Source organism: Mesoplodon bidens (assembly GCF_964165515.1).
Source record: "Mesoplodon bidens genome assembly, chromosome: 2".
NCBI lineage: Eukaryota > Metazoa > Chordata > Mammalia > Artiodactyla > Ziphiidae > Mesoplodon > Mesoplodon bidens.
In genome coordinates, this window is record NC_138177.1 from 72,010,493 (window position 1) to 72,128,457 (window position 117,965).

Genomic DNA, 117,965 nt, shown 5'->3' on the forward strand with positions numbered 1-117,965 from the left:
TGATGCAGGGGATACGGGTTCGTGCCCCGGTCTGGGAGGATCCCACGTGCCGCAGGGCGGCTGGGCCCGTGAGCCATGGCCGCTGAGCCTGCGCGTCCGGAGCCTGTGCTCCGCAACGGGAGAGGCCACAACAGTGAGAGGCCCGCGTACCGCAAAAAACAAACAAACAAACAAACAAAAACTGAATGCTATCTGATCCACAAGTCCTAAAGTTGGACAGGCAAAGCAAGTAACTCATTCTGTGGTGGGCATGATACATCTGTACCAGTCTTGAACTGATCCAGAATTCAAAAGTAAATTGCATGAGCAGGTGGCCCAGACTGCCAATCTCCTGCCTCTATTGCTACTGCTTCTTCTTCAACCATATTTGTGACCTCACAGGGATTCCCTATAACCAACTGATAGATGTGCCAGGATGACATGTTGGCACTAGCAGCAGTATGGTCTCACTCAGAGTGTCCCTGAAAGACAGTGCTAAAGGGAAATCCTCCCAGAGCTGCAGCATACATCAGTCACCCTCTTTGCACCTAGGGAAAGATGGTCCAGAGTAAGGATGGGCATGGACTACTAGGGAGTGGCAAATAGCTTGGCCAATTGGTCAGAGAATGTCTGGGACATCTCTTAGTACTTCCATGCCTGGCGATGACAGTTAATGGGCAGCTACAACAACCAATAAGGGCAGGGCAACTAGGGGTCTATACCTTGGGGGAATGAAGTTCTGGATCACCCCACCAGAAAAACAACCCAGACCAGATGAAATGCTAACTAAAGGTGGGGGCATCTAGAATGAGTGGCAGAGGAGGGAGATGATGACTATCAATCAGAGCCTCTGGATCAGTTACAACTACAAGGATTGCAGCTTTTCTCACTTATCCTCTCACCTCAGTCTTTTAGAAAGACACCCTTGACCTCCACCTTGAAGGGGGTTGTGTGACTGAGTGTAGCTCCCTTCTTGGAGAGTAAGGATGTTTCTGTTTGTACAGAACAAATGTCAGCCCTGTCTTGTAGTATAAGATCTGTATATGATGAGAAGGCACAAGGGGTGGACTGTTTTGGGCACAAAACTTGTACACCTCCTTAGATTCTTTTCATTGACTCCTTGGCTGGCTGCCTCCCAAACCACTTCCACTTTTTTCAGAGCCCTTTTTTGGGACCTGAGCTGGCTAGAGTCCAAGATGAATCCTAGGAATGCACAGTCTTCACACATCATCTGTTGAACCTATCTCTCTGAGTCACCTCTCCATTTCTGATTAATATCAGACACCACACCAAGGACCATGAGATCTGGCTTCCTGAGTGGATACCAAGGTACAGGGGATGCAATCTCTAAGGCGGTTCCTGTGGGACCATCTTGATCAATGGGAAGTGGGAAGTATGAGGGAGCTGGGAAGATAAGTTCTTCCTCCTTTCTCCCCTCTGTGGGTTACTCCAAGCTGTGGTTTCAGCTTGCACCCTGTCTGGAGAAAGTCCTCAAGTGAAAATGCCTGTCAAGAAACTGGATGTTTCAGGCTTCCCTGGTGGCGCAGTGGTTGAGAGTCCGCCTGCCGATGCAGGGGACACGGGTTCGTGCCCCGGTCCGGAAAGATCCCACATGCCACGGAGCGGCTGGGCCCGTGAGCCATGGCCGCTGAGCCTGCTCATCCAGAGCCTGTGCTCCGCAACGGGAGAGGCCACAACAGTGAGAGGCCCGCGTACTGCAAAAAAAAAAAAAAAAAAAAAAGAAACTGGATGTTTCTCTTTTCAGCTCATTTTGAAGTGATAACCAATGCAGTAATATTATTTTACTTTTTTTTTTTTTTGCTTCACTTCTCTTCTCCTCATCCTCACCACCCTGAGCTTGTACCTCCCAAATAAAGTGTCAAACTTTGAGTCTTGCATTGAGCTCTACTAAGACACTTGCTAAGCTTGTCCTCAAGACTAAATCCTGAGCTGGGATGCTTCCTCACTACAGGAGACATGATTGGGTTCATCAGTGTAGCCGTTGCTCCTCCCCATCTGGGCATGTGGAAGAATACACATCCCTGGGAGTTCCCTGGTGGCCCAGTGATTAGGATTCCAGGCTTTCACTGCTGTGGCTTGGGTTCAATCCCTGGTCAGGGAACTGAGATCCTGCAAGCCACCTGCTTTGGCTAATAATGTGTTAGCGGAAGGAGCATGTTTCACTCCCAGAGATGGGGAGAGCATTTAGGAAAGAGCGGATAACTCTCTATACTCCTCTTCCCCTGCCACAGTGACTGTGGGAGGGTGTGTAGATATGGCAGCACCATAATGTTTAGGCAACCTGGGAGGCTGAGCCACCACCTGGGCAACAGCTGCCCTGAAGAGATGCCCAGCTCTTCAGTGTAACTTGCATAGGTAAGAAACAAACTTTTGTTGTGTTAAGCTGCTGAGATTTTGGTGCTCTTTGTCACCTCAGCATAACCTAGCCTATACTAACTGATGTTCCACTTCTGAACCATATGAAGGAGAGGTGTTCAAGAGAATCACACACCAACATGGGAGGAGGGCTTCAAGAAGAGGACAGGGGCATCTTGCTCCCTAGTTGACGTCTGCTGAGCCCACTCTGCTTTCAGTGCAGAGCATAGTGAGGGAGATCATTCATCATGCCTTAGTCTTGATCCCGTCTCTGGGGGCTGGGGTCAAGGCTAAGGCAACCGTTTTTAAGGAAGGGAAGAGGGCTCAGGCAGCTCAGGGGGAGGTAAGTCTTTGGGGTATGGGTGTGGCTGGGCCAGCCGTGACTCCTGGGGGAAGTCTTTCCCTCTCAGAGCTGCTGGGGAAGGAGCTCTCCAGGCTGTCGGGACTCCAAAGTCCTTCCTGGGTGCAAGGCAGTGTGTACTCTGGCCCTGGCCCCACCAGCTGCATAATCCACTGCTGGCAGCCCCCAAGCCAGCTTCCGCTCCAGTCACATATCCCCTGCTCCACCCTATTTCCTTTTTCCATGCAGTTGCACATGCTCATTCCTCTTCTAGAAACACCTTTCCCCTACCTTCCTCAACCCTGCTCATCCTCCACAGCTCAGCTCAATCCCCTCTTCTGACATCCCAACCCCCTGTACACGCAGGCATGCACTGCACACACAGCTAGATTAGGAGCCTCTGAGGTGGGCTCCCGTAGCACCAGCCCACACCACTAACTCACCACAACCTTCTGTAAGTACCTGTTGGCAAGTCGTTTCCCCCTCTTGACATCTTGAGACAAGATCCTTTTTCTCCCCGGGCTCTCAGCACCAAGAACAGTGCCTGGCACATAGCCATGGACTGTTGGCCTAAATCACGGTGAAATTTGTAAAAGAAGATCCAGTTTCTAGTCCCAACTCTGCCATGAACATCTGAGACACTGAAAGACCCGGGCCAAGGCACTTAACTTCTCTAAGCTTCAGTTTACCCTTCTGGAAAATGGGGATAATGTTCCCTGAATCCTTCTCATTTGTGAGGATCACACAAGAGAGAAATGGGATTGGTCCTCTAGGGTGGCAGCAGGTGTAAGCACACTGCAGGTTTAAGACATCAGCACTGAAGTTATTAATAACAGCTGCTAATGACGACCTGCTTAGTTGAAGGAAATTTCCCCTCCCTTTCTGCGGGATGGCCTGGTTTTGTCCTAACCCAGCTCCATTCTCTGCTTGACGATGAAGCCAGGTTCCCTCTTCCCTACCCCCTTGTCTCACAGGTTTCATGTGACCTCAGAAAATCCTTCAAAAGTCTGACCCACATTCTTTCTGTTGCAGCTCTGCCCCCTCCCCTCCTCGTGTGTCCCAAGAGCACAGTCCTGCCTATGAATCTTCGATGACCCCGAAGCCCCATCAAGAGATGGGGAGAGAGACAAAGAGAGAGGGAGAGAAAGGGAAGCCCCAGTCTGGAGTGAGGGCGTGGAGAAAGAATCACCAGAGAGATGGAGATAAGACAGCAACAAGGACTCCCCAACACCCAGACACACAATGACACAAATATTCACCACACCACCACCACCTTCAGCTGCCTGGCTTCCGGGGGAGGGACAATTGTCTTACGGCTTTCCATGACGTGAGTCCTCCGCGAGGGCTAGGGCTGTGGGTGAGGCGACATTTCCTGCCCCCGGGGGCTGGGGTGAGAGGAGAGATGAGTAGCTGAGTGTGCACACCTTTTGAGAGCCCAGACACACACCCTGCTCCAGGGGCTCCTTTCCTAGGCTGCCCCCATGGAGTTCCCCCTGGCCCAGATATGCCCTCAAGGTAAGTGTGAAGTTGGGGAATGTGGGTGGGAGGGAACATCAAGACCCCCATGGCGCCTGCTCTCCTCCCTCTGGGCCTGAGCTCCCACTTCAGGCGTGATGGGCCACACCTCAAGCCAGAGCTGGCGGGCAGGCGGCCCACAACCCCCGCTCCTCTTCGGGGGCTCCAGGTCCACGAATCCCTGAGGATAAGGGTGAAAGGGTCTTCTGAGGGCTTCTTCGAGTGGAGAGAGGAGACAGCAGGAGAATGAAGGGGGCTGGGAGGCCGAAGATCCTGGGCCAGAAGAGGGACCTGCCCTGAAGAGATCTGCCTCCTTTCCCGGATTTCAGGACTTCCGGGCCAGCCGAAGACCAGCTGGCTTCCCAGCGCTCCTTCCTGGGGCCCAGTTTCCCTGAGAAGCCCCTCTGCGCCTCTTTGGCCCCTTACTCCTCCTCCCTGAGAAATCGTGTCTGCCATCCCCCCTGCATTTCTCCTGCTGTCACAACTGTCCCTGTCCTCCAGGTCCCCAGGGAGAGGCCTATGGGGCCCCTCTGAGCCTGGGGGAGGGCTGGGAGGCAGAGGGAGAGGCAGGCCCTCACTGAGAAACTTCTCTGCGCTAACAGGGAGTCAAGAAGCCCCCACCATAACCTTCAGCACCTTTCGGCCCATAGACTTGAACCGCACAAGCTGCCAGGGCCTGGGCTTGCTGCCGGGTCCCAGACTCCAGGCCCTGAAGGCCCAGGAAGCCCGGCCCAGCCCCAGGGCCTCCGCTGTGCACCCTGCGGTGAGTGGGAACCTGGGGGGTGTTGCTCCCTCCTCCGCTCCCACCCTCCCACGGGTGAGGGCTTGCAGGGGGACAGAGGCCAAAGCAGGAATGAGCTGGGGGCTGCCGACAAAGCCAGCGGCCCAGAGGGAGGGTCTGCATCTCTCTCCGTGGCCTTCATTTGCCCAGTGCATCCTCATCTCAGGCCTTCTCACTCACCCAGTCATTAGGAAATCCTCCCTCCTACTGTAGGGTGAGCCCTCCCTCATTCTGGCCTCTGGCATTCCCTTCATCCCTCAGGCCAGGGAATGCCTTTCTGTCCATCTGGAAGGCCTCACTCCCATTTAAAGCACAGTTTAACAGTTCACTGCTACTGGATCAAAGGCCCACAGACCCAGACGGAAGTGGAAGGAAATTCCCTGGAAACAAAAACAGTTTGACCTAAAGAAGAGATTTAAGTTACACTTTGGGAGGGACTTTCTGGGCAATTATACCCTAAAATAGGCAACAGGGATGGGGGATGGGGAGCTTCCTCCGCATGTCCAGGAGGGGCTAGGTATAAGGGTGAGAAGGGAGTAGCTGGCTTGAAGTCAGAAGGACCACTAATCATGGCTACTTCCCCCTCCTTGAACTCTTCCCCTACCCAGGCACCTCCCCAGGCCCCAGGGGCTGCCTGCAGCCCAAAGGATATCGGGAAGGAAGAGGTGCCCAGGGAAGGAGGCATGTCCCTGCAGGCTGAGACTCAGGCTTGGTTCCAGAAGACCCAGGCCCATGAGCTCCTGCAGCATGGGGCAGCCCCTGCTTGGTTCCATGGCTTCATCACCCGGAGGTGAGTCACAGAGGAAGAAATAGGCTCAGAGAAGGGCAGGGGCCAGTCCTGGGTCCTGCGGTCAGTCAGGAGTAGATTGAGGCTACAGGCCAGGCCTAGAGGTTCCAAGGCTACTCGTTAAGGCAGCTCTCCTGGGGGAGATCATTGGAGAGGCTCTAGCCCAAACCCCCCACTCTATGCCTCAGTTTCTCCCTTCTAGGCTCAACTTTCCTCCTGTCTCTAAGGCTTCTAGTGCTCAAGTTCCCACCTCTGCCTCAGTCTCTCTCCCTCCATCTTTATTTACCTCTGGCTCTCTCCAGCCCTCTCCTCTTTCTTCCCTCCCTTTTTTCCTCCACTTCTCAGCTTCACTTCTCCTGTATCTCTCCGTTCACATCCTCTGTTCAGCTTGTGACTTGTGAAGTCTAGAAGTCTATTACCATCCCTGTTGCTGCGGCCGCTGTACTGCCCCCCTGAGTCCCCGACCCCAGGCTGCTTTTCCAGGAGGAGAATGCAGGGCTGGGAGGTCTCCTGACCATCCATGCCCAGTCCCTGCAGCAGAAGCACAGTGCCCACATCCTCTCTCTCCCACCTCCACCCTTCTCTAGCCACTTAAGCCCTCTTGGTAGGGGGTAGGGGTCCCCCCATGAGAGCCAGGGAGACAGGGAGTGAGGCTGGAAGAGTCTGAGCATCTTCCGTGTCTTCTCCATCACCCACAGAGAGGCTGAGACGCTGCTAGAGAGCAAGCCTCAGGGATGCTACTTGGTGCGTTTCAGCGAGAGCGCCGTGACCTTTGTGCTGACTTACAGGTGAGGGGCGGAGCGCTGCGCTGGGCGACAGGGAGGCGGGGCTTCGGGCTAATCAGAGGGCGGGACTTGATACTGACGGACGTGTGAGGGGAAGAACTTCATGCAGACTCCCAGCAGGGGCGGAGGAGGTCTATGCTCAGCCCCCGGTCTACTAAGGGTGGGAGACCCGGGCGCGGGGCGGGTAGGGGTCACTCCTCGTGCTGGTGCCCTGGCCGGGAAGAGGGAGCAGGTCTGATCCTGACTAGTGCCTCCAGGAGCCGGACTTGCTGCCGCCACTTCCTGCTGGCCCAACTCCGGGATGGGCGCCACGTGGTGCTGGGCGAGGACAGCGCCCACGAGCGGCTGCAGGACCTGCTGCGGCACTACAAGGCGTGCCCGCTGAGCCCCTACGGGGAGACGCTCACCGAGCCCCTCGCCCGCCAGGTACACAGCCCCCATCCCCGGCCCTGACACTGACCCTGACCCTGGGAACCCAGGCCAGCGCCCCTCCCCACGCAGAGCCCAGGCCACAGGACCTCGAAATCAGGCACTTTCCCATTCCCACCGACGACCCAGCCAAACCTCCCTTGCCCACACATCTCCACGCGGATGCCCTTCCAGAAAGATGCGTGCGCTGGAGGAGGGGGTCCTTGAGAGACCAGCCCAGCCACACAAAGGCTGGAGGGGCTGGGAGTGGCCAGCTAGGCAGACGGGTCATTTGCGGGGGGGGGGGGTGTTGTTTTTTTGTTTTTTGCCTCGAAGCTTGTGGGATCTTATTTCCCTGATCAGGCATTGAACTCAGCAGTGAAAGTGCCCAGTTCTAACCACTGGACGGCCAGGGAATTACCGGGTCATTTGTTCTTTAAATTAAGAGATATTTACTGAGACAAGACATATGGGTGTCAAACCCACAAAGCTACTTACCAGCGGCAAAGACATACAATAGGAATCAAGTGTGAGAGTGTGATGAGAGAGGAAATACAGAGTGGGGTGCCATTTAGCTCACGTGGTGGGGAGCCGTGTCAGAGAGTGCCTCCCTGAGGAAGTTCAGGCAGTTCTGAGGGACCGCTCTGTGCCAGGCCTTGGTCCGGGCACTGGGAAAATAGCAGTAAACAAAACTGACCCAAATACCCCTACCTCCATGGAGCTTCCATTCTAGTGACAGGAGACAGACAATGAATGTGTAATACAGATAACAAACAGAGAATACAGAAACAAGGAGTGACAGGGTTGGGGCTATTTTACATAGGAACATCAGGGAAGGCTATTCTGGTAAGGGGACATTTGAACAAAGGTCTGAATAAAGTAAGGGAGAAAGTCATGCAGATAACTAGAGGAAAAACATTCTAGGTGCAAAGGCCCTGAGGCAGAAGGATCCTTGATGTGTGTGAATAAGAATAAGAGCAGTAAGGAAGCTAGCATGGGTAGAGAGGTAGGAAATGAGACCACAGGGGTGAAGGAAAGGGGCCCAGTAAATTCTTGTATGATTTGGAATTTTATTCTGAGTGAGATGGGATGGCACTGGACAGTTACAAGCTAAAGAGTGACATGACCTGGCAAGTTTGAGAGGGAAATGGGTGACCAGATGGAGACCACTACAATACTTCAGGAGAGAAGATGGCAGCCTGGACCAGGTTGGTAGAGGTGAAGGAGTGAGGAGGTGGAACACTGGGTCTGTTTGGAAAGTGGAGCTGACAGGGTTTTTGCAGGATTGGGTGAGGAGTGTGAAAAGATGGAGTTGTCATTGACTGAGATGAGGAAGGCTATAGGAGGAGCAAGTCTAGGGGAGGCAGGGGAGAACGTGAGTTCAGTTTTGACATTTGCGGTTTGAGACATCCATTCAATATGCAAATGGAGATGTCAAGTACTCAGTTGGAATATAGGGATCTGGAGTTTAGGACAGAAGTCTAGGTTGGAGATCAACATTTGGGAGCCATCAGCATGTAGATGGATTGATTCTAAAGCCTTCAGGAGGGATGAAATCTCAGGAATGAGTGTAGATGGAAAAGAATACCAAGTCTCCAGCATTGAGAGTTTGCAGAAATGAGGGGGAACCTACAAAGAAAACTGAGAAGGGGCAGTCAGAGAGAGGGGGGAGAAGAACCAGGAGTGTGATGCTCTAGACGCGAAGCAAAGAAAATGCATCAGGGAAGAGCAGGTGCCAATGGGTCCAGAATTAACCACTGGATTTGGCCAACAGAAGGTCACTGGTGACCTGGGCAAGAATAGTTTCCTGGAGCTTGATTGGAGTCAGTTCTAAGAACTTGCCTTGAGGGACTGTGCCTAGGGGTAACTCTTGTGTGGAATTTTGTGAGGAATAAGTGGAGACCTGAAGATTCCCAAGCAGTTGGAACAGGGTGTAGGGAAGTCTGGTGGGGAGGGGAGCCAGCTGGAGCTGCGAGAGCTGAAGGCAGAGCTGTCAGAGACCAAGCTCCATGACCGGCCCTCAGAGGGTCTTGTCACTCACGTTTTCTGGAGTTTGGGCTTTATCCTGGAGCAACAGGCAGCCACGGAAGGATTGCTAGGAGAACTTCTGCAGGCTTACTCTGCTCACGGAGTGGAGAATGGGTTAGCAGGGCTAGATGATGCAGGAGGAGGACTTAGGAGGCCTGAACTGGAGTGGTAGCTGTGGGCATGGAGAAAGTGTGCAGATGTAAAGATATTTAGGCAGTGGAAGGAGCAGGCCTTGTGCTCCGTTAGATGTGGGGAGGAAGGGAGGGAGGTGTCCAGGTTGACTTCTAAGGTGCTGCTGTTTCGGCAGCAGGGTAGAGGTGCTATTTTTTATTCACAAAGAGAATGCTAAGAACTCTTAGGGGGTTGAGGCAAGGAAGAAGAATTCTGACTTGAATCCATGAACTGCCTATACACCTTCAGACGGAGACATACACTTGGTGGATTGCAGAAGCATGAGAAAAGGCCTATGGCCTGAGCCTTCCAAAAGTAGTGGGCATGTGGAGAACATTCAGGAACCCAGGGATAAATGCTGAGCAAAAAGCATAACTAACATGGGAAGGAACCCTATAAGGCTCATCTCCTCATCCCTGAGGCAGTGTCTCTGTCCCTAGAATATCTAGCTTATAGCTCCATAAAGTAGAGTCGCCTGGCACCTGCAGAAATAAACAAAGGCACAGAAGTCTTGGAGATCTATCCCCATGCCGAAAAATTTTAGGCTAAAGACTTCTAAAGCCTTGTTGCAGTTTTACAACCACAGGTACAAATGGCGACTGGCCTGGCCCTGTGTTCCAGATGAAGTTAAGTTTAATGCTAAATATGGCCTGTGACCAGAGCGACTGTCCCGCCTCCTGGTCTCCTTGCCCCCTCTTCCTCACCCAGAAACCCAGCGCCACCCAAATTTCTGTGTCGCACCTCCACCCCCGACATTATCCGTATGGACGAGATTATTTTGCGCCCCCCTGCATCACCTGCCGACTCCCACCCGCCCCTCGTGCACCAAGTCCCTGAGGCCTCCTTCTTTCCCCGCAGACTCCTGAGCCCGCAGGACTGTCCGTAAGGACTGAAGAATCAGACTCTGGAAGCAAAAGCCAGGACTCACAACCTCGGTATACCTCAATCCTCAAAAAGGAGCAAAGCGCAGCCCCCATGCAGAAAGACGGGGCGGGGGGGCCAAAGCAGGTACTGGGCTGAGAGAGGTGGTGGGGCCTGAGGGAGGGGAGGAGCCGGGAGACGAAAAGAGGGAAGGCCCTGCGGTCAGGGGGCGGGGCCAGCGGGGAGTGGGCGGGGGCCTGCAGGGAGCCGAGGCTCGGGCTGAGCTGCAGCTTTGGCCCTGCTTGTGTTGCTCTGACCCACTCTCCGCCCCGCCTGCCTTCTCTCCTAGACGTCCCAGCTGCCCAAGCCCAAGCCTCCCATCCCCGCCAAACCTCAGCTGCCTCCCGAAGTCTACACAAGCCCTGCTCCGAGACCCTGCCCAACCCCGCCCCCAAAGCCCTCCAACCCCATCTACCACGAACCTGATGAACCCATAGACTTCTATGCCATGGGCCGTGGCAGCCCCGGGGAAGCCCCCAGCAACATTTATGCCGAGGTGGAGGTGAAGGTGCCTGATTCAGGGTGTGAGGGCCCGCCGTGCATCCTCAGGCACGAAGTCCTACGGAAGTGCCAGTCCAGGCCTGTCCCAGGAAGCCAGGTAAATGGGGGTGCAAGGAGGATTTCCTGAAAGCTAGATTGCGGAGGGTGGAGAAGGTGTTCAGACTGGATGCCTGGGTCAGGGTGAATGCAGGTCAGAGGTCTGAGGTGAGATGGAAAGGACAGAGGGTCCAGGCTGCCAGCAACCCTCTTCCAGGCCCAGATTTGCTCCCTCTCCTCTGCCTGGAGTTACTGGGACCTGCCTCCCCGTTGTCAAGTCCCCACTCCCTCCACTTCTCAGAGAAAATAGAGGCCCCGTCAGCCTTCCCCCAACTGAGCCTGTGTCCCTCTCACCTGGCTTGTCCTCTTCAGACCCACCTGAGATTGACCCCACCCTGTGCTGGGAATCTTGGCTCCACCTCTCCTCTCCTCCCAAGTCTGAACTTGGGCCTCTCTCACTCTGGCTCCCTCCCCTCAGCCTTCAGGGCCCTCCTAAAGAAGAGCACGTGGAGTCCCTTGTGTCACCTCAGATAAGCTCAGGGGAGGGGGTACCTGCACATCCCCTCCTTCTGCACACTCCTCCTCTCCTCCATCCTCCCACCTGCCCAGTCTTCTCATTGATCAGTTCAAGTCAGTACCTTGTTTCATGGGATGTGTTAGACCCACCAGCTGCTCCCACGCAATCCCTCTGCCTCTGCCCCCCTCCTCAGGCCCTTCCCCACCCTCCCCCCCACTTCTGGCACCTCAGGCTCCCCCTCAGCCCTTGTGCCTGCTCACACTTATCCACACCCCTGCCACCTGCTACCATCCTAGAGCTGAGGTCACCAGTCCACGTCTCTATGCAAACTTCTCTCCAGGCTTCTGCTCGGCTCCCCAGCATCCCACAGCTTCTTGGACTCAGCACAGCCAACACTGTTCTTACCCTGCTCCCCGGATTGCTCCCTCCATTGTTCCCTCTCTGATCGGGTACCTCTCCAGCCACCCAACTATTCAAGATCGTAGGGCTCCCTTGACGTCTCCCCTCTCTTCACCCTCACTCCCCTATAAGCCACTGATTCCTGCTGAGTCTCTTCCTAAATATATTTTTCCTTTCCCCACTTTCGGCCCCCATCATCTCTCATCAGGACTTATCCGAGGGCTTCTTAACTGGTCTCCTAACCACCAGTCTTGCCACTTCTGACCCACTCTGCCCCAAGAAAGTCAGAATGGTCTTTCTAAAACAGCTACCTGGCCCATGAGGCCCTCTATACTTGTGTGGGCTGGGGAACCACCTCCTCAGTCTTACCATCAGCTGCTCCCACCCTCCCAGAACTGGTCACATTTCTCCAAACACACCAAGTGGTTTCAAACCTCCCAAGGTTTTGCACATGCCAGTCCCTCTGCCTATAGCTACTTCCTGCACGTGCACCCTCCTGCTGCCCAGCAACCTTCTAATCATCCTTCAAGATCAGCTTGCCCTTCTCCTCCGCTGCAAAGACTTCCCTGACCTCACCGCAGAGGCCGTCCACACAGAGGCTTTATACACACCTGCCATGCCACTGATCATTGACACCCATCTCCCCTCTCCCCCAGCAAAGTGTGAGCTCCCTGAGGGCAGGGGCTGGGACTTGTTCATCTCTGTTTCCAGAGCACCCAGCACAGTGCCTGGCAAAGAGCAAGTGCTCAGGAAGTGTTTGTTGAATGAATGAGAGAGGTTTAGACCTCCTCTCTGCAGGCCAATGTCTGTTAAGATCAGACGTCTTGGCCCTTGAGGCTGCAGGTAAGCCTAGGAGGCAGAAGGTAGAGGGTGTGACCTGGGACCATCCTTCTCTCTACAGAATCCAGGTGGCCAACAACTGCATTCTGAGAACTCTGTGGCTGAACAAGGCCCTCCTGTGCCCCACAAGCCCCTACCCCGCTGGGGGCACACCCTCCCCCACAACCTTTCTAGACAGGTGCTTCAGAACAGAGGTCAGGCGTGGCTCCCCCTGGGGCCTCCTCAGTAGCTGCTGAGTCTGAGCTGGGGTGGGGCCGGGGGCGGGGATAACTGGGAACAGCGGGTCCAGAGACCTTCACACACACCCAGGCGCCCTTCTCACAAAATGTGGATGGAACAAACTGTAGATGATCAAAGCTGGAAAGGACCTCAGCCATCATCCATTGCAAAGATGGCAAAAAGGTGTCACCTTGCATGCCAACTCCAATCCATTCACTGTGGCTGCCTAGAGCGCTGCATTGGAAAGGATGTTAAGGTCATATCTGAACTCAGCAGAAAAGAACTCTGTGATTGATTAGTGATGTCTGCCACGGGTGAGAGAAGGAAGAGAAGCAGCATCTCCTTTGCCCTTACTGATCAAGTTCGACTCCCTCACTGTGCAGATAAGGAAACAAAACCAGAGAGGGATAGTGGCTTAGTCAAGGTCAAGGACTAGAACCCCAGCTTCCTGTTTAGTGCTCTGTTCCGTACCCCACATCCACTAACTCTTTACCACGGGAAACGTCAGAGGTTTCCTCAGGAAATCTGGCTGCTCTCCAGAGTTCTGCCGCATGGGGTCCCGGGTACTTGTTCCCCTCCTCCAGATCCCAGCTTACCCCTGTTCCCCTAACTGGTCTGGGCCCCCACAAAGAAGCCTGGAGGTCAGAGGAGCAAATGTGGAGTCTGCTTCCTTTTAGGGACACACCCACTGGTTCCCTCCCAAGAGTCTCCAAGAATCCAATGGCTCAGTGCTTGCCTCTAAGGAAGTGGGCTAGGAGGACCCTGCTGCATCCCACTGCCCTGGTTTCTCCTCCTGGAGTCTGATTTCCTTGGCCCTCTGAGCCTTTGAATCTGGGCCCTGGTCCAATGCTGCTGTTGTCTGAGGAACAGTTTGGCGAGAACAGATGTTAGAACTTGTTTGTTGATTCTTGTCTGGCTAATAAATCATCGCCAACCACCTCCCCCAACAGGGATTCAAGTACTCCAGGCTCCTTCTGTCTCTCCTTCTGACTCTCTGTCTCATATTGTGGAAGGCAAGTGGTTGAACGACCATTGCAATGGTGGGAGAAGGGTTGGGGGTTGAGAGACTCCTGGGCAAGGGTCACAGATCTATGGGCTGGAGGCAGGGAGACACCAAGGCAAGGGACACAGACCTCTCTCTGAAAAGTATTCTTTCCCTAACTGGGGTGGGCTGGGCAGCTAGCCAGGGGCAGAGGGGTGGCTACATCACCTGGGGGTTGCCAGGAAAGAAAGGGGCAGGGAGGGGAGTGGTTGAAAGGTAGCCCCTGAACCTCCTTCCCCAGCCCTCTGCCAAACACAGGACTGGGAGGGGGAGGGGGCATTGCTAGCCTATGTGTGTGAGCCCCTTAGGAGGATGGGGAGCCCCCCTGCAGCAGCTCCCAGCCTCTTGGGCTTAGGCCTCCCCTGTTCCTCTTATGAGGCTTCCTCCTGTCTGCCCAGACCCACTTCAAGGCCATCTTCCTGCCTCTGTGGCCGAGCTCCGCATTCTAAGCTTCAACCACCTAGAAGAATCTGCCTTGGGTCTTATTTTTGTCTCTGACTGGAGGCTCCCTGAGGTAGGGCTGCGTCTGCGCCTGGATGGCCCTGAGGGCGCAGAATAGACTGCCCCCAGGAGCCACTCAGGGGGCTTCTGGGTACTCCTGTGGTCCCAGCCTGTTCTTACCCTCATTTCTATGAGAGTTCAGTCAAGACAATCAGAGCCCATCGAGGTCTCTCTTCCTGCCAAGGGGCCCTGGGTACTTGCCTGAATCACAGAAGCCCCCCAGCCCCCTCCCTGAAGACATATACCCTAGGCCTAGGTGCTGCCACCACCATGCCACCCCCAGCCTGGTGCAGGGCCAGCTCCAGTGACTAGTGAATTCCCCTCCTTTCCACTCAGTGCTAATCAGCTCAAGGAGAAATATGGTTGCTGAGTCAACAGAGTGGGGTTCCACTTCCTTCTGTCTGTAAGTCTAAACTCCCTCCTGAGCAAGAGACGAGGGAGGGGAGGGGAGCAGATGGCTTGGGGAGGGGAGGCTGAAAGCGCAAGAAAGGTCTTAGATTAGACTCAGGGAGTCACCTCATGGCTGGTTCCTCGTGGCAGGGGAGGAGGCAGGAAAAGGAGAGGCTTGCTGTATAGCAAGGGCTGGAAATCAGAGTCAGAAGATGGGATTTCCTTAGACTTCGGGATAGAACAGGATGGCGGGTTCGGGGAGGGGACAGAAATGCCTAGGGACCCACCTGGTGTTTCTGAAGGAGCAAAGCCTGCTAGAAAGGGGTGAGCAGGACCCAGGGAATCTCCCCCTCCCTCTTCAGCTCCTCACAGCTAGGGGTGGACTCACCAAAGTGGGTGGGAGGACCCAGATGATGGCATTGTCAGGAGCCCTGGGTTCCTGTTGTGGCTGTTTGCTAACCAGCTGCCCAGGCTTTAACAGGGGAACTTTTTTCTGCACCACTGTTCCCTACATTCCCTTGAAATGGAGATAATGCCTTATTTGCCCACAGGGCTGCTGTACAGAGCAGATGAGACCAGGCAGCGAGGGGCTTGGCCGAGCAGGACTGCTGGGACTAGAAGGGACTTCAGACCCCTTGTGACTGACTTCTTGGTTCAGCCAAATCGGAAACTGAGGTCTAGAGAGGGAAGGTGACAGGGTACTGGAGATAGGACCAGATCTTGTCATCCCAGTCCAATGTTCCCCCTTATACCGTGAGGCCCCTCCCAGGCCAAAGGATTAAGGCCCCGGTCCTCCTGAGGACTCCAGCTGCAGGCCCAGCCCTGATGACCAAGGTGGTGGAACCTCCCTTCTCCCCACCATAGCCATAGGCACCCCTGCACCATCCTGCTGATTTCACTCCCACGGGGGCCTGGGGCTGCGGTGAGACCTCAGGATAGAGAAGTTGAGTAACTAGTACAGGAAAGGGAGCCTGGCGATTCTGCTGAGCAGGTTCTCTGCCCCAGCAGAGACCACACGGGCGGGGAGGGGGAGGGCATTTCCCAGCTGACTCAATCTCCCGTGGTTATTCCATCCCTCCAGCTTCCTCTAGGGAGGGCTCTCTCTGGCTCAGCCCTGTCAGAAAGAAGAGTCTCCTACCCCGAGCCCCAGATCCCCTTCAGAGCCTGCAGAAAGCCTTGCTGCAAGTGGAGGTTCCAGCTTTTTCCTCCAGTTCCAGCCCCTTCAGCACCATGGCCAACCCTGAAGTCTTTTTTTGCCTGATCCTGTCTCCCTTAAGCTGTCCCCTTTATCCTATCAGTTCCCTCAGCTAATGCAGTAGATAGTCTACTTCAGTAAAGTACCCCGTAACTCTGGCTCAGGGGACCAGGGCAGGGGCAGGGGGCTGAGAAACTATTAAACCCCCAACCTCAGCTGTCACGAGTCTATAGCACATCATTCCCCATGGACCCACTTAAAGGAGGACTGGGGGCCAGTCATCACTGAGGCCCCATCCCCAACTACCTCTACTGACCTTAGAACATGTGTCCCCACCGGAAACAAAGCTGAGCAGGGGGAGAGGGGGTAAAAGAAGGTTGGGAGCAGACAGCAGAGCCTTCCAGCACCCTTGCCACCTCCCCAGGCCCCACAGAACTTCAACCATCCCCTCAACAGACTGCGACTTCTTGGACAGCAAGCTCAGCACCCAGCTGGGGCGAAGACCTGGCCAGGTCCCTGCCCAAGGGTCAGAGCTGAAACCCTCTTTGTGACAGCTGTGCCATTTCTGTGCAGTTCCTAAGTCTGCGGCCTAAGCCTGTTCCTGTGGACCTCACCTTCCTCAGCTCCTCTGCCCTGGGCAATGCAGCACTGCACACTTGGGCTTTGCCCCAGCACCTCCAACACCTTCTAGGGCCATTGGGAGCTACTTCTGACCAAGGCCTTCACCTCCCGCCCCCACCAATCCCATCCCTTGGCTGTTACTGCCATGCCAATTTGAGCCAAGTTATCATTCCTTATTCCTCCTTCCCTCTCCCTCATCCCTGTCTTCTCTTTCCTGCTTATTTATCAGAACTTGAGGTTATTACCTCAGGAAGCCCTCCCAAATAAAGTCTGTCCATTTTCTAACTTGTGTTTCTCTTGGTGACCAAGAAATTCTAACCACCAAATAAAATGGCATCTTTGGTAGGAGTAAAAAGTGGCTTTAAAAAAATGGCTTAATACTACCTCCAGAGAACCAAAGGAGGTGGGAGGCAAGAGGAAGCTGAAAGATATCTGGCTTAACTATCCGTTCCCAGAAGACACCAGGACAATCCCTGCCCACCACGCCTTGCCTCCCAACCCAGAGCACTTCCAGCTCCATCATGATGCAGCCCCTAAAATAAGAAAGGTGAACTGCTGAATCCCAGGAGTGTGGCAACTCAGGAGGGAAGGGCTGTGTCTATAGCGTACTGAATACAGAAACAGCACTTGACTCCATGGGACCTCAGACTTTGGTGCCCTGCTGAGCCTACCTCACCACCTCACTTCACTACTACGACACCCCAGACAGGCGACCTCAGCCCTCAGTGCCTCTGTGGATGGTGGGAGTGGTGGTACGGGCTAATGCTCCTTGCTGAAGGCTGGCTGGATGCACTGACTTGGACAACTACAGCCCAAGTGTCCCTGCGGGATGCAGGAGCCCTGTCTGGCTCCAACCTGAAGTAGGTCAGATTTCAGATAAGCGGGTGGTTTTCCTGTAAGTGATGAAACCCTCCTCTGTACTTAATGAGAAACAGACTCCTCAAGTTACCCCAGCCGACAAGACCAGAAGCATGGTGAGATTCCTCACTTCCTTCTAGTCCCCAAGTCTCCACCACACTCTTCTTCAAACTGCCCCTCTGGCCTTAGCCTTCCTGTCACCAGGACTGTCAAACACCAATTCCTCCCAGTGTTTTCCCCATTCAGAACCTGAAACGACTAGAGTCAGGCATCTTCGTCCAGTTAACGTTGCTCTGCCTAGCATCTAAGGCCTTTCTTCTTGCAGGAGTTTAACAGTCCCTTCCTGCAGGAAGCCACTGCAGTTAAGCCCTACTGGAGTCCCAGTATCCTCAGCAACAGGTTTCAGCAGTGTCTACAGTAGGATTTGCATGCTGCTTTGTGAACAATACCCGGTATCTTCCATCTCTACCTGAACCTTGCTCCGAGGAGGAACCATGCCACCTATCTTGTGGCTCCTGGGCACCACAGTGCCCTACAGCTAACTCAAGTCACAGACCCTGCCACCTCCCTTCCCCATCCATCCACCCACCCAACCTGCCCCTCCCTCTCAAGCAAAAAGCTAGGAGTCCAGAAATCTCCAAGATCTGTCTAGCCCCCAAGCTCTGTGCAAAGCTTCCAAACCAGTCCAGGTCGATGACAACCAGTATAAATCTGACTTATCTTTAGGGACAGGCATTTCACCACTTTTTCATGTCCAACAACTCTTTCATGTCACAGAAACAATCTCCTTGACTTCCCCCAGTCTTCAGAGATACCCGAGATCAGCAATACTTTCCATATTTGGGATCACAGGCCCCTGTCCCATACAAAATTGTTGGTACAATTCCTAGAGTCTTCAATGGCCATGACCCCAGTTTAGATGGTGAGTTCTCAGAAAAGATGCAAAGTAATCATAAGGCAGCTCATGATAGTTTGGAGGTTGCTTTACACAAAGTAAATATTGAGATCCAAGGACAGGATAATAAATGAGAAGGGTCCAAAAAAAAGAGACCTCACTTAAAAGTAGGAAAGGGTCAGGGCAGGCAGCATCTGTCAGACTGAATGTTTTATTTCAACAGACATCCCTGGTTTTTAAAAAAAAAAAAAAAAAAAGGATGGAGGGGTTCAACATTTCATCACACCCAACAGGGAGCAAAACTCCCATCCAAGAACTCAGAGCCCCTTCTGAGGCATCACTTGAGTCTCTGCTAGCTCCAAGACAGAAAGGAGCTGAATTTTCTAACTTTTGTTAAGAAAAATCTATCAAATATGTTCATTCTCGCAGAGGCGAGGGCTGGGTCCTCAGGGAAGGAGATCCTGGGCTTGGAACAGCTGGGGTCCCAGAGATGAAGCTGGGGGCCCGGCCAGCTGGGCAGCAGGAGATCCAGGGGGCAGTCAGGTCCAGAGCCCTAGAATCCATATTTGGCTTGGGTCTGCCGGCGGCTGAGCTTGTTCTCCGACCAGGTGTTCTTCAGTTCCAGCTCCCGCTCCTTAGCCTATGCGAGGAAGAGGGGGCAGGGGAGAGTCACACTAAGGTTCTGAGAAATATTTTTCTTTTGCCTCTGTGCACTTCCCAGTTTAAAGTCTTTCTCCCGGGCTTCCCTGGTGGCGCAGTGGTTGAGAATCTGCCTGCTAATGCAGGGGACACGGGTTCGAGCCCTGGTCTGGGAGGATCCCACATGCCGTGGAGCAACTAGGCCTGTGAGCCACAACTACTGAGCCTGTGCGTCTGGAGCCTGTGCTCCGCAACAAGAGAGGCCGCGATAGTGAGAGGCCCGCGCACCGCAATGAAGAGTGGCCCCCGCTTGCCACAACTAGAGGAAGCCCTCGCACAGAAACGAAGACCCGACACAGCAAAAATAAATTTTAAAAAATTAATTAATAAACTCCTACCCCTAACATCTTCTTTTAAAAAAAAAATAAAAATAAAGTCTTTCTCCCATCAAAACAATTATGTGGAAAAAGCAAATCCCTTGAAAGATTTAATTTTTCCTTATTCAAGCAGAAGGGGAAGACCCTGAGAAAGCAAAGAAAACATCTCTTTGGGGAGCTAATAGGGTTTAAGCAGAATAAAGACTCAAGAATCCTGGTCCTTCATCAGCTAGAATTAAAACTGAGATGCTCAAGTGGGAAATGGACAAATGAGAAATTGAATTTGGCATCTGAAAGAAAGACAACTGGTTACCTTGGATACCTAACTAGCCACGTGGGAGAGGACAGCCTTGAAGACGGACAGGTCAAAATAGGACACCAGGCTTCCCTGGTGGCGCAGTGGCTGAGAGTCCGCCTGCCGATGCAGGGGACATGGGTTCGTGCCCCAGTCCGGGAAGATCCCACATGCCGCGGAGCCGCTAGGCCTATGAGCCATGGCAGCTGAGCCTGCGCATCTGGAGCCTGTGCTCCGCAACGGGAGAGGCCACAGCAGTGAGAGGCCCGCGTACCGCAAAAAAAAAAAAAAAAAAAAAAAAAAAAAAAGGACACATACCAATAATAACTTAGTCTGGAGCCACAGTTTGCTGTTGTGTTGAATACAGCGTATATGGTACCCTAGAAATTCACACGACTTTAGAGTATAAATTGAAGCTGTGAAAAACTGACTGGAAGGAGCTAGAATTAATGCTTTCTCCTCCTGACCGTGACAACTCCTGGCTCTACACTGCATTCTGGGAAGGTACAAGCGCCACCCTAGAAACGGGGCTCCTCAACCCCACTCCCACAAGCTAGCTGATACCTGCTCATTTCCCCTGGAATGGGGTGGGGTGCTAAGGGTTTGAGTTTAAAAAAAGACCCTACAGGGGAGCAGCTAGCAAAAAAAAAAAATTAAAAAATAAAAATAAATTTTAAAAAGTTTTGAAAGACCCTACCCTCAAATTCTTTTCCTACAAACAACAAGACAGGGTAAGGGTACAAAGGAGTCCCTGAAAAGGAATGTGAAAATATGATAAGAACAACGAAAGCAAGTTTTGCCACTAAAATCACCAACCAGCATATACACTCCCCAGGGAAATGGCCAGGAAAGAGTCTTATTCCTGTCTGTACCCTTGACAGCATTTAGTACAGTAGGTCTGGAAAAGATATGTAGTGATTCAGTGAATATTTGAAAGCTGTGAGGTCCTATCAAATAAATACCAAGACATATTCTAATTCCAGAAGATATTCTGGATTATCTGTAATTTTGAATTATTTGCACTGATGTTTCCTGCCACAGAAATGGAGAACATAAATAAAACCAACTTCCTCACGAGGTGGATGTTTTGCTAAAAGTTGGTGAGCCAATTTTTCTTTAAAGTTTTTTTTTTAATTTTTAACTTTATTTATTGGCTGCATTGGGTTTTCATTGTGGTGGGCAGGCTTCTCACTGCAGTGGCTTCTCTTGTTGCGTAGCGCGGGCTCTAGGCGCACGGGCTTCAGTAGTTGTGGCATGCAGGCTCAGTAGTTGTGGCGCACGGGCTTAGCTGCTCCGCGGCATGTGGGATCTTCCCAGACCAGGGCTTGAACCCGTGTCCCCTGCATTGGCAGGTGGATTCTTAACCACTGCGCAACCAGGTAAGTCCCTAAAGTTTTTGAAATTATCAGATAAACTTGCTATTTGAAAGAACCCTGTGATAAACCATTTCACTCCCCTCTTACCTTTATGCTTTGAATATCTGAATTTTCACTTACAGAGTTTATTCCAAGCACCTGTACTTGAGTCTTATCTGAAGTGAGACTGATACAGAGTAGGAGAATTCTGAAGGACACATCCCCACCTAGTGGCCGTATGGAGAACTGGGGAGGGTGCCTACTGGAAGCTTCTTAGCCTAGATCTCAGCCTTCAAATCCCCAGGTTTACAGGGATCCTGCCTAGCAGGCCAGGGCCCTCAGCCCTCTCACCTGATGAATCAGATACGTGATCTGGTGTTTCCGCCGCTGCTGGCCTGTTGGCTGCTCACCTTTCTTCTGCAAGGGAAGAAAACAATCATTAACCCACTGAAAGAAAAGTGGAAGTTTCTCACGTGCCCCAATGAGGCAAGGTTGGGCATTAAGAAACCAACTATACACAGCCCAAATCCTAGGGGGAAAAAGTCAGCTTGGAGCTGTTTTTATGTCTGTATACTTACAGTTATTTTTATTAAAGCCATTATGCAAAAATCCCAAGCTCAGACTACTTGCCTAAAATACCCAGCTAACATCCCCATTAGACTGGAAATCCTGTGGGATCAGGACTGTCTACTACATGTCTTTGGTAAGTAACCCCACCCTGCCCCCAGCACCAAGCATGGTGTCCTGCCCACAATGGGCACTTGATACCAGCTTTACTGCCTGCAGTCAGTCTAAAACAGCTGAAGTGCCAGGGTACAGGAGACCTTCCTCCCTCCTTTCCTCCCGCCCTCCAGACCCTCTCACCACCCACTCTGTCCATCTCCCCTTTAGGCCCTCTTCATCTCTGTTCACCTGTCCCCAGTCAGGCCAGATGTCTAGCCTATCTCCTACCTACTGCTTACCAAGCTCTCTCCCATCAATCACCTCTGGCTGAAACCCCAACAACTTCCCTGGAATTAGATTTTCACCATCACCCCACCTCTCTCCAGTCTTCCAGCCTCCACCCGTAACTGCACTGAACCCCTAACCAAACTTTGATGCAAATGATTTACTGTCAAAGTCTATATTGGTCTGGGCTTTCATTCTGCGGTTTTTCTGTCCTCTGCCAGTCTTGTCTCAGACTAGAAGCTTCCTAATCAGCCCCACCCAACTCCCAAAACTCCTCTCTGGAGTCTCCTCAGCACTTATGTTATCAATTTGCACCATAATCATTTATACTCAAGTGTCCTTAAATCTCTTTTTCTCAACTACACTGTAAACCCCTCAAGGACAGGAACTGTATCTTTCTCTCCTTTTTTTTCAATCTAGCTCAATACAATGAGATGATGGAAAAAAAACTTAGACCTGGGAAAATGGCAAACTCCAATTCCTTGATGCTATTTAATATCATTTAATATGACAGTTAAAGATGACAAACATAAAACATCCAGCTCCATTCCTGGCCCACAGTGAGCACTGACAACAGTAGCTATTACTATGTGATGATGCTTCTCGACCCACAGTTAGTAGAGCATGCTCTCCTAAGTGGTTTTTCCAGTAAACAATGATGGATCTATGCTGATCTAACCACAATCCTTTGCTCTGTCCTGTATGGCCGCCAACATTCAGTTAAAACAAATGGCTGGGGCTCAGATGGCCATCTGTGGCCACAGAACAAAGCAAAGAAAATGGATAGAGAAGGGAATAAAATGCCCGACCTTGGCCTTGCTGGTGCTCGGCTAGAATCCAGGGTTCCCCACATTTTCCCCCCTGTGGCAGGCTCATAAATGTCCACATTTGCTGTACTCAGCTACTAGGTGAAGAGATGTTCATCATACTGACTGAAGAAAACTAGCAGAGAGAAGGTAGGAGTGTGGTGTGGGAAATGTGAGGAATAAAGCATCTGAAAAGACTACAGCTGGCTACAATAAATAATGGAAAGAAAGGAGAGAGAAGGACATGTACACTCAGCACCTAGGACCTCAGGGCTTCTGAGGCTCTGTTGTGCCCACACCTCACAGATGTGCTGTGCCAGGTCCCAACTTAACAGGATGGAGAGAGGGATATGATTGCAGAGAGAAGGAAGAGCAGCTATGGATCCCGTCCAGCCAGGGAAGGAGCCACACATATCAGAGATCTTCCCAACTGCAGGTTAGGAAACTGTTTCAACCATCCAATCTCAGTAACCAGACTCCACCATCCAGATGGAGAGCAAAGTGCTGCAAAATTCTGAAAGGCGGGAGCTCTATCTGGGAGGCTTGGTGTACACTCCAGTACCAAGGGGAACAGGTGTTTGCTAAAGGTGCTGGGACAGTAACAATGGGGTATGGGGTCAGATTTTGCTTTGGCCACCCACTAGACCTTTCCCACTTACTTTGCTGAATGACTTCATGCTTTTCTCTTCTGTCAATGACTTGGTCATCCACTGCTGGGCCCCACTGAGCTGGTCATCACCTTTGATCTCCACAAAGTTGATCTCCTCCCTCCCTCGGTTCCTTTTGCCCTGCAGCCGCTTAAACTGGAAAAGGGGGAAAAATTCAGGCGTGGGGGGTCTGGGTAGGGGGTCAGGAGAGGTCACCAAGGATCCAGAGTTTATGGAATGGTTTTGGGCCTCCCCAGTTCCATTGCACCCTTAATTCTCTCTATGCAGTATGTCCTTTCACCGTGCCACCTACCAAGTGGCCTTAAAGCCAGGTGAAAGGCTACTTCTCAGAAGTTCTCCTGGCCTCAGGGAAAGGAAGGTCAAAATGTATTCCCAAACATAAGTGAGTGCAGAGAATCACTGATACGAATTTGTATTCAAATTATTTATAAATTGTATCTGCCTAAAAGGACTGCATACTGTTTTCAAATTAAGGGTACAAAAAAAAAATTTTTAGGATTTTTCTTCTAAAAATTGGTTCTTTTAACATGTCTGTTCCTTCGCATTGGTTCAGTATCACCAAATCAGCAGCCCGCACACCAGACCAGACATGAGAGAAGGAGAATGTAGAGATGGGAAGAGAGGAAGCCTCAAAAAAAGACCTGGCAAATTTTCTAGGAGACCGCTACTCTTTCCTCCTCAAAAAAAAAAAAAAAAAAAAAAAAAATCACACCACAAGTCACCAGGAGATACGCCTAGAAGGAGTGTGAGCAAAGGGGAATTAAATTCAATAACACTCGGAAACCTGCAATGAAACCCAGGTTGTGGTCTGAGCATTAGCAAGGCCTCCTGGGGTCACTCTACCCATAAGAAGCTGACTTTTGCCACTGGATGAGCTCTCTGCTGCCTCCTAGGCTTAAAACAAAAAGGGCCTAACTACTGAACTTGTCAGGGAGGATATACACAGGGAGGTGGATGAACACAGTATTAACCACAGGCAGAAGTTTGCAAAGGGATGCACATCTTTCTGTGAAAAGGTGAGAAGAAAATTATTTTTATAAGAACTTGCATGCACAGAGGTAGAATCCCCTATTTCTCCAACCTACTCCTAATAGGCTGTGACCTCCCTACAGATGGAATACTTTATCTCCTGAACATGACCAGATGGCCGCAGGACATGGGGTTTTCATCTTCCCTTGTGCTGAGTTGGGGAAAAGCTCAGCAGCAGGGAACACAGTGATGTGAAACACAGGGTTATTTACTGTGGCTGCTGTTCCCTCCCCAGATCCACTCTCCCTGTCTCCATTAGTATGAATGAACCCAACACTCTGGCTAGGCATATTACCACCCAGTGAAAAGACATTTCCTTGCAACTAGATATGGCCATGTGACCAGGTTCTAGTCAGTAAGACAGAAGGGGAAGTGTTCTTAGGAACTTTCAGCAAGTCTCCTAAAAGGGGAGGTGACTTTCTTTCTCCACTCTGCTGCCTGGTATGCAGTAATGATGGCAGTGGACTTAGCTACATTCTTATTCTTATCACTAACCATAAGAATAAAGGCCACAACCTAGGGATGGGCAAAGTAATGATCAGAAGGGGACTGGATCCCTGACAGCTTGTGGAGCTGCCATACCAGCCTTCGCCTACCTACCTCTAGCCTTCTTTTATGAAGAAAAAAGTTAACTTCCCTTACATAAGCCAGTATTACTTGAAGTTTCTCAATTATATGTTGCCAAACCTAATCCTAAATGAATGTAGTTTAAAAAAAAAAAAAAAAAAGAAAGAAAGAATTTCCTTTAGCTTCAGATTTGAAACCTGGTGTCCAGGGGTCAAAGATGGTCACTTGTGCTTTGTTAACTTACTGCTTCGTCATCGATGAAGGAGGCATCTGGGGCAATTTCCTGTGGGGGGACCAGAGTCGGGTCCTGTGCGGGATAGTAGCCACCACTGTAATAATCCTGCAGTCAAGGAGGGAAAAAAACACACCAACTGAGGGCACAGTGGAGAGGGGACAAAGAAAACCCTCATCAAAGAGGCAGTGGTGATACCCACACCCACACTACAGACCCTCAAATGGACCAGTAAAAAGCACAGATCCTAAGGACCTACCCTATAACTCAAGAACCAGACTTTCTTCTCATCTGCACCATCCAGACAGACGGTTATTTTTTAGGGAAGAGAGGTAAGAAATAAAGACGTTCTCTCTGGCTTCAATTTACCCGCTGCTCCCCTGGCTGCTTCCCAAGAGTGGTTCCCACTCCTGACCTCTACTGTGCCTTAGCCCTGCTCCTGCTCGTAAGACCCCAGTAGAATCCAGTGTGAGCAGAGGTGAGAGGTGTGAGGCATGCCATTCCTGCTCCTCGTCCTATCTAGCACCCTGGACACAGGGGATCTCACCTATAACAGGCAGGGAGGTTGCAGATCTCGGATAAAAAGCAACCACTACAAGGGTGGTATGGAATTTACAAAGCTGGGAACAAACCAGGTTTGCATTACCAGATTTTTAGTTCAGGAATTGATGATTTCCCTATAGAGGTGAGCTGTCCAGATGTTGTTATGGACCCTAGAGGAAGAGGGGTGAAGGCAAGGGCAAGGCCCCTACTGTGGCCGAGTCAGGCAGCCACAGAGCTGAGAAACTGTTTCCTCCCGGCCTGCACTTTTTCCTAATTCTTCCACCTTTGCCCAGAACTCCAAGAAATGCTCCTCTAAAAACATTTTATAGTGAGCTATATGAAAAATAAGGTTTAATTCTGACTAAAAATAATACATAAAAACCCAGAGTAATTAATTTTCATTAAAAGTATTGAAAATAACATACATTTAAATTGCAGGGCCCCCTAGTGTATTTAAAGTGCTTTAATTTGCACAGATTACCTCAGTAGTGTTTATAACTGCATATAGAATTCCAACTGATACTCATTTGCTGGATGTAAACTAGTGGTTTCTTAGATTTTTTTTTTTTTTTCTCCTGCTAAAGAGATCAAAACACTCATGTTCCTCCTTCCTTCTAACAACCTTGAGGGGAGATGCACTGTCCCTGATCAGCCTACAGGATACAACAAGGTTTAACGGCAAATAGTTCTCAAAGTCTTTGATCAGAACAGAGTCCCTTCAAAGCCCACTGCCTAGACTGTAGGTAAGATTAACACTGACCATTCAGAGAATCACAGTGGCTGAAGAAGACTGAAGTCTTGAAACCATCGCATGCTGGCAGGAAAACTTCCTACAGCTGCCCAGCCACAGGACCAGCCAGAGGCCTCTGTTCCACCTCCACCACTGCTGTGAGTCCCCGAACTCCTGGGAGCCCTCTCCATCTCAGGAAGCTCTGACCACTGGAAAAGTCTTTCTTAAACCTATTTACAACCTGGCCTCATATATTCTCACTCTCTGAGGCCACACACAACAATTTAAACAGCTCTTCCAAATAACATTTGAATAAAAAGTTATCATAACCATTTACTGAGCATTTGCTATGTTCCAGGCAGCACGCTAAACCAATGTAATTCTACCTAGCAACCCTGAAGTTGCTAGTATTCTTCCCATTTTAGAGCTGAGAAATCTGAGACTCAGAGAGGCAGTTAAGTAATGGACTCACATAGTTTGAGATTCAAACTCCAAACCACCCTCAAACCCCATTCTCTATCTCTGCCCAAACTATGGTACTCCAGCATCTTCTTTCCAGGGACTTGCCTCAGTCCCTTCAACTTCCTGTGACTCAGTCGAAGCCTCTCACCATTCTCCTTATTCCCTTTTGCATTCGACTCTCCAAATTCCCTCCTGTCCTCTGCAGTCCCTCCTCTCCCTTGCGGTCCTCAGCACTCCCCGCCTCCAGAACTCTTCTTGGACTCACTGCTGTCTAGGAGTCTATGCCACAGTTCACTTATCCTCCTCACCCACATCTGCAGAAGTTACCTGGGATCTCTAAGACTAGAGACTGCTCCTCTTCCACTTTTTCCCTATACCTTTCATCAGCTCCTAAAATGACACTTTGTCTTCAGAATAAACGGGTCAATTATGTGTTTCAACCTATCAGACTACAAGATTTAGCAATAAAGGCAGTATGTTTTGAGGCCTGACAGGTACAGAAAAACCAAGACACCAGAAGATTCATTAATTCACCCCAAGTGATGCCACAGAGGCCGTATCACTGGCTCAAAGCTCTCCCTGACGGCCATACTCCAACATTCCCTGGCCTGCCCTCCATGCCTCCTACCCACCTGATAGTAAGCACCAGCGGCATTGGCATCGCCATACGTGGAAAACTGATTGTAGCTGTAGTCATCCCCAGGCTTAGGCATCCAAGGAGCCCCACTTGAGCCTGCTGCCATCTTGAACTCTAAGGGGGCATTGGCTGCATCGTCCTGGAAGGCCGGCTCTGGTTCCGTGCCTGGAGGCAACTCTTCAGGGACAGTGGGAATGGGGTAAGGGTATGGCTCAACTCCAGGCGGCTCAGCCTTCTCAGGGAGGGAGAAAAAGTTCTCAGGGGCTACTTCCTCATCACTATCGTCCTCTTCCTGCGTGATCTGCTTCGTCACCTGCAGGGCAGCACTCTTGGCAGCAGCCTTGATAGCAGAGGGCGACGGAGTGGTGGTTGTGGTGCCCACAACAGGGGCGAGAGAAGAGGGCTTGGTCTTAGAAGCTTGCCTGGAGGGCTTAGTGTCAGAGGAGCCATCCGAGGGTTTCCGGGAGAAGGCATGGGGCAGGAGCAACCTGTTAGTCTCTTTCACAGTCAGGTTTTTAGGTTGGGGAAGCAAGGCGGACAATCCAGTCCCCTCACTGGATCCCTGGTGAGCCCAGGTTTGGGTAAGGAGGGAAGAAAGATGACAAGTGAGATGTTATGATACATACTACTGACACTAAGAACAAGCATTACAGATATGTGCTCTAGCCTAAAATCTTACCAGCCCTGTTTCCGGCTAACCTCGGCCCACTAACGTCATCCAAACTGGACTTGACTCCTGCTACCTCAGGCCATTCTGCTGTCCGCTTCTCCCAAGGTAAGATGTCATCCCTGTTTCCCTCATCCATCTCAACCCAGCTCCTCTTCCCTCTGCCACAAAGCCTTCCCTGACTCTGATTTTTTTTTGCAAATATGATAAATACATTTGGCAAATACATCATCCTTCTTCCCAAAAAAAGCTCGGGGCCCTCTCCAGCTGATCAGTGAACCTCTATGTCCTAAAGGTTCCTCTTAACATGGGATTACTCCCTGCTTCCTCTGGATTGCCACTCAAACTCAAGAGCAAGCCTATGTCCAAAAAAGACATTCATACATGCCGCCAAAAGTTCCCTCCCCCACCCAAGGAAAGCCCTACAGATGGGGTATATTCAGCTTGCTTACGCCAGAGTCGTGCATTTAACTTATCAATTTGTAAGCTAACTGGCTCAGCCTATCCAGTGTTCCTCAGCCCAACCAGAGTTGCTCTTATTCATAAGAATCTCTGGGATTCTGCTTTCCATGTGCTACAGGGCCAGCTTGGCCTAACTGCAGGGCTGAGGGAGGTGTCAGTCTGAAAAAGGAGAATGGAATGAGGTCATTGTGTCACCGTTCTGGAGTACCCATGTACTTCAGCTCTCTCAGCCAAGAAATGCCCAGAATGAGTAAAATAAGACTTCTGAGTCAAGCAGGCCAGGCAGAACTGTTCATCCAGAAAATGGGCTCTTCTCCCTGCTGTCTGTGTTCACAGATTTGGGTCATTTCAGCCTGGTAGACCCCAGAGGCTCAGGTTCATAAAAAGCAGACTGAGGTGGCAGGTGGAGCACATCCTCAGGCTACCTTCAAAGTGTCTGACTTCTCAGATACATCTGGGATCATGACTACATCCCTTTGCAGTGCTGGGTCCATACTCTGCCATAACAGCTCAGAGTTTCTCTATGCACTCATCTCTTCCTACCATCTGGAAGACTGCTTTTTACTCCTGGGGTACCTTCTGAGCCAGTGTCCTCTCATCTCTTTAGTTGCCAGTCCACGTCCTCCAGGAAGTCATTCTGATAACAGAGAACAACTGGCTTCATTCAGTCTCAGCAAGTCAGTATCTTCCATGATTCCTCCTCCATCACCCACTACAAATATGGACACATCATCACTCTCACTGGTTATCTTTCTAACTTTCACATGACTTTGTCCTTCTAACACCTCCCAGCCGTGGAAGTGACACCTTAACAGCGTCAGGGGAAGGAGCAATTTCAGCATCATATACCTAAATCATGAGACAGCAACCTTATAAAGGCAGAACTGTTTTGTTTTTTTGTTGTTGTTGTTATTTGGCTGCATTGGGTCTTCGTTGCTGCGCACCAGCTTTCTCTAGTTGCGACAAACGGGGGCTACTCTTCGTTGTGGTGCACAGGTTTCTCATTGCGGTGGCTTCTCTTGTTGCGGAGCACTGGCTCTAGGCGCGCAGGTCTCAGTAGTTGTGGCTCACAGGCCCCAGGAGTTGTGGCTCGCAGGCCCTAGAGTGCAGGCTCAGTAGTTGTGGCACACGGGCTTAGCTGCTCCACGGCATGTGGGATCTTCCGGGACCAGGGATCAAACCCGTGTCCCCTGCACTGCCAGGCGGATTCTTAACCACTGCACCACAAGGGAAGTCTCAAGGCAGAACTGCTTTTGCTCTTCCTGAGGCATATAATCAACATGAGGTCAGAGAGTGTATAAATCACCGAGTGTGGAGCTGAACAGGAAGAAACTTCTGGGAGCCAGAATAAAGGCATGGGGACAAGGGGAAACAGGAAACAGCAGCGAGATCATCTCCCGACACTGTCTGGTTAAGGACTTCTGGTCTTGATGACAGAGCAGCAGCCAAATGCAACAGATAAGAGCTTGGACTCTACAGTCAGACTGGCTCAGTCTGAACCCCAGCTCTGTCCCCACTAGTTGTCTGACCTTGGGCAAGTTCCTTAAGCTCTCATTTTCCTTGTATGTAACATAGGGATGATAATAACGCTATGACTTAGGCAGTATTAGGAGGATTAAATCAGTTAAACACTGGTACAGCACTTAGTGCCTGGTAAGTGCTATTTAAGTGTTTCTTTTCCAGGTTAAAAATGAGACAGGGAGAAGATGGATAATTTTAAAGTTCAGATGTTCCATAACAACATTTTGACCAATCCGTTTATTCTACCGTTCCTAAATAATCCTTTTACCTGAAATGTAATGAATCAAATTGAGTTCCAATTCATCTCCCTACCACGCCTGTCCTCCAGGAGAGACGCCAGTGCGCTGAAGCCAGGGAACGGCGAGGAGAGGGTAGAGAAGCACGAGGTCTGATGTTATCAGGAAAGCAAAACTACACCCAAACAGGCAGTCGTCCAATACTTGCATTTGCTCTAAACCTGACCTGGAAATTTCCCGTCTTTCAGGAAGCAATATGGGAAGAGAAAAAATGGCTTCTATTACGTCACAAAGCTTACCTGAAGGACAGTTTTCTTCTTTGTGGGTTCATCTTCCTCGGAATCTGACTAAGAGAAAAAGAAACGGAATAAGGCCTCACTGTTTAAGGACAGTGGGGAAGCACCCACATTAAATGAAGCACAAATAAAGGACTGGACAACAGGGGACATCATCCTGTCCGAGCCCCTCCTCTGTATGAGAGGTGCACCCCCCAGAACCAGCCAAACAAGCAGAGCTTCCTTCCTGCTCTCAAACAGCTTCAGAGAACAAGGTATGCGTTGACCACCCCTGGTCACTCATTCCCATACCTCCAGACATGTTGCACAGCCTTCTTAGCATCCATTTCTAGTCCTTTAAATTAAGACTACTTCCTCCCATTCAGTCTTTGGTGGAAAGAAAAAACTACACCCATTCTTCTTCCTATAAATCTGTCCACTAGAAGATGAATGGGATTTGGCCCACAATCTCACCCAATCTCAGTTTCACTTCTAAAACCACTTATATAGACTACATAACCACAGGGCTGGGGAACTCCGGTGGGATTAAGTGGTATGTTAACTACTCTTCTATGAGGTATTAAAGGTCAAAGCCATTGGAGAAATCCATTCCCTCTCCAAGTATGATCTATTGTCTGCCAGACAGAGTTGTTTGTGTCCAGGAAGAAGGCGAGCAAATGATGACTGTGAGAATTTGGAGCAAGAAGGGAGCTCATCTGTGTTACCCCTCTGACTCATCAGGATTGTTTCTAATACAAGCTCTCACACTAAAAATGTCTAAACTTTTAGCTCAATACCAGTTCCTCAGCATCTCCAGCTATCAGAAAGATGCAAGGCATATGAAGAGCAAGCTTTCACATTTTATTTTAAAAAATTAATATCCAAACTGGGAACCTTAAAAGTGTTCCATTTGTTCTTAGCACCTTGGTTTGGGGCATCTGTAAATAAAGGTGATTAGGCAAGAATCTAAGATTCTATTCATCTCCAAGATTCTAAAGAACTCAAATCCTCTATCTTATCTTTCTCAACTGACCCTCAGATCTCACAAGTTCCTTTGGGGTCTTGGGGTTTTGTTTTTTTTTTTTTCTATTTTATTTTTATTTATTTATTTTTTTGGCCACACCACATGGCATGCGGGATCTTAGTTTCCCCACCAGGGATCGAACCTACGTCCTCTGCAGTGGAAGCGCAGAGTCTTAACCACTGGACCGCCAGGGAAGTCCACAGGTTCCTTTTTGGATCTGTGTGCTACAAGGACATTTTGATCATCATTACTCAGAACCTACTGTATGCAAGACACTGTGCCAGGTACTGTAGACAGAGCTTCCCAACTGGTGTCCTATGGCTGGGTTATAGGTACCATGATAATGATCCAGTCAGCCCACAGGGCATCAGGCAGGGCTTGGAGCAGGTAGAGTCCTGGCCCACTGGTTTCCAGAGGCACAGCCTGTACCACGTCCCCCACTGTGCTTCAAAGATTTTCTTGTGTGCCATGACATGAAAAAAGTCCCTGCCCTCCAGAAACTTACAGTCCAGTTAAGAAGAATGACAAGTACCCAAATAACTGTAATAAAGGCGGTAAAAAGATAAGGGCATCAAGTGTGGTTCTAACATCCCCTCAAAGAATTGGCTGATCCTCCATTTGTGCTTTCTTTCACGTAAGTCCCCCACCTTATTACTCCCTCTCCCCTACCTGAATCACTGACACCTCTCACTCTCCTGTCAGTCTGCACTCTGTACTTCCTGACTCGAAACTCCTAAAGTCTTTCTGAAGAAGCTCACCTTGCTCTTTTTCACTCTGTGTCCCTAAGCTATTCATTTGTCTGGGGTGGCATCATGCTAACAATGATTCATTTGTGCTCGCTCTGTAAATGTTACATTTTTCACGTGCGTATTCTTCCCTTTACTCTGACAGCCAAGGCCCTATCTTACGGTTCAATATTACCTCACAGTAGTCAGTACACAATGATTTTAATTACTAACTGCTGCCAATTGTAGTATTAAAAAAACCTGTTAAGAGAAATCTGTCTTGGACTTCCCTGGTGGCACAGTGGTTAAGAATCTGCCTGCCAATGCAAGGGACACAGGTTCAAGCCCTGGTCCGGGAAGATCCCACATGCCGCAGAGCAACTAAACCCGTGCACCACAACTACTGAGCCTGCGCTCTACAGCCCACAAGCCACAACTACTGAGCCCGTGTGCCACAACTACTGAAGCTCACGCGCCTAGAGACCGTGCTCCCCAACAAAGAGAAGCCACCGCAATGAGAAGCCCATGCACCGCAACGAAGAGTAGCTCCCGCTCGCCGCAACTAGTGAAAGCCCGTGTTTAGCAATGAAGACCCAACACAGCCAAAGACAAATAAACAAAATAAATAAATATATATATTTAAAAAAAGAGAAATCTGTCTTAATACTTAAATATGGGGGTAAGAGAAAGGGCAGTAAAGAACAGGACAGTCATTTGCTGAGTAGCTACTACGTGTCAGGCAATTTATTCACAAGTTTTTATTCAATCCTGAATAAAATTTCAAGGTAGGCATTATTATCTCAACTTTACAGGTAAGGAATATAAGGCTCAGAGAGGTTAAATAATTGCTAGTACACGGCAGAACTGGGACCTGAATCAGTTTAGGCTCCCGTGCTTTTGCAGCGACACCTGTCATGCTTTTGCAGCTGAGCTGTGCATGTCCAGACCTGAGATCCACACTGATCAGATCCCACTAGATCCCACATGACACAGCCGAGAGCACAAGGCACAACATCAGAAATACAGGTCTGAATCTCAGCTTTGCCATTCATTGGCTGGGAGGATCCCCAAGGAGCCATTTAACCCCCCAAGCCTCAGTTAGCAATAATACTTATCCATGTCACAACATTGTTCTAAAGACTGCATGAGCTACTCTCCATGAACATGTATATAAACTAAAATTCTTAACAGAGTTCAAGGATTACCATTCTCTCTGGTCTGCCAAGATGTCAAACACAACCAAAGAATAAGGCTTAAGCCCCAAACACCCAAGCATTTCTGACCTTTTCTCTCTGTTCCAAACTCCCACTGCCTCAGGGGCTACTGACCATTTCCCTTGTCTTCTGACCGTGAAGACTTTTCTCCTTTCCAGCAGACCACACAGAGCCACCTCACTATGGGGTATACAAGGTTTTCATGAAGTCCCCAGGCACGTTTAAACTTTAACATCTAAGGCAATATGTCCAATGGGAACAATCTGAATATAAAATTTTATCAAGTTTAAGATGATTACGTTTATAAAATTGTACAAGCATATTTTTATTTTTCAGATCCTGTGACAAACAGAAAGTGGCTACTTTGAAAGTGTAGGCAAACTGTCCCACGGCTAATAGAATTGAAGGCCAGATCAGCTGTGGGAAGAAAATTCAATTTTTCCTTAAATGTCAGATTGTTTCCAGTACACTGTCAACCTAAGTTTAAAAGCAAGTGCGCGCACGCACACACACACACCCACACACACACACACACAAGCTGTACAAAGACTTTAGGAACACCTTATTAATTCTGGATTTAGAGAACTGCTATGGCTACTCACAATCATCCTTCTTTGAACATTTTGTACTAACCTACTGAACCCCATTATAAATCATCTCAAGATGGGCACAAAATATGACAGACTCCCTAAAACAGAATACTAAGACCCTCAAAAAAAATGTGCTGAGCCCCTAAACACTTCTTAGGTCATGACTATTCATCTTTGAGGGAGGGGTAAAAATAAATCTTGACCTCTTAAAGCTGACAAACAGGACTCCGAGACATTCAGTAATCTACCCAGGGCCACACAGGAAGTCCAGGGCCATTGGGAGGGTGAGGAAATAGAATGAGAACCACCTCTTGCCCCCTGAACTAACTTTAGCCAACTAAAGAGGTTGGAAACACAGAACTCACTGGTTCACTATGAAAAGAGGTCTAGATGCCACTCAAAATACTTATGGGCATGTGGGGGCCTGAATGAAAACTAACAGGAAGCAAAAGGAAAGCTCAGCAAGGAATTATCCAAATACCTCAAACAAAAAAAAATAAACTTCGGTTCAGAGTACCAAAAAGGAGGAGATAAATAAGCCAAAAGCTAAGAGATGTGTCATATATCCTCCAGTCACAGGGTAGGGGTTGGAGTGGGGGGGATACAGCTGTCTTGGAGCATTTAAAAGAAAAATTAATTCAGCTTCTATCAGGAACCAGCTAGAAGCAATGGGCTTAGCCTAAATACAGTATTTAAGACACAAGAACTTCCTTGATGGTGAGAGGCACATGAGTATACTGGGTTTTTTTTCCCCTCATCATGGTAAAACATATATAACACAAAATTTATCTTTTTTTTTTTCTTTTTGCAGTTCGCGGGCCTCTCACTGTTGTGGCCTCTCCCGTTGCGGAGCACAGGCTCCGGACAAAATTTATCATTTTAACCATTTATAAATGTACAATTCAGTGGCAGTAAGTACATTCACAATATTGTATAACCATCACCACTATTCCCAGAACTTTTTCATCATCCCAAATAGAAACTCTGTACGTATTGAACAATAATTCCCTATTGCCCAGCCCCCAATAACCTCTACTCTACTTTCTATCTCTGGATTTGCCTACTCTAGGTACCTCATATAAATGGAATCATACAATAGGTGTCCTTCTTTGTCTAGCTTATTTTACTTAGCATGATGTCTGCAAAGCCCATCCATGTTGTAGCATGCACCAGACTGCATTCCTTTTTAAGGCTGAATAATATTCTATTGCATGGATATACCACACTCTTGTTGATCCACTCATCTGTTGATAAGTTGGGCTGTTGCCACCTTTTGGCTACTGGCTACTGTGAGTAGTGCTGCTGTGAACACTGGCATACAAGTATCTGTGTGAGTCTGTTTTCAATTCTTTTCACCTAGGAGTGAAAATGCTGGATCACATGGTAATTCTAATTAACTTTTTGAGGACCTGCCAAACTGTTTTCCACAGGAGTATATTAAATGGAGGCTGTGGAGTCAATTCCTAGAGAATGCTAAAGACCAGCAAATGGTGATCTGAGTGGGTCTGTTTCATTAGACCCAGAAAGAAGGGGGATGCTAGAGATATGGGAGCACCCAGGGCTGGAAGAAGTACGCTGGGCCAGAACAGGCATTCCCGGGTTTTAGAGACACAAACCGGTTGTGTCTCTTAAGAAGAAAGTATTGTATTTCTTCTTGGCCTCATTAGAGCCTGAGCCTCAATGGCCACCACTATCCTCTCTGTTCCAGCTGCCAAGAGTGACAAGACACACACACCCAGAGACTGCTGAGCAAGAACGGAAACAGACATTTTCCATTAAGCCAGGCCCAGTGGGATCTGCTAATCTATCAGAGCCTCATTCCCCGTGGCAGCCTCCCTCTTATCTTTCCAGGCTCTGGTTCTGACAGACTCCCTCTCCAAAAAAGCAATCACTAGTTGCCAGGGCCAGGAGCCAAGAAGAAAATCAGGGCCCAAGCACAGACTCTCCTACCCCCAGGCTCCAAACTCTAATCACTTCTACACTCCTCTCTGCTATTATCCCAATTAGCTAGATTCATCAACTTCTTTACCCTTTGGTCTCAAATATGTTCTTACATCTGCCCTTCAGTTAGGACATCATTTTCTCTCCCACTTTTGCACTGCTCGTCGTATCACTTTCATAGTTCTGGTTGCTCAAGGTTCTTCTATCTTTTTGGTAGGCGCTATGATAGAAAGGAACAGAACACACCTGGGTACAAATACGACTTCTGCTACCCCCAAACTGTGTGATTTTAGCTCTGCTCTCTAAATTCCTATCTCCCCACCTGTAAACTAGGGGAACACTTAGCTTACAGAGTCGCTGAAGTGCCCAGCACTGTGTCGGACACTATGCAAGTGCCCCACAGGTGTTAGTACGCTCCTCCTTCTCTTTCTATCTAGGGCTAAATCTTAGCTAAATCCACCGCAGTCAACTCTTATATTACTTGGTTAATAGAAATTAGCAAAATTAGTGAACTTGCAATCTCACAGCTTCAAATCTTCCACTACCTGGGTAAACAATCTAAAAGGATGGGTAATGCTAATCCAGATAACCCTAAAATTTCTATTTGTGTTGTAATGCACATTATATGACAGAAAATTCTTACAGCAAACTTATTCTCCTAATTTTGTTTTTTTGGTATCCTAATTTTAGAAGTCTGCATCCCCTAAGCCCACAAAATCAACAATAAACCACTGTTCAGAAAACGAACAGTAAGAAGGGAAAAGGAAAGGATGATTCTCCATTTTATGGATCATTCCTAATTCCTCACAGAAGTCAAAAGCTGACTGAATTTGATTTTGCAGTGCACCTGGGGAGAGAAATTTGGTACCACCCTGTCCCCTGACTGCAGCTGACTGATGAGCTTACCCAAACCAATCATATTCTCTCCCCTGGAAAACCAGAACTGGGACTAAGATTGTAGGTCAATCTGAGCCAATCACTAAAAGAAAGGAACTAAAAACCAAGGAGGTATGGGTGGCCATCTTTCACCTGCAACAAAAGTTAAGAAGTGGAAACTGGTCTGCAGACAAAGAATGAATCGGGCTTCCCTGGTGGCGCAGTGGTTGAGAGTCCGCCTGCCGATGCAGGGGACACGGGTTCGTGCCCCGGTCTGGGAAGATCCCACGTGCCACGGAGCGGCTGGGCCCGTGAGCCATGACCGCTGAGCCTGCGCGTCCGGAGCCTGTGCTCCGCAACGGGAGAGGCCCCAACAGTGAGAGGCCCGCGTACCACAAAAAAAAAAAAAAAAAAGAAGAATGAATCAAATGTGCAGAGAAGCTGTATGACGCATTTCCATTTAAGCCTGCTGGGAGCAGTTTCTAACCAATTAAATCTAATCCCCAATCTGCTCAGCCTCTGTATTCCCTAAATAAATGGCACCACTACCCTCCCAGCTGCCTGAGCCAAAAGGCAAGGGATCAGCCATGAATCCTCTCCTTCACCCATGACATCCAATCAATTCCCTAGTCTTAAAACGTCTACCTCAGAAAAAGACCTGGAGCCTCCAGCTCTCTCCATCCCCCGCTACTCCCTTATCCAGGCCGCCATCATCTTTCACACTCTCTGTCAGTCTTGCTCCCTCCAGATCTTTCAGTACCCTGTGATCAGAGAATTCTTGCTCAGACTTCAAGGGCTCTTCATTACCCTAGAATTATGTACAAAGGCCTTGGCATGGTATCCAAGGCCCATTATCATCTAGCCTCAGCCTCTTTCTCTCTAGCTTCATCTCTCATCACTGCCCCGCCCACCCATGTGCTCCAGCCAGGGTGCCTTACAAAAGGTTCCCCAAAGCATTTTCATTCTCTCACCTCTGGGCTTTTGTACATTCTGTTCCCCCGCCTGATGTTCTCCTCTCCATCGCCCCTTTCTCTGGCTACCTTCTGCTCATCTGTCTTATTTCTGAAGTTTAGACATCGACTCCTCCTGGAAACCTCCCCAACCTGTGAACTGGATTAGTGCCCCAGAGGAGTGCTCCCCTGGCACCAGCTCTATCATGGTTCTTCTCTGACTTGACCTAAAATCTATTTCCTTGTCTGTCTCCCCCACATTGACCATAAACTCCTTTTGGGACAGGATCTATCATGTTCACTACTGTACTCTTAGCTCCTGGCACAGAGAAGCAGCTCAATACTGAACGAACAAATGAATGAATGAAAATTCAGAGTTAATTCTACTTCAGCACCAAACCCTAAAGGGAAATTATTTAAGGAAACCTAATTCATTCACTCAAATGTTTACTGAGAGCCCAATAAGCACAAGACACAGAGCTTGGAACCCCAGGGCCTTAGAACCACAACTATTTCAAAGGTGAAGATCATTCTCACCTAATCATCTTGGAACTCTCTTAGGCTACACTTCCCAGGAACCATATGTTTAGAAAACAAAAATACTAACTTGAACAGAACAAAAATGGGAAACTGAACCAGCTAAGGGCTAGAATTTGGCTTTATTTTAATTATCCACATCAGGATTCACCTCAGGAATTTAGTGAATTATACTTACAAAGGAGGGATAGTTAGAAGTCCTCAGTGTTTTCTGCCACTTCAGCCAGCCTAAATGGAAGATTCTACAGCCTCTACCAGCAACCTTTCTTTTTTTGTTGTTGTTGGGGGTAGGGTTAATTTTTATTTATTTTTGCTGTGTTGGGTCTTCGCCTCCATGCGAGGGCTTCCCCCAGTTGCGGCAAGCGGGGACCACTCTTCATCGCGGCGCGCGGGCCTCTCACCATCGCGGCCTCTCTTGCTGCGGAGCACAGGCTCCAGACGCGCAGGCTCAGTAGTTGTGGCTCACGGGCCCAGTTGCTCCGCGGCATGTGGGATCCTCCCAGACCAGGGCTCGAACCCGTGTCCCCTGCATTGGCAGGCAGACTCTCAACCACTGCGCCACCAGGGAAGCCCCAGAAACCTTTCTTAATGCTACCTTTGCAGACCTAAAAATGAGCTTTTCCACCGTCACTGTGGAGGGTGGAGGGAGGCAGGCTTAAAGTGCCATCTTCCACCATATATCACAATTAGGCTGCGAGAAAAGTTGGTGGGAAAATTGTGAAAAGAAAACACCCCAAACAACAAACCTATCTTCCTCTGTCCTACTCAGGGACTTTCCTTTGTTCCAGGTTAAATCAAGACCAAACTAAGTTTCAGTGGAGCAATACAAGGCTTTCTGGGAACCTAAACTTAGAAATGACAAACTCAGGTGAGAAAGAAGGGGGAAACGATATGGAAAAAAGTTTGGAACAAGGTAGTAAAGGAGATTCTGGAAACTCCTTCTATACAGAATCCATATTCATTTGAGTTCATTCACTCAAAATATTTAGGTAGTACTCAGCTTATGCCAGGCACTGTTTTAACCACCAGGGATATAGCAGCGAATAAAATAAACAATAAGCCTACCTTCATGAAGCTTGTATACTAGCAAAAGGAGAAAGGCAAATAAAATATACAGTAGACGGTGGTAAAGTATTTTAGATGGCGGTGCTACCGAGAAAAATAAAAGAAGTGGGTTGGGGAGGAGCGTGCGACAGGAAGTTGCAGTTTAAATAGGTCGCCTAGGAAGTCCTCACCGAGAACGTGTCTTTTAAGCCAAGATTTGAAAGAGGTGAGGGAAAGAACATTAGGACATGGTGGGGGGCGGGGAAGAGAAGAGAAATAGCCTCCAGGCAGAGTCGGAAGTCTGAAGAAAAGAAAGGGCAAGAATCAGCTTCTCTCAGAGGGTTACCAAAAGTGAGCCAGGGATTGACCCAATTAACCTTTTAGAAGAGAGAGAATGGAAAGAACTCCAAATAACTCTAAAGTATTACCTGCCCCTAGGCTGTCTCCTCTATCCCCCAAAGCGCTCACTTCAGAAAAGGCCTTCAATTTTTCTGATACAACATTCAGAGAACGACAAGAGCTTGGTTGCCTCTCTAGGACCCAAATGTCCTAATTCACCTAGGCTTGAGAAATACCTAAACCGTGAAACTGAGGCACAGGCCTGGAGTTCAGATAAATCCTTATTCTTCATTCTGCCCTCTGCCAGGTAAGATCATGCATACTGGACACCTGTTTCTCATCTGTAAAAATTAGAATGTTATCCCCCAGAGTTCTGTAACAATTGAAGGAAAGGGCCAGTAACTGGCAAACGATCTGTACTAAACAAACACTCAATTTCTTCCCTAACTCCCCTCAAAAACAGAATCCAGGATTCCTATCCTTTTCATTCCGAACCCTGATGCTTTTAAGTTCAGAGGCAAAGGAAAAGGTTAGTCCTGAATGTTCAGCAAGGGCTCAGGAATCCTGTCTCCTGTTACCTACGGTGCCAGATTTTATGCCGTTCTCAGTATAAGAGAGAGAGAGGAAAAAAAAAAAAAAAAAAACTGGCCTGCGATGAAGATGCAACAAGGCGGAATGGAACCAAGTGTCCCTAGGCCTGGGCCTGTCAGTGCCAGGTGATGGTATATGGCCCTTCTGCAGGCGAATCCAGCTTGAAGAAACCCGCATGGACAAATACCCTAACTCCCCAAAGCTGACAAACTTCAGCTCAATTCATCGCACTGTACCAGGAATCCAGCGGTCCGGAATCAACGGATGCATTTACAGGAGGGAGTCTCGGAATCTCCACAAGTCCCTCCTACAGCTGAGCCCATGCCCAAACCCAATGGACAGTTTGGGGGTGCCCTCCTCAGATACTCACATCCCCCTTATGCAGCTCTGGCGCCGCAATCTTCACCGGCTCTGTCCTCTTCTTTGGCTTGGGAAGCCCCAGGGGGGGGCCGGCCCCGCCGATAGGTGGGGGCAGACTGAGGCCAGGGCCTCTGGGCGAGGGCAGCCCCAATCCCAGCCCCTCCCCAATTCCCGCCGCTTCAGCCGGGCTCACGCCTGGAGGTGGGGGGAAGCCTCCCAAACCGAAGGGCAAGGAGGGAGGAGGCTGGAGCCGGGGGTCTCCGGTGGGTGTGGGCAGCAACAACGGCGGGGGAAAGGCTGGGGCCAGCATCTGGGGGGACGGAGGCAGCAAGGCCGGACCCTTGGGCGCGGGAAGAGAAGCGAACAAGCCCCCTAAAGTGGGCCCAGGTGTAGGGGCCGCCGCCTCCTCCTCCTCCTCCGGCTCCGGCTCAGCCTCATCCGGCTCACTCTCATCGCTGCTGGCGTAAGCAACCAGCGACATGGCGCCTCCCGCCTTTGGGGCGCCCTTGCCGGCAGACGCGGCCTACTTGACACCGGGGATGTCCGGAGGCCTAGTGGGCCCCGCCAGTCAGCGGGACGGTGAACCAAAAAGCCCGCCTTCTCCGTACTCTAGGGGTAGCCCCGGTAGAGGCCCATGCTTACAGTTGATTTCCACCGAATAAGCCTTCCCTCTCCACTTAAGCTCCTAGTCCCGGGCAACTACACACAGCTAATGGCCGCCGAGTCACTCCACCTCCTACTCGTCTCACCAATATACGAACTACAACTCCCAGAAAACATTTTGGCCACAGCACCATTCTCCGCCGTAGGGAGCTCAGTGCAAGGCACGGAGGGAGTTGGAGTCCAAGGAAGGATTAAGGGATGCGGAGAAAGACGGGAGGTAAACCCGCCTCTGACACGAGGACTCCTGGGATGAGTAGTTTTTTGGGGGTCGCCTGACAATTCCTAGGTAACTACAAGCCCCATCGGTCACCGCGGTAGTCACGGAGACGGATAGGAGAGCATTTCGGTACTTGAAGTTCCCTAAAACAGCTGCCTGGGCGCTAAGAGTTATGGGAGACGTAGTGCTCTTAGAAACTGCAAGTGAGGTCGGGAATGAGAGGGAGTCTGGGAAGGTGACGGATTGAGGGAAAATAGCTTAAAGGGAAAGAGGTCTGTAAATGAACTGATGAAGCTTCCGAAGCCACTGAAACCCCGAGTTGGAACAAAACACCCCAAGAAGAGCCAGGGCCCGAGACACCTGTACGGAATTGGGCTGCGAGCCAGAAATAAGCAAGACTTCAGGCCTAATTAAAAACATCTGAGGGCTGAAATAAGTGTGACGTAAGAGGGAGTAAGTGATCTCCCTCGCCTTGACCAAGGTGCATATCCAGGAGCACACCTAGCCCTTCCAGCCTGGGTCCTGACCTCTCTCTGCAATGAGACTGAAAGATGGGCAGGGCCCTGGAAGGCAGAGCCTGGTACTTGAGGTTAATCCCTTCCCTTCAGCCCAGTGGGTTAAGGGGCCAGCTACACCTGAGCCCCCTTCACAGATTTGAGGCATCACCTGAGTCCATCTCTATCTGCATATGTCCTTTGTATCTGTGTGTCCGTGCTTGGTATTCGTGTGACTTTGTGTGTGACCTTGTTAATCGGTCTCTATGAGTGCCTCTTATATCCATCCATGTTTGTGTATCCTTTTCCAGCTCACATATGTCTGCCCGTGATTCTGCAGCTGTCCTTCCCTGTCCGCCCGTAATTTTGTGTCCTTTTCTTTATATTCATCTTTGCCCCTTCCTGTCTGCCTGTGACTGGGTGCCCTCTACTTGTCAACTCTGTGCATGTCCTATATATGCCAAACCACCTCTGTGTGGGCTCTATCTCCCTGTTCCCAGAGCAGAAGGCTCTACTGAGCTCAGCCCATAAAGACTGTTGAGGTTTGGGGAGGAGGCTAAAGAGGAAAATGGAAAGGATGACAAGGGGGTTGATGATGATGGCAACAACAGAGAGGGACAGTGAAAGCCCAAGCATGAATTCTCCCTCAGACAGGCCTGCTATGGCCCCCTCCTCCCCACCTTCTCCATGTGTCTAAATCTCACCCTACCTTCACCAACAAACTCATATGTTGCCTTCTCCGTCTGTTTGCTTAAACCTCTTTGCTCCCTGCTCTGGATGCCCAGAGCATTTTTTCTGCCCACCAATTCTTAAACTTTATTGTGCCTAAGATCACTGGGAAAACTTCTTAAAAATGCAAATTTCTGAATTCCAGCCTAAGAGATTCCTCTTCAGTAAGTGTGGGGTGGGGCCCAGAAGTCTGAATTTTTAAGAAACTCCTCAGTTGATTGCAAAGCAGGTGCACTGAGGACAGCGTTGAGAAACTAGACCTTCCAGTCCTACCTTGCAGCTGGTATGCTTTGCACAGTACTGACTTCTAATACCACCTTTTTGAATCTAGGTTCCCCAACCTACTTTCTGGTGACTTTGGACAGTCACTTCTCTTCTCTGAGTCTCACTTTCCTCCTTTGAAAAATGGATAGAGTATGAAGGAACCCTACCCTACTTCTGTGAGAAACATCTGATATTAACACACAGTGAAATGATTTAGAACCGTAAGAGAATGGGAAACTTTCAAAGGGAAATGACTAGCCTTGTTCCTGGTCAACATATCTTGCTGCCCTGCAGTGAAGAGACACCCCAAAAGGGCAGAGATCTTTTTGACAAACAGTTTCTAAGCAGGGTCCTCTTACTGTAAAGATTAATGATTTACCTTAATAGGTAGATACCCTGCCCTTGAAAGGTTGTTTTTGTGCAAGAAATTGATAATAGAAACTTTAGGACAGGGATGGGAAGGGGATTTATTTCTTACTGCTTACTCCTTTATACCTTTAGAAATTTGTAACTTGTGCATGTGTTACCTGTTCAAAAGTAGTAATAACAGTTATAAAGTCTTCCATTAAAGATAGTGAATAGAATAGACATATCTAATTTGGTTCCCTCCTGAAATTCTACTAAAACTTCAATTAAAGGAATATTTTTAAGGCATTAAAGATCATTTTGAAAAGATTTAAACCCACAAAGATGGGGACATGAGAAAAGGAGATCACAGTAACAACATTTGGAAGGTGGAGAGCAAGATTCATCAATGGTACTTACTTGGCATATCCAAGAGAGCCAAGAAGCAAGCTGGCCTTGGGGAATGGTGAGACTCTGAAGTATCTGTGGAAACCTCAAAGGGCTCAGGAGTGGTGGCATCAAGTACCTCTGGAAGTGAATGAGAAGGGAAGGGAGCAAAAGTGAGGGCTGGTTACAAGCTAGTTAACAAAGAGTTAGATCCCTAAATCCCACTTCATGCTAGTGGAAGACTGCCTCTCCCCAATCCCAGAAAAAATAAAGGGTTTTTGTTTTTGTTTTTTTCCAGAGGGAACAAAACAGAGGGTTTCTGCTATGGGGAAAACTGGGCACAGTCAAGGGCAGAGGTATTTTACAGAAATCAAAGGAATTAAAGCAATATGCACATGGAATACTGAGACCCCAGACCTATTTCTCCAGAAGACTGGCCACCGGCCTTTACCCTAAAGGCTAGATGCTGGGAAAAATCTCCACAGGAAAATGTGTTCAGCCCAAGAGGAAAGATCTATGGAATCCCACATCAGAAATTCCCCCTACAAATTTCCCAGCCAGATAACCCTCACATCAAGTTCTCAGCTGAGAAGCCCCAACCACATGCCCATAGGTACAAGATGTCTTTTTAGTCCTTCACTCTTTTTTAAGTCCCTCACTCTTAAACATGAGCAGGCACTCTGACATGAATGATAGAGACAAAACAAACAAGTAAAAATAGAGAAAGTGCAGGGAGAAGAAAACTTCCAAAACCTACCAATTTTCTCAAATAAGTAAGAGAAAATACTGTATTCATGAAACAAGAACAGAATGCCATAAAAAAGTAACAAGCAGAAAATAAAATAGAGCTCTTGAGAAATCAAAATATAAGCACACAAATAAAATTCTCACTAGAAGAGTTGGAAGAGAAAAGTTCAGAAAAAGAGAACCAGCCCAGAAAGTCTAATATCTGAATAATAAGAGTTCCAAAAAAAAAGAGAGACAACAGAAAAAAACAGAGGGAAGGAAATCGTCAAAGGAATAATTACAGAAAACTTCCCAGAACTGAAGGACAAGCGTTTGTGTTCAGATTGAAAGGGCCTACCCACTGCTCAGCATAATGGATAAAAATGGATCCACACCAATATGAAATTTAAGAACACTGAAGACAAAGAGAAGATCCTGAAAGTTCCCAAAGAAAAGAAACAGATCTCTTAAGATAGATCAAGACAGGGACTTCCCTGGTGGCGCAGTGGTTAAGAATCTTCCTGCCAATGCAGGGGACACGGGTTCGAGCCCTGGTCCAGGAAGATCCCACATGCCGCGGAGCAACTAAGCCTGTGCACCGCAACTACTGAGCCTGTGCTCTAGAGCCCATGAGTCACAACTACTGAGCCAACATGCCACAACTACTGAAGCCTGCGCACCTAGAGCCTGTGCTCCGCAACAAGAGAAGCCACTGCAATGAGAAGCCCACGCACCACAACGGAGAGTAGTCCCTGTTCATCGCAACTAGAGAAAGCCCGCGCACAGCAGTGAGGACCCAACACAGCCAAAAATAATAAACAAACAAACAAACAAACAAACAGGCTGCAAAAAAAAAGAAAAAAGAAAACAACAACAAAAAAAATGGATCAGGACAGAATGTGCAAGGGCTTCAAAAATCCAGAGGAAAAATATTTCCAACCTAGAATTCAACACCAAGCCAAAATATCAATCAAGTGGGAGGGTAGAATAAAGACATTTTCAGACATAGAAGTTCTCCAGAATTTTCCATTCTAAGCACTTTTACTCAGGAAGCTACCAGAGGATGTGCTCTATCAAAAAAAGGGGGGAGGGGAGATTAACCATGAAAAAGAAACACCTAGGATTTAGAAAATACAGGAGAGGGATGAAGGGAATCCCCAGGATGCTTGGGAAGGGAGATTCCAGGAGGAAAGCTGGAGACCAGACTACTCACTGCCAGCCACCTATTCATCTTCAGACCTACACCTTGCCCCCAACACTCCCTCAGGGCCTGGCACAGCACCTACCAATGCCCTAGGAATATATGTGGGAGTGAATGAATGAAGCTTCAAGCCCATGGCAATGTGGTGGCAGAAATGGTGGCCTTTCAGTACCTCCATTGCCATCTGTGCCCACAGAAGCCATAATCAGCTTCCTCCAGCAGAGCCAAAACTGCTGCTCTCTCTCCCTCAGTTGTGGGGAAGTGGGGCGAGGGGCAGAGAACCCACTAGGGCTCAATCTTATCATTCCAGAAAAGGGCCCTTGGCCCCTCCTCACCCAGGCACCTCCCAGGCTCCTCTCCTCCCTAGACCTCTGTCCCTGGTGTCTCAGAGCAAGGCCCTTGGTGGGAGAGGGCTGAAAAGTGTGGTGAGACACGATCAGAGTCACAGCAATTCTGTCAGCCTGACTCTGGTCCCAGAGCTCATTCCTTTAAGTCTCAGGGACCAAGGGGAAAGCAGACAGACCTGGGGTTTGTGGCTGTACACAATGGAGGCTTCTCATTCAACCTTAGATGCCCCTGTCTATAATTAGCAAGGTTACTTCCAGCACTACTTGTCAGCGAACTCCTGCAAATAATGTTGCTGTGAATGACCTTTTTCATCTTGCAAATGGGAGAGAAAAATGGTGAGGATCCTCATCCGTGCAAGAGATGAAATGGTACAGTTTTATTCACTACAGCATTATTGGTATTATCAAAAGAAAGGAAAAAACCTAATCCATCTACAGGGGACTGATTATATCATTTCTGACACAGAAATGTTGTGAACTATTATGTAATCATTAAAATGAATGGGGCCAATCCTTGTGTACTGAAATGGAAGGAGTCCCAAGATATATTGTTAAGTAAAAGGTAGTAAAGTGCAGAACGGTGTAAATGAGATGCTACAATTTGTGTAAAGGAAATAGATAGCTCTGCATTTGCTTGAAAATTATATAGAGAGAATATTACTAGAAGAATACATACAAATTGGTAAATTTTTGCCTCTAAGAAGAAAATTGGGGTGGCAAGGGATAGGGAGGGGTAACGTGAGATGACTTTTCACTAAATTATCTTCTTGACTTTCTAAATTCTGTATCATATACACATATTCATTACATATACAAAAAATAAGTTGAATTTTTTTTAATGGCATCTACAACTCATGGGGATCTTGAGATGCTCTGACTCTTTCCTGGTCTATGAAGGCTGAAGTTCTCTCCCCTGAGGGCTAAGGAGCCAAGGAGCTGTTGCCACCATAATTCTTGGAAGAGTGGAGAAGAGAACCCAGGAATACAGCTCCCCAGGAGCTTTCATAGCCCCTTCCACATGTGAGGTCACACATCCCTCAGCAGAGACCACCGCTGTACCCTCTCCATGACCTGGCAACTCCAAGCCACACCCGTGCTGCCTCCAAATGAAGCTTCTAGAAGTTCACCTCTGCTCATGTTTCTCTCTTGCCTAAACACTTTAACAGCTTCCACTGTCAACCAATTAAATCTAAACTCTGGGGAGTCTGGCCCAGGCATTAGTATTTTTTAATTCTTCAAGTGACTCTAATGTACAGCTCAAATGGAAAGCCATGGCCTTGGAACACTGCTGTCCAATAGAACTTTCTGAGCTAATAGAAATGTTCTGTATCTGCTCTGCCCAATACAGTAGCCAATAGCCACATGAGGCCACTGAATACTTAAAGAGTGGCTCATATGACTGAAGAAGGGAATATTTAGTTTTAATTAGTTTACATTTAAATAGTCAGATATGTTAAAAGAATAGCTTTAGAGAATGAATCCAATGATTCTCACTTTTTAAAAAACAGAATCCAGGAGTTCCCTGGTGGCCTAGTGGTTAGGATTCCAGGCTTTCACTGCTGTGGCTCAGGTTCAGTCCCTGGTTGGGGAACTGAGATCCCGCAAGCTGCATGGTGGCCAAAAAAATTAAATAATAAATAAAAATAGAATCCTCTTTAAAAAAATATTTTTCTTATACAGGATATTATACATACAGAAGAGTTATAAAACATAAGCATTTTTAAGAAAAATAGCTAAGGGAGGGCTTCCCTGGTGGCGCAGTGGTTGAGAGTCCGCCTGCCGATGCAGGGGACACGGGTTCGTGCCCCGGTTTGGGAAGATCCCACATGCCGCGGAGCGGCTGGGTCCGTGCGCCATGGCCGCTGAGCCTGCGCATCCGGAGCCTGTGCTCCGCAACGAGAGAGGCCACAGCAGTGAGAAGCCCGCGTACCACAAAAAAAAAAAAAAAAAGAAAGAAAGAAAAATAGCTAAGGGAATTCCCTGGTGGTCCAGTGGTTAGGACACCACATTCTCACCACAAGGGCCTGGGTTCAATCCCTGGTCCGGGAACTAAGATCCCACAAGTCTGTTCTAAGCACCTGTTCTAAGCCTGTTCTCAACATCCCCCTTTACAGATGGAAAACTGAGGCTCAGAAAGGTTGAGTAACTTGTGGCTGGTCACACGGTTGGTAAGTGGTGGAGTGGGACTCAAACGCAGGTAAATGGGTTCCCAAGCCCATGTGAACACCCATATTCATTGTAGTAGTGCCAGCTTTACCAGCGCATAAGGCTAGTACCTAGAAGCTCACTGCAAAGTAACCCATTTTCTTGAACTATTACTCAATCTAATCTGATAAATACAGTGATAACTGATTTTATCAAGCATTTACCATGTTCCTGGCTCTATTCAAAGCACTTTAAAATACATTAAATTCATTCAATCCTCATCACAACCCTTTTTACAGACATGGAAACTGAAACTCACCCATTTCACAGACATGCAAACTGAGACTGGGGGCGGTGAAGTAGGTTTCCTAAAGCAATACAGTGTGTCACGGTGGTGGAGCAGGTACTTAGACCCTGTTATCTCTGACTCTTAACCACTCTGACTCCTTGCAGGCTCCGGACGCGAAGGCTCAGTGGCCATGGCTTACGGGCCCAGCCGTTCCGCGGCACATGGGATCTTCCCAGAACGGGGCACGAGCCCGTGTCCCCTGCATCGGCAGGCAGACTCTCAACCACTGCGCCACCAGAGAAGCCCATGAATGCTTTTTTATTTTGGGAGGCACCAGTGGGAGGGGCCAATGGAGGCGGTTTTGAAAACCACTGGTCTAAACTACCCATCCTTCATCTCCTCCATTTTTCAGAAGGGGTAACCAGGCCCAAGAAGTAGTAATGGGAGCAGGTCACACAGCGTTGAGGGCTGGGACCGGAGCCAAAACCCTCGACTCTCTCTTAGGAGTTAAAGGGAAGGAAGCTGACATTTCCTTTGAACCTAATGAGCAGGTAAGGTTTTCACTCAGATGATCTCCTTTTCACTTTACAACCACACCATAAGGGTAGCTATTTGTATTAGTATTTTTGCAGTGGAAGAAAATTTTGTTTAGAAATTCTAGTTAAATCATTTGCTAAAAGCAAGTTTCAAACAAACACAGATTGTTTCCACTAGACTACATTGCCCCGTCCTCTAGTACTCTAAATTCCACAACCCTACTGCTGTGCCAGTTCCTCCTTCTTCCTGACATGGATAGAAAGAAGTCCGCCACCATCTTCCCTGACCTTGCTCCTCCAGACTCGCTTCAGAACCCTAGAGCCAGATCTGCACCCTCAAGCCTTCTCTGCTCTAGGGCCCCAAGTCTACTGTCTGTCTTGACCTCCCTCCCACACAAATGTAGAATCAAGCACCAGCATCAAAGGAGTCATTTCACTGAGACATCTGTGAATTGGTTCCAAGCTGGACTAGCAGTCTGGGGCCTGTGACCGAGTGTTTTATTTATTTTTATTTATTTTTGGCTGCGTGGGGTCTTCGTTGCTGTTCGTGGGTTTTCTCTAGTTGCGGAGAGCGGGGGCTACTCTCCATTGGGAGTGCGCGGGCTTCTCATTGCGGTGGCCTCTCCTGTTGGGAGCACAGGCTCTAGGCACGCGGGCTCTAGAGCGCAGGCTCAGTAGGTGTGTTGCACGGGATTAGTTGCTCCGTGATATGTGGGATCCTCCCAGGCCAGGGCTCGAACCCGTGTCCCCTGCGTTGGCAGGTGGACTCTTAACCACTGCACCACCAGGGAAGGGAAACTCCTGACCGAGTGTTTTAGACCTTACTAATCAAATGGAGGTCCAAAGCAGCATCACCTTGGGTGATGAAATAGAAATGTGGGCACCCCGCACCTACTGAGTTAGAATCTGCTTTTTAAGAGGATCCCCAGGTGATTCATTTGCACATTAAAGTCTGCAAAGCTCTAAATTAGACCTGAATCCCAGGGGAAGCAGGTTTATGCCCGCCCCTGTAAGTGACCCTCTGTGGCTCTTGGCTTGGTTGTTAGGGGCAGCTGTGAATTGGTTGATGATGTTATTGTAAGGAGAACTTGGATATTAAATTGCAACCAAGGCCTGGGAGATTATTGCAACAAAGGGAACCCTGGTTGTTTTATTGCAACCAGCATCTGCATGGCGGACTGAATGACAGGCCCAAGAGATTTGTTGCAAAAGAATTTAAGAAGCCTTATTGCCATCTCCATGCAACAAAGTGGAGAAATGGATAGGAGTCTTTGGTTTAAACTAAATTGGGGTGTGCTAAATTGGAAAATAGTTTAAAAAACATGTTTGTTGCACTGAAACGGCATACTTATAATACTGGCCTGAACACTAAATAAAAGGAAACCAATTGTGACACTGGATTTACTGAAACATTTCTAAGAACTTGTGACAAGATTCTCTCCTAACAACAATAAGAACAACAAAGAAGGGTATTAGCCTGACAGAATCTGGACTATCACACTGACTGCATTTCAAACTGGAATGCATGGTAGAGTAAACACCAACTGGGATCTAGCCGCTCTGTTGCAACAAGTTTGGATTTGCTATTGAAACAAATCGACAAGTCTGTGGCTGAGGGCATGCATGAGGACCTTGCAGAGTGCCCTGCTGTGCCAGCAGCCTGGGGCCTGGAGTGCCTGTGGACAGGGCCAGAGGACTCCCATCACAAGGTGGGATTATGCTGAGAGGCCACATTTTATAAAGGCAAAAATTGTGAAATGCATTGCCATGGGCATAAGGACAACCAACTGATATGAAGGTCTGCAGGAAGCAAGGTCAGGCCTCGGCTAATGATAAGCAGTCCTTCCATGTCTGTGATGTTGGCAGGAAAGTAATGTGATCCCATCTCACAGCTGAAGAAACTGAGGCTCAGGGAGAAGTTCAGGGGGTAGCCCAAGTTCTCATGACTAGTGAACAGCAGGGTAGGATGTAGATCTGAGCCTTTTGGCTTCATCCTGTGCTTCTTTTTCAGGGAGACTTTGCATATGCTTTGAAGCAGGATCAGGAAACTTGTGCGAAGAAAAACACACATATTTTATCTCTTCAAACCTAGAATATTTTGTTGCAAAATTTTAAGGATCTGGACATACTGTAAGATCCAAATAGCTTATTTCTAAGTTACCATAGGTGTCTGGAATTTCGGCAAATCCAAGATCAACAGAGTGACAGTAAATCAAAGATGTAATTACGGCAAAGTCTTGTTTGGCTTAATGGTAAGCGACGTGAATTCAAGTTTTGGCTCTATCAGTTCTTAACATATAACCTAGTCTAAAATGTAGTCTCCGGAATCCGGCAGGATCACATTCGTCCTTTAAGGCCCAACTCAAAAGTCACCACTTTGTGAAGCCTTCCCAGATTTCCCCCCACTCTCACCGCCCCAAGAGAGCTAGTGACTTCACGTTTTATCGATGGTTTGGGATTTACTGGCATTCTACTGTCTCTTCCCACTAGAACAGAGCTCATCTTTGAGGGGTTAACTGGTGGTAAAGCCCAGATCTCTTTTGCCAGGAAGTAGCAGAGAACCGAGACCTGTCTAATGCACATGGAACGTGGCCACTTTGTGCCACAACCCCTCCGAAGCTTCCTCGATACCGAATTCCACAAAGGCCGTCGTAGGGCGCAATCCCCGACGTTTCAGGAGCCACCCCACAGACTGTAAGCACGTCGAGGTCCAGGCCAAACCTCTGTGCGCTCAGGGGCGCGGTGCCCAGCCCTCGCCCGGGCGCCCAGCACGCTGCCATGCACAGGGTGCCCAGCAAACATTCGTGGATAGGGATGGAGCCGAGGGCAGGGAGACACTGCGCCTAAACGTCGACAGTTGGCAGCGCCGAAGCCGCAGTTGGGAGCGACCCGCGGGGCCGGGGGAGGGGCGCCAGGCCGCTCCGTCCTGCCGGGCGCCAGCTCCTCCCGGGCGGGCGGGCACCCACCGACAGCGGGCACACAAAGCCTACTCGGCTTGCTCGGCAATCGGCTCCTCACGCCTGTGTCGCCGCGCACCGCCAGGCGGCTCCAGGTTGGGCGTCGGGCAGTGGCAGGCACAGGGCGTCAAGAAGCCGCACTCATCAAACCGCCGCGGGAGGGAGCGCGGAGGAGGGAGGAGGAGGAGTGAGAAAGGGAGGAGGGAGGAGGAGGAGTGGGGACCGGGAGGGGGGTGGAGGAAGAGGCCTCGCGCAGCGGAGGGAGCAATTGAATTTCAAACACAAACAACTGCACGAGCGCGCACCCATCGCGCCGGAGCGTTGCCCCCGATCCGCGCCCGCCCCGTCCGTGCGGCGCGCGGGCGGAGACGCCGTGGCCGCGCCGGAGCCCGGGCCGGGGGCCACCATCGAGGCGGGGGCCGCGCGAGGGCCGGAGCGGAGCGGCGCCGCCACCGCCGCACGCGCAAACTTGGGCTCGCGCTTTCCGGCCCGGCGCGGAGCCCGGGGCGCCCGGAGCCCCGCCATGTCGCGATCCAACCGGCAGAAGGAGTACAAATGCGGGGACCTGGTGTTCGCCAAGATGAAGGGCTACCCACACTGGCCGGCCCGGGTGAGCAGGGCGGCCCGCCGCCCCCTATCCACCTCCAGACTTGGGTTGCATAACACCCGGGAAGGCAAGAGCGCTCCGCGCGGAGGGGGTGGGGGTGGGGGGCGTCTGAGTCCCCGAATCTTGCCCGAGCAACTCAAGCCCACCCGCCGGTTATATAATGGTGGAGGCGGGGCGGTGGGGGTGGTGGTGGCGGCAGCGGCGAACACCTGGCCACACGGCGTCCGCGCGTGGTGGCGTGTGCGCGGCGGGGGGATCTGAGGGCGCCGGTCACTTCCCGGCCCCCGGCTCCGCGTGCTCAGTTCCGCCCCCAGCCCCCATGCTCCCAGCGGTTTCGGGCGCGCTGCCTGGGTTTGGGCCAGCAGTGTAACTCCTCCCACCCACCCCCCCAGGCGCCACGGCTACCCCCTTCAGGGACCCCCTTAGAGACCCCCAGTTTCTTCACTGATTGTTACCCCCAGTTCAAACTCTCCTCTTCCTACATTAGATGGTTAAGAAGGATCTCAGCCCTGAAAGGCTAGATGGAGGCGGAGTTCGCTTCTAGAAAACTTTGGTTTGGGGCATCCGTAAGAGGTCTGAAGTTGGGAGGGTCGAGGAATCGTTGGGGGGCGGCAGAAGAGGGGATCCGTCTAGCTTGGACATTACCGGCTAGTACCCTTCACTCATCAGCCCCACAAAAATATTTCTCCGTATGCTGCCGACTCAGATTGGGGGCTGAAGGTGGCAGAGCCCTTGTTGGGATTGGGAAGTCCGGTCCAGACTGCCCTGCCTCGGTGGAGGTGGGGGGAACCCGAGTTGCTTCTCCTCCCCATTTCTGAGCCTCTCCCGCCAGAACGGCCCAGTCTGCCATGTGGTTGATTCAGCCCGCCAATGTGAGGCGCCCACCCTCCCCCCCACGCCAGCACCTGGCCAGGTGGGAGGGTGGGGCCCAAATGTCCAGCCTGGCGTATTCATCATGTTTCCCCTAAGAACTGAGACAGATGAAGTAAGGAGTAAGGGAGGTTGCCAGAGGGTGCTGGAGGAGGTTGGGGGTGTCACAGCGCACAGTGTCTCTGGCACCTTATTTCAACGTTGGTGTAGAGAGAGGCCTTTGGTATCGGCCCTAGAGTATAGGACTCCTCCTGTAGAGTGTAATCCAAGGGCAGAGAGGAGTAGCGGGAGGGAGTCTTCTGGGCAAGGGGGCCAAGTGCAGAACTGCCTTATGGCTGTGGGTTGCTCTTTTCCACATGAGTTTGTGTCTTCATCTGGGCCAGACCCTGCTCTGAGCTTGGGAAGTTGCCCCAGGCTCCCTTGGGTCCTGTTAAGAGTGTCCAGACCAACTTTGGGGCCACTCCGAGAAAGTCCAGGAGACCCTTCCTCACTCAGTACCCTCTCCTGAGGAATATACCTAATCCCATATGCCTTGAGCTCCTTGTTCCCTGAAACTTCTAGATGTCTGGCCTCTGGAATGGGAGTGAAGTACAGAGTGCAGCAGGGCTCTCCCAAGCCTCCAGGGCCTCCTAGGGGACTTGGGTTTGGGGGGTGGGGGGCAGTGTGAGGAAGCAGCCACAGACAGCCTTGTGTGTGCATGTATGTGTGTGGTGTGCGAACACTCATGTACTTTACCCTGCACCTTTGATCCATCTGGCTTCTTGGTCCAGATGCCAAGGTCCTGGTGGGCAGGGCAAGAACTGAACACAGGTCTCTACTGCTCTTACCTCCTGGGGGTGGGACAAAGTCCAGAGACTGGGGAGGGGGCTCAGCTGGAATGTGGGTTGTAGGGAACCCCTTCAGGCTGCAGGGAAGAGAGAAAGGGGGGCCCATGCAGACCCACATTGGCCCCTGTGAAGAAGACCTTCAGGTTTCTGGTAGCCTTTGGAGTGAGGGCAGTGCCTGGGACTGGGGATGCTGTCCATTTCCTCTGTTCACCCTAGGCCTCCAGGACAGAAGGGTGGGACAGGGAGGCAGTCTCTTGCTCTGTTGAGGCCTGGGCCCTTTAGATAAAGTTCGGGTTGGGGGAGGGAGATCAGACTGGATCCCAAAGAGATAGGACCCCACCCTTTGCCTGTGCTCTGGGTCTTGATTCTGAAAATTGGAGGGACTGGTACACCCAAGGTCGTTATCTTCCTAATACATTCTCCTTGAGCACCAAAAGAGCAGACAAATCTGAGTCTCCTCACCATCCTTGGGTGCTGTCTTAGTCTTGTGAGTGGCAGAGCCTGAAGGGGGGCCTGGCTCCTCCTGAGATGGAGGAGGAGGAGGGGGGCCTTGCTGACTGTTCCATCTAATAGGCAACCAGAGTCCTCAGCCATGGTGAAGGCCACTGTGTGGGCTTTCCTTCCTCAGCCCCTGCTTCTGGGGAGGATGGCTGACTCTGGGTGAGACTGGAACAGCCCAGTGTTGGAGAGTTCAGCCAGAGGGACCACGTGGTAGGCAAGACCTGCCTGGAAGGATGGTGTGACTCCATCTTAACCTTCTCCTTTCCTCTTCCTCCTGCCTGACTTCCTGGGGGATCTCCAAGCACTTAACAATTAACCTCCAAGACTCAGGGATTTTCCCCCTTAGGTTCCTTCCTCCTTTCTCCACTTCCTGTTTCACAGTCCCAGAAAACCTGAGCAGCCAGAGGGCCTCGCCCATCTGTCCTCCCTCTGCCCTTCCCCCACATCCAGGCACCACCTTCTCTTTTCTGCCCCTTGGGCTTGCCACACTTTCCTGGCCCCAACTGTCTCCTGCCCCACATTTTATGGTTCGCGGGTCAGGTTGGGCCTGGGCCTTGGGTGTGGTGGTCAGAACGCTGGCTTGCAGTCAGGGTGGGCTTAGCCTTCTCTGCTGCCTTTCTATGCGCTGAGCTGGCACCCCGGGCCTGGATTTGGTATGAGGCTGGGGGAGAGGTGTTCCGTCCTCTCTCCCCACTCCTCACCTGGGTACTTCAGGCCTTAGAAGGTGTCCTGGGCTCTGAGAGGATGGGACTTCTTGTGCTCAAGCCTGTGTGATGGAATGAGGCACATGCAGAGGGCAGAGGGCGGGGGTGGGGGTGGGGGTGGGGTGGGAGTGGATGAGCCCCGGGCCGGGTTGGGGGGGGAGTAACTTGCCAGGATTCCTGGAATGGCTGAGAAGTAGCAGAGCCCACTCCCCTCTTGGCCAGTGGAGGAGGTGCAGTGGGGTACCCAGCACTCATCTGGCCCCACCCTGACCCACTTAGCTTTGACTCACTTGTTCTGAGTCACAACCTGGATATAAAGGCACCGCCTGGGAGACACATGTCTGTATTGGGAGTACAGGTCTCCCCTGAGACCTCATATCCTCTACGTCGTCGACGAAGAACCTCCCTTCACTTCCAAATGCAGAAAGACATTTCCTTTGTGGCTTGAAGGATGAAGGGTCCACTAGAGAAGGAATGTCTCCCCTTTTTGGGGTGAGGGGTTGGGAATTCCATTAAGTAAAAGGAGCACACCTCTCCTGGCCCTTCCCCCACAGGTGCCTGCACTCGAGGTGAGGTGGGATTGGGGTGGCTTTATGCTTTGGGGGTAGATGCCCATCTGCCCAGGCCCCTGGCCCCCCTCTTTCCTCTCGACCTACCCTTTATCTGGCTAGAAGTCAGCAGGGCGGGTATATCTGGTGTGTCCCGTTCTGTCTATTTTTAATTCCCATCCATTCTTTGGTTTCTCCCCCGCCCCTGAGGCTGGGCAGCTGGTGGCCTCCTGGATCCCCTGTCACAGCGTTCAGCTACCTCTCTTTGAGTTTGCTTCCCACGGGAAAGAGACTGATGGGCAGAGCGCTGCTTTGCCTGGTCTGAGGTCCTTGAGAGGACCTCATGTCTCCTGTTTCTGACCCCTTCACTCACCACCACCCCTTTCCTGAGCCGCAGTTTCTCCCTTTTCATCACGTTTCCTACAAGCCTGTTAACGTCTTGGCTCAAGTGTGGCACTGAAAATGCAGAGCCCAAAGTAGTTCCCAGCTGGGACCCTTAGATATTCCACCCCGCCCCGCCGCCCTCTTTCCTGGTGCACAAAGATCCACCAAGAAGAGGCCTAGGAAAGAGCTTTTGCTATTATTGTCCTATGCCTGTCTCCTGGGATCTTTAAGCCCTGGAGCCCCTCATTTTATTTTTTGCTTCCCCCTCTGAGAGGAGGGTGGGGCGCTAGCAACAGGACCCAGGTATCCTGGCAGAGGACTGGCTCCTCCTTTGCCCACACCCCAGCTCTGCCTTCCTGAGAAGGGCCCCCAGCCCTCAGCCCTAGCTCTGGTTTCAGGCACAGCCAGGGACCCAGGTGCCAGACTCCAGGCTTGGGGGTGGGGTGTGTGTTAGTGTCCCCTCCTCCCCAATCCGGAGAGAGGGCCTGGGGGGGAGGGGCAGTCACATTCCTGGTTGCTGAGTGGCCCCGGGGGCGGGGTTGGGTTGTCATGGCGATGGGGATTGAGCTGGGGTGGGGGACAGCGTGCCTTTCCACCCCCAGCTCTCACACCCCAGTGTCTCCCGGTTGTGGGGAGGGCCCAGTTTGTGCTGGGCCTTCCTGGGGGGGAGGGGCTGGACCTCTGTCCCCAGAGGCCACAGGGCAAGGGGGGAGGTGCTCAGGAGCTTGAAGACTCCATGTCTGGAGCAAGATGCCCCTCAGATTCTTGCTCAGGTTCCATCCCATCTCCTGGGTGTGTCTCAGCTTATTTCCATCCACCTAGCCTGCCTGTCTCCCCAGGCCCCCAGTCAGGCACTCTGTCCTAGTCTCTGTGTGTTTAATCACTGCCTTGGCCTGTCTGTCTCTTTCCTATCTGCACCCCGGGCCCCAGCCAACATGGCCACCTGGCCTCTGTCCGGTGGGAAGCCCGGCCGCTAGGGCTGCTGCAAGTGTTGCTGGGAGTTGTAGTCCTCTTCCCCCGTCCCCCACACCCCCTCTCCCCGCCCCCAGCTCAGCTTGTCCTGGGCTTCCAGGGCCTGATCTGGGAGAGGCTATCTGGGCCACTGCCTCTCACCATTTCCCTGACCTCAGACCTCTGCACCTTCTCCACCACAGCATCCCTTGTGCCCCCAGGACATTTAAGGCAGAGGATCAAGTCAGGAGCTCTAGTTCTGAAATCTGGCCCTCACTAACTTGGCCTGTCATCTTGGGCAAATCACTTTTCTCTTCTGGGCCTCAGTTTCCTTGTCTGTAAAATGAGAGAGTCTGACTACATCACATGACTTTCACAGAGTTCCCCAGAAGTCTTTTGGAGCTGCTACTGATGGGGGATATTGAATAGGCAGCCCCTTGGCCTCACCTCTGCACTTCAGTCAGAGCGGGCTGCTTTTGTCTGTTTGATAGAGTCATTCAGCATATCTTCACTGTGCACTCACTCACTGGGTGCTAGACTGTGCTGGACTTATAAAGAGACCTCTCTGTTCTCGGGGCAGGTATAGTCCATGTAGACATTAATCAGATGGTAACATGAAGAACTGTAAAACTGGAATTGTGAAAAGCACTGTGAAGGAGAGGTGCTGAGAGTTTTATCTGGGAAGCCGACCAGGTTGGGAGAGATGGGGAAGCTTTCTGGAGGAAGTGAAGATGGGGCTGAGGTTGGAAGGCTGATCAGGAGTTAGTATAGGAGACTAGTTAGTATAGGAGACCACACTGACTGAAAGGTCAGTGTGGCTGGAGCAGAGAGCAGAAGGGCAGCGTACTGGGGAGAGGATGATGATAGCAGACACATATGCGGGACGTACTACCTTATGGTCATTTAATCCTTACAACGCTATGGCTTAAGTACTGTGACCATCTCCATTTTACAGTTGAGAAAATTGAGGTTCTCTCAGTTGCCCAAACCCATACAAATACTGTTGGCAGCATTGGAATTCAGACCTTGACATTACGGAGAATGGTGAACAGGAGGGCCCTAGAGTCCTGAAAAGCCACCGAAAGGTTTCTAGCAGGGGGAATGGAATGCTCAGACCCGCACTTGGAAAGGCCCCCTCTGGCTGCAGTGTGGAGAATGGGTTGTAGTGGGGCAAGAATGGGGACTGAGAGAAGAGAGGGAGGCTGTGGTTTCAGTCCAGGCAAGAGGGGACAGTGGTTGGACCAGGGTGATGGCAAAGACATGGAGCTTTATGGGCAGGATCTGTTTATGGACGCTGTTTGGTTTGTGAAAGAGAGGCGGGGATTCTACTGGGCTTTTATGCCTGACTTCTTTTGAACAAAGTCACACTGCTAAAAATGGTTCAGAAACCCCTTTGGTGAACTCCTGGGTCCCTCTCAGTCCGATTTTTCACAGATGTGCCTTAGAGATCAGCCCCTTAACCCCTACCCTCCGGCCCCAAATTCATGACCTCAAGACTCCAGCTCACGCTCACTTTACTCATCTTACTCTCAGATTGACGAGATGCCTGAGGCTGCCGTGAAATCAACAGCCAACAAATACCAAGTCTTTTTTTTCGGGACCCACGAGACGTGAGTGAGGGGGCAGAGGTGGGGAGGGCCACGGGGGGACCACTTTGGGGAAAGAGCAGTGGTGACGGCACGCCTTCCCTGTCGGGCTGCGCAGCTCAGACGCAGTGAGGGACTCGAGAGCACAGTCTCCCATCTCTCACCAGGGCATTCCTGGGCCCCAAAGACCTCTTCCCTTACGAGGAGTCCAAGGAGAAGTTTGGCAAGCCCAACAAACGGAAAGGGTTCAGCGAGGGGCTGTGGGAGATCGAGAACAACCCTACCGTCAAGGCTTCTGGCTACCAGGTGAGCTGCCATCCGCCCCAGAGACCTCCTGGAAAGCGGGTGTGGCCATAGGTGCCGGGAGCCCCTGGGCCCACATGTGATGCTTCAGGAACCGGGGGCTCAGACACCAACACCAGGGCTTTCAGAGTAGGAGCTCATGGGGTGGGGGGTTGGGGGAGGCTTCCTGCAGAGGGGAAGGGGTTCCGGGTGTGTGATGTAGCTGTGGTCAGGGGCCACCTGTTAGACAGCGCTTGGGGGGGCAGGAACAGGATGGAGGCGGTAAGTGGGGACAGGCCTTTGGCAGGCCCAGTGTGAGTATAGGATGTGGCCTTAACTCTTTCCACAAAGGCTTCCAGGAGGAGGTGCTCGTGAGCCGGGCAGGATGAGGCGGGAGGGTGGGGGGCGGGGGTTGGCGGGGAAAGGGTCCCAGCTCCCTCTGGGAGAAGTTGACCCGAGGTTTTGCCTCCTGCTCCAGCCCTCCCCCCTCCTGCACAGAGCCCTGCCTGCCCGGCCAGTGGGTTTACCCCGGGGCTAATCCGACAGAGGTGGGTCTCAAATCACTTGTGAGACTGGGCACCTGGGTGGGGGCGGGGGAACGGTGGGAGAAGGAAGGAGTGAGTGGCCGAGGGAGGGGTCTGGGGAGGGGGCCCAGCGTGGCAGTCGCTGGTGCCACTCAGCCTTTGCTGTCTCCGCCGCAGTCGTCCCAGAAAAAGAGCTGTGTGGAAGAGCCCGAGCCCGAAGCCACCGAGGGTGATGGCGATAAGAAGGGGAATGCCGAAGGGAGCAGTGATGAGGAAGGGAAGCTGGTCATTGATGAGCCGACCAAGGAGAAGAATGAGAAGGGGGCGCTGAAGAGGAGAGCGGGAGACCTGCTGGAGGTAACTGCCCCCTACCTGGGGCCCCGGAGCAAGGCTCCTAGTCTGAGGAGGGAAGTTACGACTTTTTCAGGGAGTGCCCGTCTGAGAGACAGACTCGGCCCCTAGTCTTGGGGAGTCCCTTGCTGAGAAGATGGGACACAGGAGACATCTCAGCTAGCAGAGGGCTGGAGGACTGTGGGTCTGCCTAGGAAGGAGAGCCTCTGGGGAAAGGAGGGGGAGGCTGGTGTCCTCCCTCTCTAGCCTCAGCCCACCTCATCTCTGCTAACCCTGCCCAGGACTCCCCCAAACGTCCCAAGGAGACAGAAGACCCCGAAGGGGAGGAGAAGGAAGGGGCCACCTTGGAGGGTGAGAGGCCCGTTCCAGTGGAGGCGGAGAAGAACAGCACCCCCTCTGAGCCGGGCTCTGGCCGGGGGCCTCCTCAGGAGGAAGAAGAGGAGGAAGAAGAGGAAGAGGCTGCCAAGGAAGATGCTGAGGCCCCGGGCATCAGAGATCATGAGAGGTGAGTGAGCCCCCTGCCCCTTGGCAGCTGGGCTGGGAGGGCCCAGCCACCTGCTGAGAGGAGGAGGAGGAGGAGGAGGGCCTGTAGCAGTCAGCCTCCAGGGAGGCAGGGTGGGCTCTCCCAGGAGGCCGGCACTGGCTGGGGCCCGGCCAGGCCAAGGCCACACCATTAACCCTTCTCCCCTCCAACCCTCCCCCGCAGCCTGTAGCCACCAATGTTTCAAGAGGAGCCCCCGCCCCGTTCCTGCTGCTGTCTGGGTGCTACTGGGGAAACTGGCCATGGCCTGCAAACTGGGAACCCCTTCCCCACCCCAACCCACTCTCCTCTTCCACTCACTCTCCCCCTTCTGAGCTCAGACCCTGGTGATTGACCCAGATGGGGCAGGCCACCTGGCCCTCACCTCCATGTCCCCACACCCCTGTGACCTGAGTCAGGTCCATGTCTTCTGCTCTGTGGGATGAGATGAGGCCACTGTGTCCCTCCCTGCCTGGAGCTGTTTCCCAGTGTATTTGTTAGGGCCTGGACTGGCTATTTCCATCTTCTGACACCCCTCTCGCCCTTCCCCGGGCATTCTAGACCTCTGGGTTGGTTGGGATCAGGGCTATGAGTGGAAGGGATGGAGAATAAGTAGCACGGTGGGCTTCTGGGGCCTGGGAGGGGCAATCTTCAAATTGGCTTGGGGGAGTGGGCAAGAGGATGGCATCCTGTCCCTTCCTCCCACACCTGTTCTCCCAGCTACCTGGATTCAGGGAAAGTGGGACAGCTTGTGGGAGAGGGGCTCCCTTCCATAAATCCGTGATGGTTGACAATGCCCATTCTCTTACACCAACCCTAGGTGTTATGGGAGTTACAGTTTATCATCAAAAGATTTGGGGTCTTCCAAGTTCTTTGGGTCAAGGACCTGAGATCTGAAGGGTTGACTTCACCCAGCTCGGATGGGAGTGTTGAGGAGTATCCATCCACCTTTAGACCTCAGGCCAGAGATGGGATGCCCTGGGGAGACCCTTAGCTGCCCTTTTCCCTCTCCCCACAGTGCTCAAGGCCAGCCTACAGTCATATACGTCACCCAGACATAAAGGAAAAAACACATTTTTTAGGAAATGTTTTTAATAAAAGAAAATTGCAAAAAAAAAATTTTAAAGACCCCCCCATCCCTTTGTGTGCTCCCCACTCTGCTCCTTTCTTCCCCACTGTTGCCCCCATTTCTGAGGTGCACTTGGAGGCTCCCCTTCTGTTTGGGGCTTGATGACTTTTCTTGTTGTAGTTGGGGCTTTGGTGTTCCTTCTGGTGTCATTTCTCATCCACATACCCTCACCTGGTCCCCTCAGTGTTGTCATCAGATCCAATTTGTAACCCACAGAGAGGCCAGAGGGAAATAAGCGCCCTCTCCCAACCTCTTTCTGGTGGTCTATTTGGCTCTTCCGTCTCTTGTCTCTTTCACCCTTGCCCCCCTCCCTTGGGCTCTGATGAAAAATTGCTGACTGTAGCTTTGGAAGTTTAGCTCTGAGAACCGTAGATGATTTCAGTTCTAGGAAAATAAAACCCATTGATTACTACATTGGATTTTGACTGATTCTTTGGGGGTGTATTGGTTAACTGATGGTGCAGGGGAATGGGAAAGGGAATGCAAATGATTTCCAAATCCACTTTTCAGATTGAGGTAAAGTGTGCCAGCCTTCTCCATTCTCAGTCTGTTAGAGATATCTAAAATTCTACATGAGGGCAAAGTCACAGAATACTGTGCCCAGTATTCTACTTCTGCCCAGCCACTGTTTAACACAGTTTCCCCCATAAGCACCTGGGAAAGTTTTTTTAAAAGTTCGCACAAGAAGTAGGGTGTGGGACTTCCCTGATGGTCCAATGGGAAAGACTCCCTGCTCCCAATGCAGGGGACCTGGGTTCGATCCCTGGTCAGGGAACTAGATCCCGCAGGCATGCCACAACTAAGAACTCCGCATGCCTCAACGAAGATCCCACGTGCTGCAACTGAGGCACGGTGCAGCCAAAATAAAGAAATAAATATTAAAAGAAGAAGTAGGTTGTGAGAGGTGACAGTGTCAGTCACAGCTCACGATGGCCGGGGAAGTTAGGGTGTTGGGGCTGGTTGTAGAAACAACTTTGACCCTCAAGGGCAAAGCCAGGGATGCCCGCTACTGATAACGTGATGAGGGTCGGGGAGGTTGGTAGCATGGAATCCTCCCAATACTCCTGAATTAAGTGGAATGGCTGGATTAGATCCTCTCTGAGGTTTCTTTCAGTCTGACATTTTGTGACTAGATCATCGACTGGCATTGGAAGAGCCCACGTTTCATCCCTTAGTTTAGAAAGCCTATGACACTTTCTTCATCTGCCTTGGCTCCCTCCAGCAGAGGGCGGGCGGGCAGAGTATTGACTGTAGCCTCACTAGAAAGGGAGGCCCTCTGCTTTGAAGAAGCCGCAATCACCTAGAAAATGGAGCCGTCGTCTCTAGTAACTACAATTCCCAGCGGCCTCCACGCAGAGCACGTGCAGGAATGTGCCAGGCGCGATAGCATATTCCGCTTTGCCTTCAACTCCCGACGTGCTTCACGGTGCTCTTAGGCTTCCTTGATTTCCTACAAGGCCAAATTTCCTGTTTCTCGCTTGCTTTGCAGCAGCGGACTACAACTCCCAGCATGCAGAGAGGCTAGATTATCGTTGTTGCGCATCCATTGTACCATTAGACTACTTTTCCCAGAAAGCCGGGGGACGCGGTGGGGCGGGGCTTAGGTCCCACGTGCAGAAGGGACTGGCGGAGGCTCCGGGGCTCAAGGGGAAGCGGAGGTGAGAACTGCATGGCCCGGAGGTTTTGGCAGCTCTGGGCTGGTCCGGGAGCGGGAGCGGGAAGAGCCTTCCTTTACCCTGGCATGGCTCAGTCGCCTCGTCCGGGGTCTCCCTGCTTCGGAAGCTCGGAGCGGGTGGTTGCTGAAGACTGCTGGGGGATGGACGTCACCCGTACCTAAGATGGGGCCGGCGGGGCCTTTGGAGCCGGGGTCTGAGGGAGCAGACGCTCTACCTCACTACCTAGCACGGCGCCCCAGAGCGCGCCATGAAAGCCCCACTGCGGAAGGGCACCAGCCTCTCCAGGGTTTGGAGGGAAAAAAGGAAAACATCTAGGGGGCTGGCTTCTGGGATCTCCTCCCAGAGCTTCAGATCTTGAATAGCTGAGGTTAAGGGACGTCTTGCAGCAATCACGCAGGAGTCTCGGGTCTTAAGATTTTTTTTTTTTTTTTTTTGGCCGCTCTGCGCGGCCTGCGGAATCTTAGTTCCCCCACCAGGGTTGGAACCCGTGCCCCCTACAGTCCTTCAGTGGAAGCGCAGAGTCTTAACCACTGGGCCGCCAGAGAATTCTGCTTCTATCAAGTCATATGAACTAGGGCAAGTCACCAGCTCTCAGGACCTTGGTTTTCTCGTCTCCTGTCAACCTCCCGCGGAGAGCAGTGTGAAGATCAAATGCTGGGAATACTGAAGTTCCCAGCATTAGACCTGTCACATAGTAGTGCTCCCTAAGCATTTTTTGATTCTGAATGGGAACACCAAGGCCCTTAACATTCATCCAGCATTAATTAAAAATAATATTAGGTCTTTTCCATATTGAGAAGTTTAGAGAAGAAAAATGACCTGATATCTCACTGTTCAGATAAACCAGTTGATGTATTATTTTAAAGGTACGTGGTTAGAAAATGCAAACGTTATGGAAAGGAACAAGATAGAAAGTAATAGCCCTCCCAGACTTCCTCATCTCCAAAACAAGTACTTTATTTGTTCCCTGTTGCCTTCTTGTAAATATTTATGTCTGTGATAGAATATTTTTTTTAATTTACCCAAAAAAGGATAATACTATCCACATGATTCTGTACCTTGCTTTGTTAAAATGTTAAAAAATAACTCAAGGGCCTCCCTGGTGGCGCAGTGGTTGAGAGTCCGCCTGCCGATGCAGGGGATACGGGTTCGTGCCCCGGTCTGGGAGGATCCCATATGCCGCGGAGCGCCTGGGCCCGTGAGCCATGGCCGCTGGGCCTGCGCATCCGGAGCCTGTGCTCCGCAACGGGAGAGGCCACAACAGTGAGAGGCCCGCATACCGCAAAAAGAAAAAAAAAAAAAAATAACTCAAATGACAGAAACAACCCTGTAAAGTTTTATGGCTGATGAAACTGAAGCTCATAAGTCAAGTTGCCTAGGGTCACAGAATAAGTTGATGGTGGAGCGGGGACTAGAACCCAGGTCGTCTGGTTCCCAGTCCAGAGCTTTTAATGTCATTAGAGTGCACTTTAATTGTGCTTTGAAGTTAGGCTTTATTCTTAGCTATGAAACAAGGTTAATGGTACCTCCTTCATCAGTTGTCCTTGGGCTTAAATGAGATGAGACAGCAAAGCACTTAGCATGGTAACTGGAAGGTAGCAAGTGCTCAGCAAACTGAAGCACTTATTATTTTTGCCCTCAGTTGTCTCACCGCCCCATTGGTTTAGTCCATTATCCAAAATTGGGAGGCTTAGAGTACATACTTAGTTTGGAAGTGTAGGACCCTATAATCCTAGAGTCTGGCTCTGGGTCCTTTTCCTTTAGAAAAGAAACTATCTTACGGAGAAGTGGTTATTTCCTGATTGAGATTAGGAATTGGACATTTTGTAGGGACATTTTAATCCCAGTTTTTAACTCTGCCACCTGTTTGTTTTACCTTATAACTGCCTGCTTTTTGGCTTTACGCCAGTGTTTTGTCCATTACTTGTTTTCTTTCCATCTTGCTGTTGGTGCATTTATTAAATAACTTTTTATTGAGTACCTACTACATGCCAAGCCCTACTGGGATCTGCTGGATTCAAGGGTGATCTAGATAACATGATCCCTGGCCTCAATGAATTTTTGGACTTTGAAGTCAGATATATGTGGCTTTGAATGCTGATTCTCCCACATGGTAGCCTTATGACCATTGACAAGTCACTTAACTTCTCTGGGTCTCTATCGTCATCTGTAAAGCAAAGATAATATCTTGTGAGGATTCATTAAGATCAAGTCCATTGAGCCATGGAGTAAGTGCTTAAGAAAATGTTGCTTCCCTTGTTTCTTTGCCCCCTTCTTTCTGTCCTACTCCAGAGCTGACTAGGAAGATTTCTGGGTCTTTCACCGGCCAGGGGATTTCTCATAGCCTCCAGCCATGCGGCTCTCTGCTCTGCTGGCCTTGGCATCCAAGGTCACTCTGCCTCCCAATTACCGCTATGGGATGAGCCGCCCAGGCTCCTTGTCAGACAAGAAGAAGAACCCTCCAGGGACTAGGCGGCGCCGGGTGGCTGTGGAACCTATCTCTGATGAAGACTGGCATCTGTTCTGTGGGGACAGGGTGAGAATCTCAGATGGGGTAGGGTGGCGGGGTGCTCCTGGGCAAGGATCTCCCTCCCTGATGGTCATCTCTTCCCACAGGTAGAGATCCTAGAAGGCAAGGACGCTGGGAAGCAAGGCAAAGTGGTTCAAGTGATCCGGCAGCGAAACTGGGTGGTCGTGGAGGGGCTGAATACAGTAAGTGAAGAGTGAGGATGGCGATGCTCAGGAAGCCTGTGCCATCCGTCCCTGTCCATTAAGAGCAGCACAGGGAGGCGAGAGACTGGCTGAGGGGACGGTGAGACAACTGAACCTTCTACTTTTCAACTTGGGCTGAATGCTCTGAGTTGTGGTAGACAAGCCCCCTTCTCACCTCCTGGGTTCTGATAGCCCCCTCCTCTTTTGGACAGCATTACCGCTATGTTGGCAAGACCGTGGATTACCGGGGAACTATGATCCCCAGTGAAGCACCCTTGCTCCACAACCAGGTCAAACTTGTGGATCCTGTGGACAGGTAAGCACATGGGGCTCTGGTCAGAGGGTTTCTTGCCCTCTGAGTCCACACAGCTGTTGACCATATTTATCCAAAGGGAATGGTGGGTTGGATGTGCTGGAAATTGAGAGGGGCCATCTCATGGACATGACCCCCCATAGGAAACCCCAGTGTAGGGGTAGCAGAGAAACAAGATGGTGACCTTAGTGTTTTTAGTCATTGACTTTCGGGTTGGAACATAGGAGGGAGAACTAACTCCCTGGCTGGCCTCACTTCTTCTATCCCCTAGGAAACCCACTGAGGTGGAGTGGAGATTCACTGAGGCAGGAGAGCGGGTACGAGTCTCCACAACATCAGGAAGAATTATCCCTAAACCTGAATTTCCCAGAGCTGATGGCATCGTCCCTGAAACATGGATTGGTGAGGCTGGGTGAGGCGGCAAGAAGGGGGGTGGGGTGGGAGGAGTGGGAGTGAGAGTAAGGGATGTTAAGAAGCCTTCCCACCCATCTTCTTTTCTCTGGCTCAATAGATGGCCCCAAAGACACATCAGTGGAAGATGCTCTAGAAAAAACCTATGTGCCCAGTCTAAAGACACTGGAGGAGGAGGTGATGGAGGCGATGGGGATCCAGGAGACTCGGAGACATAAGAAAGTCTATTGGTATTGAGTCTGGGGAGAGCTGCTTCTCCCCTCCTTGTCTTAAACTTGAAGGTTGGGGCCACCTCTTCTTCAGACTCTAATAAAGAGCCTTGGGTCCTCTGTGCAGCTGCTGTCTTTTGGTAGACTGGCACCCCTAACCCCTGTTTCAAGGACTGAGGGAGGGAGCATCTGTCCTGATATTATGACAAAACCTGGATAGAAGTTAGCCAGCCTTAAGGTGGTCCTCCCAAAGGGCAGGGCCTGCAGATTCTGGGATGGAGATCTAAGGGAGAGACAGCTTCCCTCCATGGAGACCTCTGAGTAACAAGGTGCTACCTGTTAGGGAAGACAGTGGGGATTGGGGATGTGAGACCTAATTTAGCACCTCTGCAGGATTCGGTAGGGAGGGTGCATGTCCGTCCTTTTCTATACTTAATAGAAATGATAGTGAAGTAAAGATTTCAATTTTTTAATAAATTAAACTTTTTGCATAATGTTACATAACACACAGAGGGAGAGAAAGGGTATGAAGCTGAACTGAAAGTTTGTAGGGAACCAGAATTCCACGGAGGATGCTGGTTCTCTGGCTGAGGAGGTGAAGACTCCACCACCCAGTGTGGTACCTGGCAGTTTCAGATGGGGTCTGAGATATGACCTTCCTCAGGCTGTGTCAGCCGTCCTCAGTCTCCAGAACAGAGAAGGTCTCACCCAGAGGCCTTTTGGTGGCCACCAGAACCAGGTTTCTCGGAGAGAGTTCGGGGCTGAAGATGGGCAGGAGCTCAGCATGGAAGCCTAGGAGAAAGGCAGGGCTACTCAGAAGGGGAGAAATGAAACAAACTCTTAGCCGCTTCCTGCTTAGCCTGTAGGCATAGCCCCTTTTCCCCATGGGGGAGGCTCCAGGGGGTCTAAGGAGACCCAGCTCTCACCAGGAACATGAGTGCCTGAGACACTGACTCGGGAGGAGGCAGTCTGCAGCACACCGTAGGTTCTCAGTGCCTGGGATGCTGGCTTAAAATGCACCTCAGGGAGGTACCACCACAGGCAGATTCAGTAGGAATTTGCATTAACAAGTTCCCCTCCCCCGCATCTGACTCTGAAGCAGCCGGTCTGAGAATCACCACAGCAAGGAACCTAGTCCTGGCAGGTGCAGGGGCCAGGACCTGAAGGAGAGCCCTAGAACTCCAGCCCGTCTGGCCCCGGGTCCCTGCTTTGGCCACCCTCACCCTGTTCCTGAAGGTAGAGCAGCCGGTCCAGTAGAATCAGTGTTTCCACCAGCGGGGCCAGCAGCAGGGCCAGGCTGAAGAAGGCCACCACTCGGTTCTCCTGGGCCTGGTGGGCCCGAAGGGCAGCCAGATTCAGCGGCAGGTGGGGGTCAAGCCCCACCCGCTGTAGCCCCCGCTGCACGTATCTGTGGGGTCAGCCACAGACAGCATTCAGTTTGGTTTTAGAACCCTCCTCCCCCATTCAAACTGCCCATTCCTAATTAAATTCCAGCTGTAATAGATTTGCCACCCTAAGGTGCATTTTTAAATGTTTTTCTGGCTGTGAGTTGTCTGTCCAATAGCAAATCAATCCAAAAATTTATTTTCAGCCATATCTGTCCAATTATTTAGCCATATTTTTAGCATTTCAAAAACTTGATAAAAGAGTGACAACTGCCTTTTAAAGTTTGAAGCTGCCACAGAACTCAAAATCACTCCCCTCCTCCCAGCATATTTAGACTTTCTTCAGGACATGCTAAACAGTTGAGGGTGGGAGGGGAATCATACCTCCAGTAGGTGATGCCCCCCTCCTCACACACCCCCAACTCCCCAGCCTCACTCTTCAATCTTGAGCTCGTGGACCCTGGGGATCCCCTGCACGCCTGGCCGACGGAGCTCGGGCCGGGCACGCCGGATGACCGTCTCCAGTGCTGCCCGGTAGCAGTGGGTTCGGAGGCCAGGGCCTGCTTTCTGCAGCCGCTCAGCGTATTCCTCCAGGGCGTGGCAGGCCCCCTCCCGTAGCCTGTAGGGCAGTTCACAGCCAGGCAGCCCAGCCACCCACTGACTCAGTGGGTAGCCACCGGGGTCACTCAGCTTCATGTAACAGCAGCCCACTGAGGCCAGGGCTGCCACCTCAGGGCGGCAGGAGAAGTGCCTCAGCAAGGCAACACTCAGATCCCCACAGGCATGGAGGCCTGTCAGCAGCAAGCGGGCCTCACTCTGAGGTGAGTTCTCCAGTGGAAGCAGAAGCTCCTCACACAGGGCCGTGGGGTCTACCCACCTAACCACATGGTGGGGGCAGTGGCGAGGGCCAGTGTGGACCACCTGTGGAGGCAGGACAGAACAGAGGCAGATGGGAATCCCGTCCCCGTGCCACCTCAAGCCACGGGAATGGATCTGTCCTCTGAGTTCCTTCCCAAGGAGGAAGGTGGGAGAGAAACTGGGGCAGAGGAGAAAGTGGGGCTTTAAATCAGGAGATGGGATAGATTCTGGGGCTCTCATTAGTAACTGCAGGTCTTTTCGTCTCTGAGCTTCCTCATTTGATTGGCCACTTTTTACAGGTGGCTGTGAGAAGGACGTATCGGTGTGGAAAGCACTTTTTAACTAGAAGGTGCCTTTAAGATATGAGGAGGCTTCGGTGAAGGAGGGACCTTGGGAAACGGGTAGCAGAAATAGGGACATGCCATCTCAAGCTGAGAGACTTAAAAGAGGGAATTAGCCTTGGTGCCCAATTCAGCCAAGCAGACCCTGCTCTCACGATCCTGGCTGCAGGAAGGGCTGGTCTACCTGTGGGTTCCTCTTCTCCTCTTTCTGCAGAGCCTGCAGGAGCTCCTGGTCTAGGCGCTGGGCTCTCTCCACCAGTCTCTGGTCCCCTTCAATGCTCTTCACCATCAGCCCCAGCCCCAGGGACATGAAGCGGGAGAGATGGCCCTGGAGTCCCGAGAGGGAGGGTGGAGAGAGCCCCGTTCAGTGTCCTCTCCACTGTCCCCCTCTCTATCTGTGGTTTGGACGCCTGGGTCCTAGGCCTCCAGAAGGCTTAAATTCTGCCCAGCTTACTTCTACCACTCCTTAGCACCTGCCTCCCTGGGCCTGTGGCCTGATAACCTGTCTTCCAGCTGTTCTATCGCCACAACAAAAAACCAGAACATTAGGGGTCTGGCTCACCTGGCCTGAGCCTACATCCACAACTTGGGTGCAGCCTGTGAGGTCACTCAGCTTCTTCACCAACTGAAAGAGGGAACAAAGGTCTCCTGCCATTGGTGTTGGCTCCCAGGGCAAACACCCATGAGGGTGGAGGAGCTGAAGATGGCAGAGGAAGATGGGTAGAGGGAAGAGACAAGAGACATGGAAACCAAAATGGGGTGTGCTGACCCCAGGCTCAGGCTACTGTCTTTGCTCCTCTCAGGCTAGTGATTCAGTCTCTTCCACAGAACAAGAGCCCTGCTGTGAAGCCATGAGCAGATTGTGAAGGTTATCAGAACAAGACTAAGCCAGTGATTCAAATATAGCCACCAAACAACCCAGCAAAAGGATGAAGACATGATTATAGTGTATCTGCCAAGGAGGGGACCTTCTAGGGCCTCTGGTCCTGCAGGTGATATAAGGTGCCCGCACCTTTGTAACCCATAGGCTTAAGGAGTCCCCAGGCTCCCAGATACCACCTATACCCCAGCCATCTCCTCACCTCTCCCAGCCTCCGAATCTCATGCTGCTTCTTGGGCCTGACATGTTTCCGGAATGGAGCTGTCAGTCGGGAACTCTGGCTGGGGTTCTCCAGGAACTCTGAGGGGGTCTGAAACCCAGGCGTCCGGGTAAAAGCCAGGGCATAGGCTGTGGACTTCAGGGCCAGCAGGGTGAGTGGCCACACCGACCTGTACCTGAGATAGCCCACCCAGGCCCCCAGTGAATAGTCCCATTGTATCCTGAGTGTGCCAGTTTACAACCCAGGAAGCCCCTGTGAGACTCTGAGCAATGGCTCCCTGCAGGGCTCAGCACCAAGTCCCCCAACACAGGTCCCCTCTTGCCCATACCTGGCCACTTCCCCTTCCCCAGGCATCCCCAGCAGCAGTGTGGCCAGCTGTGGCGGGTTCAGTCCATCCAGGGCTTCCTGCCATGAGCAAGGGAGTGTGCCCCATAGGTTGTCTGTGAAAAATTCCTGTAGGGGAAAGGGAGAAGCAATCAACAGGCTACTACTCTTCCCATTCTTCCCCGCCCCACTCAACACACGGCCACTGGCTGCAACTAGCAGGCACCTCTACTCATTGGCTGTCATCTCTTCTCTGAAGCCTGCTCTAGCCTCCCCCTCCTTCCTCTGAGCCCAAATTGCATTCTGGACACACCTCTCCTTTTAGCAGTATCCCCACTTATTTGTGTCTGTTTCCTCCACTCAACTAAAGGGCAGGGATGGTGGCTTCACATCTGCATCCTCAACACCACAGTGACTGACACCCAGTATTAGTGTTACCATCCAGTAACCTACCATTAGATGTGCCAGACATTACATATGTCAGAATGTTGGGTTGGTTGGTTGGTTGGTTTGTTTTTGGCCGAGCTGCGTCGTTTGTGGGATCTTAGTTCCCCGACCAGGGATTGAACCCAGGCCCTCGGCAGTGAAAGCGCCGAGTCCTAACCACTGGACCACCAGGGAATTCCCTGCCAGAATATATTATTATTCATTCATTTATTCAATACCAATTCTGGAGCTTTGGTTAGGCACCAAGTTCTATCCTAGGCTCAGGGGATACAAACAATGAAGCAGACAGACAAGAGTCTTGCTCTTACAGAGCTTACATTTAAAAAAATTATTTCAGATAACATCAAATGCCACATAGACAATAAAACACTAATGAAACAGTAACAATGGAGAGTCTGAAAGAGTACTATTTTAGATAGAGTAATGAGGGAATACTTGTCTGAGAAGGTGACACTTGAGCTGAGACTTGAATGATGAACAGGAAACAGCACATGTAAAAAAAATTCAGGCAGGGCTTCCCTGGTGGCGCAGTGGTTGAGAGTCCGCCTACCAATGCAGGGGCCACAGGTTCGTGCCCTGGTCTGGGAAGATCCCACATGCCGCGGAGCGGCTGGGCCCGTGAGCCATGGCCACTGAGCCTGCGCGTCTGGAGGCTGTGCTCCCCAACGGGAGAGGCCACAACAGTGAGAGGCCCGCGTACCGCAAAAAAAAAAAAAAAAAAAAAAAATTCAGGCAGTGGTTGCCAGAGGCAGGGGGTGGGGGTGGGTAAAATGGGTGAGGAGGGTCAAAAGGTACAAACTTCCAGTTACAAAATAAATGTCATGGAGATGTAATGTACACCATAGTGACTATAGTAAATAATATTGTATACTTAAAAGTATTGTATACTTGAAAGTAGCTGAGAGTAGATCTTAAAAGTTCTCATCACAAGAAAAAAATGTAGCTATGTACGGTGATGGATATTAACTAGACATACTGTGATCATTTCACAATATATACAAATACGAATCACTATATTATACACCTGAAACTAAAATGTCAATTCTATCTCAATTTTTTAAAATTCAGGTAATAGGGCTTCCTTGGTGGCACAGTGGTTGAGAGTCCGCCTGCCGATGCAGTGGACACGGGTTCATGCCCCGGCCAGGCCAGGAAGATCCCACATGCCACGGAGCGGCTGGGCCCGTAAGCCATGGCCACTGAGCCTGCGCGTCCGGAGCCTGTGCTCCGCAACGGGAGAGGCCAAAACAGTGAGAGGCCCGCGTACCGCAAAAAAAAAAAAAAAAATCAGGTAATAGCAAACACAGAATACTATAATATGCCAGGCACTGTGTGAAACGTTTTACGTATATTAATGCATTTAATCCTCACAATTACCCTATGAGATAGTACTATTTTTATCCCCCATTTTACAGATAAGGAAACCAAAGTACAGCAATTAAGTATTCTAAGTCAAAAAGCTAGTAAGTGGCACACCTGGGATTTGAAACCAATTTGACTCTAGAGTTCTTGCTCTTAACCACCCTACTCAATTGCCTTTCTGTGGAGGAAAAACATTCCAGGCAGATCAGTAAGTGCAAAGGCCCAGTGTAGTACAGTGAATGTGGGAAAGAATGAAATGTGATGGGGTTTAAAAGGGAGCAGGGGACAGATCATGTAGGGTTTTATAGGTAATGCTAAAGAATTACGATTTCATCAAAGTACCTAAGAAGCAAGGAAGTGTCCTGGTGAGATTTACATTTTTAAAAGATTAATCTGGGGCTTCCCTGGTGGCGCAGTGGTTGAGAGTCCGCCTGCCGATGCAGGGGACACGGGTTCGTGCACCGGTCCGGGAGGATCCCACGTGCCGCGGAGCGGCTGGGCCCGTGAGCCATGGCCACTGAGCCTGTGCGTCCGGAGCCTGTGCTCCGCAGGGGGAGAGGCCACAACGGTGAGAGGCCCGCGTACCGCAAAAAAAAAAAAGATTAATCTGGCTGTTTTGTGAAGAACTGGGTATGGAGAGCAAGCAAACACAGAGATCAGTTAGGAAGTAATCCAGGAGAGAGATGATGTTGGCTTGTCCTAAAGTGGTAGCAATGGCAATGGAGACAAATGGGTCAATTTGGTATCTATTCTGGAAGTTGAACCAATAGGACTTGTTGAAGGGCTGGATCGTAGATCAATGAAGAAAAGAGCTGAATAGAGGGTGGCTTCTGGGTTTGGGAGCTGAACAATTCAGTGGATGTTGGTGCCATTTATACATCATCTCATTTATTCACAATGATCCTTCAAAAAGAGATCCATTTTACCGCTCAGGAACTGGGGCTAGGAGGAATGTTTTTTTTTTAATGCCTAAGGTTAACACAGTAGGGGAGGCAGGATTCTAGTCCAAGTCTGTCAACTCCAAAGTTGGAATTGTCCATTACACTGCAAAGCCAGGAATTTATTCAAAGCTTGAATGAATGAACATGTGTGTTCTCGAAACACCTCACATGTTCCTGGGAGAGTTTAACGTAGCTGCAGCAGCATGGCTCAAATGTCCATGCGTTTTATTACTTTGGACTTGAGAAGGTTAGAAAAACAACCTAGATGCTAAAACTATTAATATTTAGGTCATCTGAAAGAAAAAGAAGGGGGGGGCTGCCCCAGCTTTAACCCTTTCTTGTACAGACAAAAGACTGAAGAAACATATTAGAAAAGAGATCAGAAGCTAACTCTCTACATTCTTCCCCTGTCGTGGCTAGTGAGCCACCCACATAACCAGGAGCACCCCACCCAGAACCCTGTGGCCTCACAATGATGTAGGCGTCCAGGATGGAACGGTAGAGCGTCACGACCCGGGTGAGGTTCACAGCTAGCTGCCTCCTCGCTTCGTGAGAGAGGCCCCGGGCGGAGACCCCCGGCATTCCGGGGCCCAGCCGGTGGCGCGGGGAAGGAGAACGCAGTGAGGAGGGAACCTGGGTCAGGACCACGCGCGTCCGGTACCCGGATTGGCTCAGCTCTGCAGGACCGGGAGAAAGCGCTCAGAATCCGGTCCCAGATGCTGCCTTTTCGTGATTCGAGGCTGGGGTTGAAGACTTGAGGCGCCCTCCTGACGTCACTGGCCGCGACGTCCCACAGCCCGAAGCTGTCAGCATTGGACGCAAACCGGGAGGCGGTGCCGCGGCGCCCAGGTGTCACGGAGTGGGGCGGGCCAAGTTCCAGGTCCCGCCTCCAGATCCCGCCCCTTCCCGTACACTTCCCTCTTCTACCGGAAGTGAGGCCCGGGGCCTCCGGCACGCTGCAGTGCCAGTTTGTAGCGGCCTTCCCACACCTTCGAATTGTACCTCCACTGGGCTAGAGGGGCCGGGGAGCGCATCCCGCCCCCGCCCCCACCCACGCCGCCCCCTCCGCCGCCGCCGCCGCCGCCGCTGCTGCTGCCGCTTCTCACACACTAGAAATCCCTGGCCTCGCTCGCGGAGGCAGGGGCGCTGTGGGTACGCGGGCACGGCCTCCGGCGTGTTCCAGTCCGCGAGCCTGCCGGCTCGGGCCTCGCCGACGCGCGCCAATTTCCGCATCCGGCTCCTGGCGCTTCCGGTCTTAGCGGGGCCCATCTGGGAGGTAGGTGTGTGAGCGTGGGAAGCTGGCTCCGTGGCGTGGACGGCCAGAGTGTGCTGTCCCCAGCCTCGGTTTTCCCCTCCGCTAATATGTGTTGTCAAAGGTCCTTTCTTGGGAAAAGGACTTGAGTGAGCTGCATGTGGAGATTTCCCCCACGTGGAAATGAGGGAAATGGGTGCCTGAATTTGTATCTCTGTCCTTGGGACCCGCGCTGGGGATGCCTGGGTAATTCAGAGGTCAACTATGCCAAACCTGTGACTGCCTTCGAGCATATTTAGACGTTCCTTCCGTGGGCAAATGATAGAGGTCACCAATTCTGGCGTTCCAGATCACAAGAGTTTCAGCTGGTTGGCCCTGCAACCCCCTCAGTTTACAAATGAGACTGAGATCTAGAGAGGGGAAATGGCCTTCCTAATACCATACTGCTGGAGAATTGTGGGGCTTCCCTGGAACCCAGGCTTCCTGGTTCAGAAGGAAGTCCTCCTTCCATCATTTCACATTTCACATTATCTGAGAGGTTACTCTGATGTCTTTCCTCTCTCTTTTAAGTCCTACGGAGATGGGTCTTATCTTACTGGTTCCCAAGCCTATGGACTCCGTTATCAGGATCACTTTCTTCCCCAGGGTATACTACAAACCTCCAGATGTTGGCCTATGGGATTCAGCAGAGGATGAGTTGTCCATCCTCTCGTTGGTAAGCTGTTTTTCCCAACTGTTCTCTCACCGTCCACCGTCATCATGTCTACCTTACTCCTCAATCTGGATTTTGGCGAACCTCCCCCCAGAAAGGCATTAGAAGGGAATGCCAAGCACCAAAAATTTGTCAAGAAGCGGCGACTCTTGGAACGGAAAGGCTTTCTGAATAAGAAGCAGCAGCCCCCTAGCAAGGTCCCTAAGTTCCACTCAGAACCTTCAAAGAAAGGGGACACTCCCAAGGTGGATGGCACTTGGAAGTCCCCTCCCCTTCCAAAAAAGAAGACTGCTGCTTCCAGCAGTGGGTCAGAGCAGTCCCTGGACAAGAAAGCTGCAGTGCCTTGGCTGACCCCTGCTCCTTCACAGAAAGCTGGTTCTGTTGTGGCTAAAGTAGATTTGCTGGGGGAGTTCCAGAGTGCCCTACCAAAGATTAAGAGCCTCCCAATTCGCCCCCAGAAGAAGGGCTCCCAGAAGAACCCTCCTCAGAAGACTGCCCCACAGATCTCCACCCAGGCTCATTCAGAGAATACATACCCTGGAGCATCCCAGAAGATGCCAACGAAGATGGTGGCAATTGACTGTGAGATGGTGGGCACAGGACCCAAGGGGCATGTCAGTTCCTTGGCTCGATGTAGCATTGTCAACTACAGCGGAGATGTGCTTTATGATGAGTACATCCTTCCCCCCTGCCACATTGTGGACTACCGGACCAGATGGAGTGGTATCCGGAAGCAGCACATGGTGAATGCTACACCCTTCAAGATTGCTCGGAGCCAGGTGAGAGGCATGGGAGATGGTGGTAGCAGCGGGGTGGGTGGGGAGAGGTCCAAATCATTTTTCTGCAAAGAATATCACCCTGGGAAGGCGCCGAAGGATTGTGGAGGGAGGGATGGAGTGGGTGGAGTAGCAGATGAAGAAGGCTTTCTGTTGGGATAAGGAGTGGTGAGAGTCTGGAAAGTTACAATTAGCTGGTGTAACGAACTTTATTAGTTAAGATCTTTTAGGTTCCAAGTGGAATCCTCATCTGGAGAACTGTGGACCTGCTAGAGAAATAACAGCCAGTGATGGACAGAGCAACAGGCATGAGTGCCAGGGGGAAAAGGCTCAATTTGAGAATGCCTTGTAGAGGTGGGGTCTAGGGTTGAGAATAGAGACGTGGAGAGGGCTTCCCAAGCAAGAAGTGGCAATGTGGAAAGTTGGTGGTAGGAGAAGGCAGAATATTGACAGAAGGAGCTGGGGCATGTTTGTATAACTGGAACAGGTAGCCTGCAGTGGAGGGGATAAAAGACACAGGGCTGGTATGTTGGGGTTCTCGTCTCACTCACTGAGCAAACCTAGCCACTGTAAGTCCTATGCTGAATACTGGAGGCACAACAAATGAACAGGAAAGGAGGGTGAGCTGGTAAATGTGAAGGGGAAGGGAGCCTGCTGGTCTTGGAAGGCCTCCAGAGGGCGCCTTTGGTCCACTACTTTGTAGTTTCAGCTCCACGTTCTTTGCCTTCTCTAGACACACACTGTTCCAATAATTCCTCATGTACCAGAGCAGTCAGTTGGAGGAATTTCATCAGAGGTGGAACAGCTGGATTTTAGAAGGAACTTGAAGAGTTGAAGAACATCCTGTGCACCAGGGGCATAGCTGAGCAAAGGCTTGGGAGAGGCAGAAGATGGGGTGGGTCTGAAACAGCAAATCCACTTAGCTTTAAGGCAGGCTATATGTTGAAATTAATGCGAAGTAAAGGTGTTAGTGGTCAGTAAACTGCAGGTGAAGTTAGGAGCAACTAAATACCAAGTTGACTGGACTATATCTGGCTTTCATCATAAAAACCAGTGCCCAAGCTGGGGTATGAGACTAAGGTACATTCAGATGAGTCTGTTCCCTTCCAAGGGGTCCCATTGGGAGGCCAGGCATTGATTCCAGGCCTGTTGCTCTTGTTCACAATCTGTTTGGAACCCCATTTTGGTAATGGCCTTCAGAGCTCATGACATACTCTTTAGTTATCCTCATTGGCAATATGTCCTTATGCTTTAAGATTCTGAAATGGTGAGAAATTATTTGGTTCCAAGAATGGTGTGAATAAGGTTCCTGACCAGCTAGTAAATACCCTCGGGTTATGAGCAGGAGGAGCTTTGAAGCGCCGGGACTGATTTCTTGTTAAAGCAGCATAAGCGTGGGCACTTGATCACTTCCCTCTGCAGCCTTAGTCTATAAATCATTCTTTTTTTTTTTTTTTTTTTTTTTTGCGGTACGCGGGCCTCTCACTGTTGTGACCTCTCCCGTTGCGGAGCACAGGCTCTGGACGCGTAGGCTCAGCAGCCATGGCTCACGGGCCCAGCCGCTCTGCGGCATGTGGTATCTTCCCAGACCGGGGCACGAACCCGTGTCCCCTGCATCGGCAGGCGGACTCTCAACCACTGCGCCACCAGGGAAGCCCTATAAATCATTCTTAATCTTTTTCTTTTTTGAGGTGGGGCGCTGTGCCTCACAGCTTGCAGGATCTTAGTTCCCTAACCAGGGATCGAACCCCGGCCCCAGGCAGTGAGAGTGCCGAGTCCTAACCACTAGACTGCCAAGGAACTCCCAATTCTTAATCTTTTCTGGCTTGTAGGCTCTTTGAGAATCTGATGAAAGCCATGGATCCCCCCCCCAAAAAAAGACAAACATATGCATATCTATTTGCATATAATTTGGGGCTTCCATTACCTTCCTGGAGCCCATCTTTAACAACATTTGTCCCAGCCTGTGTCTAAGGCCAACAGAATGATCATGGTTAAAGAACTTCAGGTATCAAGCCAGGACTGAACTAGGTAGTTACATGAACATCACATTGGGGTAGAAATTAATGTGAAGATAAGGTGCCACTGGTGATGTAAATCCAAACAGGGTTACACCATAGAAAATACCTACTTTTACCTTGGGGAGAGGAGATAGATTTCAGGTGAAAGAAAACTTGTGGAAGAGGGTATTTCAAGGATGAGGCAGGTGGGCAATTGGTGAAAAGAACCTAGAAGGACTTAAACAGCCATGTTGGGCTTTTAAGATGCAGGGGCTACATCTTTGAATCCTGTTCCTCACCACCTCTTCTCCCATGCCTGTTTCAGATCTTGAAGATTCTCACAGGGAAGATAGTGGTGGGGCATGCCATCCACAACGACTTCAAAGCCCTTCAGTATTTTCACCCTAAGTCCCTCACCCGAGACACCTCCCATATCCCCCTCCTCAACCGTAAGGCCAACTGCCCAGAGAATGCAACCATGTCTCTGAAGCATCTCACCAAGAAGCTGCTGAGCCGGGACATCCAGGTAGCGTCTTCCCAAATGCTGCCAGACCTCTAGCTTGGACACTGAAGGCTCTCCTGCTGCCTTTCTCCAGGCTCTGACCCTCAAATTCCTCTGGTTGTAGAGAGATCTGGGTGGGATGCTCTGATGGGAAGAGGTTTGGGCAAAGGGGTCCATCTCTACATAGGGTTAACTGTGCCTGTTCTCTACCTCACAGTGTTCCAAAGGATACTTGGGAAAGGAAAAAAGCCTGAAAGTGGGGATAAAACCCTAACTAAGAAAAGTAGAAAGCAGGTAGTTGTGGTGGTCTAAAAGACCATGTAGTGGATGCAAGAGGCTCTTACGTATTTCATATGTTTGGCAGTCAAAGAGGGGATGGCCTGCCTGGCATGAGGCTGTAGACACATGTCATATACAGATCAGTTAAGGAACTGGGGAAGGTGGAAGACTCAGAAGGCCTGTCTATGATCTGGTTTGTTCTGTCTCTACAGAAGAATGTAGAACAATATGGTATGTACATGTTGCTACAGAAAGGATTGAGGCAGACAGTAGCATAGGAGTTGAACCCCTGCAATTAGATAAGGAGTAGGGCCTCACCAGAGGTCTACCTTTGTAGCCCGCTAACTGCAGAAGCAGCAGCATCAGTGGGTTGGAGGGAGCCAGTTGGGAAGGGAAGAAACAGTCTCTTGTAGTTTCATGTTCTTTTCTTCCTCCCTTTTCTTCCTTCCCTCAGGTTGGGAAAAGTGGACATTCCTCTGTGGAAGATGCTCAGGCCACCATGGAGCTGTACAAGTTGGTTGAAGTTGAGTGGGAACAGCACCTGGCCCAGAATCCCCCAAAAGACTAGTGCCAGTGGGGACACTGGTGATGTGGGGAGGCAGAGGCAGCCCCACACCCAGGAGAACAGGGTGTGTGGACCAGTGGACAGCTCTACCAGCTCTACACCTTTGGAAACTAGAGTTGTTGGGGAGAGTGAGACTCCACCCCAGACTTAATATCCATTAAAATTTCACCTCAGGTGTTGTTAAGTGTTCCATGGAAGGAGGAAGGCGCCATGTCAGAACCCAGTCCTATAGGCCGTTTACCTCTTAAATGGTGCTAACCATGGGTGCCAGGGTGCTTTGCTCCTGGGAAAGCCTTTTGACTTTTAAGGGGCAGGGCATACTGGGAAGTGTAGTTTCCCAAACTGCCTTATCACTAGGGTGACCATATGTCTCATTTTATGCCTTTTGTTCTCAAGTAATTAGCAGCACCGTGTTGAACTTTCCAAAGGTATCCTGCTGGATGATAACTTGTATGATCACAGTTCATCTCTCGGACTTTTTTTGGCTCAGAGTCTACATCCAGTCTGTCGGGATATCACCTGTTCTTTCCACCGTGACTTCCAGAGGAGCCATCCCTGGTGAGGTTTAGTTCTTAGGGTTACAAGGCAGTAGAGGTAAGAGAGTGTGACTTGAAAAAATTTTTCTGATTTAGGAAAGCAGCCTCTTTCCTAAAGTGATAGAGGATTTATTTAAGCTAGACCCCACTTGGTAGGTTAAAGAAGAATTCAAAATGCTTTAATGGTTTTTAGTCTTTTACTTTGCTAAACCAAGCCTCTTAAAACTAAAACTCAAATTATTCCCTTGATAAATTTTTATAAAGGAAAAACAATTGTGTGATGTTTTCTTTATAACTTCACGTTAAATAGCTTTGTCACAGGATCCTGTAGAGCTGTAGTTCTGATAGGGGGTCCAGGGTCTGTGTGAATGACACTAACTGGGACCTGGTTTGCTGGAAGTCATCAAGAAGCACTGATCAAGCCTTTGTGTGTAGCCCACGTGCTCTGCTGCCTTGTCCTCGTCCCTACCACAAATCAACGAGCACACCTAAAGTGACACCCTAAGCCATGCGAACACCCTCACACAGAGGGTATGTGACCAGGAGAGGGACTCAGAGAGTGGACGTGCGGGAGGGATGGAGCCGGGGAGGAAGGGTGCTTCATGACGCCAGCCTGGTCGCTCCTGCCAGCTCTTCCCCGGTGGTATACACCCTCGTGTTGGGAAGGTGAATCACAGGTCTGACCTTGTGTCTGGGATCACTGCACTCTGGCTTGAGAGAACGCAGACTCCATGTATACACCGAGGCTTGTGCCCTCTTGAGTTGCTAGTTTGGCTCCAGGGGCCAGAGTCACAGTCATGGCTGCCTATAGAAGGGAATTTCCTGCAGCCAAAGGACCCCAGACGTGGTCTTGCTGTTGTGTCCTGCACTACAGGATCTGGTTGCACAGGCAGCTGTTGAGCTCTGAGCAGGTTGGTTCCTGTCGAACCCAACATATGTCGTGTCCGTGGCACTTCACAAAGAGGTGCTAGGCATCCTTGCACACCTCTAAGTGGGAGTAATCTAGGAAGGCTACACCAAAAACTGGGGATACGAGTCTTAATTGAAATGAAGGTGAGTCTTAATTACATTGTGATCAGTAAACTAGAATATATGTGGAAAATTCTCGTTTGAGTTCAAGTTTTAGGGTACCCAGCTTTGTAATTTATTCCACTGAAGTCTAGTTGATTTACAATGTTGTGTTGATTTCTGATGTACAGCAAAGTGATTCAGTTATACACGTATATATATACTCTTTTTCATATTCTTTTCCATTGTGATTTATCGCAGGGTATTGAATATAGTTCCCTGTGCTATACAGTAGGACCTTGTTGTTTATCCATTCTATATATAACAGTTTGCATTTGCTAATCCAAACTCCCAATCCATCCCTTCCCCACCCCGCTTCCCCTTGGCAACCACAAGTCTGTTCTCTATTCTGAGTCTGTTTCTGTTTCATAGATAAGTTCATTTGTGTCATAGTTTAGATTCCACATGTAAGTGATACCATATGGTATTCGTCTTTCTCTTTCTGGCTTATTTCACTTAGTGTGATAATCTCTAGGTCCATCCATGTGAGTAACAACTGGCTTTTATGCTCCACTTCACCCCCTACTCAGGTGCCCTCAGTCCAGCATTGGGAAGAGCTCAGCCTCACTTTAGCTCACCAGGAAGAACCTGGAGACCAGAGGACCTTGCAGACATTTTGTTACTCTTTTCTCTTATCACACTTCCTGGTCAGAGCCCAGCTTACCCTGCAAGGTGCCTGGGGATCCCTGTACTTTATTATTATTTTTTTAATAAATAAATTTATTTATTTTTGGCTGCGTTGGGTCTTTGTTGCGAGTGGGGGCTACTCTTCATTGTGGTGCACGGGCTTCGCATTGGGGTGGCTTCTCGTTGCGGAGCACGGGCTCTAGGCGCGCAGGCTTCAGTAGCTGTGGCCTGTGGAATCTAGAGCACAGGCTTAGTTGCTCCGCGGCATGTGGGATCTTCCTGGACCAGGGCTTGAACCCATGTCCCCTGCATTCGCAGGAGTTTTTTTTTTTTTTTTTTTTTTTTTTTTTGCGGTACACGGGCCTCACTGCTGTGGCCTCTCCCGTTGCGGAGCACAGGCTCCGGACGCACAGGCCCAGTGGCCATGGCTCACGGGCCCAGCTGCTCCGCGGCATGCGGGATCCTCCCGGACCAGGGCACGAACCCGTGTCCCCCGCATCGGCAGGCGGACCCTCAACCACTGCGCCACCAGGGAAGCCCTCACAGGTGGATTCTTAACCACTGCACCACCAGGGAAGTCCTGGGGATCCCTGTACTTTAATCCCCTCTTTCTCTGCCCCTCTGTTCCCAGGCTTCATCCAACTGATGACAGATAAGCCCCATTGCAGATTACTATGGAAAAAGCAATCAGCAAGTCCTGTTTTGCCTTGGGTATTAAGGCTCTTCAGAGTGGAGCATACGTATAACAAAACACATGCTCTTCCAATAGCATTCTTTTCATAGCATAATAATGTTTTCTAATGCCAAGACCCCCTTCTGCAGGTGAGAATGATAAAGGGCGAAGAGTGTGAGAAGTGTGTCATGCCAAACACATTACTGATCTTAAAATTTCACGTAACAGTGATTCTCAGAAGGGTAAGGGGGGATGTATTTTGAAATTTCAGGTGATAGCACTGCCATTCTCTCCACCCTTAAGAACCACTGATTGAGGGAATTCCCTCGCAGTCCCGTTAACCACTGGACTCTGCACTCTCACTGTCGAGGTCGTGGGTTCAATCCCTGGTCGGGGAACTAAGATCCCACAAGTCACACGGTGTGGCCAAAAGAAAAAAAAAAGAACCACTGATGGAGCCAAGGCTCTAAAGGAATCATTTGATTCCTAGTTTAACAGATAGTTACAGCTGACGATAAGAAAGATGAACAGCACTGTAATTATGAACTTACCCCAAGGCACATTAGCACAAGTCCAAGTTTAGAGACACAAATTCCCATGTATGCAATATGCCAAGTGCATTTATGAATATCCTACGTCTACAGTCTACGTATTATTGTTCACAGTGCTCTTTCATTTACCCTGTAATTAAGGGCAAGTCCACCAAACAGCCCATAACAGCATTTTATTGTTGTATTGATACTAGGTTTCAAGTTTGATCTTGCCACTCACTAAATTTGTGATGGTCAGTCAGTTTGTTTCTTGGAGCCCCAGTGGTTCTAGCATTAAAATTCTGGGGTTCTTTTCTAACCTTGAAGTTTAACTGATGGCTGCTGTCATTAATAATAATAATGGGGCTTCCCTGGTGGCGCAGTGGTTGAGAGTCCGCCTGCCGATGCAGGGGACATGGGTTCGTGCCGCGGAGCGGCTGGGCCCGTGAGCCATGGCCGCTGGGCCTGCGCGTCCTGAGCCTGTGCTCTGCAACGGGAGAGGCCACAACAGTGAGAGGCCCGCGTACGCAAATAATAATAATAATAATAATAATAATAATAATAATAATGGCAACCATTTATTGAGTGCTTCTCTGTGTCAGGCACTGTGCTGAGTCCTTTAGGAGCACTGTCCCATTCTCTGTAAGGTAGGTGGTGGTATTCCCATTTAACAGTTGAGGAAACTGAGGCTGACAAAAAGGAAGAAATATTCCTCAGGCCAAATAGCTGGAGGTTGGTGGTGCTGGCACTCAGACCTGCCAAGTCTGCCTGTCTAAAGCCTCTGCTCTTAAGCACTGCCCCGCTTGGCTGTTAACACATTCAGGCAGCACCTGATGAGGCTTGGAATCCTTCCACTCAAATGTTTATTAAGCACCTGCTATGTGCCAGGCATTGTGCTAGGCACAGAGAAATGGCATGTGACCCCGAGTTGCTTACAGCAACCTGAAGAAGAGAAACCATTAAGCTAATTTCAATGCCCTGTGGCAAGTACTGTCCAGAGTCACTAAAGGATTTAAAGCAGGGGAGCGATGTGGTCAGATCTGGGTTTTAGGAAGACGATGCTGGCAGCCAAATGGAAGCAGGATTGGAGAAGGGCCAGGAGCTGAGTTCTTCTGTTTGGCTAATTTGATGAGCAGTGATGGAGTCCTGAATTAATGAAGTGGGAAGATGCATATGATCATCACTGAGGAGGTAGAATCAGTAAGACTTAGAGATCAGGCAAGAGGATTAAAGGTTGCCTTGATATTTCTGAATTACAGTGAACAGACAGCAGTGGTGCCATTCACCAAGACAGAGAATATGGTGGGCAGAAGGGCAGGTGTTTGAGGAGGATGACTTGGGTATTGACTGGCTTGACTTTGAGCTGCCTGAAGGTACCCAGATGGAGATGTCCAGCCAGCAGCTGGATGTACCAGACTGGCGTTTAGCAGAGCAAAAGAGATCTGGGGCTGGAAACTAAGGCTTAGAGACAAGAGTGTAGCAGTGGGATGGAAGCCTTGGATCGGAATGAAGCCTTTATATATAAAGGTATAAAGAGGAACAGAAGGTCAAAATCAGAGTCTCAGGAAGTACCCATCCTTATAAGCTGCTGGAGGAAGAGAGGTCTGAGAGAGGGCTACTGGGTAAGAGGACAGCTAAGGAGACTCCCCAGGAGGGAGGAGGCAGCATCAACAGCACAGAGAGCCAGGAAGCTGAGAGCAAAGGAAAGGGTCTATTGTGTAGCGATTTGGTGCCCTTCATCTCAGCAATGTCTGTGGTGGTGGTGGGGAGGGCGGCAGAAGCTCAGCTGAGGTGGGCCGGAGAATAAATTGGAGGTGAGGAAGGGGAGGAGTGGGTGTGGACCGCTCTTTCTTGGCTCTGAAGAAAAGCTGGTGAAGGTTGCTGTAGGAGTGAGAAGTCTTAGGATGCCAGTGGACAAAGCCAGTAGAGCATAAGGTGGCTCACGAGGGGGCAGGTGAAGTCAGCTACAGGGGATCCTGAAAGAGTAGGGGGAAGGGATGCCAAACTTAGCCTTGGCCAGCAATAGGGATCCCTTGTCTTCTGGGACAGAAAGGAAAAAAGGAACGGGTAGGGCAGATGGAGATGGTTTTCGATGACGGTGGAATAAAGTGATGAGCACCTGGTGAGCCCGATTGCTCATTAAATCGGAGGCAGAGTGGTCTGCTGAGTATGAGGGGGAAGTCAGGGGACAGGAGCTTGGGAAGAATAAAGACAGTTTGCAGCAGCCACTGAGAAGGCGGGAGAGCAAGCCGACCGAGAACACAAGGAAGGGGCTCTGAGCAACGGCAGAGTTCCTGATTGAGGTCAGAACCTGAATTTGCAGGAGCGCTGCAAGCTGCAAGCTGCAAGCTGCTTGTCACAGTTTTTTTCTAGCGTCACTTGGCAGCCCAAACAGAGAAGTGGAGAGTTTAAATGCTTGCGGCTGCATAGGCCACAATGGGAGGACAGCGTGTGGTCCCGGAGGTGAGCGTCTGAACTAAAATGGAGATGAGATTGTTGGAGTCCGTGGAGTCAAGGACCTGAGAGGCTGACCTGTTGAGTAAGCGCTGGAAGCCCCCAGGTGGCTGGCCATAGGATTACATATCTATATATCTATATATCTGTACCTATATCTATAGATAGATAGATAGATTTCTTTTTGGTTGCACTGCACGGCACATGGGATTTTAGTTCCCTGACTAGGGATCAAACCCGTGCCCCCTACAGTGGAAGCGTGGAGTCCTAACCACAGGACCTCCAGGGAACTCCCTGGCAGCAGGATTAGAAACAAGAGGATGGGGAGCCTGAGCTAGATCCTTAGGGACCTGAGGTAGATAGATGCAGCATACAAGGAGTTGGAGATGCAATAAACGTATGGCGTGAGCCTCAGAGAGTTGGGTCAGGGATTTCTAAGAGGGCGGCTGAGGCATCATGGAGAAGCATGCAGAGTTCTGAGGCCTCCCAAGCAGCGGTCATGGCCTCCGCCAGGGCTATATCACTCTCATTTTCAGACCTGATTTTTGTCAGAGTACCTCTTTCATGCATCTATCAAGGACAGTTAAATAAATGATTAAACCAGGAACAAGAGTATTAATGAAAGACAGGTATTTCTTTCAGCCTTAGTAGTCATTGATTTTGGTTGATGTCACTCACTTTTCATTCACTTGTTCAAGAAATATTTATTGAGTACAAACCATGTGCCAGGTACTGTTGTAGGCTAGCGAAGTCTACACGAACTTCCCTTGTAGTGGGGTGATAAGTGACATGAGGAAAAGTAAGGGGATAAGGCAGATATGTGTACGTAAGATTTTAGATGGGCTGTTTAGAGAAGACCTCGCTGAGGAAGTGACACTTGAGCAGACCTGAAAGAAGTGAAGGAGCAAGTCATGTAAATATCTAGGGGAAGAACGTTCCAGAGAAAGAGGTAGGTGCAAAGGCAGGAGGAATGTTTGGTGTATTTAGGGAACAGCAAGGAGGCCGTCGTGGCTGGAACAGGGGAAGCCAAGGGGAAGGGGGTAGGAGTTGGGGTTAGTGAGCAGGGGGAGATACAGGCAGATAATATAGAGCCTTGTAGGCCATCGTAAGGAGTTGGGCTTAATATCTGCACAAAATGGGGAACAAATGCAGGGTTTTGAGAAGACTGGTGTGAACTGAATCAGGATTTAAAGGGCTCCCCCTGACTGCTGTGAAGGGAGGAGAGTGGGAACAGAGAACCAAAGAGGAGGCTCTTGCTGTAATCTAGGCAAGAGATGATAGGAGTTGAGGCAGTGGATGTGGTAAGTGGCCTCATTTGAGACTAATTTTACATACACATGGATGATCTTTGGTGTGGTTGATGCTGAACAAATGTTTAAGCCAAGACCGACATCTTTGGCTTTTCAACTCTCCAAGCTCCTGTATACACTAGCCCACCAAAGAGAGCTCAGGAAGTACATGCACCCTCAGAAGTTGGGGACCCAAGGATGGTCAGGGGTGGAGATTTGCTGCAGACTCTGGGCAGACAGTCAGGATTGCACTATCTCTTTCGGGCAGTGACTAAATGGGTAAGTAACATCTAGTAGCACTGCTAGGGGAGGGGTCCTGGTGAGTCACTTCCAGCCCAGCCCCTGGCCTGTGGGAACTGCTGCACAGGTTTTTGCTCCACTCTCCTCTCTGCCCTCCCACCGCTTAACTGTGCTGACTTGCTGGTTTTGTTTGTTTTTTTTCTTTAATATGTAAGGCTTCTAGCCTTATTTAGGGATACCATCAACTCTGTGCTTTCTTTGAAAGAGTGTATATGATGCATAGGATTTTGAGAGAGATGGGGGTGGAGGGAAGAGGCAGAGAGAGAAGATATTTTTAAGAATTTGCCATGGAAAGACAAGTACATCTTAATCTTCCTCCAGGCTCAACTGAATTCCACTCTGAAGTGTTTAAGAGCAAAGCTTTGGAATCAAACAGACCCAAGACAGTACATGGAAAGTTGTTGCACAGTGGTGGGTTCAGAGTCAGAGCCACTCCTTTCCCAGACCTGGGCACTGAGGATTGGGCCCTGTGCCTGTGACCCTGACCCTCCTGTCCCAATGCAGCACCAGGAACCTAAATTGTCTGGCATCCCTAGACCAGAGGCAGCTTCCCCAAGGGGCAGGTTCTTCACTCCCTTCTACCTTGTGGAATCCTGCTTGGTTGCTTCTTGGAAAGATTCCATGAGAGGGATCCAAACCATAACCAAAGGAGGAAGAAGGCAGACTGTCCCTGCCCTGGGAGCTGGGGAGGGAGATGGAGCCCACACCCAGGACCAACAGGGAGGCAGAAGCAAATAATCCAGCCTGACAGCTGGAGACCTAAGGCTGGGGCTTGGATGCCGGGGCTGAGCTGGCAGAGTGGGTAGGTCTGGGAAGCTTTCCTGAAGGGTGGGAGGGTGGATCTGGGGTCAGATCAAAGGGGCCCTGGGCTGGGGAAAGGGCAGAGTGTTCTGCTGCCTTTCTGCTAGGTTAGAACCCACCCCCATGCCCACTCTCCACTCCAAGGCAAGAACTGCCTCCTCCCAGCTTTGGAATCAATTCCCTGGGGCTCCTAGGAACCTAGCACCCGTGGGTCAGGGAGCTCATCAGAGGAGACTTGGCCCAACGAGACCACACTGCCCCCAAGCAGGGAGAAAGGCACACACTGTGTGTCCTTGTCTCAGGATGGCTCCCTCTCTAGGCCAGTTACTGCAAGCTCAGTGGGAAGACTAACCAAAAATCCAGATCATCTGGAAACCTGGAAATGTGTGGCTGACAGTCCTGGAGTGCTGGGATTTAGGAGGCGTGAGACCGTGGTGAGAGGTTGGCAGCTGTGAAATCCAGGAGCTGCTGGCTCCTTTGATCCCCCAGGAACGTGTCCCTGAGGATCCCAAGTGCCAAAGCTCCCGCTTGGATGTCTTTCCCTGGTTGGTGGAGAAGACGCAGGCGGGGTGGGGGGCTTTGTCACAACAGTGTGTCCTCAGCCTGGTGAGCTGAAATTCACAGGCACTAGCCCAGTGCCCTTTGGGAATCCAGGGAGGCTGGGGGCCCCTGGTGAATGGGATGGGGTAAGGGGTACTAGGTTGGGGGAGGCAGGGAGACTGTACAGTCTCTCTTTGACAGCTAACATTTTCCAGAGCTGGAGCCTACAGGGGAAAGGAAATCAGAGCTTCCCACCTCACACATCTTTTTCCCATTTTGCTCATGCTGCCCAGGGAAAGCCATTAGGGCTAGGTCAGTCTGGGGCCTCCCCCACCCTCCCATGTCTCCAGCCCTGCTATAAGGAGGGGTGGGATGGCAGGGTCACTGGAAGGACAAGGCCCTAGCCTGGCAAAGGGGCCAGACTCTGAACTCTTGTATCCCTTCTTAATTCCCTGCCTGCTCAAGATGGGAGGATGGGGGCAGGGACCAGGAATGTGGGCTCCTGGGGCCCTCCTTTACTCTACTCTAATCCCCCTGCACCTCTGATTCTGTCTCCAGGGAGTCTGGCCCACTGGCCTGGGTCTGCTCTGCAGCAAGAAGGGCCCTGGTGTTGGGGAAGCTGGCCCTTATTACCCGACTCTTGGAGCTTCAGCCTCCTTCCTGGAGCCATTAGCACAGCTGGTTTCCATAGGACCCTAGGAGCCAGGCTGGGGCCAAGCTACTAGGTCTTTTTTTTTTAATTTTTGGCTGTGTTGGGTCTTCGTTGCTGTGTGCCGGCTTTCTCTAGTCGGGACGAACAGGGGCTACTCTTCGTCGCGGTGCACGGGCTTCTCATTGCGGTGGCTTCTCTTGTTGCGGAGCACAGGCTCTAAGCGCGCGGGCTCAGTAGTTGTGGTGCACAGGCTTAGTTGCTCCGCGGCATGTGGGATCTTCCCGGACCAGGGCTCAAACCCATGTCCCCTGCATTGGCAGGCGGATTCTTAACCACTGCGCCACCAGGGAAGTCCCAAGCTACTAGGTCTTACCTGGAGACAGTAGCTGCATTTGGGGGCTAGAGACAGGAGGGGAATGCGAGAGCTAAGGAGCTTTGAAGAGGTGTTCTCCCCAATCTGACCGACATTCCTGAGTCTGACCCATCAGCTCCCTTACCCTGCCCCCCCAACCCCCAGGGACAGTGAGTCCAACACCCTCTTTCTGTCTCCATCCAGAACCTCAAAGCCCAGACCTGGGGCCCCCTCAGTTTCTTCTCTGGGACCTCGCCCTTCTCGCCTCCCTCCTCCCTCTTTCCTCTTCAATCCCAGAGTCTGATTATCTGGCCCAGTGCTCACCTTCTGCAGTTCAGGCCAGAGGAGGAATATAGCACTCATCCAATATGCAGCCTTGCCGATTTCTTTCTTCCTCTAGAAACTCCAGATCATCTCAATGGAGAGAGGGGTTCTTTAGACCCCTGGCTCTTCTTCCATTTGCCATCCTCAGAGAGTGGGAGAGGAGGCATCTGGGAGATGGCTCAGGCTCCCCAGAACCAGTCTTGGGCTAGACTGCAGGCTGTTCATCTTTTCCAGGGTTAGCCACTGTCCCCAGGTGCCATGCAAACCCAGGTGTCCAGCCTGCCAAACCTGTCATAGCTACAGCCTTCTCCCTCCTGCCTTGGGCTGCCAGGGGTTAAGGGGCCAGTGCAGGGCAGGGAGTGGAAATGGCAGAGGAGTCTGCCCCTAGTCACTGCATCATAAAAGCTAAAAGGAGTTTAACTGCAGGTCTCAGTGCTGACTGACTTCTTCATCCAGCAGTGCTGCCCTGGGGGGATTCCTTCAGGAGGTGGGTAGGGGCCACAGCTGGCCAGAGTCAGGTCCAGGCCCATCCAGCTTCAGATGTTGGCAACTGCCACCAACAGTCCCGGCCACACTGAATCCCCACCTCAGCCTGGAGGTTCTCTGAGAAGCATGGAGGCTCCAGAGGAAGGGGAGTCGAATTTGGTGCCTTTCACTTCAGTAGGAGAGAAAACTGAGCAGGGGTCTACGTGGAGAAAGGGATGACCTCCCATGCCAGACTGGCAAGAAGCAAAGTCTAGGTGGTGGAGCCACGGTAGAGGGACAGAGGAACAAAGAGCCCAGGGTCAAGGAATAGAATCAGTGCAGTGGTGGCCAGGCCTTGTGCAGGGGCTCTCCAGGCTCTTCAGTGACTGCCCACACCTCTGCGCCTGCCCCCTGAAAAGGCGAGCAGAGCCAGGGGCCTCTCTCAGGCGAAAGAGATTCAATCCGGACACGTCTTCAGCCAGTGCATCCCCACCTCCTCCTTCTCCCCTCCCTTGCTCAGCCTGCCCACGGCTCAGTGTGCCCGGCCCAGCCCTGAGGAAAGCGTTGGCGGAAGGAGCTGGGAACCAGGTAGCAGAGCCAAAAACAACAGAGGAGCCGCCTGGAGGCCTGGGTGCGGTGCAGATCCTCCCCTGGTCTCACTGTAATCCCTCCTATCGCAGTCAGTCCCCTCCTCACACCCTGTGGGTCTGACCCTACTGGGCCTTACGTACCTCCCTCTTTGCAGGGCCGCGGGGCTGGCCCCGGAGGCCACTTGTCATCCCCTACCTTTGAGTCCAGTTGCCCCTTCCCCCAGTCACTCGGATTCTCTGCTCACGCCTTCCTTAGTTCTCAGGGTCTCTCCCGTGTGCCCAGATGTTCCTGGGAAATGAGTGGCCTCCTTTCTAGTTCTCTGTCTCCCAGCTTGCACGTTAGCTTGCTGGAAGCTCTTTTTTGGTCTAACTGCCATCCATCCTGTTGCAATGGCAATTTCATTTGGGGAGAATCAGAGCCGGCCTTACCAGATTTGAAAAGGGCTGGTCCCTAAACCCAGGGAGACACACGAATGGAACATCCCCTTCGGTACCGAGGATCAGAGCAGACTAGGAGGCAGGAGGCTTAAGTCTACGCTTGGTGCTGAGTGGAATCCTGAGGGCTCAGGGAGGCCAGGAGACACAGCTGTCCTGCCCCAGGCACTCCCAACTCCCCTCTTCTACTTTCCGACTTCCCCACCCTCTATAGAAGTCCTGCTTTATTTGTTGCCCCTACCCTGAGTGGCAGAGACCCAGGTGTCCAGCCCCACCTGGGTTTAATTTCTACATGACTCCCAGCCAACAAACTCTGTGATCCAGCAGATGCAATAACACTGGTCAGGGTGAGGCCCTTCTACAAGTGCTGGCTTTGGCCAGAGAATCTCCTTGGTCCTGGTGGTGAGGGTGAGGGGTTCATGACACTCCCACTCTTCCCATCACTCCTCCCCCACTCAGCTTCAAGGGAATGATGGAGAGGAGTGGGGGAGCCTCCTCTTCCCAAGCCCCCAGACCCCTCAATCGTGCACGCATCTACATCTACTCACACCCACACTCTTGCAACCATTCAGAGCCCACCCATCTCCATTCCTTCTGCAAAACCAGCCACTTTCCTCATAGCCACATTGCAACGGGAACAAAGCCCCAGAGTGTTTCTTTCCTAACTCTCTCAAGCCGGTTGGTTTCCTCCCCACCCCACCCCCATCCTGCCTCTGCTCCCCCAGGTTTTCCCACCAATTAGGCACCCTCCCCAACCTGAGTCTCCAAATTCCTAGGGGGAACCCCAAGAGGAGTAAGACCAAGGCTCCTAGAAAGGGGAACGCGTTGCCCCAGGAGATCTGCAGCAGATTTGGTCGTAATTAAAAGGCCAGAGACACTAGGAAATTCCTTCTCCTTATGGATCCCAGCGGGAAATTAAAGCCAGTTGTGACTGAATGACTGATGCTGGCTAAACTCCTCCCCATCGCCTGGTTCCAGGGCCCTAGCCCCTGCCCCTTGCCCCTAGGCTCCCCCAGCCTCCTCTGTTAGCCTCCTTTCCCGGTACCCCCAGCCCTCTCATCCCACTGCCCCCAACCCCAGTCCCCCAACCCCCTTCCCCTGAATCTCCCCTAAGCACCCCTTACACATGAGCCTCCATGCTTCTGTGGGGTAACAGGGCTGCTGGAGGCTGAGACATCCAGCCTAGCTGCCCGGCACCATGCTCTGGACCCTCTGCCCACCTCCCTCAGCCAGGGTTGGGGTGCGGGGGCTGAAGCTCAGGCCCAGAGCTGCCAAACCACAAGCACATCTGGAAAAAATTCCCCTCCCAGCCTGACTTTCCTTTGTCTTACTTCTGTCTTTTTGGAAATTCTGGCTGCCTGGCCAGTGGGGGGAGTGAGGAAGTGAAGGGAGGGGAGTGGGCCCAGGCCTCCTTCCTCCACCCCAGGGAGCCCCCACCTCCAGCCTCTCCAGTTTCCTCAGCCAGACCACAGCCCTCCTCTGTGCTCCTGCAGGTCTAGGCTCCCTCATTCTGGTGACCATCTTTTGAGCGAGGTTTCTACATCCTTGGTCACAAGGCTTGTGGGGGAGAGGGCCAACACTGGTCCTTCTCTTTTGCAGCAGGAGGGATGCATATTGAGGAGGAGACTGGACTATTCTGGGGTCTCAAGAGGGCTGGAGTGGAGATGAACATGGGACCTGGGTGGAAGAAATAGGGGGCAGTGAGGGGGAAGGAGAGGCAGCAGGAGTCTGCTTTCCACCATGTTCCCTCCCCCAGCCTCTCCTCATCCCTTTGGCTGGGAGCCTGATTTCACTGTCAGAACCTAATCCCCTCCCTTTACCTACAGCGTTGCTGGAGCCGGGTGGATGGGGGAGGAGCACAGGCAGTGCCTTAACCCCAGGCCCTAAGCACCCCCCAGGGACCACCCCCTTCCCTCCACCACCTCTGCTTTTGTCTGTCCATCCTCCGAGAGCCCTTCGCCCTGCTGCCCCCTCACTGCCAGAAGACCAGGCCACACGCACCCCCAGATCAACTCTCCCACACCAAACCTGGCACCCTAAAACCGGGCTGGAGCATCCAGCTCCCTTCTTCAGAATTGACATTTTATTGGTTATTGCAGGGTGGGACTCTGTCAAGAAGTCCTTTCTACAGTCTAATCTCCATCCCTCCTGCTCCAGAGTCACCCTAGTGGCATTATTTTTTCCCTACACACCCGTAATTCAGAGATTTTCCTCTTTACAGCACAGAGGCTCGACCTCCAGTGTGTCTTTGCTAAATCCTCCAGCCCCTCTCCCTTGGCTCTCCTCCTCCGGGCTCCTCCCCAACTAAGGCCCCTACCTCCTTAGACCGTTCCAGGGCTCTAAGGGAAAGGGCTTAGAATCTCGGAGAGCCTGTCCTCTGCTCCACCCATGGCCACGCTGGCAGGGAGGGGCCAGGGCAGGAACCCAGGGCTGGGACCAGATGAGGGGACTTTCTTCCCCGCCTCGGAAGAAGCTGGGAGGACAGCTCCGGCAGGGTGGCGGGGATGGGGTGCGGTACGGGCATCGGGGCCACGTGCACGGATTCGCCGAGGGCAGCTAGGCCGCAGTGTCCCTCAGCGCTGGACAGGCCCCGGGGTTCCGCCCGCTCGGGGTACCGCATCCACTGCGGTCGGCGGTCTCGGGTCTCCCGGCCTGTCTCCGAGGTTCCCTGACTGACTTCCATTTCCGTTTCTCTGTCTCCCGGCCCTCTCCCCCGGGGTCTCGCTCACTCCCAGTTGGGTCTCCGCGGGGAGCCGTTCCCTACCCCCTCCTTTGATCTCCCACTTCAAAGCCGCTCGCGGAGGGGCGGCCTCTCCTTCCGCCCGTTTTACGGCTCAGAATGGTGACACCTGAGACCCCGCTCCGCCCCTTCCCCGGGGCATCCAGACTCCCCCCAACCTAGGTGGCAGCGCGGCGCGCCAAGGGCTCCGCGCCTCAGTCCCCGCCTCCCCTCCCTGCCGCCTACTGCGATTCCCTCGGGGGTCTGGGGAGCAGAGAGACAGAGAAAGCGCAGTAATAAAGAGCTCGTGTCAAGTGATTGGCTGTGACCTCTGCCCTCCCCAGCCTGGCGCTCCAGGCTCCTGTTTAACCCTTCGATGCCCGCCCAACGCTTTAAGAAGAATGAGTCTCCCTGCGCCAACTTCCAGCGTCCGCAGGCGCTACTGGAGCCCGATACCGGGTGGGGAGTCGAGGGTGGTAGGTAGGGGGTGAAGCCCCCTCCCAGCCACTGCGAGTTGTTCCAGTAGGGGGCGCCGTTGCCTCACTTAGGTGCCTGGCCCCTGAACCCCAGGGCTCCCCAGCCGGTCTCTTGAGTTCGGAGCGGTCACACTGGATCCAGCTCAAGCTTCAGTGGAGTCGGAGCTCGGCCGCCCATTCTCTTCCCCAGCTCCGGCTTGCAAGCAGGGGTTCACCCGCCGGTGGTGTCGCCGGGTGTCCGGCGCCAAGGAGTCGAGCGCACCGTGTCAGGTTGGGCAGGGATGGGGAACAGGCGAGGTGCGACCCTGTGCCTCGGACTGCAGGACGTGAGAGCTCAGCATCTGTGCCCCGGGCCTAGCGCCCTCTCCTCTCGGTTGAGAGCCCAGTCCGAGGGCTAGCCCTCCGTCCGCCTCCTCATCCACCCACTGGCGCGGGAGCCAGCCATCTCGGGCCCTCTCAGCGAATTCTCGACCCGCCCACTGGGCTAGATCCAGAGGACGGGGTGGGAGTGGGGGTGGGGTGGTAATGCAGGGCCGGGGCTCAAGGCCCCCCAGGTGGGGTGGAGGGGGAGGCGGAGCGGGAGGCGGGACCACCTCATTCTTGGGCAAGGGCGGGTCCACGAAGGGTATAAAAAGCTGCCCGCGAGAGAGTCCAGCCCGGATTTAGGGTTGTCCTCGGACGAGTCCTGGTTCCTGAGTCTCACCATCCGGCGAAGGCGGCGGAGACATCTCTTTCGACTAAAGGACTCAGCGTCCAGTGCTCCAGCCGAAGGATCTAAGGGGACCGCCACTAGCACCGCCACCATGCCCAACTTCTCTGGCAACTGGAAGATCGTCCGATCGGAGAACTTCGAGGATTTGCTCAAAGTTCTGGGTAAGGAGATTTTTGAGCGCCCGGGAGAGGAGAGGGGGCTCCGAGGCCTCGGAGGTGGGTACGAAAAAGAAAGGGAAGTTGGAATCAGGGCGTGGGAAGCTGGGCGCCTGCATTCCCAAGAATAGGGGTCAGACTCCTGGGTCCCGGGGCGCTGAGCCCGAACACCTAAACCCTTCTTCCTCTGGCGGGGCGCCCACAGACGCCAACTCCTGCAGCGACTCAGCCTCTGAATCAAGTAGAAACCAGAAGCATGAGGTCGGTATTCCCTGGGGTGAGGCAGTGGTGTTCTCCGCAGTTCGGAAGCTGCAAACCCTGCATCCAGGCTGGGAGCCTGGGTCCCTACCCAGCCGAGCCTCCCACCCCCACCCCAGGCATTCCTGCCTCCTTCCCCTTGCCCCCCGCAGGTAACCCAATCCCCAGGCAGATTCCATATCTCTCTGCGCGGGGCTCCACCCACCAGGTGATCGTCACCGCAGGGCCCCCAGATCCCCCTTTCTTCCCCTTTCAGAACTTTTCCACTCTGTTCCCCCCACCCTCCATCTGTGAGACAAATATTTTCCTACAGCGAACAGCTCCAGAATCCTAAACTCGCTCTGGATAATTATCACTTTCTTAGATTTCAACAAATGGCTTCGTGTGAAACCCCAGCCATCCCCTCCCTTCCAGAAAATCCGAATTCTCTTCTCCCTGCCTCCCTGGAGACGGGCTGCAGCCCAGCTAGGTCTGTTGGTTAAAGGTGGAGGAAGTTGAATCTACCCAGACTCCCCTTCCCAACTCCTGTGCGTCCTCTGGTGTCTGGGGAGTGGGGGGGAAGCCTGGGCCGGCTGGACAGAGGGCTCTGCAAAGAGATGGAGGTTAGTCAAGGACCCAGCCACTGGGAAGCCACCTGGAAACCCTGGAGCCATCAATTTCTGAACTGAACAGAGAGACCCCAGGTGGAATGAGCAGAGGGCACCCTGTGTGGGGCAGGGGGCTGTAGAAATGAGTCAGGAACTAGGAAGGGGCTGGAATGCAGTGAGGAAAGCAGGGATTTCCATCCTTCCTTACCGTTAGTTCTGCTTGCAGTCTGACCACAGTATTTCTTGTAATCCTGTCAGCCTTTCTTGCCCTACCCTTGTTGAAATTAAAGATCCAGGGACTTCCCTGGTGGTCGAATGGGGACTTCCGCACTCCCAGTGCAGGGGGCCTGGGTTTGATCCCTGGTCGGAGAACTAGATCCCGCATGCATGCCTCATGCTGCAACCAAGATCCCGCGTGCCACCAAGATCCTGCCAAAGGATAAAAAGTTTCCCTTCAGAAAGCCTAGATGCCATTCCCTCCCCCAACTTCTCTGGATTCTGGCCCCTCTCCCCAGTGGAGGAGGCAGTGGCCTGGCACACCCCCAGGCCCCAGCTGGAGGATAAGATCCCAAACCCAACCCTGTTGTCTGTCTGTCTTCAGTCTGTTTGTCCTCCCTGCGGGGTCTCTCAGAGCCACGTGCCCTCCTCAGGGCTTGCTGTGGGGCAGATTAAAAACAGACCCGTTAGACAAACACAGTCCTGAATCAGCCAACGTTGGCTGAGCCTGGCCCCAGCACCACAGGGATCACAAGCTGGCTGGAGGGGTGTCTCCTCTGGACCTAGCCTTGCTTCCGCAGGAATCTCAGTCCCTTCTCACCCCTCTTTGTCCTATGCAAGAGTCTCTCTCCTGGGGAGGGATGCTCAGGTATTTGGGGGATGCCCATCCCATCCAGTATGATGGTCATGACACATAGCTAGCAGCTCCTGTTCCTATAACGGGAAAGATGGGTAACAGGATGGACTTCCCGGGTAGCACCAGAGAGTGAAGTAGTCTTTTTGTCCAAGGAGGTGGAATGGGATATGCCTCTTTTACCAAGTCAATTGGTCCTGGGAACCTCAGTCATTTCTCCCTGGACCCAAAAGATCGGCAGCCAAGAAGTGGGCTCCGGGGGCTCCTGAGGGACAGGGCTTCCTCCCACTCCCTTCTGTCTGGAATAGAGTGTGTCTGCTCTGGTGCCGAGGGGAAAGGGGATTTGTTTCTCTAGGGACCCAGGTTTGGAGGAGGGCCAGGGGGTCTGGACCGCATCGGGAGATAGGGAATCACACTTGCCTGGCCCAGCCCAGCTTGGCCCCTCATCCCACCCATTGCTTCCCTGAAGCGTTCTGCTCCAGTTCAGGGCAGGAGGCCAGGCCAGGTGAAGGGTGTAGAGCTTGGACCTGGGCCCTGACTAGAGGTGCCTCCCTGCCTGCTTGACTTCCTGTCAGAGGGCTTCTCTCTCTCCGGCTCCTCCACTCCTTTTTTTTTTTTTTTTTGCGGGCCTCTCACTGTTGTGGCCTCTCCCGTTGCGGGGCACAGGCTCCGGACGCACAAGCTCAGCAGCCATGGCTCACGGGCCCAGCTGCTCCACGGCACGTGGGATCCTCCTGGACCCGGGCACGAACCCGTGTCCCCTGCATCAGCAGGCACACTTTCAACCACTGCGCCACCAGGGAAGCCCATCCTCCACTCCTTTTAAATAACTAGGGAATAGAGAGAAGGGGTCCAATCTGGGAAAGGATAGGGCGACAGGCACAGGGACTCTGAATCCACAGAGGCTGAATGAGAAGACCTGACCCCTGAAGTGGGGTGGGTGTTCCTGGAGTCGGGCCCACATCAGGGGAGGCGAGGAGAGTGTCCCTTTCTGTTCCAGGAGGGCAGGTGGGCAGGAGTCCGATGCAGGGAACTTTGTCTGAGCCCCAACTCTGGCTTTTTCTTTGCCTTCCTTTTATCAGTGAAAATAACAACAACAATAAGAGTAGCTATTGTTTCCTGAAAACATAAAGATGTACCTGGCACTGTGTGTGCTAGGGCCTAAACACACATCATCCCATGTGATAGGCTCTTGAAGAAGTTACTGTCTCCATTTTACAGTTGTGGAATCTAAGGCTCAGAGAGGTTAAGCCATTTGCCCACGGTCACCCAGCCTGCAAGGGAGTGTGAACCAGGTGGAAATCATGGCCTAATGGATCTTATTTCACAGCCTGTGATGTCCCCAGCCTGCTGACCATTCTGTAGGGGGAAACAGCTGTCCCACCTCTTCCCCTGCTGAGAATCCCTGCTCCTTCTCATCCTGGGGAGGAACAGAGGCTCAGCAAATAAAGGCCTCAAGACAGGGGAGTGAGTGGGCAGAGAGGGAAGTGGCCCCTACTCCAGGACGTGAGTAGTGAGGCCTGGCTGGGGAAGGCCTGCCTTGCACTTGGGCGGGGGTGCAGACGCAGTGACTCTGATGAGCCCACCCCAGCAGATGGTCTCCAGCAGGGTGGACAAAGGACCAAAAGTGAGGTGAATTGAGCCAAGGTGAGCTGTAGCAGGATGAGAGGAATAGGGGGAAGCTGCCCCCAAGAACCGAGTGAAGAGCTGAGACGGGGATCCCGATCCAGGGCTGCTGACTCATCCAAGTGGGGCCATAGCTAGAAGCAGAACTCCCAAGGGCAGGGCACTGCCTCTCTGTCCCTTCTCCCTGAAACCACCAGCCATCAGGGCCGTACCACCTGCCCTCCCTTCAAGGTACTTTCTTGGACACCCAGGCAGCTTGCCCCTCTTCCCAGCCGCTCACAGTTCAGCCTGCTCCTGCTGTCCCTGGGGAGAGTGTGAGACAGGTGCCTGGAGCACCCATAAAAGTCGGGCCTCTCCTCTCCCTCCAGGGGTGAACGTGATGCTGAGGAAGATCGCCGTGGCTGCAGCATCCAAGCCAGCAGTGGAGATCAAACAGGAGGGAGACACTTTCTACATCAAAACCTCTACCACCGTGCGTACCACAGAGATCAACTTCAATATCGGAGAAGAGTTTGAGGAGCAGACTGTGGATGGGAGACCCTGTAAGGTGCGTGCCGGGACGGGGTCCCTCAGGGTCATGGCATCTATTGCCCTGCTTCTCAACATGACATTTTCCAGTCTTTTCCTAGAGTCTTCCCTCCAGTTCCAATGGAGAAAGTCCCTAGATAGTGGTGGTGGGTAGAAAGGGGGTGCATCCCCTATACCTCTCACAGCATTGTCCCTGCTGTGGACCCACCTCACTTGACCACCTTCTCATGCAGAGCCTGGTAAAATGGGAGAGTGAGAACAAAATGGTCTGCGAGCAGAGGCTTTTGAAGGGAGAGGGTCCCAAGACCTCCTGGACCAGAGAACTGACCAATGACGGAGAGCTGATCCTGGTAAGGCCTGCCTCATCTCAGCTCAGAGCAAGCCCAGTGCTACCTTCAGAGATTTTCCGGGACATTGCAGGATGCAGGAGATTTAAGAACAACTGTGGCTGGTCTCCCTATCTCCTATGAGGCTGCTGGGGCAGGACTAGACTGTCCCTGTCCCATACAGTGTCCTTGTGCAAATGTAAAAGGGTGTCCCTTCCGTGTGGAGCAAAGGACATGCACTGAGAGGTCCCAACAGTTCTCCGCGGGGATCTTCCTGGCTTGGGGAGAAAGACTTAGGATGGACCCCTGGGGCTGTATTGTCCTCCCTCCCATGATGCCCAGGCATTTTGTGACCAGCTCTTACCTGTCAGTCCTGAGCCAAGAAGTAGGTTTGGACCTGGAGGTCAAGCAGAGTACCTCCACTCAACCCTCCTGCAACCAAGCACAGGACCCAGGGGCCTCCTGGGCTAACAATGACTTCTCCCCTTTCAGACCATGACGGCGGACGACATCGTGTGCACCAGGGTCTATGTCCGAGAGTGAGTGGCTGTGGCCCAAGAGCCGCCAGAGCCCACCACCAGCCCATTCTCCCTGCTTCACTGCCCCATGGGCTGCCCCTCCCCCATTCCTTCCTTCGAGGCTAGCTCTCCCCTCACCCCAGTCACTTCTGGGGGTGCTAGGATGCCTCCTGCAGGGGCTCTGCTTTTTTTGGCCCCTCCTCTCCTCCCATACACCAACAAAGTGGGATGGATGACAGGACCCCAGATCACCCGTTCCAGAATCACTCCCCCCATCCCAAGTCAGCAGTCCCAGCCCCAAGCCAGCCCAGAGCACCGTCTCTCTTTCTGCAAGGGGACCCGAGGGCCCGACTGGGAAGACTGGCCCTCTGTCTTCCACTCTTTGTCCCTGTAGCCCACACAGTGTAGAATATTTATTGGTTAATTTTATTAAAATGTTTTAGAAAATAAAACCTGTCTCTGGCTCATTGGGAAGGGGTTGGCTAAGTCACCTGAGTTCAACTTTGCCTCTAAATTGCAGTGTGAGAGAGTCGATGTTTCAGCAGCACCGGTGCGACTTACACACCTGGGAGGGAAACACCTTCCCTTCACCTTTCTCATCACTACCCTCTCATTTGCTGCTGAATCCATGAACATCACCTTCACTTCCCCTCCCCCAGCCTCCTTTGTCTCCTGCTCTGGCTTCCAAGGCCACCAGGGCCCCCCTGACTCTGAGCTGGCGCTGGGGAACTGATTCCCACCTTCTCCCATGCTGGTGACACAGCTTCCTCCTCCTCCAATTGTTCCTTCTCTCTCCTCTAACCCCAATCTGTGGGCGACCCTGGGCCTGGCCTTGGCTTCCCACCTGGTTCCAGATGAGCTCGTCACTGCCCACAGGCTGGCCTTGCTCTTGCCCAGGTATCCTCTGTGTCTGAGACAAACCCATCTCTGCCTTGAGATCCCTCACTCTGCCCCATCTGCCCTGTCTCCTGGGTCTTCCAGGCCCCTTGGGTCCTCCTCCCACTCACCTCCCTGAGCCTCCAGACTCAGGTCTGTCCCGTGTCTTCCCAAATTCCATATCATAATCTCTCTCAAATGCCTGCCCTCCTTCCCCAGGCCACGGCCCTAGACCATGCTTTCTCATTGCTCACGTCCTAACTGGTTTGCCTGTTTGCTCTTTACGTTATCATGCTGTGATAGGGCAAAATGAGCACAAGTGTTAGAATAAGAGGGGTTCAAATCCTGGTTCTGCCGCTTGCTAGTTGTGTGATCTCAGACAAGTTACTTAGTGTCTCTGAGCTTCAGTTGTCTGGATTTTTTGTTTTTGTTTTTGTGGTACGCAGGCCTCTCACTGTTGTGGCCTCTCCTGTTGCGGAGCACAGGCTCCGGACGCGCAGGCTCAGTGGCCATGGCTCATGGGCCCAGCCGCTCCACGGCATGTGGGATCTTCCCAGACCGGGGCACGAACCCGTGTCCCCTGCATCGGCAGGCGGACTCTCAACCACTGCGCCACCAAGGAAGCTCCTTGTTTTTGTTTTTAATTGAAGTATAGTTGGTTTACAATATTGTGTTAGTTTCAGGTGTACAGCAAAGTGATTCAGATATATATATATATATTATTTTTCAATTCTTTTCCATTTTAGGCTATTACAAGATACTGAATATAGTTCCCTGTGCTATACAGTAAATCCTTGTTGTTCACCTATTTTATATATGTTAGTGTGTATCTGTTATTTCCATACTCCTAATTTATCCCTCCCCCATCCCCTTTCCCCTTTGGCAACCATAAATTTGTTTTCTATGTTTGTGAGTCTGTTTCTGTTTTGTAAACAAGTTCATTTGTATTATTATTATTATTTTTTTGGCCACACTGCCCGGCTTTCGGGATCTTAGTTCCCTGACCAGGGAGTGAACCCTGGCCTCCTGCAGTGGAAGCGTGGAGTCCTAGCCACTGGACCACCAGGGAATTCCCTGTATTATTTTTTAGATTCCACAAATAAGTGATATATAATATTTGTCTTTCTCTGTCTGACTTACTTCACTTAGTATAATAATCTCTACATCCATCCATGTTGCTGCAAATGACAATATTTTATTCTTTTTTATGGCTGAGTAATATTCCATAGTGTGTGTGTGTGTGTGTGTGTGTGTGTGTGTGTGTGTGTGTGTGTGTGTATGCATGCCACATCATCTTAGGCCAATCGTCCACTGATGGGCACTTGGATTATTTTCCATGTCTTGGCTATTGTAAATAGTGCTGCTCTGAACATGGTGGGGGAGTACATGTATAGTCTTGAACTAAACACAAAATAATGTAATTTAATAGCTTATGTACTGGGAAGTTTCAGCTGAGTCTAGCTTCAGGTGTGGCTAAATCCAGGGACCCAAACAAGTACATCAGCCTCTCCCTTTGCATCCATCCTGCTCACCTCTGTTTTTTTGTGCATTGGTCGCCTTCAATCCTATCACACAGAAATGTTCTCTAAGTCATAGGAAATTGCCTTCATATGCCCCAAGCTTACATGGTTACCGCTTGAGATCCAAAAAGAAGTGGGTGGGGACTCTCTCCCGGGGTCTATATCTTCAACATCCCAGAAGGACTCAGTCTGGTTCTGCTTATATCACATGACCATCCCTTGGACCCTTGGTCTAGTTGCTGTTGGCAAAGCAAGGGGCCCACTGATTGGCCAGGCCTGGACCTCATGCCACACCCATGGCCAAGGAACAGGTCTGGCTCGGTGATTAACAATCCCATCAGAATCCCATGGGATGGGAAGGAGCACTTTTCCAATGAAGAGGGCTGCTATGAGTCTCAGGCTTCTAATCTAGAAAACAGCAATTATATATAACATCTACCTCACAAGGGTGTTGTAATAGTTAAATAAAATAAATCTCATTACGTACATAGCACTTAGCAATAGTAAGCTCTTAGTGTCTCTGATTTATCCTCAACAGTGCTGCCAGAGGATCCTTCAAAACATACATTTTATTATGTCAGAGCCCTGTTCAAAAAACAATAAAACAAGACACAAAATCCCTTTAGCTGCACGCCCTCCTTCTGTCCAAAATAAAGTCCAAACAGGTATTAGAGGCCCTTCAAGACATGGCCCGTGTCCTTTCTTGTGTGTGTTCCTCCAGGCAGGCCTCAGCTCCAACCTCCCCTGCATGGTATGCCACCCTCTCACCCACTGGCATTCAGCTGTTTCTCCAAAGTTTAGCTCCTCACACGGCCTGAAGCGGCCTCTCCCTCCATCGGCACAGACCGTCAGTGGTCACGCTTCAGAGCCTCTGTGTCCGCTGGGGAGCCTCCTCTCCCTGCAAGACCAGGATGCCCTGGGGCCAGAGCCTCCTGTTCCTGCCCCAAGAGAGGCCACATTCGGCAGCTGAGGGCAGAGGGTCAGGGCCAGGGAGCGAGCAGACAGTGTGCAGAGTCCTTGGGTAAGCAAGTCCCCTCTCTGAGGGTGGGGTGGGGGAGGTGAGGGACCCTTTCATTTATTCATCCAACTATTGTTTCCTGAGAGCCTCCTAGGAGCTGGGCACCCTGCTAGGTACTGGAAACACAGAAATGAATAAAATGAACAAGATCTCTGCCCTCATGGGGGCTGTGGGGGGGGGAGGGGAACAGACCTTTAGTAGGGAAAGATGGTTAAAAAGTAAATGCATCAAATAAATATGCAAGGGACTTCCTTGGTGGTCCAGTGGTAAAGCATCCACCTTACAATGCAGGGGACGCATTTTGGATCCCTGGTCAGGAAACTAAGATCCCACATGTCACAGGGCAACTAAGCCCATGAACCACAGCTACTGAGCTCACGCGCCTCAACTAGAAAGCCTGTGTGCCGCAAACTACAGAGCCCACGAGCTCTGGAGCCTGGGTGCCACAACTAGAGAGAAGCCCATGCACCACAACGAAGACCCCGCACGCCTCAATGAATACCCCGCGTGCCGCAACAAAGACCCGATGCAGCAAAAAAAAATTAAAAAATATGCAATTACCTGTGTGGTAGGTGCTATGAAGGAGAAGCGGAGTAGAGGGAGAGAGTGCCATAGAGAAGACCTCATTTAGATTGGGGGTGGGCAGAGCATCATAAGAGCAGGTGTTTTGGAGGACAAAGCACTTGGGGGGCCCTGGAGGACTCTGTGGGGTAGAGCAGAGGGGAGGGTATTCTAGGCAGAGAGAACCATGGGGTAAAGTCTCTAAGGACAGTTTGGGTCTGTTCAAGGTCCCATAACTGGAGTGCCTGGCAGCTGGGGGCCATGAGTGGCTGGATCATGAAGAACCTGAAGGACCTGAGGGCCACAGTAAGTATTTCTTTTCTTTTTCTTTTTTTTTTCTGGCTGCGCCTTGCGCGCGCGGCTTGTGGGATCTCAGTTCCTGACCAGGGATCGAACCCGGGCCCTCAGCGGGGAGAGCGTGGACTCCTAACCACTGGATCACCAGGGAATTGCCACTATTTCTTATTTTATTCTAAGAGCAATGAGAAGCCATTGAAGGATTTTAAAAAAGGGGTGGCATTTCATTTGTGTTCTAAGGATTTTCTGCTGGCAGTCAGGTGGAGATGGAACAGAGAAAAGGGGGAGTGAAGGAAAGCCATCAGAAGACTGGTGAGATGCTCGGGCAGAAGGTGGAGAAAAATTTGGGGGAGGGTGCAGACTGTGATGCATTAGAAGGGAGGTGTCAAGAATGGCTGTCTGGGGGCTTCCGTGGTGGTACAGTGGTTAAGAATCCGCCTGCCAATGCAAGGGACACGGGTTCGAGCCCTGGTCTGGGAAGATCCCACATGCTGCGGAGCAGCTAAGCTCGTGAGCCACATATACTGAGCCTGCCCTCTAAAGCCCACGAGCCACATCTACTGAAGCCTACACGCTCTAGAGCCCGTGCTCCACAACAAGAGAAGCCACCGCAATGAGAAGTCCGCGCACAACAACCAAGAGCAGCCCCCACTCGCTGCAACTAGAGAAAGCCTGTGCGCAGCAACGAAGACCCAACGCAGCCATAAATAAATAAATAAATAAATAAAAATTTATTTAAAAAAAAAAGAATGGCTGTCTGGCTTTGGTCGCTGCTGGTGCTGTTTTCAGAAATGGAAGAATGAATCAGGCCGAGCCTTCTGGATGCCAGTTTTGTGTTTGGTTTAACCCAGAAGAGTCTTAACTTGTCAGCCTGAGCCCTTTCTTTATCTTCGGCATCACCTCCTCCCTTCTCACCCCATCCTTGACTCCAGCTCTGTCTGGCCTGCATCCAGGCTGCTGGCTCCCCAACCTACCCTTCCCCCCTCAACTTGACTCCCCACTCCCACCCTGGAGAGGGCTTTTTTCAAGCCTTTCCCAGGCCCTTGCGGCTGGAGCTCTGTCTGTCTGTTTGGGGCATCTGCTCTTGTTTCTCTGCCTAGCTTGTCTCTTTGTGAATAAAGTTGTTGAGAATGGCAGACAGAAGAGACATTTCTTTTTCCTAGGAGATCTCGGAGAGCAGGGACTGGGTCTCCCCCATCAGACTGGGGGTTCTCTGAAGGCAATAGCTGAGCTGTGTGTCCACCCTGAGACGGAGGCTCCCCTTGGGCAGGCCCTTCCTGCTGGCTTTGCTTCTCCAGTACTTCCCTGCCTGCCAGCCTGAGATGACGAGGAAGTTACAGTCCTGGACCCAGGAGATTGGACCAGGGAGCAGCCACCTCACCCATTTGGCCCAGCCCAGCCCAGCCTGTGAGAAAATCTCTCCAGCTTCCCCTCCCAACCCAAGGCCTCTTGGGCTCCTCTTCTGTTACCTGCCCTCATTACTCAGCAGTGCATGTGAGGGAAAATGCATAGGACCCCCCACCCGCTGCATGCATCCTGAAAATCTGTGAGATATCTGTGGGCAGAGTCTTTTCTAGAGTCCGAAATTCTCAGAGGAGAGGGAGAGGGTGAAATCTCTGGGGCAACAGAGGGGCTTGGGTCACTGAGTCCCAACAAAGGCCAGAGCAAGAAGAGCCAGAGAGGAAGGGAGGGCAAAGACAAGGGAGGGGGTATGTGTGATTCTCTCCTGAGGTCAGGGCTGGCACACATGGCAGGGGCACTTACAGGCACTGGGATAGTCTACACCGACTTCTTAGGGAAAATGAAGTACACACACACACACACACACACACACAAACCAAGAAACAGGAGCATGGAGCTGAGAGAAAGGTCTAGAAATGTCAAAACCAAGAGAATCAGGGCACAGCTGAGACCAGAGAGGAGAAAGCCCTGGGAAAGCCAGGGCCCAGGGTACCTCTGAGGCCTCCAGAACCTGAGGGCAGCTCCGTGCCCGTGTGTGACAGGAGGAACCACGTTACAGGAATCCACAAGGGAGGGACTGGCAGAGGTGGAGCCAGAGACAGGAAGCCCTGAGAGAGCGGGGGTGGGGGGGGGGAGAGAGAGAGAGAGAGAGATCTAGGCTGGAGAAGGCTGAGATACTCAGGAGGAGGGGAAGAGGGGGAAAGAAAGGGCCCCAGGGGTGGGGCTCAGAGGAGAGGCAGCATGCTGGTCAGGCCCTCTGACCCCAGGTCCCAACAAAGGGCTGCTTAAGGACCGCCACAGGCACAAGATGGATGGGACTGGGGCCACCAGGCCCTTTGTAGCGGAAGATGAAAGGGAGCAGGCTCTGAGGAGAGTCCCCCAGAGTCCCCCACCTCTTGCTGGCTCCTCTGCCTCTCTCCTCAGTGACTTCAGGATCCTTCAGGTGTCAGTGGAAAGGGAGAGACTGGGGTGGGGAGGTGAGGAGGAGTCCACCCAGGGATTTCTCCTGCCTGGGCCAGTCATACCTGAGAAAGACAAGGGACAGGATAGCAGGACAGAGACAGCTGGGGGGCCTTCAGTCCGTCTAGAAAGTGAATCCGTCATATGCAAATAGGATGCAAAATCGATGCCTACGGAGGTCCCCCAGTGGTTGAGACTGCTGCTCTAGTGAGGGTCAGGGGTCCCCAGGTCAGGTCCTCCCACCTCTCCTTCAAGCCTGCCACTGCCCTCCTGACCTCTTGGCTTCTTCCTGCCCCTGTCCCCCTTGGTGCTGCCAGACGAGAAACCAGTTCTGTCCCTGCCCTGGATAAGGATCTCTGGGCTGAGCTCTTCCCAGGCAGCGGCAGAAACCTGGCTGGCTGACAGCACCCTCACTCCCAGCCGGGGCTGCCAAGAGCTCCCCACTCCAGGCCCACCCGAGGGTGGCCTGGCCCCTTCCTCGCCATCCCTGCCACAGTCCAGTCCCACCTTCCTTCCCAGCCCTATTCCCACTCAAAGAGAAGTTCTCCTCAGAGTAGGCTTGTAGGGGGCAGTGCCCCTCCCTCGTCTTCTTCCTTGGGTGTCCCAGGAACCCCGGTCCCTCTCCTCCCATCTCTGCTCCCCTTTCCCTTTGGGCTGGTGGGCTGGTGGGCTGGTGGGGTTTGCCTGAATTGCCCCTTCCTCCCCCGCTCCCCGCCCGCTCCCCACAGGGCTGTGACAATCGCTCCCAGACAGCAGGGTCAGCCCCTTGCCCAGTCACTGGCACCAAAGGGGGTAGGATGAGACAGGGTTGACCCCACTTAACCCCAGCCCCTGGTCTCCTCTTGAACCATCATTCATTTCCCATGACATTCTGGTCCTTTTCTCATCCCTTGCAGCTGCATGCCCGACTCCTCCAACTGGAAGGGACTTTAAAAGGTCGTCTCCTCCATTCTTCTGCCTCCTCACCAAATGTCTGCCTGACCTCTGCCCCGGCCAGCGCCCCAGAAACCTTATTCCTGTCCCAGCCCTCCACGGGTTTGGCCAGCCTCTCCCAGCTTCCCCTAGGGGATCCAGCCACTTGCAGGGGAGTAGATCAGAAAAGCAGAGAGGAAGGCAATTCTGGCAGCCATCAGCGGAGATCTGGGGGTGTCTGGAGGTGACTGGACTCAGGTCTCAGCTCCCACCGCCACTCCTTGAGGTGAGAAGGTGTGTCAGGTCAGGTTGGGATTCAAGCTGGTGACTCAAGCTGGAGCAGCCTGACAGCTGCACAGTCCTCGGCAACGTGCCCTCCCTTCCGGCTGCCCCAAGGTGGAATCTTAGAAGCTGGGAATTGTAGAACCAGAGAACAAGAGTCCCAGAAGGAAGGGCCTCTGGGGATCATGCCTCTCCTTTGTTCAAGAAGAAACTGAGGACCAGAAAGTGGTGTGGCCTGCTTGGGGGATCACTCAGGCAGCAGGGAAATCACTGGTCACATTAAGAGGGGTCTGCTTGGTCCCAACAGGTGTCAGCAGGACCCCTCCACATCCTCTTTCTCCCCAGCCGGGGAAGTGGGTGCTCCAGGGTGGAGAAGTGTTAGTCTTCCCCATAGGCTCTCTTCCATCTCTCACCCTGGAAGGGGGGCGAGCCTCTGCTCCTTGCTGGGCCTCTCATCTCCTTCTGGACTGAAGATTATGAGGCCAGGACAGCTGTGGGAGCCCTTCAGGCTCAGGTGGGGGATTATGGGCTAAAGTTTCCGCAGGAGCCTAAGGGCAGGGGATCCTGGGCTCAGCCCAGAGCTGCCTGGGGAGGGAGAGCCACCCTCACTTGGCCCAGCTTCAGGGCGGGACACTGGAGCTTCCTCAGAGGCCTGATGATCCAGCCCCCAATTCATTTCAGCCCACCCAGGGTATACCTAAGTGTAAGGAGACCCAAGGACCAGACCATCCTCCTCTTGGTTCAACCACAGCACAGGTGTCATTACTGTTTTCAGGGATGCCTACAAAGGCAGGGCCCAGGCCTGGCCTTGGCCAGATGGGCAGCATTTATGCCCTCGACAAACATTTACGGAGCATCAGCTATTCGCCAGACCCTGTGCTGAGCAGGACCAGTGCAGTCCCTGACTTTCATCCGTCCTCTCATCCACTGAGGAAATGTTTCCCGGCCTCCTAGTATGTGCCAAGCACATCATTCCCGCTCCTTGCCCTCAGTTCCAGAGATGAGCCGGGATGGGACGCCCCACAGCAAGCTCTGTGGGACAAGGTGTCAGAAGGGCCCTCTCGTGCCATCCTCAGCCTCTGCCATCAGGCTGCCCAGGTCTCAGCTCCAGCCCCTTTCCTCACAGCTGGGTATAGAGGCTAATCTTTCAGTGAAACTTTCCTGTAATTGTCCTTCTGTCATCACAGTCCCTGACTCAGAAACCAGCCAAGGAACTGCAGAAACAGAGGCAGAAAGGTGAGGTCATCCTTCCAGCAGCCTGTCTCAGGGCAAGAACGTGGGCCACAACCCAGCTGAGTCCCAGGACTTAACAGAGAAGGAGAGATTGCACCCTCCCACAATCCTCTCTGGCTCACTCCTTCCCTTGCCCCCATTCCTCCAGGGAAGTCCTTCCTAAAGGCTAACTGAAGTTCCCCCTGCTGTAGCTTCAGCTCCTCAAGGGGCTGGAACTCAGAGGACAGGCTCCTTTCCTCAAGTAGCTTTAGGGACTCAGAAGAGGAGTAGTGTGGGCACACCCACGTGGGGACACTTTCTCCACCTCTCTCAGCTCTGTTTTCTTTTTCTCTTCTCCACCCTTCATCCTTTCCCCTTCCCTCCTCTCTCCTCAGTCCCCACTCCAGCTCCTGGCTGAGTGCCAGCATTGTTCCTGCCTGGCTCCCCGCTCCCCTCCTCCTTCCCTCCCTGCCCCCTCCAGCCAGCCCTAGGGGCACCAGTCTGCTCAGTCCCTGCCCTCAGTAGCCCCAGGCTGGGGGGGCGGGGTGGGAGACCTTTCTGGTTCCATCCTCTGCTTCCTCTTCGCTCTGCCCCTCTAGTCCCCACTGATGGCCTCCACCCTGCCATAGAAACCTGGGAGCTTGGGTTACTCAGGGGCCCTGGTTATTTTTAATGCCACAAGCTCAGAAGATAAATATACCTCCCCCTCCCCCCAGCTGCCCTGCACAGACCAACACCTCCTCCAGATTTCCTCATTCTCCCACCTTTTATCCAATCTCCTCAGACTTGCTAAATGCCTTCCCCTCACATTCCTCCCTAGTGGGTCCCTCCACCCCGGACCCTCAGCAGGAAGACAGCCTGACCCCCAAACCCCCACAGATGAGGCAGGAGGTGTCCTGGTGTCCTGCCTCCACTTGGTGGCTTCCTGAGACAAGGGCTCCATGGGAGCTTCCCCTTAGGCTGGCATGGCTGGGGCAAGACTCAGAGGGCCCTGGGGAGGAGGCACTGGACAGGAGTCACTCCTTGGCCCCAGCCTCAGCCCTGGGGCCTCTCTCCTATTTGGCCAGGGGAGGGGCCAGTGGTCAAGAGCCCACTGCCTCTTCCTCTCCCTTATCCCACTCCATTTCTGTTTGATCCCACAAGACAGGCAAGTTCTTCCTGGAATTAATTTCCAGGCCTCTTGTTTTGGCTCAAAGAACCAAACTCTGGCAGGGAGTTCCCTGGTGGCTTAGTGGTTAGGATTCTGAGCTTTCACTGCCATGACCTGGGTTCGATCCCTGGTCGGGGAACTGAGATCCCGCGAGCCGCGGTGCAGCCAGAATAAAGAGAACCCTCTGGCAATAGTTCAGGGCAGGAACTGCAGCTCTCCAGGGAGGACAGGAGCGGGGCCCTGGGGTCCAGATGGATTGTTGTTCATTCCTAGAGTGTTGGAATCCCCAGGGTTGAAGAAGCCACCAAGGTCCTCTAGGACAGATCACAAAATGGATCACCCTAGAGTGGTTAGCTGTCCTGTATCCCAGTAACGGGGCTCACACTCCCTCTGGTGGCAACCTGCTCCAGGACAGAAACAAGTCCTGTGGCCATCTCCTTTGTCTGGGCTGGCATCTGGGCCCATAGCATCTACTCATCAGGACTGGTTCCGATCTCTGGACCCACTAAGAAAAGTCTGGGCCCTTTTACCCAAGAGCCCCTCAGGCACTTCAGATGACCCCACCGTATGTATTTATTTTCAAATACTTCACATACTCTATCAATAAAGAACTACCTTACACACAGCGGTGTACCTCTCCACCCACCTTGCATCTCCTCCCTTCTCCCCAGAGGGAACCACTATCCTCTCCTTTATTTTTACCATGATTTTGCCTTTCAAAAATGTTTTCACTACATACGTACATATCTCCAGATAACACATTGTTTTGCAGGGTTTTGAACTTTGATAGAAAAGGCATCTGCCATGTGGATTTTACTGCAGCTTGCTTTTTCTTCTCAACATGATGTTTGTGAGGTTCATCCATGCTGGTGCGTTTCCACAATTGTACTGAATGAACACACTTCACGACTGTGAAAAATTAAAAACCCTGACAGTACCAAGACAATGTGGGGCAATCGGAACTCTTTGCACACTGTTAGTGGAGAGTAACCTGGTATGCCCGCTTTAAAAAACAATGTGGGGCTTCCCTGGTGGCGCAGTGGTTGAGAGTCCGCCTGCCGATGCAGGGAACACGGGTTCGTGCCCCGGTCCGGGAGGATCCCACATGCCGGGGAGCGGCTGGGCCCGTGAGCCATGGCCGCTGAGCCTGCGCATCCGGAGCCTGTGCTCTGCAACGGGAGAGGCCACAACAGTGAGAAGCCTGCGTACAGCAAAAAAAAAAAAAAAAAAAAGGTGTGGCAGGAAGTCCCTGGTGGCTCAGTAGTTAAGATTCCAGGCTTTCACTGCCAAGGGCATAGGTTTGATCCCTGGTTGGGGAACTAAGATCCCGCAAACTGCGTGGCCCAAAAAAAAAGATGTGGCATTGTGGCATTGTCCAGTGGAGTTAAAGATGTGCCTTCCCTCCAACCAGCAGTTCCCTTCCAGATGGCTCCGAAGAGAATGGGACACACACAGGTCCCAGGAGACCCGGCCAAGAATGTTTGCAGCAGCATGGGTAGTAACAACCTAACACACCCCACCTTATTCACTCATTTATTCATTTCACAAACATACACTGAACACCTGTGGAGGACCAGGCGCTTGGACAGACTGAGAGGCAAGCTCTCTGTGCTCAGGTTGGGTGGGTATTATTGCCGCCATTTTATAGATGAGGAAGCTGAGACTCAGAGAGGTTAAGTGTCTCTCCAGGACTCAGGTCTGCCACCAGAGCCTATGCTCTTAACATCCTCACCACACTTCGTCCAAGTGCCTGGTCCTTCAGTGCGCACGTTACAGCGTGTCTGTGCCCTCCTTCAGCAGGGTGCTCGGAGCCAAACTCAGCCCTGGAGTGTGGCCAGACCAGCGTGCGGTTGGACTGTCAGTCAGCAAACACCTGATGGGAGCTCAGTGTAGGCAGGGCATCAAGGTACCACCAAACACAGATGGCACCTTCAGCATCTGCCCTGGGATCCCAGACCAAGCCAACCCTAGCTCCCTGATTCCAGCTCCAGTCCAGCCCCAGCTGGCCTTCTCTGTCCACTTCTCCTAAAAACTGGGTGGGTGGGCGGGTGTTGGTGGGGTGAAGACTGGATGATTTTAACCAGGGGAGGAGAGTGTTTTGAGTCCAAAGTTAGACATCTCCCGGTTGGTTCTGTGTGTCCTAAGGTGGCCCTGAGTAAGATGCTAGGAGAAGCATGAGGGATGGTAGAGATTAAAGACTTTCCCACAAGGTCCTCTCTGACTCATCCCCTGACCCCGCACCCCCCCATCATCACCTTCTTTCCCAGAGAGAGGGAGGTGCAGGCTGAGCCAGAACTCTGAGTTCAAGTTCTACTTGTGTGGTCTTGGATAGGTTACTTAGCTTCTTTAGGTTGTTTCCTCTGTTAGAAAATCATGAAAGATAATGATGATAATATTACCTACCTCACTACCTAGATATTATAGCTTAAAATCATCACCATCATCATCATCATCATCATCATCATCATCATCACAGGATTTCCCCAGGGAATGTAGCTTTTCTTGTGGCAATAGTGGCGCCTGGTGGCCGTGCCCCACTGCAGCCCCTTTTACTTTGCAGGGGTGGAAACCTGAGCTGAGCCGGAGCAGGCGGGTGGCTGCTGCTTTGCAAGCTGCTCATCAAACCACAGACCCAGAGCACAGAGAGAAAGGAACAGCTCATCATTCTGTACTTTTATCCTCTGTCCCTGAACAACCTAGTCCATGCTCACAGTCCCCCACCTTATCCACCCCACTCCGGCATCATCCTTCTAAATGTGACCCCCAACCCTGCACATCTGGCAGCCACTGCACCCCACCCCCCCCCCACCCTAGGGCCAAGCCACGAGTAAGGGAATCTTCCCTGTCCCCTCCCGCCATCCCACATCTAACTCTTTTGTACGCGGGCCTCTCACCGCTGTGGCCTCTCCCACTGCGGAGCACAGGCTCCGGACGCGCAGGCCCAGCGGCCGTGGCTCACGGGCCCAGCCGCTCCGCGGCATGTGGGATCCTCCCAGACCGGGGCACGAACCCGTGTCCCCTGCATCGGCAGGCGGACTCTCAACCACTGCGCCACCAGGGAAGCCCCCACATCTAACTCTTATTGGAACCGATACATCCTAAGTATTCTCACACTCATCCCTCCACTCCGCCCCTAGGTTCTGGTCTCACCACCTCAAAGGTGGCAACTGCCTCCTGATTGGCCATACTGCCTATCTCCCCCCAGCCCGCCCCAGTCCTTCACAGTGATCTCACCAGGTTACCCATGGTTGAGGTTAAAACCTTTTCAGAGCTCCTCGCTGCCTGGAGGGTAAAGGCCCCAAATTAACCACACGGCCACCTCTTTTGCCCCCTCCCCCCTCCTCCTCCAGTTTATCACGCCTCTCTACCCGGATCGCACTCTATGGTTCCCACGTCTGTCCTCCAACGTGCCCATCGGCTTCCGGAGGACAGGGCTCCACATTGGTCATTTTTGATTCCTTCACAGTATTTATTTAGTGCCTATGGTGCACCTGGCACTCAATAAGTGCTTTCTAAATATTATTTGAATAAATTACTGTGGAAACCACGACCCAAAGAGGTGAACTGACTAGTCCAAGGTTGCATAGAGAGACAAGGCTCTTTGTTCAATGCTTTTCCCTTGCTACTTGCCTTCCCTTAACCTCTCCCTCAGGATGGAGAATGAGAAGTCCAGCTGGCCTGCTGTGGATGTGAGGGAAAGGAGAAAGCTGCAAAACAAAGCCAGCCCCATCATCCCTCCAGCCGGGAGAGGAGAAAATGAAGAGAGAAGGAACATTTCTGCCTCCCAGACCCAGCTCCAGCTCCAAGCTTCCCTCATGGGGATGGGGAAAAGCAGGATGGAAAGGCAGGGTCCAGCCAGTAAGTACCCAAAGCTCTTAGGCCAAAGCCAGACTTCCCAGGAGGGGTCCCTGGGCCCGCTCTCTGCTCTGTTGATCGCTTCCTCGGCACCCGCTCTCTCCCTCTCTCTATGTCTCCAGATCTCTCGGTACAGAGCTTCCCAAAGTTGTCGTCTCTCTTACCATCTGGTCTCCAACCTACTCACTTCCTTCTTCCCGTCTCTTTTCTTGTTGTCAAAAGACTTGTGACCCCTTGCTGACGTTACCCCTTGCCACACATGTCCAGCAGGACCTATCTAGTCCTGGAAGTGGAGGGGAAGAGAGAAGGGGGACAGGGAGATAAAAAGGAGGGGTCAAGTTAGGGATGGGGCAAGAGTGATGTCCTGCCCCTGCCCTAGCCTCCGTATTATGAGGCAAAGAAGTGAGAGGTAGGGGAGGTAACAAAAAAGAACAGCTTTAGATCTCTCTGACCACTGCCTGCAATGACATTCTGTTGGGTCTCCCTCTTCTGTCCCTTAAGGACACTTTGGCAGACCCGCCCCGAGGCTCCCTTCTCTTCTTCAGGACAGAGGAGACAGGGGTGAGTGCCACTTACCCAGCGCTACAGTCAGCCTTCCTCAGATGCAGACCTCCCTTGGGGGTGGTGATGCCCAAAGCTTGCTCCCCATGGGGAGCTCCTTTCACAGAGTCCTCTTGGCACACAGAACTCTCCTGTCCCTCCCTGTGGCCCCCTCTATTCCCAGCCATCCCTCTCCAGTGTCTGTGTCTCTTAGTGAGACCCAGATGAACAAACCCCGTGCCCTAAAAGACAGCTGCCCAGAGGTGGGACACCAATGTGCCCTTCATGCGGATGCCCGGCCTTGAGGAGTCATCCCCTTGGAAGTCCACACCCACTCGCCTCATTGGGCATCACCTTTCCCCTCGGAGCAGAGGAGGGGAAGCCGCAGCCTGCCCTCCAGGGCTGGCCACCCTGCAATCCAGTGCTGCGGTGTGCAGCCTCTTTGCACTCCGCCTGCCTTCTCTCCTGGGGACTGGGGCAGGGGTGAAGCCTTCCAGGTGAGTCTGGCAACTTTCTTTAGGATATGTGTGGTGCTCAGAGGCTATTATTTTTTAGTTTCGGAACTTAGCTGCAGTCCTGAGACATGAGTAGATTCAGAAATTCTTCATCAACCATTATTCCAAGTTGCCTTACCATCTGCTCATCTTCCTCCGGGATCAATTCCAACCTGCCAAGGTCCCTCTTCAAATACTGTGTCCAGAACAATACTCCAAATATGGAAGGGCAAAGGGAATGTCACCACCCCTGATCTGGACGCCTTGCATCTATGAATCACTTATAACCTATTTACTTTTTTAGGTGGCCACATCACAGTGTTGGTTCATAACAAGCTTTTGGTCTGCTAAAACCCCCAGGTTTTCTTCACTAGATAGGCTTTATTCTTTTCTTTTCTTATGCTGTTGATTTTTTTTTTGAAACCTAAAGCAGAATTTTACATTTATCCCTATTAAATGTCATCTGGTTCATTTTTTTTCCTATTCTGTCAAACCCTCTCATTTCTTGCATAATATGTAGATTTGATCAATATGGCTTCTATGATTTCATCCAAGTCTTTAATAAAAACTTGTGATCGTCAGACCAAGGACAGAACCCTGAGGGCCCACAGAACCCTCTTCAGCTTTCTCATGGACATCTCTGGGGATGGCTACTGAACTTTGTATCCACCCAGTGTAGTATCACACAGTCCATGTGTCCTGGGCACAGGGACATAAGAAGTGCTGGCAAAGGCCTCATAAAAATCCCAGTAACAATGCAACCCCCCGAGGGAGGAGAGGACACCTGGCCCACCTTGTGCCCATTGAGTGTCCCCCAGTCCCATGGAAGTCCTCATTTTCCTCAGCTTCTCATTGCCTCAAATATGAGTTATCTGTTTAGAATTGTCTGGGCATTGGTGTCAGCTCCACCAGCTGTGGTTGCTGGGACCCACCTTCTCCTGCCTTAAAAAAATCAACATCCCACTTTCCTCCAGCATTTCAGATCATCTCTGCCTTCCAAGATTCCCAAAACTCACCAAGAGTGGTTCACGAGAAGGGTTTGCTCTAGCTTGATAGCTTTCATGGTGATGGTCCTCAAAAAGGCTTTGTACAAAGACATCCACATACCCGGTCTTAGTTGATGCTCAGAACAAACGCCTGGGGATGGGTAAGTATTAACCTCCTTTACCAAACAGGTAAACTGAGGCTCAGTTGGAGAAGCTATGTGACTTACCTAAGGTCATTCAGCTAGAAAGTGTAAAAGTCAGACCCAGTGCTCTTTGCATGAGACATAGTCCAAATGTCTCCCCTCTGGGTGAGAGTGAGAGGCCCAGGCCGGAAACTCCCCACACCAGTGCCACCCCACATTTCCAGGGGACGCCCCCACCTTGGACGATCCCAGGGATCTCAAGTATTCAGCTTCTCTCTCCCCATAGCCAGGAAGTGAAAGAGGAGGGAGAGATGCCAAGTGACCTCCCCTGGACACAACTTTTGGGATGCCCCAGCCCAAACCAAACCGCAGGATTTGTGAGGTAATGTGGGGATGGAGAAGCCTCAGCCTCCCGGTCTGCACTAAGTCTCAGTCAATCCCCCCACTCAACGCCCACCGGCCCCTCCCTTCCTGCTCCACATATGTTAGTGAATTCAAAGTCCAGTTGGCCTGGTGGCATGGCCTCCTGGTCATTGACGCTGCTGTACCCCCTTTCCAGAAAACCTTCTCCATTCTCTGTGCTCCCCCAGGTCTCTGTGGATACCTCAGGTGCTAAGTATTATGATAATATTACCTCCACCACCATTGCTGTTGCCCTCACATTACCAAACTATGTGCTCCTCCAGGGCTGGGACAGAGTGCTGACACATAGTAGGTCTCAATTAACACTTGTAGAGCTAAATTGGATTTACATGAGCAGAAATTCCTTCTCCAAAGACCCCCCTGTCTCATTATCCCTGGCCCTCTCCCTCGGACCTTGCTTCCCCTTTACACTACAAACCCCAAATCCCACCTCCCTCACTACCCAGTGCAAGGACCCCTCCTCCTCCAGAAGGTCTTCACAGCTACTCCCGCCCTCAGTGAGCTCTTCGTTTCCTGAACTGTGGAACCCTCAAAGGGATGTTTTGAGGATTCAGTCAGATAACGTAAATAAAATGTTAGAACATGATTTGGCATATTACAAAGGCTCGATAAATTTGGACTAGTTGTGACAAGAGATGCCTCTTCTTTCTGCTTCTTCTTCTTGGCCCGGTCTGTGAGCCACCAGGGGGCGCCCTCTGCCCAAAAATCCCTGACAACGAGGCCAGGACGGGGTGTCCTTCCCTGCAAACTGGAGGGGCGGGGGGGCTTCCATTACCTAAAAAGTGGGTATAAGAACCTCAGGTTATATGAAAGATGAATAGAAAGGATGGAGGTGAATAATGGGGAGAACATCCTTTTGCCTGCCTGCTCTCTCCGTTTTCTGGTGGAGA

The 117,965-nt window shown here is 51.6% G+C and overlaps 7 protein-coding genes across 13 annotated transcripts; 5 read left to right on the forward strand and 2 right to left on the reverse strand.

The window, feature by feature from the left end:
• Positions 1-5,577: 5,577 nt before the first annotated feature.
• Positions 5,578-13,433, forward strand: SH2D2A (SH2 domain containing 2A; the record flags this gene model as incomplete). Of its 2 annotated transcripts, XM_081223809.1 has the most annotated exons (7): positions 5,578-5,781; positions 6,477-6,566; positions 6,821-6,989; positions 10,029-10,178; positions 10,381-10,689; positions 12,446-12,585; positions 12,674-13,433. In XM_081223809.1, exons 1-7 carry the CDS (start codon positions 5,675-5,677, stop codon positions 12,729-12,731), a joined length of 1,023 nt encoding a protein of 340 aa, XP_081079935.1. In that variant the 5' UTR covers positions 5,578-5,674. The 2 variants fall into 2 exon arrangements, with proteins under 2 accessions (XP_081079935.1, XP_081079936.1); XM_081223810.1 differs by lacking the exon at positions 12,674-13,433 and having other exon boundaries at positions 12,446-12,613.
• A 4,867-nt stretch (positions 13,434-18,300) lies between these two features.
• Positions 18,301-41,477, reverse strand: PRCC (proline rich mitotic checkpoint control factor). Its single transcript, XM_081225146.1, has 7 exons — positions 40,756-41,477; positions 30,579-30,626; positions 27,389-27,955; positions 25,034-25,129; positions 23,185-23,328; positions 21,123-21,188; positions 18,301-18,745 (listed from the first exon to the last, which is right to left on the reverse strand). The coding sequence occupies exons 1-7, from the start codon at positions 41,224-41,226 to the stop codon at positions 18,659-18,661; spliced, it is 1,479 nt and encodes a 492-aa protein (XP_081081272.1). The 5' UTR covers positions 41,227-41,477; the 3' UTR covers positions 18,301-18,658.
• A 10,793-nt stretch (positions 41,478-52,270) lies between these two features.
• HDGF (heparin binding growth factor) lies at positions 52,271-62,243 on the forward strand. 3 transcript variants are annotated; one of them, XM_081219363.1, is made up of 6 exons: positions 52,271-52,655; positions 58,971-59,047; positions 59,173-59,329; positions 60,007-60,186; positions 60,462-60,685; positions 60,887-62,243. In XM_081219363.1, exons 1-6 carry the CDS (start codon positions 52,569-52,571, stop codon positions 60,891-60,893), a joined length of 732 nt encoding a protein of 243 aa, XP_081075489.1. In that variant the 5' UTR covers positions 52,271-52,568; the 3' UTR covers positions 60,894-62,243. The 3 variants fall into 3 exon arrangements, with proteins under 3 accessions (XP_081075489.1, XP_081075490.1, XP_081075491.1); XM_081219364.1 differs by having other exon boundaries at positions 59,191-59,329; XM_081219365.1 differs by lacking the exon at positions 52,271-52,655 and adding an exon at positions 55,976-56,123.
• Positions 62,244-63,394: 1,151 nt separating this feature from the next.
• MRPL24 (mitochondrial ribosomal protein L24) lies at positions 63,395-67,274 on the forward strand. Its single transcript, XM_081222150.1, has 6 exons — positions 63,395-63,487; positions 65,798-66,041; positions 66,122-66,217; positions 66,430-66,533; positions 66,802-66,932; positions 67,042-67,274. Exons 2-6 carry the CDS (start codon positions 65,859-65,861, stop codon positions 67,176-67,178), a joined length of 651 nt encoding a protein of 216 aa, XP_081078276.1. The 5' UTR covers positions 63,395-63,487; positions 65,798-65,858; the 3' UTR covers positions 67,179-67,274.
• Positions 67,275-67,358: 84 nt separating this feature from the next.
• METTL25B (methyltransferase like 25B) lies at positions 67,359-74,684 on the reverse strand. Of its 4 annotated transcripts, none has more exons than XM_081222118.1 (8): positions 74,380-74,684; positions 71,163-71,287; positions 70,817-70,924; positions 70,297-70,359; positions 69,919-70,062; positions 68,972-69,456; positions 68,374-68,558; positions 67,359-67,942 (listed from the first exon to the last, which is right to left on the reverse strand). In XM_081222118.1, exons 2-8 carry the CDS (start codon positions 71,265-71,267, stop codon positions 67,821-67,823), a joined length of 1,212 nt encoding a protein of 403 aa, XP_081078244.1. In that variant the 5' UTR covers positions 71,268-71,287; positions 74,380-74,684; the 3' UTR covers positions 67,359-67,820. The 4 variants fall into 4 exon arrangements, with proteins under 4 accessions (XP_081078244.1, XP_081078241.1, XP_081078242.1 ...); XM_081222115.1 differs by having other exon boundaries at positions 70,817-71,009; XM_081222117.1 differs by having other exon boundaries at positions 67,876-67,959; positions 70,817-71,009.
• A 175-nt stretch (positions 74,685-74,859) lies between these two features.
• ISG20L2 (interferon stimulated exonuclease gene 20 like 2) lies at positions 74,860-82,307 on the forward strand. The gene is made up of 4 exons (XM_081222140.1): positions 74,860-75,184; positions 75,806-76,651; positions 78,974-79,174; positions 79,884-82,307. The coding sequence occupies exons 2-4, from the start codon at positions 75,920-75,922 to the stop codon at positions 79,995-79,997; spliced, it is 1,047 nt and encodes a 348-aa protein (XP_081078266.1). The 5' UTR covers positions 74,860-75,184; positions 75,806-75,919; the 3' UTR covers positions 79,998-82,307.
• A 13,159-nt stretch (positions 82,308-95,466) lies between these two features.
• On the forward strand, positions 95,467-100,837 carry CRABP2 (cellular retinoic acid binding protein 2). The gene is made up of 4 exons (XM_081218214.1): positions 95,467-95,698; positions 99,382-99,560; positions 99,775-99,891; positions 100,360-100,837. The coding sequence occupies exons 1-4, from the start codon at positions 95,629-95,631 to the stop codon at positions 100,408-100,410; spliced, it is 417 nt and encodes a 138-aa protein (XP_081074340.1). The 5' UTR covers positions 95,467-95,628; the 3' UTR covers positions 100,411-100,837.
• Positions 100,838-117,965: the final 17,128 nt, after the last annotated feature.

Coding starts and splice junctions, on each gene's coding strand:
- PRCC (XM_081225146.1), bottom strand. CDS start 41,226: ATGTCGCTGGTTGCTTACGCCAGCAGCGATGAGAGTGAGCCGGATGAG. Junction 23,329..25,033: donor CCTTCATCGATGACGAAGCA/GTAAGTTAACAA, acceptor CCCCTTTTCCAG/TTTAAGCGGCTGCAGGGCAA. Junction 21,189..23,184: donor GCATGAAGTCATTCAGCAAA/GTAAGTGGGAAA, acceptor CTTCCCTTGCAG/AAGAAAGGTGAGCAGCCAAC.
- HDGF (XM_081219363.1), top strand. CDS start 52,569: ATGTCGCGATCCAACCGGCAGAAGGAGTACAAATGCGGGGACCTGGTG. Junction 52,656..58,970: donor ACCCACACTGGCCGGCCCGG/GTGAGCAGGGCG, acceptor TCTTACTCTCAG/ATTGACGAGATGCCTGAGGC. Junction 59,048..59,172: donor TTTTTCGGGACCCACGAGAC/GTGAGTGAGGGG, acceptor TCGAGAGCACAG/TCTCCCATCTCTCACCAGGG.
- MRPL24 (XM_081222150.1), top strand. CDS start 65,859: ATGCGGCTCTCTGCTCTGCTGGCCTTGGCATCCAAGGTCACTCTGCCT. Junction 66,534..66,801: donor CTTGTGGATCCTGTGGACAG/GTAAGCACATGG, acceptor TCTATCCCCTAG/GAAACCCACTGAGGTGGAGT. Junction 66,933..67,041: donor CGTCCCTGAAACATGGATTG/GTGAGGCTGGGT, acceptor CTGGCTCAATAG/ATGGCCCCAAAGACACATCA.
- METTL25B (XM_081222115.1), bottom strand. CDS start 74,490: ATGCCGGGGGTCTCCGCCCGGGGCCTCTCTCACGAAGCGAGGAGGCAG. Junction 68,559..68,971: donor CACGAGCTCAAGATTGAAGA/GTGAGGCTGGGG, acceptor CTGACCCCACAG/ATACGTGCAGCGGGGGCTAC. Junction 67,943..68,373: donor GCTCTACCTTCAGGAACAGG/GTGAGGGTGGCC, acceptor CCTTTCTCCTAG/GCTTCCATGCTGAGCTCCTG.
- ISG20L2 (XM_081222140.1), top strand. CDS start 75,920: ATGTCTACCTTACTCCTCAATCTGGATTTTGGCGAACCTCCCCCCAGA. Junction 76,652..78,973: donor TCAAGATTGCTCGGAGCCAG/GTGAGAGGCATG, acceptor TGCCTGTTTCAG/ATCTTGAAGATTCTCACAGG. Junction 79,175..79,883: donor TGCTGAGCCGGGACATCCAG/GTAGCGTCTTCC, acceptor TCCTTCCCTCAG/GTTGGGAAAAGTGGACATTC.
- CRABP2 (XM_081218214.1), top strand. CDS start 95,629: ATGCCCAACTTCTCTGGCAACTGGAAGATCGTCCGATCGGAGAACTTC. Junction 95,699..99,381: donor GGATTTGCTCAAAGTTCTGG/GTAAGGAGATTT, acceptor CTCTCCCTCCAG/GGGTGAACGTGATGCTGAGG. Junction 99,892..100,359: donor ATGACGGAGAGCTGATCCTG/GTAAGGCCTGCC, acceptor CTCCCCTTTCAG/ACCATGACGGCGGACGACAT.